At 41.5% G+C, this 121896-nt stretch overlaps 2 protein-coding genes across 2 annotated transcripts; one reads left to right on the forward strand and one right to left on the reverse strand.

Annotated features, from left to right (window-relative positions):
* Positions 1–28863: 28863 nt before the first annotated feature.
* On the forward strand, positions 28864–34239 carry tmem229a (transmembrane protein 229A). Its single transcript, XM_052030491.1, has one exon. It carries the CDS (start codon positions 29908–29910, stop codon positions 30946–30948), a length of 1041 nt encoding a protein of 346 aa, XP_051886451.1. The 5' UTR covers positions 28864–29907; the 3' UTR covers positions 30949–34239.
* Positions 34240–34386: 147 nt separating this feature from the next.
* LOC127578456 (ADP-ribosylation factor-like protein 8B-A) lies at positions 34387–111755 on the reverse strand. Its single transcript, XM_052030493.1, has 7 exons — positions 111493–111755; positions 93734–93814; positions 74591–74664; positions 74080–74173; positions 51734–51801; positions 48669–48739; positions 34387–38053 (listed from the first exon to the last, which is right to left on the reverse strand). The coding sequence occupies exons 1-7, from the start codon at positions 111724–111726 to the stop codon at positions 38004–38006; spliced, it is 672 nt and encodes a 223-aa protein (XP_051886453.1). The 5' UTR covers positions 111727–111755; the 3' UTR covers positions 34387–38003.
* Between the last annotated feature and the right edge of the window lie 10141 nt (positions 111756–121896).

Genomic DNA, 121896 nt, shown 5'->3' on the forward strand with positions numbered 1-121896 from the left:
CTGGATATGTAAAAGAAAGGTTTAACCAATGATTGCAATATTTCTGCAACATCGGTTGATGAGGATAAATGTTGTCCAGAGCAGCTGAAATAACTCCTCTGAACTTCATCAGATAGCACCATGAGATCCTTTACATCCACTTGAGCGAGCCAATGGGGTCTCATCTTCACATCTCATCCAAAAGACAGCCTAATGTCTCTGGAGCAGGATGGGAACGCAACACTATTTGATTAAGAGGCAAGAATGCTACCAACTGAGCCGGTGATGTTGTGCACATATTGATACCATGGTGGTGATCTTAAAAACAACATAACATCAGATCATTGTCATAATTATTAATTTTCTTGCTTTTAATCATAAAAGGGGAATGCCTGCCTATTGATAGTTTCTTGGCTATGTACACAATATAATGCTCGAGCCACACACAAGGTTTGATCTTTTGTTCATCCTGATGCAGCTGAGGCGATTGTGGGGACGTGCAATTTAAAGCAAAATTCACCAGGAACCGCAGGAGGATATCATGTGTGTGCATCCATTCTTTGCGGATTAACTTTAATACAGAAATTAAAGATCTCTTGGTAACAGCAATTTAAGATAATAAGCAAACTAATGGGAAGTTGGTCTCTTCATATTAAATTCAGAGATCTGAGGGACCTATGGTGATATTTGAAGTATATCATTGCAGCCAGTTGAATTATTGCAACTGAACTACCAATGAGGATGTTTATATATGAGATGATTTAAATCTATCAGTCAAAAATTCTAAAGGTGAAGTGTTCTAATGGTGAAATGAAAAATTCTAAAGGTGAAATACAGCAATAACTTGCAATTATTATAGCTCAATGCAGGCAAACATTGCAAGGCACTTCACAAGAGTGAAGCCGTAAAAGGAGATACTACACTAGATACTTGATCAAAAAGTTTTAAGGCAGATAACAGAGAAGGAAATAGAAGAGGTGGAGAGCCTTGGGGAAGATGTTCCAGAGCTTAGTTCTGAGACAGTTGATGGCTCAGACGGCAAAGGTGGCATGACGAAAATTAGGAATGTGCAAGAGGCCAGAAATGGGATACAGCAGCAATCCCAAAGCACTGGAGAACAGGTGAGGTTACACAGGGAGGGGTCATGCAATTAAGGGATTGAGAATTTTAAAATTTACTTCACCTGCCTAGTTACCTATTTTGGACAGATCTTTTGTCATGTTATAAACTCTGATTTTTGTAACGATTATGTCGCAATTTCATACCTGAAATTTGAAGCATCAGCCATACTTTTATTTCCTGTGTCTCTGAGCTTAAATTTTAAATTCCAATATGGAAACTATGTTTTTTTGTATTTTGATCTCACCCATTCCATTCCTCACCATTGTTCTAAGAGAACGCATAAAGACTTTGCAATTAAATTAATACCAACAAACCTAAAAAGCTGCTAGAAATTATTCATGCAAAAAGCAAAACACTTTCAGGTGTAGAATATTAAAAAATGCTGGAAATGCTCCTCAGGTTGGATTGCATCAGTGCAGTGAGAAAAAGGGTTAAAGTTTCAGGCCATTGACCTTACCTAAGAACTGTATTAAGTTTGAGGTGAAATAGTTTTTAAATGAGTGACAAGGAGGGGATGGGAGAGAACAAAAGGGAAGATCCATTGAAGAGTGGGGAGGAGGTGGCTACTGTGGCTATTGTGTGTCCCCTTACCACTGTTTACGACTGCCACAGTAAGTTCCAGATCTTCAGTTGTGACAGTCAGTACAGTAGTGTTGGATGATGCTGTGAAACATTTCACTGAAATTCATGTTTTCCATTTTAGTGCATAATTCACTATTGATCCGTTGCATGTTCTTGTATTGGTCAACATATAACCCAACAGTGTGCTCTCTGAAGCTAACTCTCGAAGGGACATACAAGATGACCTTGCCCAGCTACTGAACGAATGGATGTTACAATGTTGGAAGGCAGTGGTGGAAGATTGTTCCCAGGGTGCCTGGACAACCGGGTGAAGAACAGCAGGAAACACATTCTTCATGCAAAGGCGCAAATTTTATTTTTCTTTCATGGGATATGGACATCACTGGCAAGGCCAACATTTACTATCCATCCCATGAAGGGGGAGTTAGAATTTAACTTCATTGGTGGGTCGGAGTGACATGTAGACCAGACTGGGGAAGGGTGACAGATTTCCTCCCCAGTAGGATATTAGTGAACCTGATGGGTTCTTACAACAATCCAGTAGCTCCATGGTTGCCATTACTGATACTAACTACTTTTTCTTGTGCTAGATCAGAAGATTAGATTGAAGCTTTGCCAATAGATAAATAATGCCAAATATTTAAAGAACTATTTAATGATCCTCAGAAAATATGTATTTCATTCAAAAATCCGTGGTCACAGCCCTACTGGGGTGAAATCTGTCCTGCTTTTAACGGCCCTAATTGTTCCTCAGCAGCTCCAAATACTCTAGAATCTGAACTTCCTGTTCTGTAATCATTTCTCCAGCCATGGATTCATCCTTTTTCCAACCACTCCTTTTCTTATTAGTGATGGGCAATGAGAAAGCTCCACTCTGTTCTTTAATTTGTTCTGTCAACTTCAATCCGCTCCCTTCCAATGTTATTGTTTCCAACATGGGTCACACCTCCTGACTGTTTCCTTTCACCTTGAGTACTTTTTCCATACCCACTCAATGATGTTCTCTACTTTGACACCAAGAAGGCAAAATGACATGCAGGATTCACGTTGGAAGTTACAGAAATATTTGCCAACCTTTCTGACTATTGAACTCCCACAGAATATCAGGATTCCCACGGACAATCCCAACATCAACAGGCTTGAACCCACAAAACTCAAATAGAAGCTTGATCTCTGGCATTTGCCTAAGAGGAAGAAGCAGAACCTCCTGCCAGACTGGTCACTGTATATAAGTTCAGACATTAATTCATCATCTTTCCCTCCTTTAGAATCTCATTTAGATCTGGAAGAGTGCTAGCAAGTGTAGTGGAACAATGCAGATATCCCAAATAAATCAAGACTCAAAACATTGAACGTCTTGCCTTTAACACCTCTCAAAGACATTAAGGTGTCAGAACTTCAATGGGTCAATGAGTACATCTCCCCCTTAAAAGGAAAATTAAATACAAGGCCAAAAAACCCAAACTCTGGAGCATATAGAAAACTATCTGTTTAACAAAACAACTAAAATTCCCTCCCAAAGCCTTATCCTCCTTGAAAGAACCTGACATTGGGCTTTATTTCCTAAATATTCCCATATGCAAGAAGAAATGGATTGGTCCCCTCTGAAATAATCGGCAGCTTTTGGATATTACTGCTTTGATTTTCATTGGAGTTGACATAGTGAATGGAGATCAGAAAAGTGCCCTCTCATTTTATCACTTTCACACTGATAGCTCAAGAGGCTTCAGGAGAAAATGTTCTACTTTTTGGAGTAGGAACATCTTTTCATCATTCTGTGTGGGTTGGAAAGTAATTTGAATACATTTCAAGAATACTTTAGTCCTCTTTTTCAGACACCCGTCACAGCATCAGAAGATTAGGAAAGTCATTCAGAACACTGGCACCCTTCCTCCCCTCCCTCCCTCCAGAAACCACGACCTCCCCAGAAGCCCCCACCTCATCCCCCGCACATGTATAAACACACACACACACACACACACACACACACACACACACACACACGCACACATGCACACGCACGCACAAAGTTGCATGCTTATTCAGCTTTCTGCTCCCCACTTCTCTCACATTTAAAACAAACGTTTCAGTAAAACAGGAGGAAACAGCATGCATTCCAACAGAACAAAAAGTGACTATCTCAGTGCACAGTCAGAAGCAAGAGTTTCAGTTTTCAGAACCGCCGTATTTATTGACTGCATCATACAATGAGTTGGAATGGGGAAGAATGAATGGCTCATGGCAAAAGTACATTGGATGATAGTGGAGATCAAAGTCACCTTGACTTTCAACGTCCTTGTTGTAGGACCTTACCAAGAGGCTGCAGATGTCGTACAAATTGCTGCTCATCACAGCGGCAGACAGTAAGCCAGCTACTATGTTTGTTGAGAAGTAATTACATCTTCTTTTGATTTCAATCCAAAATAGGTGCTATTTCAAGAGTGGGATTTGCCAGTATTTACTGGTTTTTCATAAAAGCAACCTGCCACTCACTGGACTCATGTTCCTATAACAATCCTCTTAATAACCCAGACCTTTTTACTGACAGGGAAGTCTTCCATGTTCAGATGGTTGTTGATCATCAATACTGTGCATCTAGGACCTATCCTCAGCAAAACTGTAATGTCAGATATTTCCAAATGCCAGCCTTGCTCTGATGGATGGATTTTAGGTGAGGGAACAGATACCCTTTATTTCCTTGGCTACTGGCATTCTACTACTGTGTAACTTCAGAATGCCCATATAATGAGAGCCACCCAAATACTAGAACTGTTGCAAAAAACACCATTGTCCCTCTGCGCAGTCTGGGGGTGCCCTCCAGTATGCCCAGTGGGTGTGGAGACCTGGTCATTATCTGCACTGCAAAACTTAGCAATCCAAGTACAGCAGCAAGTGCCAGAGGAAGTGCAGCAAGGAGACCCAGAACGTGAAGCAAGTCTGAGGAGCAGCAGTAACAGAGAGAGTAAAGTAATGGAGGCTACCAGGGGAAGGTCTCAGTTCAACACCACTACAGTCATCTCCCTGTTGGGCAGTGGAGGGCTGGGAGAGGTGTTGAAGTCATGGGCAATAAGGGATTCCCTGATAGGGAGGTAACTTTACATAAAAAGCAGGCAAAATCATAGGCAATGTGAACCTCTCCACATTCCAATCCTTAACAACACCATAGTTGAGCAGTAATCAGACAAAGGTGACCAGATGATATACAATGATCTCTCATGTCCTCCTTGGAATAACCACCTGCACTGCGCACAACATCAAGGTGTAAATCCCTGATCCAATTACTGAAATGATTCACTACAATGCCTTACAATGGTGGGCAGCCTTCTTTGACATACCTTGTGAAGACATGAAGTCTATTTCACAATTTTCAGTTGCATGTGGATTCTCACAGCTGGAGGAGACAGCTGGACTCACTTCCTACCAGGCTCTTCCTATGGTGATCTCAGTGGGTTTCCTAGGCCCCAACACACAGGTCCACCCTCTTGGGATTTACTTCAGTGATGAGACTATCAAGGTCTTGTTCCTGAGGTGTTCTCTCCCATTCTCTGGCAGCCTTTGTCTCTTCAGTGGAAGCCCTGGTGTGTATGTTCCTAGTCTCCAGCTACCATGAGCAGTGTACTTTTAAGGGATGATATCCTTCTCAGATAAGTGAGCAGCAACTTGTCAGAAGGTTCATTCATTGAGAACTGCAAAGCTCCCATTTCAGCATGTTTCTTAACAAAGTCTTCAGCTTGAAATGTTTACTCTGTTTCTATGTCCCCAGATGTTGAGCGTTTCCAGCATTTTCTGTTTTCATTTCAGATTTCCAGCAACTGCAGTTTTACTTTGTTTTTCATCTAATGCCCTTTCTAATGCACTTTGGCCAATTTCACATTTTTTGCTGGCGATCCATTTGGTATTGATGGCAGCACAGTTAAATACAACGAAAAAAGGTGATCTAGGTTATAGGCAAATATATTTAAAGAGCAGAGGAAGCAAAATCTACAGCAACTTAAATGATGGAAATCGGTTAATTTCTCCAGAACATTGTGGAGGATAGTTAATTATGTGTATAAGAGCAAATCACTGACACTTTTAGTAGCAATGGCAACCATACATGACTTACAAGATAATTACCCCATCACCTCCATTCAGTCTGGTTATAACTATGCTATCATATGCTGCCTTTTGGTAAACCGACTTCAGAAACAATTGGGAAAACATTGATGAGACATGAATATTGAATTATTGCAATTTATATTAAACAAGTCAATTATTTGCATTATATTTGATATCAATACATCCATTTGTACTGATGGTACACTGTACACCATGAAGCAAGAAATTAAATCCCATCAAAATTTAACATGGTTTTATCATATTTATATTTATTCCAAAACCCATTTATAATTCATAGTTATTTCCAAGGATGAAGGCAGATGACCCCTAAGTTCTGAAATTCTGGCTCTGTGCTATTGTTATATGATCAATGACCAGTGCATTCATTTTATGATGTAAATTCTAGAAATGATATTTTAGAAATTACTGTCTGCAATGTTACCAAAATGTAACATTTTACATTTTAACCTGAGCTGACCAAACAGATTTTCTTTCAAACATAATATTTCTGTAATGTTAAAGTTAGCATTTTGTCTCTGAGAAACCCTAATGATTTAGATGCCAATTAGTAAACAAAGGGAGGTTGTCACACACATTTCAACCCATCTCACATTACTGTGGTGTAAAGTTTCCCTGAATGTTGCCTTGTTTCAGTCACATGACAGGCGTTTCACACAAGGCAGCACTTGGAATCCTTACTCTCAAGTGATGCCACTTCAGACACTCCAGAGCTAAGCTACAGCCAGACTGACAATTCCATGGTTCCTCAGACAGTCGCCCTCTGTTGTTCAATGTTTGTACATGGTCTGGTAAAGAGAGAGGAGGGAAAGGCTCTCCACCTTATCCATTGGACTATTTTACTCACACACGAGAAAGTGTGAAATTCTGTGATGCCAGTCTGTGCAGTGAAGTGGCTGGTCAACGAACTACACTCAGACATAACAAGTGGCAGTTAGCGGTGTTACTCCATTTATCTGCGCTCTTCTACTCTGACCTTTTGATCACCCCTGATTTTAATTGCTCTGTCAAAGGCCATGCCAAAATGCAAAGCTCTGGGATTCCCCCTCTCAGTATCTCTGCCTCTCTACCTCACTTCCTCAAAACCCCTCTCTTTGACCAAACTGTGGGCTAGTCACCTATCCTGGTATCTCCTTATGTAGTTCAAAGTCAAATTTTGTTCAGCATGGTTTCTATGAAACCCCTTGCAACATTTTACTATGTTAAAGGCGCTATACAAATACAAAATATTTTTTCACAACATATTTAAATTTGACGATTGTTTGATGACCATTAAAACACACCCACAATAGAATCATCAGTTCAAAACCTGACATCAGGTTTTCTTTTCGAATCCTTGTCTTGCAGATATTGGTGGTGCTCTCTGGGACATCACTGCATGAATTGTCCGGCTGCCTGATTCAGATGTGGTACTTCCAATCTCTCATTCAGTGAAAGCAAAGCTGCGAGTTCTGAAAAGACTCACAGTGCTAATGAATAATCCTATTGCTTGATGTGAAGCGAAGCAGCGTAACGCTATTACAGCGCCAGCGACACGGGTTCAATTCCAGCCGCTGTCTGTAAGAAGTTTGTACGTTCTCCCTGTGACTGCGTAGGTTTCCTCCGGGTGCTCTGGTTTCCTCCCACATTCCAAAGACGTATGGGTTAGGTAGTTGTGGGCATGCTATTTTGGTGCCGGAAGCGTGGCGACACTTGCGGGCTGCCCCCAGAACGCTCTATGCAAAGATGCATTTCACTGTGTGTTTCGATGTACATGTGACTAATAAAGAAATCTTATCTTATCTTACATTGTAATCACCATTGAAATTCCTCTGTGGGAAAAAGAATTACCTCAAATTCTGCCTCATCAAGGTACTTACTTTTTACTTCTCCAGTCATATTAAATGTGAAGCAGAGACACTGAGAAGCAGAGAATGGTTGGGTTGTGTATTCATTCACAGAATGTAAGGTTTCTGGCTCAACCCACATTTATTGCACCCATAGGGGGAAAAGAATTGTCAACACTTCAGGTTAAAACCCTGCATCAGAACTATTACTTGCTCCACCTGCCTGTAGCCAATCCTGATGCAGGGTTTTGATCCAAAACATCGACAATTCCTTTCCCCTTACAGATGCTGCTCGACCCGTTGCGTTCCTTCAGCAGATTACTTGTTGGTTCAGATTCCATCATCGGCAGTCTCTTGTGTCTCCTCTTTATTGTGCCCATTCCTTCTTGCTCCTTGGTAGACATTTCAAAAGTTATTTAAGAGTCAACCACATTGCTGTTGAGTCTGATGTCAAATACGGGCCATACTAAGTAAGTATAGAAAGTTCCTGTCCCTGGAGGTACAAGTCATAGAGTCACAGAGCAATACAGCACAGATATAGGAACCAGTCCATGCCAACCATGGTGCCCACTCAGCTAGTCCCAAGTTTCTGCATTCGGCCCATATCCCTCTTAAGCCCTGCCCCTCCATGTACCTAACCAAGTGCTTCTTAAGTGATACTATTGTACCTGCCTCAACCACTTCCTCTGGCAGCTCGTTCCATATACTCACCTTCCTCTGCAGGAAGAAGTTGCCCCTCATGTCCCCTTTAAATCTTTCCCCTCTCACCCTAAACCTATGCCCCCTAGTTTTGGACTCCTCTACCCTGGGGAAAAGACTGCTAGCATCCACGTTATCTATGCCCCTCATGATTTTGTAAACTTCGGTCCGATCACCCTGCATTGTCCTCCGCTCCAAGAAATAAAGACCTGGTGACTGCATAAAGATAAAGAGACTGCAGATCCTGGAATCTGGAGCAACTAACAATCTGCGGAAGGAACTCACCTGGTCGAGCAGCATCTGTGGGAGGAAAGGAATTGTCTGTGTTTCGGGTCGAAACGCTGCATCAGGACTGAGAGTGGAGAGGTGAGATGGCCAGTATAAAGAGGAGAAGGGGAGTGGCGAGAAAGGAGTCCGAGGTGACTGGTGGAATGAGGAGGGGTATAAGATGACAGGCAGGTAGTGCCAGGTAGGGGAGGAGAGCAGGGGTGGAGTTGGGAGACAGTGACAGGTGAACGATAGATGGGGGAAGACAGAGGGAGAGGGAGGAAATAGGAACAATGAAAAAAAAACACAGATGGAGCAAGGTGGGGGGAAGGGAGGGTGAACGTCGGAGACGGCCGCTGGAGGGAGATCAGCAGGGCCACAAAGCGCTACCAGAGCTGGATTCTGAAAAGCAAAGGAGGTGAGAATGGGAACCATTAGGGGAGAGGGAAAAGGCGGTTGGAACCAGAACCAGATGGGGAGAGAGGGAGTGAAACCTGTGTGTGTGTGTGTGTGTAGCGGGTGGATGGAACCAGGAGGGAGAAGAGGACAAAGGGGACGGGGGGGGGGGGGGGGTATAAGGGAAAGGGGACAAAAAATGGGAGGACTGGAAGAGGATCGGTGGGGGTGAGGGGGAAGAAAAAGGGGCTTACCTAAAAGTGGAAACCTCAATATTCATGCCACTGGGTTGTAGACTACCCAGGTGGAACCCAGGTGTTGTTCCTCCAGTTTGTCAGAGTCATACAGCACCAAAACAGGCCCTTCAGCCCACCAAGTCAGTGCCGACCATCAAACACCCATTTGCACTATTCCATTTTTTCTCCTCCACATTCCCATCCTTTCTCCCCAGATTCTATCACTCACCTCCACACTGAAGGGGACGGTGTCTAATTAACCTGACAACCCACAGGTCACGGGGAAAATGTGCAAATTCCACCACAGGTAGAAATGCCACCGCAGTTTTGAGCAAAGTGTGAATAGCCAACGCTGATCAGTTCCACTGGGAAGAAAGGCAAATTTTCCCACAAGATTGCACTGCATAACCAGCAAAACGGAGAGAAAAAAGCATTGTTAGCCTCCGCTTGCATTGGGTTTCATCCTGGCGGTAGAGACGTTCCTTCCCTTGGAGACACAAGAGATAACCAGGTGGTGGTTTTATAGAAATCTATTAATGTTATGGTCACCATATGTGATAGAAGATCTTTATAATGTTTTCTTTACTTAAATGTATGTTCTCCAACCGCCAGGATGGCATTAGAACTCATGTCTCCAGTACAATTTGCCTGAGAATTCTTGAAAAATCCCAAAGATCTGTAATAATCATACATTCATCAAGTCAATTGTTGAGATCTATTAATTCAAGACACTCCCCTGAACCAGTGCACACCAGAACATTGTAGTTGCTTGGCTCCTTCCTCTGTTTCCTTGTCACTCACAAAGCGGTACGCCTGACTAGTCAACTACTTGTCAACTTTAGTTGTTTCATTTCCTCCTGCTAAGCTGTAATCCACTGTTGGCTGTTGAGGGACAGATTTATCAGTCTCAAGAAACTCTTCCAACAGTGAAAATGCTTACTATAACAAATTTATGTCCGTCTAGGGAAATGTACATTTTCACACTGGGAGTCGAACTGGATGCTGATGATGTCATCTAATAAAAGATCCATCAACTAGTTTTTATCTGTGAATGATCAATTTACTCTTTATGAGTGTTTCAGCAATTGTATGTTCACACAAGCCTCCATGTTTGGAGAGCTCCTTTAGTGTAATATTGCTTATATTTTGCTGATGATATCACTGTGAGCAAGCCTTTGGTAATGATCGAAAATCGTGTCTTGATGAAATTCTTGTTTCATTAAATTCCTGGGAAGTACCTTACAGTGTTTTACCACAATAACTAAGTATTTAAGGATATCACTGCAGTTACACAGAATTAAGGCATTAAGATAAGAAACTGTTTGTTATGGAGGACTTAGATGATGAGTTGAGAACCCCCCAACATTGCTAAAGTAAATACCTGGTGACACCAAACATGGTTTGCCCAAGCCCCATGGGAGGGACAAAAGATGGAAGAGAAAAGTAGTAATGGATATGGAATTTACAATCTTAGGATGGACCTGTGTGTTCTACAGTCAGTGAAGTACTTTTATTGAACCATTGTCACCGTTGTAATTTAGGGAGTTCAAAAATGATCATATTCAATACAAAGTAGTGGTAAGTATGAAAGAAGCAGAGTTGCATCCCTTTGTACAATACTCCAGCAAACCAAAATATTCAGCAAACAGGCAGCAATGCATCTTTCAACACCACCATCTGGGTGGTAATCTTCAGGTAATCTATAACAAAACTGGATTTCAGTAGTTCCTGGTTAAAGTAATCCTCATGCAATGTATCAATGGCAATAAAACAACTGTGGGTGAGTTCAGAGCCTGGCTTATGGAAATAACCATGATGCAGATGGTACATATTTCTCACAGGCATTAGAATCTGAGGATCTGTTTGTGATCAGGAGGAATCTCAAATATATTAACAGCTGGCTTTTAACTTCGGAATGTGAATAAATCCTTCAGAATCCCATGGTGCCCAGACAGTGCGCAGCTAAGCCACACAGATCCCAATGATCCCAGTTTCAATCTCTGCTCCGTGCTGAATTAACTGTTGTACCAGTGGATAATCAGTGGAGCTTCAAATTTAATCTCAATGCGCAAGGGGTCGTTATCTATCCAGCAGCATTCAGCTGGAAATGAAGGTGTCTGGATTTTGCAATCAGAAGCAAAGAAACAGCTGCCCACAGAATTTTTGCCAGCTTTGGAGTGAAGGCTTGTTATCATCAGGAATTTGATCCAATGTAGCATCTATTACACATCAGTGAACAGGAAAAGAAGTACTCTCTTTAACTAAGCAGATTGAAGAATCTTCATTGAAATACACATATGAACAAAAAAGTCGTGATTAGATTATAATACTTTGTAGAAATCTAGATGAGAAATTTGCACAGAAGAATTGAATTAAGAGAGAGATGTCATGCTAATTTAAGTTTATGTAATTTGTTCTGTTTGTAATGTACCGTGCTGTTGCAGCAAAAAGCTAATTTTTTATGGCATTTATACCCTGGGTATGTATGCCCATGACAATAAACTTGAACTTGAACTTAAAAAGAGAAAGAAAAATATGGAAGTAATGACTTTAAAAAAAATCCAAGACTAATTAAATTCTGAAGGAAGAAAATTCCCAAAATGGAAAATTAAATGTTTCATGTCAGAGGGATGGTTTATCATAAGTAATGATGTATCACATTCAAACACCTGAGTATACGATCCCTAACTTCGATGTAATGAGGAGGTAGCCAAGAGCTTTGCATTCTTACCTTGATATCAAAGCTGAGTCTTTCACCAAGGGACCTGTGGCAGAGCAGGTAACTTTGACCACCATCTCTAGATTTACACTTTTATCTGTTCACGTGAATTTTCCAGAAGTTGCTGTCCAATTTATTCCAATTCACCAGCTGCTAATAGCTTTACCTTTCTTCTCAACACAAAATCTGGTCCAATTACTTGATTACAAATTCATCTATCATGTATACTTTCTGAGGTTCTGTGGGACCAGGAATTTTCCAAAATAGTCTAAGAGCCTTTTGCTCAGGGAATGGGAGAGAATAAGGGACTGCTTTGAGTGAGGTGGAACCACACAGGCACTATGCTCAGTGTTTCTATCCTTAAAAATCTGGTCAAGGCAACTAACGATCTAGTTGTACACCACTGTGTAAGCATTGCACAGAGGATCCTCACTGACGTTGAAGTCAAGCTTACTAAATTTTGGCAGTTCCTTCTGATTCAGCACAAAATACATCACCAACATGAAAAATGAAGCCTGGCAGGTTGGGCGAATGTACCCTTGTCACAGATGCTGCCAAATCAACTTGTATCAGGATATGAAGTATCAATAGTTCATTATAAGGGTCCAGGCACAATAAATGGAACAAGGATCCCGCCGAAGGTTATATTTAAAAGGAAGCCAAGATCTGCTCTCCCGCTTCCAAACAGCACACAAAGAAAGGACTTGCATTCATACAACATTTTTTGCAATCTCATGATGTACAAAAGCATTTTAAAAGCCAATTGGGTACTTTGAAATGCTGTCAATCTTTCAATGTAAAAAATATGTAAGAAATTTGTACATAGCAAAGTCCCACAAACAGTAATGTCATGTCTTAGTGATGTTGTTTGAGGTACATTTATAATCCAGTATACTAAGAAGATATCCCTTCCTCTTCTGGACTGATAGTGTTCCTACTGCTGGAACACAGAGTAGCACTAAGCTCTGGCTTCACCAAATCCAAGTATGTTCTTGTACTTCTGCTCCTCAGTAACTTTGCAGGTGTCTGCCTTCTAGTTATATGTGGTGTATTCTGATAACGAAGTAAGAAAGGTGTAACTTTTGGGGCAATTTCACCACTCACCATCCAACGTTCAAGGGCTGAATGGCCTTTTCTACAAACTGTTTGCGACCTGGTGGTGAGGCACTCTGCACATGATTGACTCCATTCCTTCTGAGAACCTCAACAAAATCAGCACCAATGAAATTGCTCCTTTTGCCTCTGTGAGTAACTTGGGAAGACTACATGTAGCAAAGATCACTTTGAAATCATGACTTGAAACGTAGAAGCATTCATGGGAACTACTACCATCCACTTTGAATGTGCATCTACTACCATCCTGATCATTTTCCCATAAATGCACCTACAAAATCCGTAAGTATCCTCACTGCCCCTGTATTTCAGCAATGACACAATCTCACACATTATCGGTGTCTCTCACGGAGAGGAAATTGACTCAGTAAGTCTGCATTCAAATTGCATGATTATACTGTCTTGTAGATCAAAACATAATTGAATGTAAATAGTGGTAACTATTTACATTACATTCTAACTAATTCATTACATTCATTACATTCTAACTAATACAGGCGACCTCCTCGTTACTTGGGGAGGGGCGTTGCATTCCTAGAAAATGGTCAGTATCATGATTTTCTGTAACACAAGGCCACATCACCTCCGCATGTGTCAAGAAACGCAAATCGAAAAGAAATAAGGTTTGTGTTTATTTATTTACTTTTTTTCACTTAAGTTCTGTAAAAGCGAATTTTATTCAGTATCTCAAATTTTCAGGTAATGAGTCGTGAATTCTGTAAGGGTGGACTTCCATTAGCCAAATGGCTGTAACATAGGGGTTGCCTGTAGTGAGTAATGTTGCTTTGCCATGGAATGAGATTTGGATGCAAGCCTGTTTATTGCTATTCCACATGGTGTGACAAAACTGCATCAATGCCATAAAGCACTGTATCACAGGACGGCAGCATTGGAACCATTGAACAAGAACCTGTGAATCCAGCAACAACTGTTTCTACTCTCAGAATGCAAATTATTTTATCCATTTCTGCATTGTCTTGTGATTTAGTAATTTGTGTACATTTCTTAAAACTTTGCTTAAAGATGGCACAAAATGTCCATCCTAGTTGAGAAGTCTCAGCAGGCCTTCATTCCAGTTAAGTTGCTTGGGCGATGTGCATCCAATACTCCTTTAACTTGGCCTTCATCTGGGTAGAGTCCTTTAGCATTTGGATTATAACCAAAATACCTTTTTCCTCACTGGTACTCTTGGAAACATTGAAGTATAAATTTCCAATTCTCCTTATGTTCCTATTGTGTCTTTCCAGACGCCAAGGTATCGTCAACATAACCCATGACATCTGGCAGACCTCAGATCAAATTATCATTGCTCTCTGGAAGATGTCTTGAGCTGGTGTTATTCCAAATGCAAGTCCATTGGATTGGAACAGGCCAAGGTGGGTATTTATTGTTGAGTACTTCCTGGAAGATCTATACTCCTCCAAGTTGAGCAAACAAATATCAATCAGAGGTAAGGGGTATCTGTCCACCCTTGTGTCTTTGTTGATTGTATTATTGTAACCTCCACAGATCTGTCTTCACTACGGGTGTGAATGGTACAGCCCAGTCAGAAGTCAGTAGGTTCACTGATCCCTACTTCCTGTGGTCACTTCAGATCTTCCCCAACCTTTACCTTCAAACTTTAAGTAGAGGTTATGCTCTGAAGAACCAAGGTTTAGTATTTTACTTCAGGCAACTCTTGGTTTTCATACCTTGATTACTTCCAAGCTCATTATGAAACACATCAGTGTACTCATCCACTAGAGGGCATTGATAACAGTAGGATCATAAAGCAAGACTCCTTCATCCTGCAGAGTCTTCAACTTTGCCTTGATTATCACAAACACAAAACATCGGCCTAGAAATATGTTGGCACAACACCAGGAAGAAAGTTGTTGCTTACTTGAAAATCTCATTAGTGCCACATTAAACAATTCTGTACAGGTGCCTGGGAGCAAAGAGGATGCGTTCCTCGAAAACATTTCGGTAAGTGAACTTTCATACATCATAAAGGCAGGACAAGATCCATTATGAGCATGTGGGTATTGTATATTGCTGTGTGAACAGATTGTTCATTAGAGCAAAAAATAGATTCATAAATTGAGGATACTTACATCTCTGGGTAAGAGGCAGCATATGCACAATGTACAGAAAATTACATCATGGCAAGAGTCTTCAAAACATTTTAAAACATCATTGGGAATTATTTCCATGTCATTTCCTAATTGTGACTGGGCAGCTCCAGCAGTCAACCACAAAGTGCATGCCAATCAATCCACAAATTGTATCCCAAGTTGTCAATGGCATTATAACAAAGATTCATAAACCTGTATGTCTGGCTGATGTAGGTATGTTCATACATATAGGTATGTGTGAAATTGTGACAGAGACTTAGGTAATTCTTTCACTTTTATAGTTTGTGAAGAGAGTGATGTATGTTGCTGAATAACTTATATTTAAATAGCACATAATTATATTATTATTTCAAAAGGAAGCACCAATTTCTCCATCAGAAAGAGGACAGGACATTTACATCTCTGGGTAAGAGGCAGAGGCAGAATTTGCACAATGTACAGAAAATTACATGTTGGCAAAAGTCTTCAAAACATTTTAAAATATCATAGAGAATTACCTTTATGTTGTTCCCAGTCATGGGCTGGGCAGTTCCAGCATTTAGCAAAATTGACATGGAGTGCATGTCACACTCTCCAGAACTCCATAAGCAACATTGAATTGAATGGTGCAGTTGGCAATGTCCACATTCTTACCACTTGCAAACTTCATGTGGAAACAATGGGCTCCTTATGTTGGTCTACTTGGTGGATTAACTGTTATTATAAATAACAGTAATACAATCTTCTTGTTTGTTTCTAAAAGGAGATTAGACCTGAAGCCCACAATGCTGGAGTGATTTAGGGAGAAACGCATATCCTATATTGTTCTTCATGCTGTAAAAGAATGGGCTCTTGCTGTATATTGCAAAGTGTTAAAAGTGTAAAGATAATCACCAAAGTTAAAAAAACTAATAATAGACATGCTTCACATTCAAAGGTAGTTCAGCTCCTCATGGAATTACTGAATGATATGTCTGGATCTTTTCAAATAGTGCCTCAGATTTGTCAAACTTAGCTGTGCAGGTTTATGGAATCACATACTTTGGGTCCATTCCAAACTGTTAAGCTGAAAATCTAGACTGATATTTCAGTTCAGTACAGAGGGAAGTTCCTGCAATATAACATTTAATTGACAGTTAATTCATCCAAGGTCAAGAAAGATGTTATATAAATGCAAATCTTCATTTCTAGGTTTTATGTTTTTACAAACAAATTTAGTGCCAAGGATGGAGAGAGAAGAGGGAACTACTTACCAGCTAGTCTATTATAAGTTGCCAGGAAAATGCTTGGGAGATAACAGAACACTTAGAAAAGCACAATATTAGGCAGAGTCAACACATGAAATGGAAATAGTGTTTGGCAGAATGTGAGTAGCAGTGTAAATAAAAGGGACCAATACAGAAGAATGTATGAAAAAGAAGCAGGAGTAGGCCATTTGGTTCCTTGCACCTGCTCCATCATTCAAGAAGATCACCGGCAAATTGGTTTAATATTGTCACATGTACCAAGGTACAGTGAAAAACTTTGTTTTGCGTGCCATCCATACAGATCATTTTGTCACATCATTTTACATCTTTTACATCAAGTACATCTTTTACCTCAGCACCACTTTTCTGCACTAAACCCACATCCTTTAATATTCAAAAATCTATTGATTAATCTCTGTTTTGAAGATACTCAGCAGCTGAGCCTCTTAGGCAGAGAATTCCGAAACTTCACTACCCTCTAGATGAAGCCCTAAATAACCAACCCATTATTTTTGGCTGAGCCCTGTCTCTAGATACCCCCATCTAGGGAAATGTCATATCTACATCTACCCTGTCAAGTACTGTAAGAATTGTGTGTGTTTCAACAAGACCTTCTAAACTGTAGAGAGCATTGGCTTAATCCACTTAACCTCTCTCTAATAGGGCAAATTTCCCTACCTCAGGAATCAATTTGTAAACCTTCATTACACTCCCTCTATTGCAAGTACACCCTTCCTGAGGGAGGGAGACCATATTTATAAGCAGAATTCTGGGTGCGATCTCACCGGGGGCCCCATATAACTAATTAAAGTACCTTTACTTTGCACTCAAATCCTCTTGCAAAAAGGCCAACATCTTAATTGCCTTCCTAATTGCTAATTGTACCTGCAGGTTAACTTTCATTGATTTATGTAAAAGCACACCCAGGTCCCTCTGAGTGCCAACTCCTTTCAGTCTGTCACCATTTAGAAAGTACTTTGCCTTTACCTAACAAAACAGATGACCTCATATTTTTCCATATTATATTTCATCTGCTGTGGCCTAATCTATTTTCTTAACTTCCCTATATCTCCTTGAAACTTCTCTGCATCCTCCTTGAAACCCATACTGGCCCCCACCTTAGTATCACCAGCAAACGTGGTCCCCTCATTCAAATCATTGATATAGATTGTGAACAGCTGGGGTCCCAGCACCAACCCCCTGGCACCCATTAGTCACAGCCTAACAACTGGAAAATGACCTGTTTATTCCTACACTTTATTTACTGTCCATCTCCAGGCCAGTATATTACTCCAATTCCACACGCCAGAATTTTGCTTTTTGATACACACAAGAGTATAATTAGATTTTCAAAAGGCAATAGATAAGATGTCACATAAAAGATTTAATGCCTTATGTACAGAGGGATCTTGGGGTTCAAGTCCATAGCACCCTAAGTCCATAAGGCAAGGCCTCTTGTTTGGGGGTTAAAATACTGGCATGGATATGGTATTGATTAACAGACATAGAGATAAATAGATAATCTTCAGGTTGGCACATTGTAACCAGGGGAGGTCCAAATAAATGAATGCATGGAAGCCAGCAACTAATGATATATAAATGACTTGGATAAAGGGGTTGATTGTAATCAAGTTTGTTGATGGCATTAAGCGAGGTGGGAAAGTGAGCTGTGAGAGGGAAATTGCATAGGGATATAGAGAGGTTAATTGAGGGGGACAAAAAGGAATGGCAAAATTTGAAATTGTTCACTTTGCTAGGTTGAAAACATTTTTTTTAATGGACAGTTACCATTAAATGTTAGTTCTTGGAGTGATTTGTGTGTCCTCAGACACATATGAATTAGAACATAGGACACAGAACAGTGCAGTACAGCCCACAATGTTGTGCCAAACTAATTAATCCAGTAATGAACTGCCTAAATATACTAGTCCCTTCTGCCTACACCAGGTCCATATCCCTTCATTCTCTGCATATTCATGCGCCTATCTAAGAGCCTCTTAAGCGCCTCTATCGTATTTGCCTCCTCTACCACCCATGGCAGCGCATTCCAGGTACCCACCACTCTGTGTAAAAAACTTGCCCTGCATATCTCCTTTGAATTTACCCCCGTCACCTTAAATGCATGCCCTCTAGTATTAGACTGGGAAAACGATACTGGCTGTCTACTCTATCAATACCTCTCATAATCTTATAAACTTTTATCAGGTCTCCCCTCAGCCTCCGCTGCTCCACAGAAAACAACCCAAGTTTGTCCAACCTTTCCTCATAGCACATGCCCTCTAATCCAGGCAACATCCTGGTAAACCTCTTCGGCACCTTCTCCAAAGCCTCCACATCCTTCCTATAATGGGGCGACCAGAATTGAATGAAATACTCCAGATGCGGCCTAACTAGAGTTTTATAAAGCTGCAGCATAACTTCCTGACTCTTGAACTCGATGCCTCACCAATAAAGGCAAGCATGCCATACACCTTCTTTACTACCCTATCGGTTCGTGCAGCCACTTTCGGGGAGCTATGGACTTGGACCCCAAGATCCCTCTGTACATCAATGCCTGTTAAAGGTCCTGCCATTAAATGTGTACTGCCCCTTTGCATTTGATCTCCCAAAGTGCAACACCTCACACTTGGCCAGATTAAACTCCATCTGCCATTTCTCCGCCATATCTGCAACTGATCTATATCCAGTTGGTAACCTTCTTCTATCTACTATCTACCCACTGTCCATAGTGCCGCCAATCTGTGTATCATCTGCGAACGTACTAATCCAACCATCCACGTTTTCATCCACGTCATTTATATATATCACAAACAGCAGAGGATCCAGTACGGATCCCTGTAGAACACCACTAGTCATGGACCTCCACCCAGAATAAGTTCCTCGACCATTACCCTCTGTCTTCTATGGGCAAGTCAATTCCAAATCCAAATGGCCAAGTCAACGTGGATCCCATGCATCTCAATCTTTTGGATGAACCTACCATGTGAGACCTTGTCAAGCACCTCACTAAAATCCATGTAGACAACATCCACAGCTCTACCCTCATTGATCACCTTCATCACCTCCTCGAAAAACTCAATCAAATTATGGAAAGATAATGCGTCGATGCAACAAGCAATAAGGAAGGCAAACAACACTTTGCACTTTTTTACAAGGATATTGAAGTACAAGAGTAAGAAAGCCTTGCCAGAACTGATTTCACCTTTGGTGGGGCCACCTCTGTACAGTTTTGGTGTCCTTATCTCAATAAGGATGCACTTGCCTTGAATGCAGTGTATTGGAAGTTTACTAGATTGATTCCTGAAATGGGAGTGTAGTCAAATGAGGAAAGATTGAGCAGACTGAGCCCATATCCTCTGGTTTAGAAGAATGAGGGATGATTGTATTTAAATAAAGATTGGGCTGCATTGTGCTGGACTCAATATCCACAGTGCCCACCTACTTAGACTTATCTATTCTGGTTGTACTGGGCCAGGTGAGCTGACCCTCTGTATCCACAAGAGGGAGTGAGGTCAGAGCAACAGGATGCTTCTGTCACTGTTAAAGGCTTTTAATCTGTTTGCAAATGTCTCCTGAAAAGCAATACGACTAGGTTTAACTAATTTTTAAAAAGAATTAATATTGTAAAAAAACAATAACTATACTAAAATTCTAACAAATAAATAAATAGATAAAATAGACACATCTGTGCACTTACCTGTCTCCACAGGTGACCTCATTCAAATGAGTGGAACCCCTTGTGTAGACGCATTGAAAACAGAGTAGATCTGGACCCTCCCCTCAGCCTACTAGTGCACTCCACAGTGAATTCGGCAATCCGAGGTGTGTAACAAAAGTTGGCTAGAGTGGATAGGCAAGGTTAAAGGAAAACTGGAACTATGAGAACAGCACTCCCTCTCCAGGACCGGCAAGAACCTGGTCATCGGGTGTGAAATGCTCTCGGTTTTTTGCAGTACTTGGCACAGGTGGGGCTCATACCCTGCTCCTCTGCCATGGTAGTCACCCATGCTGGTTTCTATTTCATCTGGGGATCCAAGGTAGAACATATCCGATGGATCAGGATGCACGTCCTCGGACAATGGGGAGAAAATGTACCCAATGTCGCCCTTATCCTGATAGGCACCTTTGTGTGTGGCTGCATCAAGCTGGGTGTGGAACCAAAGCACACATGCCTTCTAGTTTTAGACCCTAGGAAAAAGAATGTGACCATCCACTTTATCTGTGCCCTGCTTGATTTTATAAACCTCTATAATGTCACCCCCACCCCACTTCCCAGCCTCCTTCGCTCCAGGGGAAACAGTCTCAGCCTACCCAGTCTTTCCCTATAACAAGCCCTCCAGTCCCGGTAACATCCTTAACAACATAAAGGGAGCTCAGTCTCAAGATTAAGGATTGAACATTCAGGAACTTTAAAGAGCTTTCTTCACTCAGAGGATTGTGAGTCTTTGGAGTTTTCTAGTCCAGAGGACTGTGAACGCTTTGTTAAAGGGTACATTCAAGGCTGAGGTTGATAGCTCCTTGGAAACTTTCCAAATCAAGGGAAATGAGAATTGGCCCTGGAAGTGGAGTTGAGGTGGAAGATCAGCAATGATCTTGTTGCAAGATGAGGTTGCGGGATTGTGCATCGCACTCCTGTTCCTGCTCCTTATGATCTTCTGTTACTAAGACTTTCAGATTTCCTTTGGTTCATCCATAACTATTTCAGCTTCTTGACAGAAAACGTGCCACTTAAATTTCCTTGCAGTGAGCATTTGTCTGCACTTAATCTAACCTGCTATCTTTAGGACCCTACATATGTTATCCAATTAATTATGTAATTAATTAACTCCTGCTAATTCCACTGTCACTCTCAGTACACCTTCACCAGTAAATCTGTTTACTTTGAATTTCTGGATCACATAAATGCAGACTACTTCCTTGGTAATTTATCTGTTTTGATCCCTTTTAGTTGGTCTCTGACTTAGAGTCGTAGAGTCATACAACATGGAAACAGGCTCTTCAGCCCAACTAGCCCATGCCGATTCCCATCTAAGCTAGTCCCATTTGCCCCCATTTGGTCCATATCCCTCCAAACCTTTCCTATCCCTGTCCAAGTGCCTTTAAAATGTTGTTAATGTAGCTGCCTCAACCACTTCCTCCGGCAGCTCATTCCATATACTTACCACTCTCTGGGTGAAGAAGTTGCCCCTCAGGTTCCTATTAAATCTCTCCCCTCTCACAAACCTGTGCCCTCTCATTCTTGATTCCCCAACCCTGGGAAAAGACTGTGCACATTCACCCTATCTATGCCCCTCATGATTTTATACACCCCTATAAGATCACCCCTCATTCTCCTACACTCCAATGAAAAAAGTCCCAATCTGCTCAATCTCTCTCCATAACTCAAGTCCCTCGAGTCCTGGCAACATCCTTGTAAATCTCCTCTGCACTCTTTCCAGCTTTTTTTCCTATAGCATGGTGACGAAAACTGAACACAATATTCCAAATGCAGCCTCACCAACACCTTACACAACTGCAACATAACTTCCCAACTTCTATATTCAATGCCCTGACTGAAAAAGAGCAGTGTGCCAAAAGCCTTCTTCACCACCCTGTCTACCTGCGACACCACTTTCAGGGAACCATGTACTTGTACTCCTGAGTCCCTCTGTCTACAACATTCCCTAAGGCCCTCCTGTTCACTGTGGAAGTCCTACCATCTTGTCTTTCTAAAATGCAACGCCTCGCACTTCCTGATCATCTATATCAAAATCAATTATTTCACTTTGGTTATCTCAGTTTGGAAACAGCAAGTTACTGATGTTTTCCCTTGTGAATACAGGGAAGTTGTAATCATTCAGAATATGAATTTTCTTCTGATCATCTTCCCTTTTGATTTCATTTTCATTTTTCCTAGAGTGGGTCAAGAAGGTGGAGGATAGATCTTAGAGCTGAAATTACTACTTGAGGTGTATAGGAGGCACTCAATCTTGCAACACTGGTTTTCACATTTTATAACTGATAATTTACCACATGTCTGTCTCTCATTTGTATTTCTTTAACTTTGAATTTGTGTGCATAAGTTATAGTTCTGGGTAACAATGACGGAATAAGCCTAGGCTTTTGGGAAAGTACAAGGCCTTCAATTAAAGTTTAAGTTTTTAAAAAATGTATTCATTAAAATTTTATATGTCATTTCATACTTTCATTTAGTCATTGGCAGTATGAAGGTGTTGCTGGCAAGGCCAGCATTTATGGCTAATTCCTAACACTCCTTAAGACAATGTTGGTAAACAATCTTCTTGAGTCATGTTGATTAAGTTACACTCACATTGAGCAGCAGTTTCAATAGAACTGAGGACTTGTTGGGCTACTTCAAAGGGAAGTTATGAGCATTTCACAATATGCAAATCACAAAGGGGCCGGTCTAGATCAGATCATCAGATTTCATTCCCAAAAGGACAGTTGCCAGCCAGCTGGGCTGTTATGACAATTGGTAGTTATGTAATCACCTTTAGTTACATTATGAAATTATAATTGTTGACAATTTCATTTTAAAATTTAATTTTAGTTGTTTGGAATCGATAGTACCAAATCTTTACCAAAATATCTTTTAAGAGATTGATTTGCCTATGCTTTTTAAGGTCACTTTTAATGCTTATTTCTCCTAATTAATCATTCTGGTTTAGTTGTTTCCACAGATTTTTGTTGCCATATTATAGCCACCAACATTCCTTTGGATGCCTTCCAGTCCACTTAACTTGATTTGCTGCAGTTTTAAATGAAGTCATACAGCAAAGTGTGGGAGCAAAGTATCGATACCAAATATTGACAAAGGATTTGTCAACATCCAGTATTTACCATATGTAAGACTTCCATCATAATTAAATGGTAAATGATTTCCCACAGGTTCGATATTGGTGAAATAGTATTATATCACAAGAGCAACATATTGACTTAAGGAGGGGACCTCAAACAGCTCTGAGAAAGGAATCTGGGATCCAGCTGTATATCAACGCTATGAGTATAGAATTGGGTTTGGAGCCTGTGAGCATAGAATTAGGCTGAGAGGAGAGTCCTTCCTGTTCTCTGGAAGCATGGAGAGGAGGCATCTGCAGTTTTTGGGTATTACAGGAAAAAAGTTCTGAAGCAACTCTGTAGGTTCTGGAAACGAGACCAATGGGGTGAGATCCTGCACCGCATTCTGGGGGAATAAACGCCAAGGAGCGGGCTTTTGGAGCATTTGTGGGGTGAAGATCTGGGAGTATTGTTGGGGTGACAAAGGGGAGGGAAGTGTCTTGGCAGTGTCTGGCAATATGAAACAAAAGTGGAGGGCACCAATTAAATGAGATTCCCAACTGCCATGTTAGGACGTGCCTCTCAAATGATGGCCACACAAGCTCTGCTTCAATAAGTAGGAGGCATTCATGAAAATTGACAAGATCCATTCTCCTTCATTCTAATCTACTCATAAGTTCTACTAGATGAGATACCCGAACCACATTACATTCCACCCCACAATAGTTCCTCAACTGTCCAGGCATCCAGGGTGCCTTCCCCGTCTACTTCCAATTCTTCACCCTCCACACCCCACCATACACTGATAACAGACCTAGATCCTAGGAACCCCTTCCAGTAATCGCACACCAAATTACCTCTTCCTCAGTGCTCCTGGAACCAGACTTTGATGACAGTCTCAAGCCAAGCCTTCCATTTTTCATTGTTCCCAAACTGCCAGCACAACAGCTGAGGGAGGAGAGGCCATTTCAGTGCTATGAACAAGAAAGGCTACCATTGTAGTATGATCACTCTCCATTCATATCACTTTAGTACCCTGGAGCCATCTCCTATTACTCTGAAAGGAAAGGGACTCCTTCCCCATTATGCTCAAAGCTCAAGCTTCCAAACTCCACTACTCCAATTCCAGACTTCCACCCCAACTAATAAACCTGAAATATTTTCCCCATATCATGTCAATTTAATCAAGATTTATTTTATAATTCAGTGCATTAGTTATATTATCCTCAACATATGGGCATAATCAAATTTCATATTCAATAATATTGATATGCCTACTATATTGTAATCAAAACACAATTTTATTATTCAGTTATGATAAATTAAAGTCCAGATAATATTCTGTAACTTTTCACTGCAGAAATGATAGGATGAAAGTCATGTATCGTTCCTTTCTACCTGTAATAATTAGATGTAAATATCACCACTGAACTCTCATATCCACAAACCTGTATCACACTTTAAAAAAATATAAAAGGGTTAAAGCAAACTGATCACTTTCAGTACATGGAGAAGTTTACCTATGACAGAAGTTCTAATTTACTTCAGGAGTCGTACAAATTACACAGAAAGAAAGCGAGTTCAACATCTATTGACCGGAGCAGTATTTAGAAACAATTAGGCTCTAACTGATGTGGGAAGGCAATATAATTACATATTATGTATTAAAGGGATACATTAATTTTTGCACAGCTGTACTTTAGCAACAGAATTACAAGCTATGCTTTATACTTTACAATTCTCCTGTCCTTACAGTGCAATCTAATGTGTCACCTAGCTTGAGAGGAACCAATGGGAGTTCTATTTGCATAATTAAAATATCACAAACCTAAAATTGTCTGCTGAGTTTTCCAGCATATAGACCTCCTAATAAGGGGGAGTTTAGAAGAATTATTTAACATCACCAATATAAGGCAACAGCTTCTACCATCTTGCAAATAATCATTTTACACTTGCCTTTAAAAGTGACCACAATAACATAGCAAATATTCAAACTATCCACAAAATCAAACATGTAAAACAGTTAGTGATTGCGTGTCCTGCATGACCATCCTTCAGATAAATTATCTTTATTAGTCACATGTACATCGAAACACACAGTGAAATGCATCTTTTCGCGTAGAGCGTTCAGGGGGCAGCCAGCAAGTGTCGCCACGCTTCCAACGCCAACATAGCTTGCCCACAACTTCCTAACCCGTATGTCTTTGGAATGTGGGAGGAAACCCACGCAGACACGGGGAGAACGCACAAACTTCTTACAGACAGTCGCCGGAATTGAACCCGGGTCACCGGCGCTGTAAAGTGAACAAGTAATTGTCAAAGGATCTGAATGAAATTGGGCAATTGATGTTTTACCGACAGATTTTTCCAATAAGGATGACAAAAGGCCTGAAGCCAACTGTCCAAACAGCTAAATCTGATTGACAATTTGGTTCCATTGCTCTCATTGCCCTTTCCAAAATGCCTCCAATGATAATATTCCAGTTACCCACAGTAATCAATTGACTAATCCAATGCCCCTCAAGGAGAGGGGGAGAGCTGAAGGTTGTCAGTACGATTTCGGCAACAGCTTAGCAAACTTAAGTTGTTGCCATAACAACAAATAAGTCAGACTTGACCACAAGCACTGAACTTACTGCATGAAGTAAGATTAAACCCAGGAAAAGAGATTGTTGCAATTAAAACATTCTTGGGAGATTTAAAGACAGGCTCTTAAATGTTGCACGAGGGTGTCATTTGAAAGGTTTAAAGATATTTCTATGTTCTACAGACACTAAACATTGAAGCCAATGTTACAAAATGACAGCTTTTTTAAACCAAGTTTTCTGCCTACTGCATTTGAAATTCTTCCTAATACTCAACATTTAGACACCTTTAATGGAAGCAGAACCTCCAACACATCCTGCTTCAACAGAGAGTGCCTTTCTAGGGATTTGCTTTAAGAAGCTGGAAGAATTCCAGTGGAAAAGCTTTTCAGGATTTTGTCATTGAAAAGAATAGACAAGCCTCATTGCCCTGACACTCAAGCATCAGCTTTTGTTTTTTTTTCATTTCTGAGTTCTAGCGTTTAGCAAAAAGCTTTCCCAGCATATAAAGGCCTTTTTTGATTAAATTGCTTGCTCCTAGGTACTGCTGACTGAGAAATGTGAACTAGCCTTGCATCACCTGGCATGATTGACAACTGAGTACTCCAAGTGAGAGAAACTATGCTTATGAAGTGATGTATTCTGTTCAGTGTGACATGCTTCTATTACCAACTCATTTTCTTTTATTCATGGCTTGACACATATAAAAAGCCTATACAGTGCCTGCCTTTCACAATCGCACGATATCCCCAAAGTACTTTTTAAGCCAATTATGTTTCAACTTGTAGTCACTAATGCAGTGTAAATTACATTGCACCCAATTTGCACACTGCAAGATCCCACAGGCAGTGTTGTGATAATCACCCACTAACCAGTTTTAGTGGTGTTGGTTGAGGGTTAAATATTGGCCAGGATGCCGGGCAGAACTCTCTGGTTCTACTTCCAAAGCCATGGGAAAGAGCAGACATGGGTCAATTTGAAGTCACGCACAGTGGAATGGTGATGACTTGCTTATTTTTCCGAGATGAATGCAAAAAAGATTTCTGAAACAAAAACTACGTGATGAAAAGACTCAGCTTGTCAAGCAGCACCTGTGATTGAGAGAACGAGTTTATGTTTTTGGTTGATGATCTTCTGTCAGTACAGACTTATATGATTTTAAGACTTTCACGTACTTAAGAGACCAATGTTCATAGTAAAATCCTCTTTAATTCCCAAATACTCCACTGCTCATTTTCCCACAAAAGAGTGCTGCACAACTTCCTTGTCAGTAGAATCAAATTGACAACCCAAACTATTTCCAAGGGCCACTGATGAGAAGCACGTTTTAATTTATCAGGACCATTCAGAAATCCACGTAAAAGCTTACATGTATTTATAAAAGCCATCTGTTTGCACCTTCCTCTCAGAGGGAAAACGTTTTCCATTCCCTTAAGTGAGGAAGCTGGACACATTTCCTCCCTCTCCAGCCTCAAAGATATTGCACTTCAAGTTCGTGGTCACGTGCTTGTGTCTTGCGAGAGTAAAACCTGGGAGTGAGGCCAAGGCAGGGAATGTAATTCAAAGAATCCTATGACTCATTGTGCCCTTTACCCGCTTGTGAAAGGAGCTCTCTGAAACTGTACCAACCAGAAACCAGAACTGTACCCTGATGTTATACAGTGACAGCGATGCATTTAGTACCTTAGTACTATACAGTGAAAGCCCTGTGCCCACAGGTGATGCAGTGATGTGTCTGTGTTATACAGTGACAGACATGCGCCCGTCAGTACTGTACCCCCAGTGTTATACCATGACAGACTTGTGCCTGCAATAAAGGTACCCCAGTGTGATACAATGGTAGGACTGTGCCCAAAAGTACTGTAACTCAGTGTCATACAATGATGGGCCTTTACCCACGAGTGATGTACTCTTCTACCCAACCAGTACTGTATCCCAGTGCTATACAAAGACAGACCTATACCCACTAGTACTGTATCCCAGTGTAATAGAGTGCCCACTAGCATTGCATCACGGTGCTATACAATGCCAGTACACCCAGCATTATGTGGTGACTAGTGACAAGCTTATCCCCATCAACACTGTAGCCCAGTATTATGCAGAGACAGATCCCATGTTGACCAGTACTGTATTATATGGTGACTAATCTGCACCCATCAGTATTGTATGCAAGTGTATACAGTAAGAACAGTACTGCACATTGTGTCTGGTGCTGGATATGGACTTGGATTTGAACATGGGCCCAAAAGATCAGACCAAGCCTATCATGGTGCCTTGGTCCATCAATACTTTAATACTTGGAGTATTAATATTAGTAAACTAGGAAGAGTGCAGAAAAGATTTACCAGGATGTTGCCTGGACTTGGGGGCCTGCGTTACAAGGAGAGGTTGTGTAGACTAGGACTTTATTCCCTGGAACGTAGGAGTTTGAGGGGTGACCTGATAAAGGTATATAAGATCATGAGGGGCACAGACAGGTTGAAAGCACATAGTCTTTTTCCCAGGGAAGGGCATAGGTTTAAGATCAAGAGGAGAGAGATTTAAAAGGGATGTCAGGGGCAGCTTCTTCATGTAAAGGGTGGTGCATATTTGGAATGAGCTGCCAGAAGTAGTGATTGAGGCGGGATATTAGCAACATTTAAAAGTCATCTAGATAAATACATGGAGGGGTTTAGAGGGCTATGGGCCAAATGCGGGCAGATGGGACTAGCTCTCAGGGCAATACAGTCATCATGGACGAGTTGGACTGAAGGGCCTATTTCCATGCTGTATGACTCTATGACCTCTGGTCTGTGGTCTCTCAGTCCCACCCTGGTAATGGAAGTGACCTTTGTTCACAGGCCATGTGGAGCGATCCTGCGAGTTATTGGGCCTTATAGGCACAACAATGGGGTCTGGAAAGACTCTGTCAAGATTGTATCTGGACAACACCCTTCTGCAGGTCGGTTAACCAAGGAGGACTTCACCATAAAACCATACCTGCACACCAGCCAAAAACACAAACCAGTAACAATTTCACTTTTTAACCATTTTGCAGTGCAAATTCACATTTTATTGACAGTTAAATTAAGATAAAGTCTGCAGGTACAGGAAGTCAACAAAATGATCCCATTAAACAGTTTTTATTGCCGTACCATATCCCGTGACTCACAATCAGAACAATTTTCTGAAAGCACTTGGCAGAGCTGCCAATCCGACTTTCAAAAGGATTTTTGTGCGCTCCAAATTGTGGGGGGAAATGCTGGAAGCTAACACGAAGACTCATAAGCTGGTTTTATAACACTGGGTCATTTTAAATAAGGTTTTGAAACAGTGGGCATCTGAGTTCAATTAACAGATAAACGTTCAGCGTGCATTAGCTAGTATCACTCCTGCCTTGCACATTTCAATCTTTATATAATTAAACACCCATGTAATTCAACACTTGTGGCGTTGTTCGTTTACAACATGCTCCCGAAAATCGTGAACCTATGAATGCTGAAAGGGTGAATTTAAATACATCCATCCCTAGGAGATGGGGGCGGGGGGGGGGGGGGGGGGGGAGTGGATATTTTCCGCCATCCTAGGGATTTATCCCCCAATCAGATTAGCAATCAGACTGCGTTTCTCTTGCTGTAGTGAATGGGGTAACGGTAGAGAAGGTGGGAGACTGCTGTACGTTTGAAATGGGAATGAACACATGAACATTGCAAACTGTGGCATGCTGTATTAATGTCAACACGAAACATGATGACAGTGGCGGTTTTAAACAGGGTCGGTCTTATTGGGGAGACGGTCATTTGGATGGTCGGGGGTGGGATATAGCATGCATGCAGCTTTAAGGATGGCTGCGTTTGAGGTGGGCAGTGTGGGGTTGCTGTGTGGAGACGTTTTTTTTACGTCTGTGTTTGCCGGCTCTGCTGCGTAGGGCGAGCTTGCTACGTCTGCTGGCAGGTAACCGGGATTGGATACACAATCAAAGCTGCTAACCTTCCCGGCGAGGGCAGAGAGCGATGAGCTAGTCCTCAACCTTCCCCGCTTGATTTTGCAGGTTTTATTTTTTGAAGTGCATCTCTTTTGTTGGGCTGCAGGCCTTAATTTGAAGGGTGCAGAGGGGAGGAGGGGGGCTGGAAGAGCTGAAAGCGGATTCCTTTTGCAAAGCTGGGAGATAATGAGCAGCAAACGCCGCGAGGCTCAGCGACTCCTGTCAGCGGAGCGCCCCGGGCAGGGCAGCAGGCGGAGCCGGCCGAGCGCCTCGTCCTGCGCCCGGCTCAAGGACCTGTCCGGTGCTGAAAGCGGCGGCCGCGCCAGCCCCACGCTGCCCACTTGGATGCGCCTGTATTTCTACGGGATGCACGGCATCACCCTGGACGTGGTGCTGTCCTCGGCGCAGCGCTTCGTGCGGACCAGCGACCCGAAGATGCTGGGCTACTCCTCGCCCTACCTCGGCGTGCTGCACTCGCTCTCCCACCTGGCCCTGGAGAAAGTCTACCTGCAGGAGAGGAACTTCCAAGGGAGGCCAGCGGTCTTTCACCTGCTGCTCTACCCCTCGGTCTACGTGGGCTTGCAGAGCCTGGTGTCCACGCTGGTGGAAGGCTCAGGCTCCTCGCTGCCCACCCTCCTGCTGCACTACCTCCTCGCCCTCTACGACTCCCAGCTCTTCCTCAAGGGCTTCCTCCGCCTGCAGTGTTGCTGCCGCCGAGCCCGGCTGCCCGAGCGCTTGCCCTCGCCCCGGGGTCTCCCCGGCTCCCTGCGCTTCGTCTTTTACGGGATGCACGGCTTCCTGGACGAGATCTTCTTCACGTCCATGTTCAACCTGGTGGAGAATTCGGACCGCACGCTGCTGGGTCACACGTCTCTCTGGTCCTTCCTGATGTACGGCAGCTGCAGCTTCGTGGTGGAGAAGCTCTACTTCTATCTGTACTACCGCCTGGGCTGGACCACTTGGCAGAGGTTGCCGGTGTATATCCTCTTCATCTACACTTGGGAATTCACCTGGGGTCTGGGGCTCCGCCACTACAACGCCTGCTCTTGGGATTATTCTCACTACCCGCTCAACTTCATGGGCCTCGTCACCTTAATGTACTTGCCTGGTTGGATCGTGCTCAGTTACTACCAGGACGTGTTGTCTAACGTGTTACTACGTGTGCAGTGTGCCAAGAGCAGAGGCTCCAAGACAGTCTGCAGCAATGGCAAAAGCAAAGCATCTTGACTGAAGCAAGAAGCTTATTTTTTAGTACATCTGAAACTAATGGGGATTTTGATAACGATTGGGATATATTTTAATAAACGACGAAGAGTTATGGTTAGATATTTTAGCTTTGGATGAGATTGGTAAATATTAACGACCAGCAAACTGATGACAGCCCGGTTTCCAGGGGACGCATGCTCCCTTCTTTCATTGGTATCAACCTTCCAATTGTAATTGTTCTTATGGCCCACAGTGTTAAAGATCATGCGTGTTGTGGCTATAATTCCAGAATCCGCTCTTAGTTTTGTACTTGCAGTATAAGAAACACATTACCATTGATTCAACATCAAACATTGCTTGCAGTGATGTTGTAAAACTCATGTTGAATGGGTTCAGCTTTAAAAATAGCCACCACAGGAAGATCATTGCCAACCGAGCTGCCTAGGGCACTGAAACCCAATTTGAAAATCCATTACTCCCTGCCATATTGATTAACAGCACAAAGAATTTCTAAAAATATCAACTATTTGAAAAATCAGAACAGTATTTAGTCAATCAGAACGGTGCTACACGAGACATTTTTAATACTTCATTGATGAGGCAAGGTGAATCCCAGTTGGATCCAAATGACCAATGCGAATCAAACCCAACGTGAGCACATTTAGGTAAATTTGTTACTTTCTCAAAGTGAATACTGGAAGCACTACTTCCTACGTTTGTACCATAACCATGTGTTTTATATACTTCACAGTATTTGTAATCAGCCACATTTAGTAGGCAACAGATTTGAGTTTTTTAAATCAATGAAAACCCAATCTCTTTGAGAGCCACTCCTTCACTTTAATATGTTGAATGCTACAATTTGTAATTAAAAATGAAAGAATTGTATGTATATTAATTTTTAAATGTTTGATTGTTCTTTGACTAATTTTATTAAACATAATTGAATGTGGATTGTGAAACTAGCACTTCAGCTGCAAACTTCCTCAAATATATAGATTTGAACTGTTTTTGTACTGCTCTAAAAACATCAGCATTTTTCCTCCACCAGATATTAACCACACAAGTTAAACTTTAATACTGTACTGCTGTGGATTTATTTGAAGTATATATATATCTTTTTTCACAATATTGTTTGATAACAGCCATGTGTCACTGGGTTATTACAATACTTAGTTAAAAATCTCTACAATTTTGGCTTCAGTACAGAGAAAACAAATACTTAACGTAAGAGACTGTAAACATGCTAAGCTAAGGCCACAGTTTAAATCTGTACATTTTTGTGTCAGGCAGCATAAGCAGAAATTAATCCGTATATTTCTTATTAAAACATTATTATTCATAACTGAAATAGTGTGAATTCTGTGTTGTACTGGTGCTGCCACACTAACCACTGCAGGAAGTTCAGGAATTCTGTATTCTGCCGATTTGGGAATTCCAATGGATTAAATAGAGATTTATGCATTACATATTCCAGCACGGTTTCACTCCATCTCCTATAATGCTTTATTTCCTCTCTTCGTGCCACTGATTTTATACAAGGAAGTATGCAAGATTAAAAAAGCTACAATTCATGAGCATCAGGAATGACTTTCTTTTAAGTCAAATGGAGGATATAAAAAGTAAGGTGATAAAAGAGAACCAGTAGAAGCAGATTATTTGGATTTCCAGAAGGCATTTATAAGGTGCCGCATCAAAGATACTGGACAAAGTAAGAACTCAGAGCATATGGTGGAGGGAGGGTTTGGTAGTGGTGCAGCTATTAGGATGGAGAGAGTATTGGCTTGTCATTCTCAACTGGTGGGGTGTCACAAGGATCAATGGTCAGATCTCAACTACTCAGATTGGCCAGAGTGCATAGGTATGTGCTTAGACTGTACATGCTGTCTGTCCATAGAGCTAGGTCTACAATCATCTTGGGCTTCCTTGTCACAGAACTGAGACCTTGCTGTTGAAAAGACATGTCAGCTCACATAACAGTAATCCCATGTTAAAAGAAAACTGCTGTGATGGAAAATCATCCTTGATTCCAAAGGTTTGCTTAAGAAGAAAAACTTGCAATCTATATTAATGACTTGGATGAAGGAACAGAGTGTAGCCAAGTTTTCTGATGAAACAAAGTAGGAAAATGTGACGGACACAAAGATATGTAAATAGGCTAAGTGAATGGACAAAAATTTGCAGAAGGAATATAATGTTAGGATATTGTAGAGAGACATCTGGGTGTCTGCATTCATGAAACACAATTTAAGCATACAGATACAACAAGTTGCAAAGGCAAATACAACATTGACCTTAATTGTAAGGGGGATAGATTATAAAGTCTTGAATGTAACCTTACATTGTGTAATTGAGACCACACCTGGAGTTCACTTTGGGTCTCCTTATTATAGGAGGAATATATTTGCATTGGAGGCAGCTCAGAGGTTCACTTGGTTAACTTCTGGGATGAGGGCATTGACTTCTGAGGGAAGCCTGAATAGCCTGGATCGAAACTCACTGAAGTTTAAAAGAACAAGAGATAATCTCATTGAAGTACATAAGATTCTGACGGGGCACGGCAAGGTGAATGCTGAGATGTACTCCTTCACGGGGAAACCTAAAACCAGGGGTAAAACTTCATAATAAGGAGCTGTCCACTTAAGACAGAGATGAGGAGGAATTTCTTCTGTCAACACATTTTGAATCTTTGGAATTCTCTTCCCCAGATGGCTATGGAGTCATTCAACAAATTCAAGGTCAGGATCGATTTTTGGCTTATAGGGGAATCAAGGGTTAAAGAGAACAGGTGGAAGAGTGGAGCCAAGGCCAAGATCAAATCAATCATGATTATTTGAATGGTGGAGCAGGCTCAGAGAGTCATATCATGTTCTCCTGCTCCTATTTCTTATGTTCATCAGCCTTCTGAAATGTTTGGATGACTTCTAAGACCCATATTGCAAATATTCAACATATTTGGTTTAACACTAAATCCTATACGAACTATTTCTCTTTAGAAATGGGCAGAAAAGAAATTTAACCTGTGGCCCGAATATACATTCACCACGCCAATCGCAAATCTGAATTTGCTGACCACTGCTGACATATTTTCAGGATTCTCAGTTCTCCTTGAACGTCGCCAAGAGTTCAGATGATAAAAACACTCCGAATAATTTGTCATCTGAACAATAAGACTGTATTACCATACTGTAAATGAACAGTCAACCTGCACTTACAAAATCAGGATAGTGAACGTATGATGTTAAACAACAATGATAGATCAAACTCATTCAATGTCACACTAACACGTCCTGAAAATAACAGAATAAATTCTCATCTAAAACACAGTTCCACAAATTCATCACCTTATTTTGATTGTGTTTGTTCCCATTGACTAAAGATTTGCCATCCGTATTAGACTAATCCTGTAAAAATATACAGATTTTTAGAACTGAAGCAATCAACTACAAGAATCCAGTCTCCACTTGTAACAAAACAATTTTCAGATTCATCTCAATCTTTAATAGCATTACATTTCATTATGTTATCATAGAATTTATAAGTTTAGTTTGCAAATATACACAAACCTTTTCTACCACAACTATCAAGGAAATAAAAATTACTGGACCTATAAAAAAAAAGCAAGTCGTTCCAGTTAGCAACAGTGTGAAGTACCCAGACATATTCCAGTTGCATATACACATAAACATCAGGTGGAATATTGAGCATCACAAGTTTATCCTTTCAATATAAAAGCTGATCAAGAATAGGGGCCTACCGATTTTTACTATGTTAGATTCTTGGTTAGAATTATACACCGTGGAAGGAAACAGTTTGGTTGACTCTTCAAAGAGCTACCAATTGGTGCACATCCCCAGTGCTGGACAAACTATAGAGAATTTAGAATAAACAAACAATTTGGCCCAACTGGTCCATGCTGGAGCATGTACTCCACATGAGCCACCTCTAATCCCTACTTCCCCTCAGCCTCCTTATATAAGTCTTCAATTTCCTTCTATTTCACTAAATGCTGTTGTTTTTGTTTGGAACTATTTTGATACCTTAGTTAACAGAAGATTATATAGTACATACTGCAGCACAGTATTGGAGAATACATAGAATATACTCCAGCAGAATGAATTGCATGTTAAAACTATTTCAGAAAAACAAATCAAGTGATTGGAGATTTAAGAAGCATATTTCAGAATGGCTGGAACAACGCATTGGACCGATATTGTTACATCAATATAATAGATTGGATTGAATGCTTGTGATTCTATTGAAAAAGAAAAACATCGAAGTCCACAATTTTAAATTGAGTATAACCATATTAGCACAATAGTTGCAATGCAAATTTACTAATTTTTTTTTTATAAATATACTGAACAAGAAGAGCTTAGAGGTCCATCTTTATACAGTTATTATGCATGTCTCATGAATATGATCTAAAATATGTTTTATATAGATACGTATAATGAGAGTACGTTGAATATGTGGTCCTCCTGCAGAAGCAACATGCAGACATGAAAGAACAACATGAGTAATAAACCCAGCACTCTACTGGTGTATTCAGTTTGAATCTTACATGCTACAGCACCTAGTAATATTAAAGTTAATTTTGAATTACAACAGGTAATTTACACTGAAGAGTTGAGATGTTTCAGGCTTCATGGAGTTGCTGTAATGATGCAATTAATTCCAATTTATTTAATTGCTAAATTGAAAAAAGTGATTGGCATATTGTATAACGTAAGTTAAATACATTGTACCTGCACCTTATAAAGTGACATGAACCACAACTTGCTACTTGGGTCCTAGAAATTAGCTTATAACCTTCAAAAAAAAGTGAAAGCTCGTTCTCAACACTAACTGCTATTATTTCTATATTTCAACACCTCAGATTTAGCACATTTATTGAGATTTTATCCTCTTTAATAAATCAGAATATGTTTATTAAAAAACTTTTAAGGACTCATTAAAGAAAAGAAAAATCTATAAAATATAAAACCATGCCTTAAAATGTGATGGTGATGTAAGCATAAAGTAATTTAATTATTTTTAAAAGTGTTGGCAATTATTCTTTACTATTGAAAAAGAATGAAGAAATTCTGTTTATTGAACAGAAAGTCATGCAGCTTTCAGAACTGGAAATTCTGGCACTAGAAATGTTATCTATTTTCAGTAAACTTCCCTCTTTTTAAAATGGTAAACATCTTTCACTTAGTTGAGCTACTGTGTTCAGTAAATCATCAAGCATCCACTTGTATGCTGGAAGTTCAAAGGCCACTCCAACCAAACACAATCCAGTTTGATACCAGTGGAATGCTAAGGAAGTGCTGCATTGTCACAGGTCCTGTATTTTGGATAAGAATAACCAAGGCACTCCTTGCTTAGCTGTTTAAAGAATAAGGGAGTTCTCCTGAAGCTCACACCAATAATTTTCCCTCAACTAACACAACTAAAACTAAGTTAAAGGTTTTGTTCAGAAGTATCAGTAAGAAAAGAGACTGGAAAGAGACAATTAAAGATTTCAAAAGTATTGAATTCACATATCTCACTATAGATCAACAGCTGTTTGTCACTACAATAATTAATTTTTATATGGGCAACAGGATTCTTATGTTTTGATGACACAGGAGACTGCAGATGCTGGAATCTGGAGCAAAAAACAAGCTACTGGATGGACTCAGTGGGTCAAGCAGCATCTATGCAGTAGTCCTGATGCAGGATTTCCACCCACCCAAAATGTCGACGATTCCTTTCTCTCCAAACCCGCTGAGTTCCTCCAGCAGGTCTGTTTTTGCTTCTTATGTTTTGGTCATTTGCATCTGTTAGGAAATGTTCAACAAAGAAAATCCATGGGCACCAAGTTCAAGTGCCAGGCAGCTCATATGTACTAGATAGAGTTACCATTAGTTAGATGTGCTTTCAAAATTTACCAGGGAGTGAAGAAAAAAAGACAGAAATGTGTTTATTACTGTAAAAGAACTCAGATATGGATCAATCTTGTTTGAATGATGTAGTGTTTCCTCATCTAAAGTCCATGCTGATATGAAAATGTACCAAAAGATCGTGCGTACTGTGTAATCCACCAATCCGGAGCTGGTTGGCTGTGACTGAGGACCACACTGGCTTTCAAACCACCATCTAACGCTGTTCAAATTTGCTCTTTTTCTGATACAACTGAGGTGACCCATCCTATATTTAATTGAGAAGTGTCCTGTATCTAGTAAAACATTAATAGTGGGTCCATCACATGCTGCACTCGCAATGACGTCTGTGGAATACAAGATGAAACTGGGAATGGTGCGTATCATTGCATGCATTAAAATCAATCTTCAATTTCCTTCGATTCAATATCAACTAATTTCTTTTTACATCTTTACCAAAAGCAAATAGTTTTAAAAGTGTAAAGAAATTTAAATAGGAAGAAAGAACTCAGTATTTCCTGCTGAGCTGTGGACGCAAATACTGCTTGAGAAGAATAAAAGCATTTCAGAGCTATCTCCAGTGTCAGTATTAGTGTGCAATCCATATCTCTGTCAAAATGGGGAAATGGTGCTGTTCCTCCCAATCAACAAAAACTTGCTAGCCTGCTCCCAAATCCACACACAAGTCTCAATATGGTTATTCTTAGTATAGCAGCAGCATTATCTTCACTAGTATTCAAATAATCCAAAGTTATTTTCAATAGAGCTGAGTATTTTTGATCAGTAATCCTTCACAGAAATAATGCACCTTATGAATACATCACATGCAAAATGAAAAATACACAACCAGAATAAACACCCTGTTAAATAGGGTATAGGCAGAGACATCATTCAAATAATAAAGCCACATGTCTGGGCCTTACATATGTGGTTTGTGATTACTCTGCATTACTGTTGAATGGCACAAATCAATTTTCTTTTTAAATGTAGAAAATGGCTTGAAGTCAGAGGAACACAAAAGAGGAATATCTTAGAGGTCCATATTAACAGGAACTGGGGGTTGAAAGACTCAGTCCCAGCTGAGTTAGGTTTTGCTCTTCCAAATTTTCTTCCAAGGTACATAGGACGGATAGGCTGTTTATGATCTTCTGCTAAGCAAGACCAATCTCAGCAACGCCTCGACTTGGAGTGCTGAATAAGCCACTGTAGTGTAATGTCTGCAAGGATACAATTTGAGATATGGATTACAGCATCATGTCACTATTCACATTTCATGAACAAAAGGTACAATAATCCGTATGAGGATTAATTTGTCCTTGAAATTCCCTAATATGAAGAAGTACGAGGAAAACTATCGGAAGGTTTTGCACAGGTCAAATGAACCACTGCACCCCAACGCAAAAGCAATATTCAGTAAATTGCTGACAGCACTCTTCTTTGCAGTAACTTATTTTCTTCTTACACTCATGAAAACTATTTTAATATTTAAACAAAAATTGGGTTGAGTTTACTATAGTAGATACGGGCTCACAGCTCAAGGATGCATCTGTGCAATGATATTCACATATAGCCAGACAAAATGCTATCACAAACTTAGGTGCTATACACATAGAACAACTGTTCCACCTCTACCATGATGCACAAACAAGCAATCACGAACAAAAGCTTGTGTATACAGCAGGTAAGGTGAACGGTTTCACATATGCACATTTCCATTCATTAATATCTCTTCTTGTGTTAGCTGCGAAGAAAAGATCACGCAAATCTCATTTATAATTTAAAAGTGGGAAAAATGAGAAATGGCTGCACTCTGACCTCTCCTCAGCTTAGTCTAAAATCGTAATTTGTCACAACTATTCAATGAAATTCCATCTTAAGCAAAAAAATAAAATCAATGTAAATATACATTTTAAATTCTATTTTTAACAAGCAGTCAAATGGAATTATGGAAAGATCACAAACACACATTTGCCATTTTTTGCTGATTTAAAACCAACCTTCATTGTCCAACTTCAACAACAAAACAAGAGCACTACTGCAATAGTGGGAAAGTTTCAGATGAAGAATACCTGGCGAATTGGCTAGAATATCTCCTAACGAGCTCTCAGTGTATGTCCATATATTTGTAAGCCCAAAGATTTGAAATGTTTTGTCTAATTCATAAGCTACTTACTTTGGATTTACATTTTAAATCTACCATGAACAAGAAAATCAGCAAATTAAAACTTTCCAGTAAGCAAGCAATGGCATAACACATTGGAGCGCCATCATACAAAATTACTGAGTTGGATGGGTAGAATCTTTCCCCTTCAGTCATTGCTGGGTTCTCAATGACATGGGAACCTGTTGCATAGGCAAGGGCTCAAATCAGAAAGTAGTTTCATTTCTTCCCCTCCCAGCCTGTACTGTCACTGTGCAGTCCTCGAATGTTTACGTGTGGCAGGTACAGACACCTACAATACGGCAACACACAAGAAGTCCTTTACCCCCAATACCAAAGACATTGTCTGCTAGGAGAGGTATACATCATTTCCACAAAATCATCTACTGTTACTGTTTCACATTAGGCAGTAAACCATACAAAGTAAATGGGTTACCCCAGCATTCAGATAAAATGTTTGGACCACTTTTACCAGAACAAATTTATATTGATACAAATACTTTGTTTTTTTTCCAGAGAAAGCCACCCATTCAGAATTATCACGTATGTGCATATGCGTACTGACACTGATTTCCCATACTTGATTATTCTTTCCCATGCTTGATTACTTTTCCTTGAACGCTATTCAATGCCAGATCTCTCATGGGGTCCAACATCCAAAAGAGAAGTTGTGGCAATTACCTAGTACTCACACTGGGGAATCCACCCACAGAACTGCATGAGGTTAGATCTGGCAGAGAAAGGGCAGCAAGGAACCAAGGTACTAGATCATTTACATCTGTTGAGTTAATTAGGTTTTGTGAAATATTTTGTTTCTGAGGCTTGTTATGTTCTTTTAAGTGTCTTTGTTTTCTGGATGTGAATCAACCAGGAAGTGGTCATTATTGATTTTTTTTATCAATGGTATGTACATTTCAAGTATGTAGTACTAAGTAAACAGTGCTTCATAATCCAAGGTCCAAGTTACTCGCTTCATTTTCCAAACCGGAACTAAAATTTCTTTCTTCCTTGCTGGGCTGAAAAATGCTGATCAAAAAAGTTCTCTTATATTTGGAATTCCTTCCACCTCTTCCTACCACCCACCAACCACCTTTGACCTTTACACAGTTATTTTCCCAAACTAATTTAGGATTATTGAAGTCTCCCACCATCTCTCATTGTTCTTGGATCTATCAGCAATTTACTTTCCTAGTATTTGGCGACCTATTCTACATAGCCAGTGGTCTGATAACTCTACCAGCTTGAAACTTATAGGAACATCATTTTTCAAACACTGTAGCAGTGCCTGTGGTCAATATGTAAATCGACCTCCTTTGTTTCCTTCCTTATACATTGCAGTCAAAAATATCAGGTGTCCATTCCTCCCCTTGTTTGAGCCAGGTATGTAGCTACCTCTATACCTTAATTCCACTTTCACTTGCAAATACATGTCATATGCCTGGTTCTGTGCATTTATATACAAACATTCCAAACCCATCTCACATTTCTTCCCTAATTGATTCCAGATTTACTTTTTAGTGATGCGTAAGGATCCTACTCTCTTTCTGAATTACTCTTAGTTCTAATGCTGTTTACTCTTTCCCAATCCTTTGTCCATCTTTTATCTCCTCTCCGATTACTCCTTCTGCTATGTTAGTTCAACCTCTTCCTCACAACATTAGTACTGATGAGGTGTAAAATAGTCCCTCTTGTACTAATCCCTTCCTACACCTCACTTGTGGTTATTTACCCTAACATGTTATGGATGTGCCCTTGATTGCATTCACCCAGACCGCCATCATCTTTATGGGTATACAATACAGAAAACCAGTTTTAAAGTCATATGCTCCCAGGTGATTTTTGCACTCCCTGCCAGATTGCCTCATATTTACAATTTTCCTCAACTGTGGGTTCAGGGTGACCACCTGGTGAACTACTGAGCCTTGTGAACCCTCCAGCCAGTCCCAATGCTGGCAGTGGATCTGGGCAAATGAAAGAAACTGTACCCTCCTATGACATACGAAGTGTGTATGTGTTTTATATTTAATATGGTTTAGATTAAATCCCCCAAGAACAATGTTTTCAAGATTTTTTTAAGGTTTTTCAGGTAATTTAAATCACACAAATTAACATTTTCCCCCTGTGATCCAATTGCTGGTTGTGTATTCATATATTTACTGCTTCCCCTTCATTTAAATCACCTACCACTCAGGGGTGGGTTGCTGTTATAATGTAATAATCCACAAACTGCAAATGAATGACCAAGTAATCTGGGGGTGTGGGCGGGGAAGGTGATTGATCTTGTTTTGACAGTGTTGGGTGACTGAGGAATGCTGCCCAGGATAATAGGGCAACTTTGTGCTCTTCCTCAAATAGTGCCATGGGAAGTTTGCCACCTATCCAAGTTAAGAAGTCCCAAGCTGCAAGGACTTGCTGTGATTGACTCTGAGGATGTAATGCTTTTGCAGTGTTGGTCAGCAGTGTAGTGAGTGTTGCTTCTAGTGGAGACTTCCTTGCAAACATAAGCAGTGTCAGCTACAGATGACCCTGGAGGGTTTCCATGACCCCTTGAATAGAAGATAGCCCTCCTGTGGGTGCTGTGATCTACCAACCTCTCCAGGCACCTTTCACTAAATCTGGGAGCACATTCTCTGTCCTCAGAGATCACTAGTGCGGCCACTAGCAAATAAACAGTAACCGTCAGCATGCTGGTGACCTTGTGCATGTGTACTTTTGAGGTTTTGCTAATTAAGTCTCAACTGAGCGGCTAACTGCTGGGGATGGGCAGAAATTCAACAAAAGCTTCTCAGTAAGACCAGCTGTTTCCAAAGCAGAATGGTATTACATGAGGGAGCCCAGCCGTGTGGAACTGTGAACTATCACTGCCTTTTTAGAGCTTTTTAGAAACAGCATTCAGAAGCGAGACATTATTGTTTTAATGCTGAATAAATGGAACAAATGGATTTTTTGGCCCAAGGTGTTTAGAAAGGAAAGCAGTGGGGTGGAATAAAAGTTCTCCATTAGTTTTCATTTTCTCCCTGTAGATTCCATTTGGTCCCTCCTGAGACACCACAATTACAGAGGAGAGGTACAGCACAAGCCAGCATCTCTCTCTCTCTCTCTCTCTCTCTCTCTCTCTCTCACACACACACACACCACACAAAATACTGAAAAGGCCATCAAGTATCAAATGATACATTATTTTTATGCTCTTAGGTCAAATTTTAATTGTTGTGTATTCAATCATGAATTGACCACAGTCTGTTGAAGGTCAGTAAAAATGTTTACAGATACGATGCACTTGTTGATCCTTGGTGTCCAGGGGTGCAGTATCACACAGAAAGCCAGGCCTTTCTGAGCATGTCTCGAGTCTGCCTGCTGGTCAGACTAGCCATTCGTACACCTCACCCAATCACACTTACCTAGGATCAACGTGGAAGGCCAAATGAGCTGGCCTCCCACCCCAGGGAGTCATTCTGCGAAGGGCATTGAGGACCGAGTGGGTAGGTATGTCTCAGGCCATATACTGCTGACAGTCTGTAGGTCCCACCAGAGGTGCTGGCATGCCCAGCTCAATTCTGCCTAATGTTTCTTTAATTCTAATCCCTGCATTAACACACAGTATTGGCCCAGATTTTTTAAGCATTACTTGTCTGTAAATTGATTTTTGTCTCCAGAGTAGAAAGCCATAAGGATAACTTCTGCACTAAATCACACCGCCCCAGAAACCCCACTGGGATGTGACTCATACCTTCACCAATGACCTGTTTTCCCCTCGAGACTCTGACCTAGTGAGATCATTTGCTGTCCAGCACGAGCCTGGAACATTGCAGGGAAAATGAGTCACATTTTTGTCAGGTGCACCGGACTCAACAGTTTTCACTAGTGCTGGTGGAACATAAGGAGGGTTTCGTAGAGCAAGTGAGAGGTCAGCACTGGGATCCTGGCTTAGGTAGGTGCCTTTCATTTAGTTACTTACCTTCATTCCTTGTGTTACTACCTCCCACTCACAACCTTCGGGCAATTCACCCCACTATACCGTTACTGGTCTCCCACACCCTGATCTGATGACCCTCAGCTTCCAAAATCCCAAGCCTCGATCCTCCAGTGAAACCCTACCCCAGATTCCCATCAGTCCTCAAGCCTTTCTTTCCAGTGAACCCCAGTCTTAGGCTCACTCCTGGACATATCTTTCTTCCTTTGTACCCGCTGCAGTGGCAAAGTGCAAGAAGGAAAGTGGATGGGGCCAATCGGCAGTGCCTTATGCCTCGGGCCTTGCTTGCTACTGAATGCTTTAGCAAGAAGGCCACCTTGCAATGGTCATTGGTGTGCTGTGTAATGACAAATTAACATGTCCTGGTGGGCTTGGGACATTTTCTAGGGCATTCTTTCCAGGTTAAGGCTGCCGCTTGGTTCAATGACAAATCACTGATGTCACGCTGGAGGATACGAGGGGAATGCACATGTGTGTGAATGTATGTACGTGCATCATTGTGCGAATGATTGTGTGCAAGTAATTGGGTGTGCGCACGGGTGCACGGGGGTTGTGAATGTGTGAAAATGTGTGTGTGAATGTGTGCCTGCACACAGATGTGTGTGTGTGTCTGTATGCACGTGTGTGTATATAAAGTTGTATAAGTTAGGAAGTTAGATTTAAAACAGCACAGAGGACAGAGTTTATGATCATTGTATGAATTGACTGATGTTGGCAGCTGAGCAAGATGCCACTGCTCCCACAAGTTCACCTCCAGCAACCAGATATCTTTATTAGTCACACGTACATCAAAACACACAGTGAAATACATCTTTTGAGTAGTGTTCTGGGGGCAGCCCACAAGTGTCACCACGCTTCCGGTGCCAACATAGCATGCCCACAACTTCCTAACCCATACATCTTTGGAATGTGGGAGGAGATCGGAACACCCGGAGGAAACCCACGCAGACACGGGGAGAACGTACAAACTCCTTACAGACAGTGGCTGGAATTGAACCCGAGTCGCTGGCACTGTAATAGCGTTACGCTAACTGCTACACTACCGTGCCTGCCCTCATACTGGGGCACAGCAACCTACCCACAGAACACAGGGGGACTGCAACCTACTGAGATTGAGCAGCTCCAGCTAGGCGGCTGAAGGTTCAGGCAAATTTCTCTGGGAGAGGATCGGCAGGTCTGAGCCACGCCATAGGCTTCGGGAAGAAAAGCCGCTGCGACCAAGAGTGGGGAGATCAGACGGCAATCTGTGAATGGGGTGTGTGGCAGCGATTGGGTGGGAGGTAGCCTCACCCTGGGAGACAGTGAGCAGCCTGTAGTTGGGGAATGCAGAGGGGAAAGGGAGATGGCATTGGGAGCAAGAACTGGGAAAGGAAAGGAGGGATGAGTAATAGACGAAGGAGCGAAGTGGGACTGTGGGAGGCAGTTAGGAGGAGACCGAGGGAGGGGATAAAGGTAGGCAGTGAAGGAGGAGGAGGTGCGTGTGTGCGCACTTCTGCACACATATGCATGTAGACAGAGTCCAGGCACTTAATATGCATATATACAAATGTACATGTATGTGCATGTGTGCTAGGTCCACACAGCAGACCCTGTCTCCAACTGTCTTGGACCTTCTTATCTTTAGATGAAGGCCTTGCTCTGTCAAGAGTGTATGATAGTTGGTATGCAACAGCTGCCCCATGCTAAAGAATTCACAATCTGGCTTCTACAACACCCTCAACCCTCAAATCACTCTTATCCTCTACGAGTCGAAACAATTGGGTATGATCTTACAGCTGTTACAGAGATGTGGTTGTAAAGTGACCAAAGCTGGGAACTGAATAGTCAGGGCTCTTTAATATTCAAAATAAAAGGCAGAAAGGAAAATGAAGTGGGGTAGTGAAGTGTGTTGAGGATGAAGTCACTGCAGTGATGAGTGGTGATACTGGCTTAGAATCTCAAGGTGTGGAATTAGTCGGGTGGAAATAAGAAATAGTAGGTGTAATAAGTCACTGGTGTGAATAGTAAATAAGCTGCCTAACAGAAGGTAGACTGTAGGATACTGTAAGAATCAATAAATAACGGGAATTTGTCAGGAAGGTACTGCAATAATCATGAGTGATTTTAATTATCATATGAAATGGACAAATCAAATTGACAGGGTTCACCACGTGTGCAAATTATAGAGCTTTCCACTCACAGGGCATCTTCAGAATGTTTCCTCGGGACAATATGTGGAGAAACCAATCAGGGAGCAGGCTAGTCTCGATTCAGTATTGTGTAATGAGGCAGGATTAATTAATGATCTCATAGTATAGGATCCCCTGGGAAAGAGTGATCAGAGCACGGTAAAATTTCAAATTCAGCTTAAGGATGAGAAACTTGGATCCAAAACTAGAGAGGTAAACTTAAATAAAGGCAATTACAATGGCAAAAGGACAGAGTCGGTTAAAGTGGACAAAGAAAATAAAAGTAAAGCAGTAATCTGCAGTGGCAGACATTTAGAGAGATATTTCATAAATCTCAGCAAAGCTTTATTCTGGTGAGAAAGGGTGACTCTTTGAGAAGGATTAACCTTCCGTGGCAAACTAAGGAAGATATCAAATTGAAAGAAAATACATAAAATGTCAGAGGTTGGCTGGAGATTGGAATTTTTTTTGGAAACCACCAGAGGATGAGTAATAAAATTAGATAATGCCTTGAATGGGCAATGAGGAAAGTTGTAAAGGCTGGGCTTGTTTATTCAGGAGTTTAGAAGAATAAAAGACGTGGTTGAAACATATAAGATCCTGAAGGAACTTGACATGGTATGCATGGAGAGGATGTTATCTCTCATAGGAATCTAGAAGTAACGGTCACTGTTTAAAAATAAGGGATCTCCCAGTTAAGATAGAGAGGAGGCAAAGCTTTTCTCTCAGAGGGTTGTGAGTATTTGGAACTGTCCTCAAAGGGCTGAGGAAGCAGTCTTTGAATATTTTTAAGGCAGAGGTAGACAGGATGTTGATAAGGGGTGAAAAGTTATGAGGGGTAGACAGGAATGCAGAGTCGAGAGTACAATCAGACCGGCCAGTGTCTTATTAAATGGCAGAGCAGACTCAAGAGGCTGAGTAGCTTATTCCTGCTCCTAGTTCGTTGTTTGTACCTTCATCCTGGTCCACATCCAGGTTTCAAAGTAAGGCTGTACAAGTAGCCCCTGTGCTGATGTGATAGTTCAAGGCTGAACAGTGTAGACTTCAAATAGTAAATTCCAAACTTTGGAAAGTGATTGAAACTTCTCTCCAAAGCTTAAAAAGTCACTCTCACCAAAATTTCTGTGAACAAAGACTTTCACTGGGGGATAACTCCTCATACCCTTGTTTCACTCCTCTTTACTTATGAGGTCAGGAAGCCCAAGAACCAGTGTGTGCAAATTATAGAGCTTTCCACTCTTGTTAATATCACTCAGGTATTGCAAAATTGCCAGCCCACACCTCTCAAGGGTACTGTTTGTAGTCCAGTGTGCTTTCACTTTCAGTACACTTACCAACTCACCCACACACACGCACACACACACACATTCCCAAACCCTTGTATTCAAATGAGTTAAAATTAACCTAATCATGCTACAGGAAAATATTCACACATCTTTAAAAAAATACTTGGTGCAAGGAGGGAGATGATAATACGTAGTTTCTAATGTAGCTGTGCCCTTATAATGCTACTTTTAGTAAACAGGCATTGTAATAACATTTCATGTTTACAAACTCATAAAAAGGTAATAAGATTTATAGCCGACCAATTCCATGTGTTAGCATTTGATTTGGAAATGCTGAGTTACAGAGTAACAACAGCTTGCATTTATGTACCATCTTTAAACAAACATGACCCAGAAGGGAATCAGATGGTGAAGCAAAGAGAAAGAAAATGGTGGTCAAATGCTCAGTCACTAAGGGAGAGGGAGGAAGAGAATACAAGGCTAAAACAGCTGATTGGTTGGCATGGGTGGGGGGGCGGAATACTTGGAATGCTTAAATTAGAGAACATGGATTTGGGGGTTGGTATTGAAGAGGTGGTGAAGGGTGAGTAGTGTGGGAAATGGTGGTGGGATTGGTTGAGGGGAGGAGGAAAGAGATATGGAGGGACAGGTATTTGAGAGACAAGAATGTGAAGCTTGGAGTTGAGGTATTAAGATTCCCAAGACCCAACGTAGATCACAAAGAACTTTGGTGATAAAGGAGCAAGATCAACTGCAAACCAGAAATGTTTGGGTGATCAAAAGTTTGCAAAGAAAGGATACTGGGAAGACGGTCAAAAAAAGGATGAGAATATTGGGGCCTGGAGAAGGGCATAGATGATAGTTTCAACAACTCTTGGGTTAAACAGGCAAAACCACAGAAGTCAAAGCTAGGTCTCGTTGCGAGAGAGTACATGGGCTCAGAATTTCAGTTTGGGATTAAAGGGCCAAGATTAGAGAAGGCCCGTGACTAAACCCAGGAAGCAGGATGGAATCTGTGATGAAGGACACAGACCAGTGGCACAAACTTCAGATTGACTGATATTTAACCTGCAGGAATTGCAATGAATTGATATTGGGCAAGCATCTGGCAGCACAGAGGGAGTTGAGGATCAAGAGGGATGGTGGAGTTAGGGTGCTGTCAGCGTCACATATGATGCTAACTCCCCTTTCTGTAAAGGATGATGGCAAGGGGTAGACATAGATCACTGATGGAGGGGACAATGCTGGCTCCTTAGTGACAGTGAACGGTGATGATGCTTAGGTGGGAGGGGAAGCTCTGGCTCCAGATAATCAGGTATTAGAATAAAACTGTAATGAATTGAAAGATGGAGATTGCAGAGAGGTCAAAGAGGAGAAATATTGCACCAGAATCTCAATCAAGGCGATTGTCCTTCAGGACTTTCTAATTCAGGTGCCTTTTGACACTGTGTTGGAGGCAGAAATTTGACCAGAGAGGTTCAAACACAAAGTTGCATAACGTTGCAGGTGACAAGTGGAGCAGTAGTTTGGAAGGCGAGGGCAAATGAGGGGGACATTTTAAGCAGGAGCTGTTGATGGCAGTTTTGAAAGAGAGGGAGATTAATGCCTGGGGAATGGAAGCATTCACATGTCAGTGCACAGAGCTGCCAGGGAGGAAATGGATAGAAAACAATTTAGTGGGAACGAGGGTCAAGGGAGCACGCATATGGAGAGAGAGACGTATCTTAGATGACAAAGGGAAGGTGGAAATGGAGTCGTGCGGTAAAGTAACAGAAACCACTGAACGATTCATCATAGTTCTGGTTACAAAGAAGTCAGTCAGTTCTCAACACTTCCGATGAATGCGGAAGGAAAAGGGATCAAGGGTTCAAGACTCTGATGGAGAAGTAAAGCTGGGGGTTAAATTTGCTCTGAAGAATGATCCAGGAATAACGGAGGGGTTTGGCAGAGTAGTGTGGCCCAAAATTCCCCGGAATGATTTTGTCTCACTGTAACTAGCATCATTCAGAAAAGAACATTATGCTACACAGAACTGTCTGTGGTACTGAAGATTCTATCCTATGCCAAAACTAAAATATAGACTTGAAATATAAGTATAGAATTGAGTTCTAAAGAACAGTCATTGACCTGAAATGTTAACTCTCTCTCTCTCTCCTAATGTTCAGCAGGTCTGGAAACTTCTGTTTGCATTTCAGAATTCCAACATGTGCAGTATTTTGTAGATATGGAATTGGATGTTCTCACCTATGTTATCCTTCTCTTTGCAGGACACTGAATAACAACAGATTTCTCGATCCTGGATGGCAGACAGGTTCCTGCAGCATAAATAAATGCAGATCACAAACTCTGGTTTATAACTCAAAACACTTGAAAATGCAGGAAAATGTATTTCAATGTCAGCTACATTAGCTTCAAGTTCACACTTCTCCACCTGAATCCATTAAGATTTGAGAAGGAGTTGGCCAGGCTGCTGCTAATGAATATGGTCTAGATTTTGTACTGGAGCCAGGCCCTGAGTGGTTACTTCCCAAGAGGGGCTCCATGCTCACTCACTTTGTCTGGCATCCAATACAACCATCCTAATATGGACAGGCAAAATATGAATGAATTCAATTAAACAAAATGCATCACCAGACTTATTCATTTGCACTTACGTAATATTGGGAATTAGGTCTGATATTTCTGATAGCCAATAAGCTTGAACGAGTGCACACAGAAAGTCTGTTAGTAATTTATTTCTAAATATCTTCTAGTGCAGCCCTGGAAGCCACTGGCTCATCTGAGGTCCAAGAAAGTTTTGAAAATCATCCTGTGTCTACTTCCTGCTCTGCTACCCATCTCTCATGGCCAGAATGGTGATGATTGAGGAATTCTTCACAGCAGTGAATGGGATTGATTTTACTCACACAGTTAATATTAACTATCTATTTTCCCTTTATTACTTTATACTGGATAAATTGTCCTACTTTGGTCATTGGTTTTATTTTGTGTTGTTCACTAAGACAAGAGAGATGGAAGGTTTAATCAAGAGGAAGAGGGAAGAATAGTTAAGGTTCAGGAAGCAAAAATCAGACAGGGCTCTTGAGAGTTATAAGGTAGCCAGGAAGGAGTTTAAAAAGGGACTTAGGAGAGCTTGAAGGGGGCATGAGAAGGCCTTGGCAAGTAGGGTTAAGGAAAACCCAACGGCATTCTACACATATGTAAGGAACAAGAAGATGACTAAGGTGAGGGTAGGACCGCTCAGGGATAAGGGGGGAGAAATGTGCCTGGAGGCAAAGGAGGTAGGGGAGGTCCTGAATGAATATTTTGCTTCAGTGTTCACCAGGGACAGGGTTAGCATAGGACTGGCAAATGTGTTGGAGCATGTCAAGGTTAAGAAAAAAGCAGAGTCGGAGCTACTAAAAAGCATTAGGATAGATTAGTCCCCAGGGCCTGACAGGATATACCCCAGGTTACTATGGGAAGCGAGGGAAGAGATTGCTGGACCGTTAACGATGATCTTTGAGTCCTCCCTGGCCACAGGAGTGATACCGGAGGACTAGAAGATGGCAAATGCTGTTCCATTGCTCAAGAAAGGTAAAAGGGATAAACCTGGTAATTATAGACCAGTGAGTCTTACATCAGTGGTGGGCAAACTATTGGAGGGGATTCTTAGGAATAGGATTTATGAGCATTTGGAGAAGCATAGCCTTATTAGGGATAGTCAACGTGACTTTGCGAAGCGACAAGACAAATTGATGAAGGTAGTGCAGTGGATGTGGTATCTATGGATTTTAGCAAGGCATTTGACAAGGTTCCCCATGGTAGGCTCATCCAGAAAGTCATGAAGTGTGGGATCCATGGAAAATTGGCTGTGTGGATTTGAAATTGGCTTGCCCGCAGAAGGCAGAGGGTGGTTGTAGAAGGAGAGTATTCGACCTGTAGGTTGGTGACTAGTGGTGTTCCGTAGGGATCTGTTCTGAGACACCTGCTCTTTGTGATTTTTATAAATGACTTGGATGAAGAAGTGGAAGGGTGGTTTGACATGAAGGTTGGTCGTGTAGTAGACAGTGCAGAAGGATGTTGTAGGTTGCAACAGGATGAAGACAGGGATGCAGAGCTGGGTGGAGAAGTGGCAGACGGAGTTCAATCCGGAGAAGTGTGAAGTGATACACTTTGGAAGAACGAACTTGAATGCAGTGTACATGGTTAATGGCAGGATTCTTAGCAGTGTGGAGAAACAGAAAGATCTTGGGGTCCAAGTACATAGATCCTTCAAAGCTGTTGTGCAAGTTGATAGGGCAGTTAAAAAGGCGTATGGTGTACTGGCCTTTTTTAGTCGGGTATTGAGTTCAAGAGCCAAGAAGTAATGCTGCAGCTCTATAAGACTCTGGTTGGACCACACCTGGAATATTGTGTTCAGTTCTGGTCACCACATTATAGGAAGGATGTGGAAGCTTTGGAGAGGGTGCAGAGGAGATTATACAAGGATGCTGCCTGGATTGGAGAGCATGTCTTATGAGGAGAGGTTGAGCGAATTAGGGTTTTTCTCTTTGGAGCGAAGGGGGATGAAAGGAGACTTGATAGAGGTATATAAGTTTACAAGAGGCATAGATAGAGTGGACAGCCAGCATCTTTTCCCCAGGGCGGTAATGGCCAATACTAGAGGTCACCTGTTTAAGATGTGTGGAGGAAAGTTCAGGGGAGATGGAAGAGCTAGGTGTTTTACACACAGAGTGGTGGGTGCCTGGAATACACTGCTGGGGGTGGTGGTAAGGGCCGATATAATAAAGTCAGTTAGGAGACTATTAGAGAGGCACATGGAACAAAGAAAATTAAAGGTAATGGGAGGTGAAGTAGAGAGGGGGATAGATTGATTGGGGATAAGGTTAATATAGGTCAGCACAACACTGTGGGCTGAAGGGCCCGTGTTCTATGTTCTATATACAACTTTTCTCCATAACTTGCTTGCTACAGTGCAATTTAAATAGATTTGGTTTGCCGAGTAATTCAGCTTTGTCAGGTAAAAAAAAGCAATCCCACCTTATGTCCCAAACCCCCTACAACTCTCTGACTGACACTGTGGTGTCAACAGACATTTTGCCCTAAAAGAGGTCAAGATGCCCACCCAGTATTATGCGACTCCTACAACAATCGGGAGGAAAGTGAGATGGAACTCCTCATCCTGCCATTCTGCTAACATATAAAATCATAGCCTGTGTGTAAGGTGGGTATAAAGTTATTGCTGAAATGGAATTATTTATCACTTAAGTTCACTATATTGCTGCTACTTCACACATCAATACATGTAGGGAAAAACAATGACTTACATTTTCTCAATCAGCTGTTTCTCATCCAAAGCATTGGGAAGGTCTCTTTTGTTTCCCAAGACTAATACCTATATAAAAAAACAAACAAAAAACTCAAATGTTTGACTGAAGAACTTCCTATTCAGTTTTCAAGATATAACTGGTTCTGTTTTCCAAAAAGGCTGTGCTGAGTTTGATATCCAAACCTGCCTTCATGCATTAACTATTTTGTAATTCTAACACAAGAACACGGCAGTTCTTTTCTTTTTCTTTGATATAAAAACTGGAAGCCATATATTCACTGGACCTTGTAATCATTTACATCATCGCTAAAATAATGCTTTATGCTTCTTTTGCTGTATCCAGGATCAGTTCATTCAGTAATTCATTCAGGTGTTAATCAACAGAGAAGCAAAATGTTAGCAGCGACATGTTGATTTATTCAGTGAGACATCTAACAACAGACACTCATTTAAAAAACCTCACGTACACCACTGTAAGGAGAAAGCAGATGGCATGTAATGTGGAATACTGTCTTTCAACTCTGAACTCAGCAAGTATAATGGGATAGGAACATTTTGTTTTGCCAGTGACCATAAAGTATCCTTTGTTAGATCAACAGCTTCAAATAGAACATATCATGGCATAATTCCCTGCATGAGTTTAACCAACGACTGTAATTTCTTAACTGTAGTTTAAAAAAAATCTCATTGGTATATTCGGTTTGCTATTTCTCATTAATGTGCTGCCATGCAACATCCTCATTAGGGTTTGCTCCTATAGTTATGCTGGTAGTATCTAGTTTTCACTCAGTCTTAACATCAACAATGACAATAGCTACCCACTTTGACTCTCAATACAGAGGTTCCAACAATGTTATTTGTGTGTGACTCTGGGCTCTCTGAATTTCTGTCCTTTTAGGGTAGTAACCAGAATCTCCCAAATAAAACAGAACTCAACACAGTTGAACAATTGCTACTGAGAGGCTATATCCCACAAAAAAGCATTCCAGCTTCAACTTTTAGTGGCAAGATATCAAAATGAAGTTATATTTATGTTAAAATTCTGTTGCATTGAACCTATGTCTCTCATAGATCGGAGTTAATAGATGCAAGGACATTATTGACGATATAACTGAGTCAAGAAAATGGATAGAATTATTCACATTGCAACATATCCAGCTCCTTTTCTGAGTTTCTGGAGTATCACTTGGAGCTGGAGATCAGAAAAATGTGTCTTTTGGCACTCTTCATCCTTGCATTAACTAATAATAAAGACATCTTGAATAATTGTGTTGTAATTACATATTCTTAGCACAGCGTGTGTGACATAAAGGTCCGTTACACCATTATTGTGTTAGCCTGCCACTCACACATTATGTCATTCCTATGATTCTATCCTTCAACAAATAATTAAATCTTTTATTTAATACACACTTTAACTTTTTTTACCCTGTAAATATTTTTAACAAATGCAGATGATGCAGGGAGAGAAGGGGAGAGATTTTTTATCGGCAGCCTAAAACATATGAGCACTGGTTGGGACCAAGCAAAAGCCAGGCTGGGGGCCCAAATCTGATCAATTTGGCCTCTTTTGAGCATTACTGGTGACCATCAGTGCTTTATTGTACTTGCCCATTTTAGCCAGTGAAAACTTGCCCCATTTCTCCATAAAGTTGGCCAACAGAATGTTTCCATTCGGGCTCACTAATGACTTTCCTCTATAACTAACAAAATGCAAAAAAAAATTATATTTTCTGCACTGCCTGCCAGCATCCTTTTACAGCCAATGCCAAATGCCTAATAAAGCAGGGACTGATATGCACTATGTATGTGCATCAACATTGCAATCATGGTTCTGCAAAAGGGATTGTATGCAGAATTGCTTAATCAAACATGCTCTGTTCTAATTTGGGTAAGTGTATCGTTTACCTGGATATTGCGTCAGAGGGACAAATGGTGTCAAAGATGCCTGCTAGGGCTGCCCCCCACAGCCTGAATTCCTCAGGCAAGGACTGGCCAGCTGCCACCTGAACTTCCTCCTCCCTGACTATTCATGTACTGGTATCATTTTAAGTAATACAAAGTCTGGATCTCAAGTCTGCAAACAATCTTACTGTTCATGCCTTTTATTATTTATGCTTCTAAAATATGAATTGTTTAAGCCAATCTACGTGTACCAAAAATCTAGTCTGCAAGGTTAATCCATTGCTTTTCAAATCCTTAGGAGGAGGACCATAATTAAATTCCACAACTCTCTCTGTACTCTGAATCTAAAAGATCTAAGTTTGCCAATGCGAACTTGTGATAGACAGTTCTTTGCCACTAAGGTTTGAGAAAAGTGAAATGTACTGCAAGCGCATATCTTCAGTGTATCTTCTAGTAGCAACTTCCTGAGCAAAGCCAGCTATCAGACTGTTGCAAGGCCTTGGACAGTGCAGGACTCTGAAGTTATAAGCAACATCACCAAAGAACCTGAGCAAACCCCACTCATAGAAATGCTTTAAGAGTAATCTTGGCATTTGGCCTGAACTGAATGATCTGTCAAAGTTGTCAAACAACATGAAGGTTTACAAATGTCTTGTATTCAGAAACATGCAAGAAATTGTTAAAATGTTTTAAGAGTCAAAATATTTTAAGTAAAATTACTACAAACACTGCTTTTAAAAACAATTAAACACCTTTAAGCTACCTCAATTAATTCATAAGAGTTGTACCTTATGTCAAATTTACTTCTCTCCCTTGCAGCCGCTCCTCTCCCTTAAAATTAATAAATTTGCAAACAGATCTAGCAGGATAATTTCTTATTTCAACTTATGGAGAATTGCAGGAAATTGGTGCTCCATCACTGGACCTCACGATGAATCCAACCTCAGAGAACAGCAAAGAAAATAAAATCCACTGATGGGCATCTCTCTGGAAATTCAGGACTTCCATGTTTGGGAGGAAATAGGACTATCCTGACAGAGTGCAAATGGAGCTCAACAAGAATTGCCAATCATTCCCCATTTCTATGCAACTATCAAAAATAACATGAGCAATCATGAAGTTAGAGATGCAACATGTAGGCAGTTCCAGAGCTGTACTATCTGTCAGAAGCAAACTTGTAGAAATTAGAGTCAATTCTTCCATCAGCCACTTTGAGGTTATTACTTCTATACTTGGCAATCGTGGATGTACCAAACATATTACTGGTTCAGAAGGGTCAACTGTTTGGTAATTTTCCCAATGAGCAGAAGCAACAAAATAACATATCCGTTCAAAATACAGGGCATTACTGGTAGCACCTGTGGTTCATTAGTTCTCTGGACACTAATCCTTAGCTAAATTAGAAGGGCTGATGTTTATGCAATTCCTCTGTGATGATGAACAATGGATCATGTAAGTAAAGTCCATTTGCCAAGCAGCAGCTTCTGGCTTCCTTACCCGAAGATTATAGCTGTCCACAAAAATGGCAAGGATATGTTACCCGGGTATGTTCACTGGCTCCTCTGTGTCAGCTACTGTAATGAGACTCATAGTTACAATTAGACGCACAGATTACCAGCAAGCAATCCTGCACGCCCACTTTATCTAATCAGGAGGATGAGCTGATTTCTGCTCAACTTGAAACCACTTGGGATTCAGGCAGCTCTCCAATGCGTTGAGTAGTACTGTGGGATGACATTCCAGTAGTCTCTGCATGCCTGAAGAAAATGTATTTCTACAGGTGCTGCCAATTATACATCATCCTTGTAGGGAGAGAGAGTAGGTGTAGTATTGTAACATGCCTATACCAATCATCTCACTACACATGACCATTGCATGGGTTCAGATCTCAGTCAAGTTTAGCCTTGAGGCTTTACTTGTCCAATCCCTCTGTGAAGCTACAGGAGACATCTTGCTGTAGATTGCAGTCAATACCTTAACTTTTACTCACATGTTTGGAAGTCAGGATTCACCTTTGGAAGCCCATACAATTGTCACATTTTTTTGTGAAACCTTCTTGAAAATGCTGTCAAAACTCACCCATATTTCTAGCCAAACCCCACCTGTTGTTTTATTCAGACTCAAATGATATGCAACAAACGATCCAACTCTGAACTCAAATCCTTTATGAACAAACTTTACAAAATCCAAATCTCTGCAGCTGACACTATCCAACCTTGTTCCCCACTACTATAATCACTTGTTTCATCCCACTTCACAGTGAGTCTTTCCCAAGATCTTCCTGAACTTCCCACAGCAGATGTACCTAGAACGTGCTTAGAACACGGACTCGATGATGGGGCATTATGCCTCTTGAGCATCTGTACGTACCAACACTGTCAAGCCTTGAAAAACAGAATAAAGAAATGTAAGTAAGTTTGTGGATTACACCAGAATTGGTGGTGTGGTGGACAGTGAAGGTGGTTGTCCAAGGTTACAACAGGATCTAGATCAACTGGGAAAGTGGACAAAGGAATGGCAGATGGAATTTAACCCAGACAAGTGCAAAGTGATGCATTTTGGGAAGTAGCAGTTAGTGTAATGCTATTACAGCGCCAGCGACCCAGGTTCAATTCCGGCTACTGTCTGTCAGGAGTTTGTACGTTCTCCCTGTGACTGCGTGGGTTTCCTCCGGGTGCCTCCCACAATCCAAAGACGTACGGGTTAGGAAGTTGTGGGCATGCTATGTTGGCGCCAGAAGCGTGGTGACTCTTGCGGGCTGCTCCCAGAACACTCTACGCAAAAATGCATTTCACTGTGTGTTTTGACGTACATGTGACTAATAAAGATATCTCTCTCTCTCTTAAACCAGGGCAGGACATACACAGTGAAAGGCGGGGTCCGGGGAGTGTTTAAAACTGAGACCTAGGGGTACAAATACACAGTTCCCTGAACGTGGCAACACAGGTAGACAGGGTGGTGAAGGTGGTGTCCACCACGTTTGCCTTCATCAGTCAGGGCACTGAGTACAAGAGTTAGGACATCATGTTACAGCTGTACAAGATGTCGGTGTGACCGCATCTGGAGTATTGTGTGTGCAGTTCTGGTCGCCATACCATAGGAAGGATGTAATTAAATTATAGAGGATGCAGAAATGATTCCCAACGATGTTGCTGGGACTGGAGGGCTTGAGTTATAAGGAGAGACTGGATCAGCTGAAACTGTTTTTCCTGGAGCGAAGGAGGCTGAGAGGTCACCGTACAGAGGTTTATAAAATCATGAGGGACACAGTGGATGGTCACAGTGTTTTTCCCAGGTTAGGGGAATCTAAAACTAGAGGGCAAAGGTTTAAGGTGAAAGATGAAAGATTTAAAGGGGATCTGAAGGGCAAATTTATCACACAGAGGATGGTGGGTATGGAATAAGCTACAATTACAACATTTAAAAGACATTTGGACAGGTTCATGGATAGAAAAGGTTTAGAAGGATATGGGCCAAATGCAGGCAAATGGGACTAGGTCAGGTAGGCACCTTAGTCAGCATGGGCAGGTTGGGCTAAAGGGACTATATCCATGCTGTATAACTATGAACTCTATTACTAGCCCAAAGACTGTTTACATGGAAATACATTTTATTAAATGCTGTTGTTTTTAATGCATGTCTATGTGGCAGTAATAATGTGAATAAGGGATCAGAGGATATAATGGTCACACATTATAAGCCTTTACAAGATTCCAAGTTCTGTTTTGTTTTAATCTTGCGTATCCAGTGTAATCTTCCCATATGGTTTCGGTGGGATTAGATTAGCAAATTTGCTATTTCCTGTTAACTTAATTTGCCCGGCTAATCAAAAAAGTGGAATAATATGAGGTTAAACAACAAACATGCAATGATGGCTGTGGCCATCCTGTATGTCAGTGATGAAGCTAGATTGTGTCAGAATTACCATCTTTTATGAAGTTAGTGTGATTGTAGATAGTGAATAAATTATATTTCAAATGGAGTGTGCTGCTGTTTTAGGACTAGCACAGAAGAGATGTTAGTTCTACAAGGTGTTTTGCATGGATAAGAACATTAGAAACATCAGGCATTTGAATATACCCACCACCATTATTTGCTTAGTTTGAACAAAACAGGTCAAGTATTCACAGCTAGAATTCCTGACTGGGACTATCATGTAATCAACCCAGTTTGCACAGGTAAATCAACCAATATTTTACCAGAAATAAAAACAGAGCTTTGAGAGTCTGTGTTTATTTAGTGGCAAAAATAATTGGATCAGTCCTAACCCATGTTGATTAAGAAAATCCTATGCTCCTGATCAGGTTAGCTGATCTCAGCAGACTGTTGAGTCTATTAAATCCTTCTTTATAAAAATATTTGATCAATGGCTTTGCACTATCCACAAAGCACTGACAGTGAATAAACCAGAATTGAACAGTGTGTGGAAAAATCAAGTATCCTGCGACATCAAAGAGTCGTTTAAATATGTTGCACATATAAAGGAGATTCAAATCCACAGAAACACATACAATATAAAGTACAAGACAGAAATAGGCCATATCGATGTTTGAGGCACCAGAAACTGCAGATGCTGGAATCCGGAACATACTGGAGGAACTCAGTGGGTCAGGGAGCATCTGTGGTGGGAAATGGTCAGTCAACGTTTCGGGTCGAGACCCTTCATCTGGACTGAAAGATAGAGAGAGATAGCCAGTATAAAGAAGAAAGGGGTGGAGCAAGAACTGGTAAGCAACAGGTGGATCCAAGTGAGAAGGGGGTTATAGGCAGATGGGGAGGAAAGAGTGACAAGAGGCTGGGAGGTGAGAGGTGAGAGGTGGAGGTGACAAAGGGCTGCAGACGATTGAATCTGATAAGAAAGGAAGGTGGACACGGAATGAAATAAGGGAGGTGGGACGGGCAGATGGGAACAGTAGCAGGAGAGGAACCAATAGGAGTTTGTGGATGATGTTTACCCTTCAGCTGAGTCCTAATCACACTTATCTATTCTGATTGCACATTCTTCAACTCTTATTCTCAAAGCAGACATCCAGTTTAACGTTGACACAGTTAATGCCTCAACCATTATGCTTGAATAGCTTTGAAACCATCAAATACATCAACATGAACTCATGGGACTTAATCAGGGGGTCCGAGATGGAAAACAACCTCTAGATTTTGGGCAGTTTTCGTACAAGCATTTGTTTGGGTCAGGTGTTGCTGTACTGGTATCCATACAACTCCAGATTCTATCACCAACGCAGAAGCCAGATTCAGTACAGTAAGTGGCCAGAAGCCAATACCCAGATGTTCATCTCCAGGAATCCAACCCAAGGAAGCACCTGAACGAAAACAACTCTGGTATCATGCTTGATGCTGTGTTCATTTTCAGAATCACGTTTACTATCACTGACTTCAACGTTGTGAAATTTGTTTTGTGGCAGCCATACAGTGCAAAGACATAAAAGTTACTATACATTACAAAATAAATAAATAATGCAATTAAAAAAAAGGACTAACTAATAGTGTTCATGGGTTCATGGACCCGTTCAGAAATCTGATGGCAGAGGGGAAGAAGCTGTTCCTGAAATATTGAGTGTGGGTCTTCAGGCTCCTGTACCTCCTTCCCGATGGTAGTAACGAGAAGAGGGCATATCCTGGGTGGTGAGGGTCCTCAGTGATGGACGCCGCCTTCTTGAGGCATTGCCTCAAACTTAAGTTATTTACTTCCCAGGTGTCTACCTTTTAAGCCTCATTTCAACTGTTCTTAATTTTAGTAGAATACCACCAAGTTTCACCAGTCAATAAAAAATTTAACATGCGTACAGCAGCCATGAGAGTAGCTCTTTGCACCTATCCCAACACTCGCTTACCAGATCCCATCGTCCTCAGCTCTGGTCCAACAAAGGAGCTGGTAAGCTCAGCTCTCATCTGTTGGCTCCATTCAATTGTTTGTCCTATTGGTCAGTGGGTGCTATATCCTTAGTTTGTAACAACTTAATCATAATATCTTTTCCTAGAAAAAAAATTTCAATATTCAAATTGAAATTGAGGTCGTGGGTACTTTAAAGCAAACCACCAACAAATTAGGACCAGGAGTGGACTACTCCGCCCCTCAAGCCTTCTCCACCATTCAGTAAGATCATGGCTGATGTGACTGAAGCCACATTCAATCATCATGTCCACTTGCAGTAACCTTTCACCTCTTTGCTTATTAAGAATCTAACTGCCTCTGCCTTAAAAATATTCAACAACTCTGTGCCCACCACCCTTTCAGGAAGAGAGAAAGAAATTTTCTCCTCTTAAATAGGTAACCCCTTGTTTTGAAGTAGTAACCCTTAGTTCTAGATTCCCCAATAAAAGGAAAACCCTCTACATATCCAGCCCGCAGGATCTTATTTGTTTATATGATTAAGATAGTATTAAAAATAGGTTTGGGTCAACACAGGTTGCAAATACCAATCTGAAATAAGCTTAACAGCCCCCATGACATTTGTGCAATGAGTTGATCCTAGAAAATGAATCTGCAGAGAGCCTCTGATTACATACACACAGGAAGGCACGGTAGTGTAGCGGTTAGTGCAACGTTATTACAGTGCCAGCAACCCGGGTTCAATTCCAGCTGCTGGAAGTTGTGGGCATGCTATGTTGGTGCCAGAAACATGGCGACACTTGTGGGCTGCCCCCAGCACATTGTACACAAAGATGCATTTCACCGTGTGCTTTGATGTACATGTGAATAATAAAGGTATCTTATCTTATGTAACACAAGACAGAGATATCACAACTGACTTCTGGTGACTGCAAACGTGAACACTTGAGATTCTCCAGACCTATAATAAAACCACAGCCACTCTGTTTATATCACCTTATCTTTTAACATTTTTGATGACCTACTGGAGGATTTTTGATGCATCACGATTATTATTTTAGTAAGTTGTCTGCTTCCTCCTTTCTTTCTTGGGACACATCCAATATCTACATTCACACATGAAGATAATCCACCTGAGTGATACACCTCTCTTCACCTCCTGTACCTAACTGCACAGGACCAAACAACTCCAGCTAACAAAGGGTCATCTGCAATACTAAAAGTGGAGGAAGATGAATGCATAACTCAGACTGCTAGCTGGGCTGCTTAGTGTCCCCCGAGGCAGCCGCGGCTAGCAGCCTGATCACTGCAAGCGATAGAGAACACAAAAAGCAGGGGAAAAAAAAGTGAATGGGAAATAAGAAAAGTAAGCAGAAAGTGAAAGGTGCATCAATAAAACAGAGAAGGAAGTTGGGATGGGTAAAAGAGAATAAAATTAGAAAATAAGGATAAAGCACACAAATTGCAGAGGTAAAGAAAAGCATTTCATATTTCTCCCACACGAAACTGCCCTCAAACATGTACCTGCCAGAGTCTGTTGAACATCCCAGGACAGGAACAATATAAAATAGTCATGTGTACGCTGTTTCCCCTTCATTATACATTTAGATTTTGTAAACACAGATTGAACAAATCTGGATACACATTCTCAAATCTGGATACACATTCTCAAATCAGCCACCACACCTCTTCCACAGTCCAAATCCATCTGCCACTCACATAATGCACAGGGTTTCAGAACTACTTTAATACTGGAAATTAAGAGTTTCATTTTTATGAACAAGAAATTATAATTGGCAATATTACTTTAACATACGAATTAGAGCAGAGATCGGAATAACTGAGATGAGCAGCAGCTTTTCCACTGATAGTTTAATGTAGTTTTAAAATGAATGGATTGGGGAAAAAAAATATCAGAGGGTTGTGGTGGAGGGAGTGCCCTCGGATTGGAGGTCAGTGACTAGTGGTGTCCCGCAGGGATCGGTTCAGGGACCTCTACTTTTTGTCATATTTATAGATGACTTAGATGAGGGGGTGGAAGGCTGGGTTAGTAAGTTTGCGGACAACACTAAGATCGGCGGTGTTGTGGATAGTGTGGAGGGCTGTCGGAGCTTACAGAGGGATATTGATAGGATGCAGAGCTGGGCTGACAAGTGGCAGATGGAGTTCAATCCGGAGAAGTGTGAGGTGGTACACTTTGGAAGGACAAACTCCAGGGCAGAGTACAAGGTAAATGGCAAGGTACTTGGCAGTGTAGAGGAGCAGAGGGATCTGGGGGTTCATATTCACAGTTCACTGAAAGTTGCCTCACAGGTGGATAGAGCAGTTAAGGCGGCCCATAGGATGTTAGCTTTCATAAATCGTGGGATTGAGTTTAAGAGCCGCGAAGTGATGATGCAGCTTTACAAAACTCTAGTTAGACCACACTTAAGAATACTGTGTTCAGTTCTGGTTGTCGCATTATAGGAAGGATGTGGAGGCATTGGAGAGGGTGCAGAGGAGATTTACCAGGATGCTGCCTGGATTAGAGCATATGGAATATGAGGAGAGGCTTAAGGTGCTAGGGCTTTATTCACTGGAAAGGAGGAGGATGAGAGGAGACATGATAGAGGTATATAAAATATTGAGAGGAATAGATAGAGTAGACAGTCAGTGCCTCCTTCCCAGGGCACCAATGCTCAAGACGAGAGGGCATGGCTTTAAGGTTATGGGTGGGAGGTTCAGGGGAGATGTCAGGGGGAGGTTTTTCACCCAGAGAGTGATTGGTGCATGGAATGCACTGCCTGGGGTGGTGGTGGAGGCAGATACTTGGACAGGTTCAAGAGTTTGTTGGATAGGCATATGGAGGAATGTGAGATAGAGGGATATGCGGGAGGAAAGGGTTAGATAGTGTGAGGGTGGTTTGATGGACGGCATAACATGGTGGGCCGAAGGGCCTGTTTTGTGCTGTATGGTTCTATGGTATATATCATTGAAAGACTGCCAGTGCTTTATATTTCAGGAGGAAATTCTTACATGAGAAAGGCAAGGTTATAGATGTGACCCTGCTCACAGTTGGGAAGTCTGTTGCTATCCAACATCTACATTCACATATGGAGAAAACCCACTTGAGTGATGTGCTGAAGAGTGTTACAGTGGATCTGACACAGCCGGAGGCCAGTGAAAAATCAGCAAGAAAGACTTCTTAAGAATTACTGTATAAACATGGAACTGAATAAGAACAAACTTTTCACAAGTTCCAGAAGCACTTTGTACATTTTTATTTTTAATGTATGGTTACAGATTAAAAATGTCAAGCAGCTTTCAACAAACCTCAGGATAAGACTTGAAAATATGCAGTGCAAGACCTCTTTTGTCAGGGAAGCAGTACTTCTGTGTCTTTCTTTCTAACTTTAAAAACATATTTCATGCTACTACCTTCCTGTGGACATGGGTGTTGTTCTACTTTTCACCTTATTATTCAGAGACCAGGGCAAATCATTCAGGCAATTGTTATTTGGAGCACCTTGCTGTGCTTAAGTAGGTTGCCCACACTTCAAAGGCAGGGAAAATTTACATGTTTTACGCAAATGCATTACAACAATGACCAGACTTCAAAGCAATGTTGTCTTTTCCAGTGGATGCCCCAAGGTGATGAAGAGTCTCTGTAAAATGCAAATATTTCTTAAGTAAGAAAATCAAAGAGTCACCCTTTGGTAGGATGAGTTTGGTCTTGCTGGTTCCACCTACCTACATTGACTGCTTCACTGGAAGTACTAAATGATATCAAAATTAGAAGTGGATCATCATAACTCCATTCACTCTATTTGGAATGCTTCTTTGCTAAGAGTCTTTGGCACAAAAAACACCCACAAGTTAAAGGAAGATGAGCAAAATAAAAATCAAGATGTTGAGAAAAGAGTGACAAGACTTCAAGTTGACGCTATAAACTGAAATAATGCAGTGAACTTTCAGGAAGCACATGAAAGTCAAAAAAGCATTACCACTGTTTTCTAACCACAGAAGGTGCCTGACCTGCTGAATACTTCCAACATTTTCTGTTTTTATTTATCAATTAATTTTCCCACTCCAGTTTAAATTACCTCTCACTCCTTGTGCTGCAAGCCTTCATTCTGATGAATTAAGGAGAGACACAGTTGGGTGTCTGATTCACTGCTTCACTGTGATGCAAGTCTAACTAATGGTAGGAATTGAAACAATACCCACATGGCGAGAATGAATAAATACATATTATATAAAATGTCATTAGAAGACTTGCCTCAACAAACCAAAGCTCAATTGCTTGTGTTGTTTTCTTCAACCACATAGAGCTATCGTATGAAGGGGGGGGGGGGGGGGGGGGGGGTTGGTACTAGAATCAGTGCACTGACTGCCACAACTGAGAATGACATCGGCAAATGATCTTTGTATTTTACTATTTCTGACTGGCCACTTTCTATACTTGCAAGTGTCACTTTTCCTCTGAATGACTCAATGCAAGAGTCACTTTAATTTTATTCAGAAAGCTTCTGTCAAAATTAAATTGAATTACTTTTTACACCCTACCCCGCCTCCACGTCTGCCCTTCCATTCGAAGAAGATACCACCTCAGATTCTGCCACAATAAAGTGACAAAAGCATAAAGGTAGAAAGCGATATGTTCATAGTATAAAAGTATCTAATGTACAGGTATAATTTTCATCACTCCCTCAGTATAGACTTTCCACAAAACATTCAAAGCTTTTCAAATTCAGTCAGCAAAGTATATTTCGGGCACTGTGGTAAGTGATCTGCTTTTGGATACATAAAATCATTTCTACAAATGTTGGATCAGCTACTTAAGACGACTGCTCCACAAAGTGCATGGAAAAGACACTTTTCACAGACTGAGTCATTATAATGGCACAAACTGAGTTTGCTGCAAGAAAGATTACTCGTCTTTATCTTGCAGCCTGCTTGAAGATGCTCGCGAATCTGATTTGGTTACGTCAATGGGCAAATTCAGCCGCATTCAACACCTCAAATAGACAGAATTGTTAAGGGGCTTAGTAGGATAGATGCAAACATGCTGTTTCACATGGCAGGAACCAAAGGTTGCAGTCTCAAAATAAAGGGTGTCCTAAAGGGCAGAGAGGAAAAGCTATTTTTTTTCTAAACCCAGAGGATAGTAATTCAAGATGGAAATCAGATGCACAACAGCTGTGGCAGGGTTTGCATGCCATTACTTCCTATGAAGGAGAAACCTAACAGGATAAATGGTAGTGATGCTTTCACTCCCCAATGAGCTCAATGCCTTTTATGCACACTTTGAAAGGGAGAATAAAACTACACCTGTGTGAATCCCCACAGCATCTGGCGACCTTGTGAGCTTCGTCTCAGAGGCCAACGTCAGAATATCCTTCAAGAGGGTGAACCCTCACAAGCCATCAGGCCCCAACAGTGAACCTGGCCGGATACTAAAAATCTGTGCCGACCAACAGGCTGGAGTGTTAAAGGACATCTTCAACCTCTCACTGCTGCAGTCAGAGGCTCCCACCTGCTTCAAAAGGGAATCAATCGTAACAGTGCCCAAGAGCAGGGTGAGCTGCCTCTATGACTACCATCCAGTAGCACTCACATCCACTGTGATGAAGTGCTTTGAGAGGTTGGTCATGGCTAGAATTAACTCCTGCTGAGCAAAGACCCGGACCCGCTGCAATTTGCCTACCGCCACAACAAGTCTACAGCAGATGCAATCACACTGGCTCTTCACTGGACTTTGGAACACCTAGACAACAGCAACACATACACCAGGCTGCTGTTTATCGATTACAGCTCAGCATTAAACATCATCATTCCCTCAGTACTAATCAACAAGCTTCAAAACCTGGGCCTCTGTACCTCCCTCTGCTACTGGATCCTTGACTTCCTTATCGGGAGACCACAGTCAGTGCAAATCGGTAATAACATCTCCTCCTTGCTGACAATCAATACAGGTGCATCTCAAGGATGCGTGCTTAGCCCATTGCTCTACTCTCTCTACACTCATGACTGTGTGGCTAGGAACAACTCAAACACCATCTCTAAATTCACCAATGACACCACCATTGTTGGCAGAATCTCAGATGGAAATGAAGAGGCGTACAGGAGTGAGACAGATCAGCTGGTTGATTGGTGCTGCAACAACAACCTCGCACCCAGTGTCAGCAAGACCAAGGAATTCATTGTGGACTTCAGGAAGGGGAATTTGGGAGAATACACACCACTCCTCATTGAGTGTTCAGCGGTGGAAAGGGTGAGCAGCTTCAAGTTCCTGGGCATCAACATCTCAGAGGATCTATCCTGGGCCCAACAATGATGCAATCACAACAAAGGTACGCTAATGGCTCTACTTCATTAGGAATTTGAGGAGATTTAGTTTGTCACCAAGGACTCTTGCAAATTTCTACAGATGTACAGTGGAGAGCACTCTGACTGGTTGCATCACCGCCTGGTATAGACGCTTCAATGCACAGGATCCAAAGAGGCTGCAGAGGGTTGTAGACTCAACCAGCTCCATCACGGGCACACCCTCCCAACCATCGGTGTCTCAAGGCAGCGGCATCCATCATTAAGGACCCTCACCATCCAGGACATTCCCTCTTCTCATTACTACCATCGGGGAGGAGGTACAGGATGCTGAAGACCCACACTCAACATTTTAGGAACAGCTTCTTCCCCTCTGCCATCAAATTTCTGAACGGTCCATGAACCCTTGAACACTACCTCGTTATACCTTTTTCACACTATATTTATTTTTGTGGGATAACATAGTAACTTTTTCATGTCTCACACCATACTGCTGCCACAAAAACAACAAATTTCACAACATATGTCAGTGATAATAAACTTGATTCTGAATTTATCAAGTTATTCCATATTAAGGGATCCTGGGTTTGTGCAGGAGAGTGATGCTGAGGTAAAGAAATCAACCATGTCTGACTGAATGGTGGAGCAGGCACAAAGGGCTGAATGGCCTTCTATTCTAATTTTATATAAAAGATGGCATTATGTCACCTGCCTCAGTAAACCATGGACCAACATCTTTTGTTCTATTTCTGACGTTCATCAATAAAAAGTAAAGAGGAACATCCATCAGTTTGGTTTCTAGGACACCATGTTTACAACAGTTCAAACTTATTGCTGTGTCCTCTTCCCATTACTGGAATGTCTCTCTTATCACATGAACTTGGATAATTCAGTTCTTTTATTTTCAGCACTACATGAACCATGATCAACCTTACCTGGAGTAAATTACATTAGTGATCGTTCCCTCGTGAGATCGTGCCCCTTTACGAAACTAAACTGGACACCCCGTCACAATTCAACTGAGCACACTCAAGATTTTTCCAGTGTCAGTTATGAATCAAATGATGTCAATCATTATGCAGTACATTTCAGCTCCATCTGACGTAAACTGGGGCTCAAACAATCACTGTAGATTTGCTATGTTCTTGCTTAACTCACTGCTTAAATGTACACCTCACTGGGCAGCTTCAGAACTGACAGCTCAATCACTTTCCAAAGTCTACAGATCAGTTTAAACTAACAGGGATTGCACTGCATAACTGCAGGCTTCCGGATTATCACAGAAGGCTCAGCAAGGTCAGAGATGATGGAACAGAAAGCACAGAAGTGTCCATATGCAAACACCCTGTACACAGACAGTCTTTACAGACACCAGTGTCCCAGATCCGTCTTATAAGCAATATCTCTGCAGTGCAGGTTTTCCAAGGCTGTTACAACCTTTAGCCATATACACTTGGTCATGGTCTCAACTTCCTGGCCATTTGTTTGCTGCTCACCATAGCCTTAGAGAGGCTGTCCTGGCTCTGTATTCAAGGAGGAACAATTTCATTTACTTTGATTTCAGTAAGAAACAAGGGATACCCTCTACTTCAGTGGCTTTCCACACTTATTCACAGTTCAACCATATGACTGTGGAGATATAATGACATCCACACAAGAACGAAGGGTTTTCGACCTGAAATATTAACTCTGTTTCTCTTTGCATAGATGGTGCCAATGTTTCCAGCATTGTCTGTTTTTATTCGAAATATTCAGCATCTGCAGTTTTTATCATCTTTAGGTAGTGATGGAGACCTCCATTAGTTTCCCAATGATGACATTTCGCTGCCTTCACCAGCCCAGATGTGCATATACTCAACAAGTACAGAGGCTTCACTATATTTTACACAAGAAGTGCCCGAGGAAGAGCACTGAGGCGCAGAATGGCCTGCTCCTCTTCTGTTTATGTTCATTGACGCAAGGCGCTTGAGAACCACTAAACTCAAGCAGAAGGCCGGAAGGAGCAAGAGGACTACAAGAATGATGCAGGCTCCAAGGTGGATGCTGATAATACACAATGGGAAGAACTCAAGTCTCTGTGATAGAAGCAATACCTTTCACTTTGTTCACAACAACTAGATGTGACCACTACATTGTCAAGCTATCCTGCTCAGCTGTCACTAACCCTATCTTTCCTGGAATCATAGCATCACACAGCCCCACCATGTCCACGCCGACCATCTGTACTGATCCCATTTATCAGCACTTGGTCTGTGGTGTTCTGTGCCTTGGATATTCAAATGCTCATCTAAGTATTTGTTAAATGTTGTGAGAATTGTTGCTTCCGTCACTCCCTCAGGCAGTGTGTTCCAGATTTCAAGCACACTACAAGTAAACAAAAACTTCTTCAGATCCCCTATAAACCATCTACTCCTTACCTTGAACCAATACCTCCTAGTTTTAAGTGCCTCTGTTAATGTGTCTTGCTGTCTACCACTGCAAGGCAAACAAACCCAACCTATCCAGATTTTTCCTCATAATGGAATGCCAAATCCCGGGCAATGTCCTGAGGAATCTGCTCTACACCCTCTCCTGTGTCTGTCACCTTTAACGCCATGCACAACGGAAGGGGCAGTTGCTTCTTCTCACCATGCCAAAACATTCAAATCCAGCAGCTTCTTGGAGAAGACACTTCCTCAGAGATTGGCATTATGTTTTTAATAATGCCATGATATGGAAGGAGGCCATTTAGCCCATCAAGTCTGTACCTGCTCTCTGAACAAACAAACCAGTTAGTCTCACTCCCCTTAACCCCCTGTAAATTCTTTATTAGAAGTATGGTAGAACACACCAAGCAAGGGAGAAGAATCCTGAGATACGAATCCCCTTCAGATGTACACATTCATGGCCTGATGGCATGAGTGGCACAGCAGGTAGGGCCACTGTCTCAGAGTGCCAGGGACCCAGGTTCGATCCTGACCTCCACTTTGGTCTGTGTGGACTTTGTACGTTCTCCCTGTGATCACACAGGCTCCAAGTACTCCGGCTTCTTCCCACATCCCAAAGATGCGTAGGCTGGTAGGGCAATTTACAACTGCTAATTACCCCAAGTGTGTAGACGAGTGGAGAATCTTAGGAGGGGTTTACATAGGACATAGGATAGCACAGCACAGGAACAGGAACTTTAGCCCACGATGTCTGTGCCCACCATGATGCCAATTTAAAATGCTCACCTGCCTGCACATGGTCTATATCCCTCCGTTCCTGCTTGTTCATGTACCTGTCTAATTGCTTCTTAAACATTGCTATTGAATCTGCTTCCACCACTTCCTCTATCAGTGCATTCCAGACACCTACCACCCTCGGTGTTAAAAAAAAATTGCCTCTCAACTCTCCTTTAAACTTTCATCCTCTCACCTTAACCCTATGCCCTCCAGTATCTGACATTTCCTCCCTGAGAAAAAGACTGACTGTCTACCCTACCCACAAGTTGATGAGAATGTAGGATTAGTGTAAACGGGTGGTTGATGGTCAGCATGCAGTTGGTGGGCCGAAGGGCCTGATTCCATGCTGCATTATTCTTTATGGCTCCATCAATAGCAGCAACTATGGTATCAGTTGTACTAAGGCCACAGCTGCGTGCTGGAGCTCAGCGAGACAACTTCTTTGGACAAAAGTGAGACAAAACCCGTATGTCTTTGGAATGTGGGAGGAAACCAGAGCACCCAGAGGAAACCCATGCAGACACAGGGAGAATGCACAAACTCCTTACAGACAGTGGCTGGAATTGAACCCGGGTCACTGGCACTGTAATAGTGTTATGCTAACTGCTACACTACCATGCCAGCCCCCATGAACTTGATAACTTGTATGTAGTGGCTGTGACTTCTGTGCACAGGGAAAAATGTTGTGTGCTTCAGGTGAGAATATAATGTAAAAGCAAATATACATCAACAGGAAACTACAAGAATTGTCTGTCAAGTTGCACACTCGAGTGCAGTTTCCTATTGACCACATCGTAAGGTGGGTTTCGATGTCACAGCCTCCTGTGGGTGCAGGAAGGCTGCTCCCTTTCAAATCCACACAGTTGTCCTTGTTGAGCAACACATATAGAGACAGACACCAAATGCTGCTGAAAAGTCAGCAACTCGGTGAAGGGCGCCCTTTGGTCAGCCCAAAACTTGGTCTTCCAGCACAGTGAGATGTCCGTAAGGGAATGCTGCTGACTGGCACAGTCCAGGCTGCAAGAGTACGTGCAGAGGGATGCACTGAAGGTCAGGCTCTGTGGGGAAGGACCACAGTATAAGCTCCTTCCACTACCACACATGGAGGAGTAGAGATGGGTGGGGAAGCCCTGCAAACAATGAAACAATGAAAAGGGTAACACCTCAGGGAACCACATAAGTAGCAATGGTGCTATTTTTGGTTGTGTGTTTTTCTCTTTAAAGTTTATACCACTGCATGTTACAACCATGAATGTCAGGGTTTTGTTTTTTTTTGCACTGTTTCTTCCTTTGTATATTCATAATAATAAAAAAAAAGTTTATTTTTGAAATAAATGAAAAAACAAGCAGCTCTTACCCTGGCGATGGGCCGGCTTCAGACTGCTGCCCTGGGCCAATGGAAGGAACAGTCCTGGATGGCTGGCTGTGGCGCAGGGCTGACTGTGCTGCTTGAGAGGCTGCGGTGGGAGGTGAACTTGTGACCTCATGAGGGGGGGGGAGATCAGTTTAGTGACCATACACAATCTCTCCGTGGTCAGGATAAATAATGGTGCACTGACGCGCTGACAGCCAGAATGCACCACCACCATTGCAACCTCCAGACCCCAAGGTGTCTCGCTGACAGACCTGAGCTCATTGGAGGCTGGTCTCTGCTGGCTTCACTCTTCTCTCTAGGTCAGCTTCATCTGAAGTCTAAGCAGGGATCAGCTCACAACACAGCGTGCAAGACTGGTGGCTGCACATCTCTATTCTGGCAGAAGAGAAACAAGTGGCTGTGTTCCTTATCTCTGTTCCTGTGGCAGAGCACGATGCTCACGTGATATTTCTCTGCTGCACGAGAGAGCAGTCTGTCGATTCTCTGTACATAAGGAACAATGGGCTGCTCAAGTCATGTTCCTAGAGAACTGATCTGCTCATGGGTAGTATCCCTGTCTACTGAGCAGCTTCCTGCTCAAGAGCAACATTTGATTGCTCACTGCCACAGCGATCTACTCACACGTGGCATCGCTCTGCTCAGTGTGGACACCGAGCTGCCTCTTGGTGGTGTACTGCTGTTTGAGGAGCTTCAAGCTGATCCCATGCAACAAAGACCAGCTGGATCAGGTTAAGGCGGCATGGAAGCAAGGAGGCATCGTGTGGCCTGTCTTTGTCACGGACTAGTGGTGCTGCATAGTGGATGTCATGGTCTCCTCACTCTGCACAGTATCCTGTCAGAACATGAGATGGCAAAGACTGTAGAGGTGCAAGCCCAGCTGGTTTACTAATGTCCTAACCTAGCCTGACCTATATGCAAGTCCAAACCTACCAACATGGATGACCGTCAACTGCGTTCTCGGTTCAAGGGCAATTCACAATAAATGCCAGCATGACCACATCCCATGAATAACAACAACTTCATCAGCCTGTTTATCCCTATCGTGATCTTCATCTGAGTCCTCTGTGGGAGTCTGGGTGTGTGAACTCACCCTCCAGCGAGCTCCTACACCAGAACTCCTTTTGCCTTGTGTCAGACTACAACCTGACATCTTATGCTGTTACTTCCAGTGACATGTTTTCTCCGACTATTTTACCACTTCCAAGGTGCTGCTGCTGCATATCAGGTACAAGATATACAAGATATTTATTAGTCACATGTACATCGAAACACACAGTGAAATGCATCTTTTGCGTAGTGTGTTCTGGGGGCAGCCCGCAAGTGTAACCACGCTTCCGGCGCCAACATAGCATGCCCACAACTTCCTAACCTGTATGTTTTTTGGAATGTGGGAGGAAACCGGAGCACCCGGAGTAAAACCTACGCAGACATTGGGAGAATGTACAAACTCCTCACAGACAGCAGCAGGAATTGAACCCAGGTCGCTGGCACTGTAAAAGCATGATGCTAACCGATGTACTGTGCTCACCCTCCCCGTACTTTTCCCAGTCTTCCCTTCTGCTCCTCCAGTCTCCTTCTGCTCCCCCTGCTTGATGTCCTGACTTTCTGGTGAAGAGCAAATAGGGGAATTCCTGCAAAAAGAATTGCCTTACAAGCTGCACCCAGAACTCTTATGCTGCTGCAACACCATGCACAGTATTGATCTATACAAAGCAAATGTAGTGATCACAGTGAAGCATTGTTAATGAGCATACTTGGCAGACTTCATATCATCTCCACTCATGAAACTGGTTTCCCCTCAGGGGAGCCCCTGTCCTTGAAGAGAGCAAACGTGATCTAAATATAGAGGTCTGGTCTTTGCTACATGTGATCAGCTTGAAGCTCCTCAGCAGCAGTGATATGCCACCAGGGGGCGGCACAGTGATTCAGCAAGTAGAGCTATTGCCTCACAGCTCTAGTAACCCAGGTTCAGTCCTGACCTCGGGTGCTCTGTGTGTGTGGCGCCCTTCCCTGTGTCCACATGGGTTTCCCTATGGATGCTCCCACTTCCAAAAATGTGCAGGTTGGTGGGTTAATTGGATATTGTAAATTGCCACTCGTGGTAAAATCTGAGGGGGGGGGAATTGATGGAAATGTTGGGGGGGGGATAAAAAGGGGATTAGTGTACAGGTGGTGTGAATGGATGACTGATGCAGACTACTTCTGTGCTGTGTGATTCTAATCACCTCCTCCAGCTCAGTGAGGCATTGCTCTGAAGTGCCCCCCTCCTATTCAGGTGACCAATTCCTCATTGTTTTAGCCTAAATGGAGGTGATGCAGGTTGCAGAATAACTTCTCCTTTATCCTATATTTAGAGGATTGACTGTGTGTGGGGGTGGGGGGAGAATGTCAATGGTGGTGATGAAAGTGCTGGGTGGTGTAGGACAGGGTAGTGTGTGTGGATTGAGTATGGGAATGCAACTGTATGAGAGAGCAGTACATGTGGTGGTCCACAGCTTACCTTGATGCATTTTGTGGGGTCGTGAACTTTATGCAAAAACTACTCCATTGAACATGAATTTTCATTTCTGGGGAAACAACTTGAACCACCTCCTACCAAGCACTTCTGACCCTGACCGGTCCCCTGGATCCCATGGCAACTGGACCTCCCTCGTGGATCAGTGCTTCAACATCCCCTTCGGAATATCTGGGAGCTCTCTCCCTTTTCCACCAGAGCTCCCCTCTCCTCCATAGCAGCCACTGTGTGCTGCTGTTGGTGTCTGGTCGCCGAGAACTAACATCCTTCCCTGATCATTGGGCAGCAAGGTGTCAGCAGTTCCGCTGGACTTACGAAGGTGGCACCTGTAGTTGTGCCTCTCGCTCAGTTCCTGGTGTAAAACACACTCATTGCCACTGCACACTAGTTTTTGACTTATTTGACAACTTAGTGAAAGAAAAAAGTGTTTTGGCGATAATACTAAGCACTCTAATACTGTAACCCAGTTTTTATGCATACCACACCAATATTTGGTGACACTACCATTTCTTCTCTGCCTCTGTCCAGCGTCTTAAAAGCCATTAGATAAACACAAGCCTTCTCTTCAATGGTCCTCAACACTAAAGTGTACATCTGTGCCAGATTCATGGCCTGCCTATCATTAGTATGGCCCAGGTGTACACATTTCAGTTGGTATCCAGTGTTGCTGTCTCTCCTTTCTTTTCTGTCCAAAGGAGAGGAACAAATTTCGTTCAAGGCTGCTTTCTCCTGCAACTGTCATATAGCAACTGAAAGATTCTTCTTCAAATAATGCTACTCAATTCTTTAATCCTGTGCTTTGTCTGTGGAAAGGGACCTGACCTCCACTTTGCAAGTGCTAACATGGGCAGGGATTAGGAACAGCACTGATGATGCAGGGAACTTGCTGCATCATCAGTGCAGGGACTCTATGCCGTAATTTGCTGGTGCAGAGTTACACAGAGCCTAAGAAGTTGAGAAGTTGCCCTCAAGCAAGATACACTTGGGGGGGGGGGGGGGGGGGGGGCGTGGTGGTGGTGGTGTTGTTGATGAAGTTAAACCTTGAATTAGGAAGTTAAAATAAATATTATATTAAATATATAAGCGTTCCATAAACAACAGCGAGGTTTTGAAAATCTTGCAACTTGCGTTACTTTTCAGGTGATATGCAAAGCAATTTAAACAGAAGTTTAAAAGAAAGTTGACTTACAGGAATTCCTTGTAGCTGTGGCTTATCTAATAAGTTGTGGAGTTCATTCTTTGAAGCTTCAATCTTTTCAAAGTCTGCAGCATCCACCATGTAGCTAAAAACAGACAAGTATCAAGATCATTGAAAGGAACTCTTAGAGAGGGGGAGAGGGGGAGGAGGGGGAGGAGGGGGAGGAGGGGGAGGAGGGGGGAGGAGGGGGAGGAGGGGGAGGAGGGGGAGGAGGGGGAGGAGGGGGAGGAGGGGGAGGAGGGGGAGGAGGGGGAGGAGGGGGAGGAGGGGGAGGAGGGGGAGGAGGGGGAGGAGGGGGAGGAGGGGGAGGAGGGGGAGGAGGGGGGGCGGGGAAAAGAGAGAGAGAGAGAGAGAGAGAGAGAGGGAGAGAGAGAAGAAGGGGAGAGGCAGGAGAGAAGAAGGGGATACAAGGATGAGGTGGAAGAGAGGGTAGAAGAAGAGTAGGATAGGATAGAAGAGGAGGAGAGAGAAAAATCAGAAAGATTGCAGATTATAAACTCACACAATCGCATTGACTCCTCTGCAGTAACGTTCCCACATACTTCGGAATCTTGGCTGACCACCAATGTCCCAAATCTGTGGGGGAAAGAGTACACACATGCACTTATCATAACCTTATTAAAAAAGGTAAAATGAGAATACTATTTCTAACTGGAAATTAAGACATAACACAATTGAATCAAATATTCTGAGAGCAAATTCTGGGATGCAGTATCAATCATTTTTTATAGCGAACAGTACCCACTACATATTATCTCACTGCAGTCTGGTGACGATTCTCATAGTGTTCTTCAACTATCATCTACTAGTTCATCCCAGACAAGACAGGATTCAGACTAATGAACTATTTGGAAATATTAAAAACAGGAAATGAGAGACAGTTTGAAAGACATTGGCTTAGAAAATGTTCCACGTCTGAAAAGGCACATTAAACTGCGTGGATAATTTGGGCAGAGGGTTGCATCATACCTATTGCCTGAGGCCCAAAAGGTTTCCATACAATAAATCAGCCTTGGGCTTACAAATCTAGTCTCCCAGAATGGAGAAGGTGATCAGTTGCTGGTGTGCATCCGAACCCAGGTGGCAATTCTCTGCCTTCAGACAGAAATACCTAAATGTTGAGCATCCTTCCTGGATGGCGTGCACTGGCAATGCAGTTTTTTCCCCACCAGGGACACTGACTTCAAGATGTTGCAATCCCTCTTTGAATATCTGAAGGGGCTGCCTGTCACATTCTGGTTGCACTCAGTCCCCCTCTCCTGATGCTTGGGCAGGCAGTACAGAGTCAGTCAGAGGACCTCCTTGTCAGTCTGCTGCTGGGTCTGCCCAGGGTGGCCATTCACAAGTCCAGACGGGAGGCCATCAAGGGTCCCACCAAGCTGACTGCCTGCCCTTCTTCTAAGGACACGTCCATGTCCAGGTATCCCTGGAGAGAGAGCATGCGGTGTCCACTGGCTCTCTGAATGCCTTCTGGGACTGGTGGGCTCTGCAGATGCATCCTGGACAAGGATGGCAATGTTTTAATTTGATGGATATTTTGTAAATGTTGAACTGAGAATGATGCAAAAAAAATTGTAAATCTGGAAATAAGCCTATTTAAAAAAACACACACACACAAATATCTTTCAGTAACTGCTCCACCAGTGAGGAACTAATCAAGGATCGTTCAGTCTCCTCTTGCATGTACCTGTACTATTCACTTTAATGCTGCTAGTTGTGGTAAGCTCCACACTCTTGCCTCTCTTTGGATAAAGGGTTTTCTTCTGAACTCCCCATTCTATTTCTTAGTCATTCTCTCAGACTGTCAGCTCCCAGATGCATTGTTTCCTGCTGTAAGAGACTCATTGTATCCATGCTATCAAACTTATAATTTTAAACAGTCCTATTAATTCTAACTTTACTTTTTTCAAGAGAAAAAGGTCCCAAGCTGTTCATTGTTTCCTGAGATGTATAATCCTTGCATTCCTGGTATCATCCTTGTAAATCTTCTGTGTATCTTCTCCATTGTCTCTATACTTCTGTTTCTAGAATATGTTTCTGGTTGCTATATTAATTTCTCAAAAGGTCTAACCAAGGTTTGATGAAAGTTTAGCATTACTTCCCTACTTTTTCCAATTTTAGCCCTTTAGTAATGATCCCTTAAACTTGATTTGCATTTTAAAAAAATCTGTTAACCTGTGGTACATTTGTATTTCAAAATCCCTTTGTTCCTCTTCCCTACCTAGCCTCACATCTTCAAAGTAATGAGTGGTCTCCCTATTCTTCCTACCACAACATAATGCCAAGCATTTACGTGCATTGAAGGTCGTCTGTCAAATTCTGCCCAATCTGCAAGTCTCATCTCAGATGCTATTGCTTCTTTGTTACAGACCATCACCCCAATTTGACATCACCTACAAATTAAGAAACTGTTTTGTTTCCAAAGTCTAAATGATTAACTTAAATTGTGAACAGTTGTGGTCCCAACACTGATTCTGTAAAACACCACTATTCACTTACCACTCTAGATAGAAAACCTTTACTCCCCTTCTTTACCCTTTTGGCTTGAAGATAGCTTGAAGAAAAATTAGTAACATTTGTTAAGCAAGACCTTCCCTTTCGAAAGTCTTCCTGACAATTTATTATATTTTGTTTCTAGATGAGCTATTTGCTCCATTATTTTTCTGCCACAGATATTAAGCCGAGTCATCTATAATTCTCCTGACAATCTATCCCCTTCTTAAATATAGACATTACATAAGTTACCTGGCAGTCCTCTGTCACTGTATCTTTTTCTTATGAAACACCAAATGTATGTGGTGATGCCTTATTTACCTCTTTCACAGATGTATGTGCAAATATCCGTTTGCATTTAGCATTCAGATTTTGGATCAAGTTTGTTGACATAGTACATGAGAACATTGAAAACAACTTAGAATATGACAGGTTAACAAAAGGAGGGTTAAATTAGACAGCATCTGAAACCTGCTGCCCCAGAAATAATGATGTGTGATTGCCCCATGTCATGCAGGAAAAACATCATCTATGGGCTCATTATAGTGACTACTGCATGCAGATGGGTTCAAGAAGTTGCACACTGATTGAGTAACTAAATTAAAGTTTAAAAACTTAAACTGGCATGCAACTGACAATAACCACGCAGCTCAATTGCATCGAATAGCAGTGACCCCAATATTGTTACAAGCTAGGTAGAACTGCATAAAGCAAGTCTTTACTGAGTAGGGGGATGGTAGATTGTGACTACTGGAGATGCTGAGATCATTCTGAATAGTGCTCTATAATAAAGGGAGGCACACTATAGGGGAAATGGCACTGGCCATTTGGGAAGGGCTATTGCAATGGCTCTGGCCAATGGCAAGCCCAAATCCCTTGTATAGTAACCACTTATCTAATCCTCTCTTCCCACACTCCCCTCATCCCATAATCTCACAGAAGCAGATGGCATTACATATGCAGATCCAACTTTGCTCCTTCCCTTCACCTTACCACAGATGCTTTTTCTTTTAATATCAGGCAACGGAGGACAGGAAGTAGAGAACTGATGAAAGCACAACATCACGTGTTCATTTGCAATCACTAGCTAAGACGGTGATACTGCATGTACATCAAGCAACAGCATACAGACAAGATCCACACTCACTGAGGATACAAATATGCTCTAGGCCAACATGGATTAGAATAATGCACTTATCAGCTCACTTGAGGGCAAGACTACACACCAGTTCTTTCGCTGAGCTTTTTGAAGGGCAGGCAACAGCTAAAGCTGATAGGACAGCATGATGAAACTTTTGTTGTACCTGTGCAAGGCTGTGTTCAGCTCAAGAAACATGGAGGTTTCTGGGATCAATTTAGTCAAAGGCTTCGTACAAAGCTTGGTACCATTGATAAGCTCAATAGTCACATGGTGTCAAATATGATGCAGTGTCTAAGGCTGACCTCTCGGTTTCCAACAAAAGTACAAGTACTGCAATAGAAGGTCACCCAGATGCTTTCTCGTCTGTAGACAAGGGGCTACACTGGGAAATCTGCTCTCCAACAGATTACCAGGATTGCGAGGATCTGCCACTGGAGAGCAACAGTGATTACTCTGAGCACAAATCTATTACCCTCTCTTAGGATGACAGTATTTATGATCCCACATGCACTCTACTGTTATCCATCAAACAGGCAATACTACCATTGATCATGCTACAATGGTGCATTCTGAAGACGTTACTTTGAGAATTGGAGTTGCTCAAGGTCCATCTCCAAGGCCATCTGCTGTCATCTCCACACAGAATCAGCAGCCTTTCATTAGTCACAGTGCAGCAAATACACTCAGAACACAAGGACAAGCAAAGGCACACAGAAGTCAGACACCAAGAGATCACACAAGGGCATCTTTTACATGAGGCATTAAACAGAGGGCATTCTCAGGTGGATAATGAAGATCCCACAGCAGTCTTTCAGAGTTCCAGTGTCCTACCAATATTCATCCCTCACTCAATCACTACATTGAAGATCTTCTCATCTGCTTGTGAACACTTACTGTGTTAACTGACTGCCATGTTTCCCCAAAGGAAACAAACTGTTCACTGAAGAGCATTTTAGATCATGAAAGGTAATGTATAATGCAAGTCATTCATTCTTTTTTATTAGGTTAAGACTGCATGCAATTTATAAATTTGGTTTGAAATGTGTACTTTTAGGTTTTATGTTTGCATTTTGAGCAAAAGGATGAAAATATAAAGGTTTATGTTACAGGAAGGCAGGAGTGTGGGGCCACAATTGAGGGTGTGGGGTGGGATAATCGAGATACTGTTTTTAAACACTTAAATTAACTCTTCACATAGCCCAAGCAGACAGGAACAGTCTACATAGAGGCCTCCTATCCTCTTCAGCCTCAGTGTCTTTCAAGAGGTGGTGGCAAAACATGCCCCCACAGGATGGCATATACCAGAATACCATCTCAAAGCCTAATGCTGGTTTTGTGGAATTGTTTCGGCACCCCAATAACATTATCTCTCTTGCAATATAAATTTAGTGCCTATGAGCAGCAAACTGGTATTACGAGCCATGTTGTCCATGGACAACCCTTATCAGGCACCACCCATCTTTTGGCCTGTTACAATAGCTGAAACACAGCCAGCAAAACAGAAAGGAAGGCACCATGACTATTGCAAGTATACTAGGCATTACCTGCCTCTGGTCCCACAACAGCTACTTGCTGAAGAAGTGGAATTTGTTTTGATTCAGTTGCATTATAAGAGTTGACACACACATCTTCAAAGCACTATGTATGGAGTTGATGGTAGCACAACACACCACAGTGTCAGTTCCGGTTATTTTCGAATCCACAGGTTCTTCCAGGAGTCCAGGAATGAGTTGAAAACAACTTGGTGCTTCAAAGTTTTATTGGAAAGTTTAAAACAAAGAAACAGTCACAGAGCACATGGCACTGGCTTCGATGAGCCAAGACAAAGTGAACAAAAGATGAGCTCAGGCCAGAGGAGTCGAGCAAGAGAGAGATTAACAAAAAGATGACACCTTTTACACCTGAGATAAGAGATGCTCTTCAGCTAACAATAGTACAATTAGGAAACCTATTAGACACTTGTGGCCAAACCAACCAATGGAAAAAACCACATATTCACCTGATGGACGAACCAATAAACTAGTGAGCGGCCATTCTTTGTGCTGCCACTTGAGGTGTATTAAACACTATACATGTTAAAAAGCTAATTAAAAACCCTCAAATCCAACAACAGCCATGGGTAGTGCAGTCCGTAGATTCTGAGGTGGAGTAGTGGCTGTAGCAGTTGGTAGATGTCAGTGATGGCCTCCTTTGTGAAAAGCAGACGTCCCATACCTTGGTCACTGGTGAAGCTCAGGTAGGAGATCTGCTCCATAAGTATCGCCATGTCTTCTTTCTTCTCCTCTCATCCTCATTTCCAAGAGGAAACTGAAAGCTAATCTGTGCAGAAACACTGAAATCAGCACAAAAGCATTTTACCAGCTGTCACACTACTCCCCATAGACATCAGAACAATGGAATGCACCAAAACTATGTAGATTTGTAGAAAATGTTCAAAGGTAGTTGCTATAAATCTACACAACTTTGCTGCATTCTATTCTTCTTGCAGGTGTCAAAAATCCATAGGGAAATTGGTGACAGTACTAAAGTGCTGATCTCAAGACTTCTGCATAAACGAGTTACTCGCACAAAAAATGATTGATGATTCCGTTACAAAAGTGGGGTGTGGGGGTAGTGTGAGGAATATTGGTGGAAAGGAGTTCCCTGCTGCTGAATCCATAGTCAGTTGTGCAAAGTTAAACACAGCTTGGAGCTCCAAAATGGCAGCACTGTACACTGAATGACGACACACCCTGCCTGTTTTAATGACGACACACCCTGCAAACTTTAGGCTGTTACTATGTTAAACGGTGCATTAACGGTGTAGATGCTTTGAATTTTAATAGTACTCATAGCAGGCACCATAGTCTCCATTTTGCTACCACTGGCACACTAATGCAAGAATTGCATGAAGGTATTCTTTCTTCCTCCAAATAATCTCTTTGATAAATGATACACACTCATCTCAACCCCCTGCCATTTCCTCACACACATTCCTTTTCTGTAAAAAAAAAGTTATGTATGGATTCTTCTATCACCCACGTTTCTGCTGGGATATTTAATCTAACAACCATCTGCTTATTAAAAAAAACTGATCTCTTCCTTCATTCTTTCGATAATGGTGTTAAGTTGGTAACCACCTCCCCTTATTGCTAACTCTGACCAATGTGCAGTTTCCCAGCTTACGTTAATGGACCCCTCAATTTCTCGGCCTTCCAGGTTTTAGAGAATGAGCCTTTTTTGCCTCTCATCAATCCCCATTCCTAAAACCCAATGTTATGTTAGTAAATAATCCTTTGTACCCTTCCACCATTCTCAGGGTCTTCCTTCAGGGTACTCAAAATAGCTCATAATATTCTGAAGGAAAGAGAGGGTTAACCAGACTCATGAGAACTTTGCTAATGTAGTAGCACTGTTGAATTGCTTTTATAGGTTGATAAAGTTAACTTTGAGACTTTGCTAAATAGGGAACTATGGATCTTAAATTGCAATATCCTAAATTAAGAGCATGAGGATGATGACCACCTGACTTTTAAATTGAGACTGAACACTGCAGTACTGATGGATTTTAATCTTAAATAACCACCTGCTTAATGAAGGCCATACCTTTCCTTATTGGTTCCCCATTTTCAGGAAGCTGTAATCATTTGTGATCCTACATGCACTTCACTGCCAGTAATCTTACTGTTGCCCTTCATGATATATTTATTTTCTCTTTAATTGAAAGAAGTCAAACTGGTGGTGCAGACTTGAAGGATAAGCCACAAGTTCCAAGTTTGTGAACAATACAAAACTTGGTAGTTTGTTTCCAGGTGATGGAACAGGCAAACATGTGGCAGATGTAGTTTAATATGGAGAAATGTGCATTTTGGTAGGAAGAATGAGGAGAGGCAATGTAGAATAAAGCATCCTGTTCTCTAAGTGTTGAAGGAACAGAGGGGCCTGAGGGACAGTGCATAAACCATTGAAAGTGGCAGGGCAGGCCAAGAAAGCATACTGACTAAAGGCATATACAGTATTGTTCTTTATAAATAAAGCCACAGAGTGCAAAAGCAGGAAAGTTATGCTGAGGCTCTATAAATACTGGTCCAATTTTAACTGCAGTATTGTGTTCAATTCTGGTTGCCATGTTATAGAAGAATGTAAAAGATTAGAGGGGATCCAGAAAAGATTTGTCAGAATGGTTCCTGGGATGAGGGACTACAGTTACAAGTACTGTACAGAGTAAAGACACTGGGACTGTTTTCTTTCGGGAAGGGGGGTTAAAGGGAGATTTGAAGTCAGTAATACAAAATGATGAGAGCCATGTGGAAAGGATGGTGAAGAGTCTGTTGTGTTTGTTGGAAGAATCAAGGACAAGAGGTCATTGGTATAAAAATGAAGGGGAAGAGAATTAAGAATGGCACGAGGAAAAATGTCTCATGCAGCTTGTGGTTGGAACCTGGAATGTACTGCCTGCAGATGTGGTGGAGGCAGGTTCCATTGCAGCTTTCATGAAGAAACCTGATAAATGTATCGTAGATATAAGTCTGCAGGGAGGATGAGCCAATGGATGGAACTAGAGAGTTGCTCTGGTAGAGAGCCAGCATAGACACAATGGGCCGAGTTGCCTCCTGCGCTGTAACCATTCAGTAATTCTAAGGTGCTAAATGGTACATAAGCAAAGATGCATCCTTAAAAGTTTCACAATAGAACCATAAGAAATAAGAAATAAGAAATAAATTCTTGTTAAGAAAGCAGGATTAAAGTGATCACACAAGGCAAACAGAAAAATCTGCATCAGCAGGAAATAAACCGAATAATCAATAATGATATAGGGCCAATTAAATACTCACTGGAAGGAATAAAATAAGAGAATGTTTATTTTAAGAATAAGAGAAGGACTGTTTGGTTCTCTGGATGGTGGGAAGAGAAAAGGTAAAAAGGCAAGGGTTGCATCTCCCAAGGTTACAACTTTTGGCACTTATTACCATGTTTTAAAAATTTCAAGTAACCCCCCCTTTTCTCCCTCACAGATCTGTGTATACTTTTCTGTTTCAAGTTGTAATGTTTCTCTATCATTTTGTTCCAACTGCTGTTTTTTTTTAAAAAACTAATTGTCACCTTGACAATTTTGGTCTGCACCCAATCATCGACATTCTCTGTTCTCTTCGGCTCCCCCGTTCTGCAACTTGAAACACAGTCTTCTCGCTTCTCCACTTCTGACGATAGGGCTTTGACCTGAACCATTGACTCAGATTCTATCCCTAATACTGTTATCTGACATGCTGATGTATCCAGCATTCTGTTTCTGATGTCATTTTTTGCTCCAATTCATTGGAAGGAATTAGTTTCAAGTTTAGCATGCAACTTAGGAAACTTCAAACTATCATGTACGGGGTAAGATGCCCACTAGTCATTTCTCTGTGTTTTAAGTTCACACACAAACAAGATATGATCAGGTATGATGTTGGCATTTTTACAAAGAGCTTGGGTATTTTTTTAAAAATGCATCATACTGTAAGAGATCACAATTTGGAGATGTTTGATCAATCTGAATATTGTGCTCGGAAGCATAATGTAATTGATTTCCCTGATCAATAGATGTAAATAATGTCAAACATGTACAACATACTTCTATATGTACAAAATGCCGAATAAGTATTTTTCTCATTTTGAAGAACTTTCTTGCATTTGAGATAAAGATAGACTATCCAACATAACTTATTTATTAGTAACTAAATAATTATCATCCACCACAGAATGTTGCCTAGAAAATGATGGTTTCACATTCTTTGTATTGTTTCCTTATTTATAAAAGTCAGCATCTAAGAATTATTTTTATATAAGAATGTCAGTCTCCTCCTACTTTTAAAGATTTGTAAATTTGAATCTCTTCTTGCATTTAACATTTCACCATTTTATCTCATTCTTTCCAAGAGCATATACAAATTACTTTTCACTCTGCTTTCATTTTCATGGCTTAATTCATATAAAATTCCATCTGTTATTCCTAATATTAGTAACCCCATGCACATTTTGCATCATGTGAACTGCTCATGGACCGAGAGCTCGGCAAAAACATAATTCATTTCCCTGTAATACCTCCCTGAGATCCTTATCTATTTATAACTAATGTTTTTGTTGTTGTCAAGCTAAATTTTAAACCAGTTAAATGATATAGTTCATTTGACATGCCTTAATTTTTTTTAAAAAGCTAATAGTATTTGGAATTCAGAATGCCTCTTATAATGAATAACCTTTATCTGTTAGTTCAGTAGTCCTTTCATAGAATTCCAGTGGATTCATAAAGAAAAACCTGAATTTTCAAACTAAGCTGACTATCCACATGGTTACCGTGCTTGTTTAGATTAAAACTGATAAGATTTCTCAAAGTAGTACAGTACTTATTTCATTATAAATGACCCCTTGGTTCTTTAGTGCTCTTCAATTAAATTTCACAGTCACAAGATTACACATTTCCATCTCCCTGTTCATGTCACAGAGCTCAGTTCTGGCAATGAGAATTTAGTTCTCTAATAGCTACAAGTAGATATTAATCTTTTGAGCTCTGTGGATGAGTTTACTTTGCTGGATCCTATTCTCAACACAGGTTAACCACCAAGCATGCTCATCACCCACTTCTACTTATATTGGTGTTGGGGAAAAGCATTCTGCTATAGGTATACATTTTAATGACAAGTTCAGTAGCACACTGAACTATGTTGAACTGGTCAGCATATATTGAACAAAGTTAACCTTCAAGGATCATCTCCACTCTAAATAATGGGATGTGGAAAAGCCTTCCAGCATAAAAAGTCAACATGACATTGATTGTTCCTATCCAAGTAAAGCTGCCAAAATGTCTAGTTAAGTACATGATTGGAAGTCAATGGGTAAACATAGGTAATATTACCTCAGACAGATTTCATGAAACGTAATGGTGGTCTGCAGCTTGAACAAGGAAGCTGAAATTCATTTCATGACCTTTTGAGGGTGAAGAGGCAATTTGCAGAACTTCCCTACAGCATTTATAAAGTCAGGTCCCGAAGTACAGTAGAATTTGCATCCACCTGTGGTATCACAGCTGCACTCAGAGGGGACATAATGGAAGGCTCTTCCACTGTGTCTATGTGGGTAGAACTCAAAAATAAGAAAGCTGCAATCATTCTGATGGGATTATACTACAGACCCCCCCCCCCCTCCCCAAATAGCCACTGGCACATTGAGGAACAGATATGCAGGCAGATTAGGGAAAGGTGTAAAACTAATAGGGTCATTGTTGTGGAGGACCAACTTCCTTAATATAAACTGGGACTTCCTCAATATAAACTGGGACTTCCTCAGTGCTAGAGGATTAGATGGGGCAAAATTTGTTAGGTGCATCCAGGAGGGTGTCTTAAATCAATATGTAGATAGTCCAATGAGAGGAGGGGCCGTACTGGACCTGGGGTTGGGTAACAAGCCTGGCCAGGTGACTGACCTTTCAGTGGGAGAACTGTTAGGGAACAATGACCACAACTCCTCAAATCTTAAGATAGCTATAGGTAAGTATGGACCTTGGGGGAGAGTATTAAATTGGAGCAGGGCAAATTATGAGAACATTAGGCAGGAACTAGGGAGAATTAATTGGTAACAGCTGTTTTTGGGCAAGTCCACATCTGACATGTGGAGGGTGTTTAAAGACCAACTGCACAGAGTACAGGACAGGTACGTTCCAGTAAAAAGGAAGGACAAGGATGGCAAGGTAAGAGAACCTTGGATGTCGAGAAAGGTGGAGAATTTAGTCAAGAAGAAAAAGGGAAAAGTATGTAAAGCTTAGGATGCTAGGATCAAACGGAGCACTTGAGGATTATAAAGAAGCCAGAAAGGAACTCAAGAAGGGAATTAGGAAAGCCAGGAGGGGCCATGAAAAGTCCTTGGCAAGTAGGATTAAGGAGAATGCCAAGGCAATCAATACATGCATCATTTATATATTGTTTTAAAAATGTTAACCAAGATACTGCCTGGATTAGAGGGCATGTGCTATGAGGATAGGTTGGACAAACTTGGGTTTTTCTCTCTGGAGCAGTAGAGGCTGAGGGGAGATCAGATGGAGGTTTATAAGATTAATAGGGGCATAGAGTAGACAGCCAGTATCTTTCTCCCAGGGTTGAAATGTCTAATACCAGAGGGCATGCATTTAAGGTGATGGGGGTAAGTTCAAAGGAGATGTGTGGGGAAAGGATTTTTTTTGTTTTACACACAGAGTGGTGGGTGCCTGGAATGTGCTGCCTGGGGTGGTAGTGGAGGCAAATACGAAAGGGGCATTCAAGAAGCTCTTAGATAAGCACACGAGTGCAAGGGAAATAGTAGGATATGGACACTATGTAGGCAGAAGGGATTAGTTTAATTGGGCATTTTATCACTAATGTAATAGGTCTGGCACAACATTGTGGGCCGAAGGGCCTGTTCCTATGTTCTAAAGGCTCAAGCCGGGTGCTCTTCCTTAATGTAACTTTCAACTCAAACGAAAAAAAAAAATCAGACACTATCTTACACGATACCAATCAGATATTGGAATTACAATGAACTTTTGCCTCTAAACAATGTTAAGATGTCCCATTTCTGATTTCGGGTTTCCATCTAACCAATTAGGAATTCTCACCAAATTGGAAAATCAGAAGCAGCTGAATAATGGCGCCAAACAAAATTAAGCCTTTTGCTGTTCACTTGCCTTTAGTGATACAAAGACGTTAATCGCCTTCCCTCTGTCCCATTTATCATGCAGCTCTTCTGCTCTCCATTCTCAATTTAAGCTACCACTCTTCATCCTCTTCTAGCACGATTACCCCTCCTTAGTCACAATTCATAGGTTCCCCTCTCTTCCCCATCCCAATTCATCCTGCACTGGTTTTTCTAACCCATGTCCCTTCAGTATTCTGTAAAATTTAGGAGAATGAGGGGATCTTATTTAAATGTGTGAATCTTAAGGGGGCATGACAGGGGTAGACATTTCCGTGAGTCAGGGAGTCTTGAAAGAGGGAATATAGTCAGAAGCCCAGGACAAAAATGGCTACCACAAGGGGGCGTAATTTTAAGGTGATTGGAGGAAGGCATAGGGGAGGATGTCAGAAGCAAGTTGTTTTTTTGTAAAAACACAGAGTGATGGGTCTGTGGAACTCACTGCCAGCAGAGGTGATGGAGGCATTTCACAGACTCTTAGATAGGCACATGAATGATAGAAAAATGGAGGGGTATGTGGGAGGGAAGGGTTAGATAGAGCAAGATAAAATCTCGGCACAACATCGTGTTCTATGTTCTAAGATAGGGGCTGTGTTCTGTGTTCTCTGTTCCAAGATGGGGCTCAGTCACTTAAAACTGAATTTTCTACCCTGGAAGTTTGTGAAATGTATCACTGGAAGTATTTAAAGAGGAGTCACTTTTGAAATACCAGGGAATTGAAGGCTGGGGAACAGGTGCAGAAGAGGAGTTGAAAGTCATGATCACATTTTCTTGTGTTCTATTTAAAATAGGTAGCCATTTGATCAAATACTCCCCTCCATCTTCACTGCTACTTCTCACTTGCCCTATTCAGCAAGAACGCAAGCGCCGATATACTAAGGGTTCAAATTAATAACCTTAAAAATATTAGTCAAATGTTCCTGTCCATTGTACTGAGCCATTAAATCCCCGAGGGCAGCAGGAGTGAAGAATAGAAATGCAAAGCTGATTGGACCTGGCAGGGGTTAGGGGTGTTGTGGTGAGAAATGTTGTGTAAAGCCATGCCCACAACAAGGAATTAATCCACTTCATGGGAAAGCTTTGCGAACTATCATCCTCTCCAACAGCTACCAGACTTGCTTCCACCCCACATAGATGGAAAAGGTTTTACCTACCCTTGAATTTACACATGTACATCTGACCAATTTCCACCCAAACTGGGAGCCTCCCCATGGAGAGGACTATGGTATACACTTCACACCAACTCTTTGTGGCAACGGACAAGATACATGTAAATTATAAGACAAAATTATGGTATCTTTTACCTTATTGAGTAAAAGGTAACAGATGCAAAAGTCCTTTCGAACAGGATTCCAAGAATTAGTCCCAGCGCACCTTTCTACCATTCATCTAGTACTAAGCCTATTTTTAATCACAATCTCCTGCTTTTTATTGCTGACCTAGTGCTCAATCCAGCTATCAAGTAATTTCCACTCAATATCCTTTTCAGATTCTATGGTAGATTGTAAAGTAGGATTGAGGCTTTTAAAGTATTATAGTATCAGTTCCTTTGTTTTGTTTGTCTGAATAATTATAAATACCTGTAAAATTAAAGTCTGGAGATCCCCAATTCAAATATTGCTTTGATATCTTAATAAAGAGGATAATTCTCATTATTTTATTCTTCTTTGGCACAGCCATCTAAAAATACATAAAATTAGTATTATTCATTTCCTTAGGAGAAAGGATGTTTCATATCTGGTAGCATAGCACAGCAGGCATTTAATCCACCAAACATTCACAACACAGTGCTCTGCAGATAGTTAGTTCACTCAGGTTGTTAGGATCTACCTGAAGAAGGCAGTGAAGCAAATTCCAAAAGTAGTTTGAAGACAGGAGTAGAGCAAGTGCTTGAGGAGTTTAAGAGGGTCATCGACAGAAAGCAAGCACGTGGGAGTAAGAGTGACTGCACATTCAAGGAACCGACATAGGTATAAATTGGACAAATGGCTTCACTAGAATTTTCTAAAATTCTCTATGCAAAGTTCAATTTCCAAGTCAACCTGACTGAGAACTGAGCTCACTCTCTATCAAATGCGAACATTTCACATTTCCTTAACATTAGTATCTGGATTTCCCAGGTCCCCCCAATATTCCCACCCTACTGATCCATTAAAGGGATCTGATATTCAGACCTAAAAGTAGTTACACTTTCACAATTCTTCATCACTTTCTATTTAGCCTATTGATTTGCTATCAACTTTGAAAGTCTTTCAGATATTGCTAATTAGTTTTTCCATATTAATCACTATTATTTTTAAGCCTTGTATCTACAAAGAAGGTAGCCAATCTATATTTCCCTTGCAGTGCTTTATTAAAATTCCCTATATTGAAATTACCTCTCCAATTAACTGAGCCAATATTGCCAAGAAGGGCTCCACCATTGAGATAATGGCAAAGTTATACAATTTTTTTTAAAACCCATTGCAAACAATTACTGAGAAATTTTGAAGAGAGGTTGCAAATGATAGTGCAGGACAGCACTGAGGCCAAGAAGGGAGGGAGGAGCACAACACAAATTAAGGAGCAGCTACAATGATGCAAAGCGTTTTAAAAGCCTGTAACTGAGTGGAAAGAAAAACTCAGGATACTCCATGGTTTTAAGGGCCCTGAGGCAGAATGAGTTAATTTAAGAGATACCAAGGAATACAATTCCCATTACAAAAAAAAATCAAGCATTTCATTTTGCCTTTACAACAATAATACGATCTTTAGAATTCACGGTTGAAAGGTGAGCACTCTCTCATACCACTGAAATTTATTTGGTCATTATGTCCTGTCAACCATTCTATTGATGTGCTTTCTTACAAAGCAGTTCTGTTTTAGCATTTTTCTCAAATTTCAGGTGAACTAATCTTTCTGAAACGGAAGTGTCTTTCAATAGTGCAGTCATCCAGTGATTACACTTGGCTTCGCAAAACATCTGTCCATAAACAGTTCACATCAAATGCCATCCAACTCATCATAACTCAAGTTGTCTCATTAAGCCACATCATCTCATTAAACAATACACTCCACTGATACCACAGTGCAATTGCCCCAGCAGCATCCACATAGACATATGCCTCTTCCCAGTTCAGTGCACTTGTGTTATAAGCAAACAAAATATTTTGTTGGTTACATGAAATCAATTGCCAGCTCTTCAAGTAGCTACAAATGAAAGAAATGTATATAAGAAAAAAAAAGCATAAAGTAAGGGAACTATGCATGGTTTCAAACCCCAGAGAATTAAAAAGAACAGCATGAAAGAAGAGGTGCCAAGGGGACAGCTTGAGGAAGGATAAAGCCATAAATTCATACATCAGGTTGTTGAGGATGCAACTTAGGAAAACAGTAAAGAAATTGGAAATCAAGGTGAATTCTAATATCAATAGTATCAAAAGCTCAAAATAACATGCAAAGCACTAATAACATGTACTTCTGCGATGCCAGTCTTCCCTCAATGACATTTCCCTCTCCTGTCAACAGTATCCCAGTCAGAGAGGTTGCATAAAAGTTAATGGCCCGAATTGAATTACCTTTGGCCAGTAGTTCCATAGATAACAAACACCTGTCCACCAATGGACTTACCACCGAGTTGACGAGGAGAAGAGTGCTCAAACAGCTAGCCCTTCCGCTTTACACCAGGGATGGCTGGTGTATGTGGCGTGGCCCCATTCATACGAGGTCACCCATCTTCAATGGTGGGATAAGTGGCTTGCTTTTATAAAAATTTTTCTTGATAGTTATGTTTTTATTCACCTTCTGGTCTTTATGTATTTTACAGTATTTTTAATTATTTAAATCTATTTGAGCTGTCAGAAAGCCATCAGGCCATTTGGAGGGGCAGGGGTGCCTCAGGATCCCCCAACGCCTCATCTCCATCCTAAACGTCTTACCCCATATCCTGAGATCTTGAGCCCTCATTTTAGACCCCCCTCCCCCTAGTCAGGGGAAACATCCTCCCTGCATCCCATCTGTCGAGCTCCATCAGAATTTTATCTATTTCACTGAGGTCTCCTCTTTCTTCTAAACTCTAGTGAATATAGGCCTGGTTAACCCAATCTCTCCTCACATAGATTAGTACCATTCCAGGAATCAGTTCAGCAAACCTTCTATGGCGAGTATATCCTAAGTAAGGAGGCCAAAACAGTATACAATATTCCAGGTGTGGTCTCTCTAAAGCCTTGTATAATTATAGTAATTGCTCTTGTACCAAAAACCTCTTGCAATGAAAGCCAACATTCCATGCACCTTCCTAACTGCACCTCCATGTTGGTTTTCAGTGAATGGTGTACAAAGACATACAGATCTCTTTGTACATCAACTTTTCCCAATATCTCACCATTTAGATAATACTCTGCCTTTCTGTATTTTCCTACTTGTGGATAACTTTATCCACATTATACCACATCTACAATATTTACCCACTAACTCAATTTGCCCCTACCTCTTTGAAGCCTTTTTATACCTTCCACAAAACTCACAAACCCACCTAATTTTGTGCCATCTGCAAACTTAGAAACAATACATTTGGTTCCCTAATTCAAATCATTGATACTCTGAGTAGCTGGGCCCCAAGCACTGGGCCCAGCAGTAATGTACAAGGTATTGTGTGCCACCCCAAAAGTGACCCATTTATTCCTAATCTGTTTTCTGTTTGTCAGCCAATTTTCAGTCCATGCTTGTATAGTTTCTCCGTTTCCACGTGCTTTAATTTTGTGCACTCTTACATAGGACTTTACCAAAGGTCTTCTGATAAATGCAAATACACTATATGCACTGGTTCTTTCTCATCTACCCTACCAAATATATCCTCAAAAACAAACTCCAATAGACTTGTAGAACTCAAATTTCCCTTTCGTAAATCCATGCTGACTGTGTCTAATCCCATGGATATTTTCGAAGTGTCCTGTCAACACATCCTTTATAATTGACTTTAGAATTTTCCCTTCTTTTGACATTAGGTAAACTGGTCATGGTTACCCATTCTCATTTTCCTGCCTTTGTTTTTTTTAAAATAATGGGGTTACACTTGTCACCCTCCAGACTGCAGGAACTGTTCCATAATCTATATGAAAACCAATGCATCACTATTTCCTCAGCTGCTCTTTTAGTATTCTGGATTGCACACAAGACATGCAGCCATTTAGGCAAAGTCCACAAGATAAATTATGTCTGTGGAATCATATTCTAGTCAGGTCTTCAGGAAATGAGAAAAAAAATGCAGAAAAGGGAGGGTGGGAGTGAGCCCTGGAAAAGAATGTAGTCTTTTCACTTTTGCTGCAAGGTTTTAATCAATGTTAGCAAGTGAAGTGTAATTTGCAGCATTAAATTAATGAACATGAAGAACTAGTAATCAGCATTGCTCTTTGAGAGCAATAGAAATGCCAAGTGATGGTACGCTGAGTATGCTGAAACATTGTGATCCAAGAACACAAATAGATCACAACCACGAAAGAAAGAAGATTGTACACTACAATAAAATGGTTGCTTTTTTTAAAAAAAAATTAAAGGTGTGCTAAATAGATAACCCAGTGGCCACCCTTCACTAAAAATCAATTGGTAACTCTATTGGTTTACTGGATCAAAATCCACAGCAGCCATCAACCTTTGTGACCAGGCTGCAACAGAGATTGGTGGTCTTCAGTCTCAGGACCTCTGGTCCTTGACTCTGGGCCCTCCTATGCACTGATACTTGATGTTTAGAAGCTCAGGAGAAAGAAGAATGAGGTCACCATAATATTTGATATTTCTAGCTTATCGTCAGACCTATCCCCAGAGTTTGAACTTGTATACTTTTCCAGCTCAAAGCAAACATATATGATGGCCCTTTAGATCAAATAAGATATCTCTATTAGTCACATGTACATCAAAACACACAGCGAAATGCAAATTTTTGTGTAGCGTGTTCTGGGGGCAGCCCACAAGTGTTGTCACCAGCATAGCATGCCCACAACTTCCTAACCTTTATGTCTTTGGCATAGAGGGGAAACCAGAGCACCCAGAGGAAACCCACGCAGAGAACGTACAAACTCCTTACAGACAGTGGCCGGAATGGAACACTAACCGCTACACTACCATGCCTTAAATGCAAGATCACCAGAACTGTTTACCATGCAGCTACTTTCTTTTAAGTACACCACTGCTAGTTCATTTAATGGTGAATGCATGGAAAGGAGCTAAAGTAAAGGAACAAAGTATTGGAAAGAAACGCCATATCACAATGTTGCATCATTCCCTAGAAGCCAGGACAAAAACTCAGCAGTATAACAAAAGCTTCCTTTCCTGACTATTCTGGGTTCCAACAAACCAAAGTTTCAGAATGTTTGCCAGGTGTAGGCACAGAATTGGTCTCATCACACCACATCTCTCTGCATTCATGGTTCTCGAACTGCATGCACATGACAGTTATAAAGTTCTTCCTGAAACGACACACAAAACCAGCACCACACTGAGTGCAGAGTGGAGGGTACACCTGGTGGACATGTTACAGTTTTGCACAGGCAAACCCAACAGCCGAAGTCTGTCAAGCTTAAGACTCAAGCCGTTGTTTGCAATAGAATTGTCCTTGGACTCAAATGCACACAAGGCCCTGCCTCTGCACAACTACTGGAGGAAGTTAGGCAGGATTCAGAGGCAAGCACAGAGGGCCAGAGGGAAAAGAGAAGTGACAGCTAGAGAGGCATCAGGGTGCTAGATGCATGACTGGGTGCTGATGGGATCAAGCTGGAGTGATGGTTTGGAAGAGAAGCAATTGGTGTTCAGATACACAGATGGGGTCCGAGATATTGTCACAAGAAAGAGGGATGGGTAGCAGTCGACACCAAGTAAAATACGTAAAAGGCATACCTACTTGCAAGAAGTGGGGCATCTTGGATCTCCTCGGCTACAGACCCCTTTAACACCAAAACCTCACCACAAGAGGCTTTTAGGCAGACATGAATATTCAGGGAATGGAGGTATGTGTATCATGTGCAGGCAGAAGAGATTTTGTTTAATTTGGCATAGCGTTTGGCCCAGACATTATGGGCCAGAGAGCCTGCCCTTGTGCTGTACTGTTCTATGTTCTATTCAAATTTTTGTTAAGATCCAATCACATTTTGGACAAATAAGTAGCATAAAATATTCTAGCCCAAGTTTTTTTGCCTGACAAAAGCAAGTATATTACACAGAACAGAGGGTTTGTTACTGAACCAAGATCTGAAAAGGCACATTGTTCAACGACACAGGACGGCATATACCAGAGACGTTACTAAAATGTTGTTTTGCTAAGTATAGAGGATTTAGGAAAGTACCCCATCAACCTACCTTTATGGTGACATTCCCTTTAGTTAATTTCCTCATGTTGAAACCCACTGTTGGAATCATATCTTCAGTGAACTGCCCAGACTGTTCAGAAAAAGAAAAGAATTCATATGTGAAACAAGGAAAACTATCAACAACGTTCAAACTCTTGAAATAAAAATGTACATTTTTACACAATCTTGCTGAATTTAGTTTTCTTTAAAGAAAATTATGCATTTTTGTGTTTATCGATATCTTTCATCTTAGAGGAATGGTCTACCCCAGAGAGTTGTGGATGCTGAGTCATTAAGTATTCTTGAACCACAGAGAAATCAGGGTTATTGGACAAAATCAGGCAGGAAAAATGGAGCTGAACCCAAAGATCAAATTAGCCATGACCTGACTGAATGGTATCGCAGTCTGGTGGGCCTAATGCCCAATTCTGTTCCTATTTCTAGTGTTCTTACATTCTTATCTCAGTGATGTAAAATAAAAGATCTCACATTTCAGGCATCTAATGCCAGCTTCATGTGCAACTAGATTAGCTGAGTACAGGCAAGTGTGAAGTGCTGTTTCACTGATCACTAAATAAAACTACTTGCAGGTAGGCACAAAGTGAAATAAATGCAGACACACAAATTAAAGTCAGCACAACGCACAAGTCTTGCAGAATTTCTTTCACAAGAAGGATTACTACAATATAGAATGCAGTTCAGCTGACTTTTGGAGTTTCAGAATAAATCAAAACAGTGGAAAGAGAAAAGGGATCACAGAATATGAGGGGAGGGCAGGGAAAATAGATACAAATAAATAAATCCACTACAACACAAATAGCACACGCCCAGTTGCCTCTTCCTATGCTGAAATTTCAAAGATTCTAGGGAAATGGGTCATGATGTTCATGTTAATGGAGTCTTAAGATCCAATAAAGACCTTGCCATAAATGAACAAGAGTACAACAAATACTTGGCTTTCCTATAATAGAGCCAAGGTGTCTGAATTTAAAAGCTACTTTAATTTAGTTAACCTTAGTGAGATTGTACCAAGTAATTGGTTGGTGTCTTGAACATGATGGGTGGGTTTAAAAAAAAGATCACTCCGAAATAACTACACTCTTGATCATTCCCAAACTAACCTGCTTCAGTTTTAAAACATTTATTGGGGAGATTACCTTAAAACCGTAGGTTTCCTCCCCACCATCTCCTTTTGTGACTCAGCATTATTTGTTTGATAACATTCCTGTGAAGTTCCTCAAAATGCTAAAATTGAGGTGTTGTATAAACAAGAGTTGATATCAAAGAAATGTAACCCAAAAGCCAGACAACTTTCTGTGGTCTACTCCAGAGTCAACTGTACACACTTGAAAAGTGCATTGCTGAAGGATACCAGTCTAACACAGAGGCAGTTCATTGTTTTGTATCCAACATCACCTCTCAATCCCTCTCCCTCCCTCCACTGGAAAGCATGCATCCTTATATGGGATGAGGCAAGAAATCTCAGAGTTTTGATCCTTCCACAATTAAAGAGTCTGACAATAATTCTTCTCTTAAGCAGTCCTTCAGAATGAAGGATGGCATGCTTCCACCCCAGTTCTGAGAACTCATAGGTGCTCAAGAAGAGCAAACTGAGATCAGCCCCAGTCACATCTTGACACTTCCCAAATCACCCGTCTGATCGTGGCCATGACAATCTCACTTCAGCAGCCAACTGTAAGCTCCCCTCAGTGACTGAGCCCATCTCTCAAGTATTCTGATTCTGCCCATCAATGATGCCCTGTCCTAGCCCCTCCCCCACCAACCGCCCCCCCCCACCCCATCAAACTCTCTCTTACCTCCACAGAGCAAGCAGAAAAAAAGGCTTATGAGGGTGTTAAACATAAAAGACCTGTAACTACTGCACACACCCCTCAGCCTCATGAGGAGTAGTGTGCCCTCACAAAATACAGGTACTAGCTCACCGCTCATGGCACATTCATCATGTTATCCTACACCCTGGAAAATTTTTAGCCGAAGACCTGCACTATTTGAAGTTTCTTTATTCATTCACAGGTTGTGGCATGGCAAGGAAGACCCATATTTATTGCCCATTGTTGAATGCCCTTAAAAATGGTGGGCAACCATACTCCTGAACTGCAGCAGTCTATGTGCTGAAGTTGCTCCCAAATACGTGCTAGGCATGGCACTCCAGGTAGATGATCTTCAAATTACAAAGTTCTCTTTCACCCTCAAGAACCCCACCTCATTGTGACCCCCAATCTAGACAAGCTAACGACTCAGCAAAGATGAAGAAGCTTGTGATATCCATGTTCGTTTGTTCTTCTTGGTGGCAAGCATCGTGTTTGGTGTTGGGTGAGGGAGAGTAATGTCAAGTGTGTCTTGCAAATTCACCTTGTGGATGTAGTCAGCAATCCTTGATGCTTTTTGATTTCCTTTTGTCATGATGAAACAGATACCCCAAGGGAAATTAAGCAAAAGTTAGGATCACAATATCTTTGAGCCATGAATGTGCTGATGAACAAGATTCTGTGTCACAGTCTTCACTTGCATGTAAAAACATGGAATCCAGTCCAAGAGCCATTACACTGCATGAACAGGGGAACATGATCAGGGTATAAACTACGTGAAGCACAGCCAGCTATAGTTTTGAAGCAGCTTTGTCTGTTCTAGCCCACTGCATACATGAGCAGTTCACTATATCCTGCAAGTATATTGTACCAAGTGCTGTACACTCACTGACAACTGCTGCACCATAGCTATTAATCTCCACAGTCACGAGATATGGCAACAGTAGATACAAAAATCAATTATAGGAACCATATCATAAAATTTAGTCAGATGACCCTTCTGAAGCCAAACCTGTTGTTGCAAGGAGGCAGTGGTACTTGGTTAGAGAGACAAACAGCAGAAGGGGGCTTCCAGAACTCTAACGAAACTTAATATTGTAAAGTAAAACAAAATCAATGAGTTCACTCCAGTACAGTAAACAAAAGCTTTGCTACACTCAGCCCACAGGTAGAATAATGACCTCAAACTATCCTCAGGGAGAAGAGGATAACACTGAAGCATTAAAGTAAGCTATGAACGTGAACAAATGAGCTGTGACGGTTAAGAGCAGTTGGATTTACAAAATACAAACTACCGTGTGGAATCAGCTGCAATATTTTTTAAATAACTTCAAAAGTTAGTTCTTTAAGCTTGGCAGATTACACAAGCTGTTCGTGATTGGGTAGGTCGGAAAGATTAATGCTCTCCATGTTTACACACCTTTTTGAATTTCAACCTAAAAATGTAAGAGGTTAATATGGCATGGGCAGTAGTCTGTGTCACGGGGATTTGAAAATCACGAATACAGAATTTAATGAAATAAGGATATTTTAAAATTGGATCAACATACTAATCATCTTCTCTCAAGAAGTTCTGGACACATGTTCTGTTTCTCTACTGTTCAAGCTTGTATTCCATTCCAAACCAATTGCCTCAGCCATTCAAAATCCTTTACCCTTAAATGCCCTGTCCATATTTCTCAGTTCCACGACTCTCCCAGAGAATTTCTTTCCTTCTGCCACCAGTCCTGGGAAGGCTAATAGCTTTCTTTTGCCCCATCCTCAGCAATGACAGGTCTCACTCTCAGGAGAAAATCTCTGGACTTACTTTCAAACTCCTTTCCTTCCATCCACCGCCTGCATTCTCCACAAATGTACGTACAGATGATCTGTTACATAGTCAATCTACCCAGCACACTAGAGCAAATTGCCCTGGATCTTCCCCAGAGCCCACACCCCCCCCCCCCCCCCATCATGCTGAAGTGATCTTCTGTTATCTGATCAGTAGACGGAGCCTCAGCTTTCTCCTCATCTGATACTGTAGCTACCATGATAGCACCACTCTGGTTATATCAAGACTCAAAGTTCAGCAGCTTTAACATGTGCTTCTGTGTGCAAAACTAATTTATTTGCAATTTGTCATCCATCCACTCAAGGGAATTGATAGTAATCACAAGATCTTTTAAAGGAATATCATCTCCTAAAGGAAAACACCTCTTCCCCCTTAACGTGGATGAAAACATACATATCCCATCAGAAAATACAAAGCCCTAACAAAAGTATATAAATTAATATTCCCATTTACACAAGTTCAATCTATCTGATGGTGTCCTTACAGTTTGCCAAATGATACAACTCAATTTGCTCTCTGACCTCAACAATAGGTGGTAACATTTTTCAAGATGCATCTTCCTTCCCCACAGCAGTTGAAGAAGATTTGGATTCTGGCAAATCCTCATCAGATTTGTTTGAAAATTGCAATGCATCTCATTTTAGGTAGTACTAGTAACACTTTCATCAAACCACAAATGTAACTAGTCCAGTGCAATCAATGACGGGTCCAATAACCGGGTCCCTCATGTGACATCTCATACAAATACACTATAGTCTACACTCAGCTACCAGTGGCTAGTTCACCAGCTAGCGGGTTAACTGTGGGAGATTTCAAAGACTCATTGGAAAAACCTGTGTTAGAATATAAAAAACAGGAGCATGAGTAGACCCTTTGAGTCTGCTCCACCATTCAACAGATCATGGTGGATCCAACCTTGGCAATTCTATTTCCTCCTCATTCTCTTCTCACCCCTCAACTCCCTTGTAGATCAAAGACCTCAAATACTTCTGCTTTTCTCTGGGGTAGAGCATTCCAAACTTTCAGGACCCGAGAGAAGAAATTCCTCCTCATCTCCAACTTAAATGTTCCAGAAACTATGTCCCCAGTTCTAAATATCCCCAATGGGGCAAACATTCTCCCCGTGTCTGTGTGGGTTTCCTCTGGGTGCTGCGGTTTCCTCCCACATTCCAAAAGACGTACGGGTTAGGAAGTTGTGGGCACACCCTGTTGGCGCCAGAAGCATGGCGACACTTGCAGACTGCCCCCAGAACACTACGTAAAAGGTACACTGAAACACACAGTGAAGTGTATATGTGACTAATAAAGATATCTTATCTGCCTTGATAATCCCCCTCAGAACCTTGTATGCTTCAATAAGATCCCTCTCATTCTTCTATCCCCCCCATGAATATAGGCCAAATCTGCTCAACCTCTGTGTCAACTTCTCATCGTAGCAATGAACCTTCTCTGCACTGCCTCCACTGCAAGTATATCTTAAGTGGAGACCAGAACTGTACTCAGTACTCTAGGTGCTGCCTCACTGGTGTCCTGTAAAGTGCATCAAAACTTTCTTACTTTTATACTCCATACCCCTTTTCATAAAGGCCAATACTTTATGAAGTAATTCTTCCCAATTATTTGCCATACCTGCTTGCCAACTTTGTGTTTCATGTACAATAACTGGCACATTTCATTGTACCACAACATTTTGTAGTCTCACTCTTTAAATAATTATTTGCTTTTTCATTCTTTTTCCAAAAGAGGAAAAACTCACATTTTCCCAAATTATACTCCATCTGCCAACTTTTTGCCTATTCACTCAGCCTATTATCTCTTTTCAGGCTCTTTGCTTCTTCTTCACTACTGGCTAATCCATCTATCTTTATATCTTCAGCAAGTCTGGCTGCAGTACACTGGGTCCCTTCATCTTAATCATAACATTCAATTATAAGTGCTTTAGGTCCCAACACAGATCCCTGTGGCAGCCCACTAATTATTGACTGCCAATCTGAAAATGACCCATTTATGCTGACTGTTTTGTGTTAGGAACCACCTTCCATTCCAATACATTAAACCCCAGCACTGTGCACTCTCGTTCAGTAAGTCTGTTGGAAAAGTTATGCTTTGAAAGAGAATCTGCATTGTTTCGGTAAAAAGTCCACACTTCCAAAGTTTAATACCCCCCAGAGAATAAAAAAAAGAACATGACAATTATATTTAGAGTAAAGCAAGTACAATTAGCATACAGTAGTGTATTAGAGTACAGTTGTTATTAAACTTTTGAAGCCCAAGGTATTTGCACAAACAAGGCAGCCAAGAGTTGAACTTTAGTGCAAATGTGTCTGTAAGCAGAAGTGTAGTTTTCACCACTGAAGTAAAATTCTGAAAGCTTGAGAAGTTCAAAACTACTGTAAACAACTCTCAGCAGAATATGGAATCAGTGAACAGATGGCTCAGGATTTTAAAAAAACAGACCATACCAATTTCTTACTCAATTAGCCCTTCTTTGAGGTGATGTGTCAAATATATATAAAAAAAATCAAGGAGGTAATTTGAGGATTTAGGAAAAGCAATACTGGAATGGTTCAATCAACGAAAAAGGTGAAGGTACACCAGCATCTACTTATTTGTGCTAAACTGGCAATGGTTTCTTATAACATGCTCTGGGAATAGAGGGAAATATTAGTACTTTGTCTCAATGTAAAAAAAATGACCTAACATCCATGAGATCAGCATTCAGGTGGAGAAGTTAGTTGCAGACAGGTCGGCTACTGAAAACTTCTGAGAAGAACGCAAAGTACTCATTGAAAAACAAGGGTGGCAACCAGAGCAAATTTATAATGCAAATAAAATTGAAAATGTTTACTGACAAAAAAGCTTACAATTCAAGAGGACAATGTGTCTTAAGAGTAGTAAAGAGAGGCAATTACCCAAGTGCTGTGTAAATGCAACTGGCTCACATTAGCTCACTCTGTATGCAATTGGCAAAGTGAAAAAATACACACTCACTTAAAGGAATTGAAATTATTAGTATGTCAATAGATTGCTTCTGCCAGAAATCAGCAAGGGTGGGCATTTCTGAGGACTGGTTAAACAAGATATTTGTTCACAGGCATGCTTGGATACAAGGAACAAAGGGCTTAACAAAAAAGGATGCCCTATTGGTTGATAATGCCCCTTCTCAGCCTCATGAAAGCCTCAATATTGTCAACATTTTACCATCAGATGTGTTTGTGTAATCCAACTCAAGAATCAGGAATTGATTGCATGCATTAAAAGGAATTACTGATCGGGACTGTGAGCAAGGGAAACAATTAAAACTCCTTTTGGAAGAATTTTAACATTCTTGGTGCAATTTATGAAGGCCCAGGAAATGGAATGTAGTAAATCCAATCACGTAGATCAGACCATGGGGCAAAATCTTTCAAGAGGCTTGAAATAACAACAACTTGGGGCCAGCAGGATTGTGCAGCAAATGGATAGAGGTGAAAATGTTGACACAAAAGAATTAGACATTGATTATTATGAATCAGGATAGTTGTTGTTTTTGACAATAACATTTGTACCACATGGATCTGAACATAACAGCATGGAGGGAAGGAGGATCCAATTTCCCAGCAATGGATTTCTCAGAGTGTAGGCTTTGCGTGTTGAGATGATGCTCAATTACACAGAGCAGCAAGGTGCTGCATACCTTAAGAAAATCTTTCTGCAAATGAATCAACAATCAAATGAAAGAAACTTGAATTTAATAAAATATAAATTATCATTTATTGCTTTATCTATGTTCTTACATTTTCCTTGGAGGGACTCCCTTCAGCATCCTTAGATAATCAAGAGTTATCTATCCTGTAAAAAGTTGATCACAAGCTTTGGCATCACGCTGTTCCTTCTACTTCACTTGTTTGGAACACAGTGCTAAGGTCTGGTTTCACCAAATTCAAGTGTGTTCTGACAGGTCTGCCCATCAGGAGCTCTGCAAATGTTTGTACTGCAGGTCTACCTGGTGCATTCCAAAAGCAACAGAAGTACATACACCTTTGGTCTTGATTTCACCTCTCATCTTTTTCAGCCCATCTTTCACTGACCAAGTTGTCCTTCCTACCAGCTGAGGCTGGATGGTTTGCAGCTGCACACATGCCTGATTTTGCAAATTCAAAACCAGTGAAGTAGATCCATCACAAGCAACTCTGAGAAAGATCTCTGCTATACGTAGTCTTGCAACCTTGTAAGAGTTGCTTAAGCAATAGAAGTACCTATGGTAACCTCTATCCACTTAGATGAGTAGCTACAACGACTGATCTTACTTCTATACACTATCCTGCAATATCCACATGTATCCTTAACCAAGGTTTGTTTGGCCAGGACTAGGATTTGAGAAGGAGCTACCAGAGAACTCTTGCAACATTCCTGACATTGCTTACATTTTTACATTCCTCCACAGCATCCTCCAAATGTTTATGTATTCCAACCAAAACCTCTAGCAACAAGATATTCCTGGGTATCCATGGCAACTACTTCAGAATAACTGGTGAAACAACTCTGGATCCTCTGTAAAAATCACACCATTCTGGGTGCTTGATTTTTTTTTAAACTGTAAAATGGTAATAAGGTATTATTTTCACATTCTCCTTCCATTCCATGTGTTCTCAGGAGAGGCTGATGTCACATCTTATCACAAACGCAAGATGTTGGGTTGCGACCGGAGTACTATTAATGTACTCAACCAATGATGCAATCTTATCAACTATTTTTGTCTCACATGGCAGTGCACATCTGCATTTTGACTGTACTATTTGCTCTTGTACTGCAGAATGGAATCGCATGCAAACAACGTTAATGGCCATCTCTGCACAATAACTGAGGCCTTAGTAGCTCTCCCCTTACATTAAAAATACTTAGAGGACTGTGGTCCATAACAACCTTAAATTTATGAAACTTCATCACTCCATTGATGATAGTTGTGAATAACATTTCTTTGGTTTTGCATTAAAGTCCCTTTCAAAAGTAAGCACGTAATCACTCACGCGCACTCTCCATATAGCATGGTAGAACCTAACCAAAGCCATAAGGTAATGAATCACAGGAACATTGCTTTGCTGGATCCAATGAAGAAGAACATTTCAGTTCAGCAGCAACTGCTTTGATTCTCATAATGGAGCTTTGTCTCTCTTTGTCCACTTTCACATTGATTTCTTATTCTGTAACTTGTGCAGAGGTCATAATAAAGTACTTAAATGGTGGCAAGAAACATTCTTAGTAGTTCAGAAGTCCTAATTAGTCTTTGACAAAGTTTGCTGGATAGGGTGCATCCAAAACTGTAATAATCTGGTCCTCAGATGGACAAGTCTTCAAAATCTATCTTATAACCAAGCGAGACTACCCGTGTGACAGCAAAGACATGCTTGGTCTTTCCTCCGAGATATTCTTGTCCCTTAGTATCAAAGTACTCCCTCTAGATTCTCCGTGTTCCTGCTGTCTTTCCAGACACCAACACTTCATCAAGGCGGACTACAATACCTGGCAGTCCTTGAATCAAACTGTCCACATCTTCTGAAAAATGTTCCAAGTTGATCCTATCCCAAGTGAAACAAAAATAAAGAGCTTCTTGAGGAACTCAGCGGGTCAGACAACATCTGCAGAGGGAAATGGACAGTCGACATTTCAGGTCGTAACTCTTCATCTGGACTCAGCTTGTCGTTTGCACCATCTGCAGTCTCTCATGTTTCTATCCCAGATGTTATACTTACTCCAATATCCCAAATGTCTGCTTTGCAAGAGTCCAATGTAAATATTTATCACCAAGAACTCCTCAGAACTGTTGTAGCGTTATAACAATTTTATCAAGTCAGCTGCAAAAGCTGTTTTACTTTCAGCAGGATGTCGATTCTGGCTCTTAATCTAGTTTCACTGTTCATCTAGTTTTACCAACTCTTCAAATATCTCATTATCTAATTTGGCTGCATCAACAAGGTTTTTAGTCAACTATATCTTGGTATCTGCAGCAAAATGGATGACTTCTGCCATTCTGGAACATCACTTGCAGTAAAACAAAGTTTTCTATTTTTTCCACATCATTAATTGAACTATTGAAAGAATCTAGAAGAGTCTAATTGTTCATCTTGAGTTGTACTAAGCCTCATCAACTGATGCAAGCACAAAAAGGCTCAATCAGTGAAATCCAACTGGTTCTCAGCAATCCATGCTTCTCCAAAGCTTCAGAGAATGAACTCCAAAATCTCACAGAAGGCAAGTCTCAGGTATTTCATTTGTTCGTCGTCTTTCACCTTCATTGATAATTATAACAGCAACATTCTTTTCATGTTTCAAGGATAGAAACAGATCCGCAATGTTCAATCATGTCCCAAACAAAACAGAAAGTGTCATGAGAAATTCAACTCCTTCCCTTTTTTTGTTCTTCCCCTCCCACCATCCAGGGAGCCAACACTTCACTTGCACATCCTCTGATTTAGTGTCTTACATTCAATGCTCATGATGTGGTCTCCCTTACAGTGTGAAAACCAAACAGATTGGGTGAACACTTTGCAAAGCACCTCCATTCAATCTGCAAGGGTGACCTTGAGCTTCCAGTCGCCTGTTATTTCAATTCTCCATCCCACTCTCAACTCCTGCACTATTCCATTGAAGCCCAAGAAACAGTACCCAAAACATCAACCATTTCTCTGCCTCCGTGAATGTTACCTGACTCACTGAATTCCTCCAGCAGTTTGTTTTTAACTCAGACAAGAGTATTACTTGTGAATCAAGGTTGGCAGCTAAATATTTACCTAGACAGTCATTTACAGTTTAACCCCGGCCTTATCCTTCATTTACATACTGCCTGTAGTCAATAGCATCCAGAATGGTTGAGCAACATTTACACATACACATGGTGCCAACTTGATGCTTTAATTCACAAAAGACTGAAACCTGCAATTTCAGGCAAAGACAATGTTCCAGATCCTCGATGTGCTACCATCTCAAAACTTAAATACTACAATCAATTTCACCAATTAAAAAAACTCTTTTCCTCCATCACCACCCAAGCTAAAAATTCACCAGGGCTGAATTTCTCAAATAAATAATCCCCTTTCTATTCTGGCAATCAGTGACAGCTTTTTGCTTTCAATACAATTATAACAGTTCAATGCGATTCCAAAACAAAATCAACAGAGAAGGTGTTATCTCAAATTAATTGGTATTCGTGAGCAGTGGTCTTGGATTCTGCTTTCGCATATAAAATTAATTTTATTTATTATAAGAAACTCTTTATCTCATTATCCACATAAACATGTTCTGAAAGCTTGTAATGTAACATTTTTCAATTAAAATTTTAATTTGCCCATTCCCTTCCAATTCTATCAATAACTGAAATTCTAGAAGCCATTCACAAAACATCCTTGATGGATAGAATGTGATCAACATGATCCATCCACTATATATCCAATGCTTCTGCATGGCTTGTGCTAATTCCTTTTCAAAAATCTGTCGAGGTGTTATTCCCTATCCCATCAGAAGCCAAGGGCGCATTTATACAGCAAGGCAATTCCCACAGCTGGATTCCCACAGCTGGGGGAGAAAGGTTTTGAATTGAGTCTCCACCTTACTTCAATAGTGAGCAGGACAAGAGTCCAGGAGAAAGCAACCTAGTATTGTAGAAGAAGAAAGCCTGCCAAATTAGCTTTAGTAAAGGGGTCTGGTAAGAGATTATCTTGGTTCTCTTGGATATACTGCCTCATTCCCAGACTTTCAACAACTAGTATAACACTAAGTAATTTATACCATGTTATTTACACAATTGTAATCTCATTAATTAAATATGGATCAAGCTAAAATCGTTTCAGTCTCGGGTAACTGAAACAAGCCAAATTAAAATTGTGCCCAAGTTTATTTATATCATATGGTAGAAGAAAACCATATTTGAAATAATGCTGCAAAGTTCAGTAGGAAATGTGGGTATAAAAAAATGGACTGAAATGACAAGCAATAACTAACCAGAAAAAAAACTACAAAAGTGAAGTAAATTTTGTTTGATACTTGATAGGCATTTGAGGGATTCACATTAATAGTCCTCAAGGTTAGGTTTTGATAATGTAAAGAAAATAAATAGGCTGTCAAAATCTGTGATTTCAAGTATATTTCAAGAATTCAGGATTTCAGAGTTGATTACGAGATATCAAGGGACATAAAAGGAAAGCCATTGATAGAAAAGCACAATTAAAGAGAACAGGTTGATAATTCGAGCTCTTACCGAAAACATACAAGATACGTTTTTCCTTGACAACATTAATAAAAGGAAAGCTTCAATTTCCCACTTTTCTCTAACCATCTGGGCACACTGAATAGAATGCAACTCTACTGCCAATACTCTGTGGCCATTGACAATGCAGATCTTACTGATCGACTGGCTATAAAATGTTGACCAAAAACTAGGAGTTATCCACTTCATGGGATCTTTTACATGATGCCATTTGTAATCCAGAGAGAGCAACGTAATGACCCTACACAACTGTATTTTAGGATGTTTTAACACCATATGACAAGGGAAAGATATCCATGGTTGTTAATCTTGCCAAAGTGAATGAATACACAGCCAACTGTTCAAGCAGGAAGCAGGAAAGCAGTTTTGCAACTTGTAGAGTAAAGCAACCAGTCCGCATGTGCCAAGGTACTGTGAAACGCAAACAAATGTATTTTCGGTAGCACAGGCAGAGATACCCATTTCAAACAGCGTCATGGGAGTCTAAGAAAGTAGATTGAGCCACCGTTTGAAATCTCATCTGAGAAAGATACTGTAAACAATGCAACACTCAAGCATCACCCTAGATGACATACTGAAGTCACTAGTGAAACCTAAACCCCAAAAGGTAAAACACAAGAGCCGGTGCAGGCCAGTATAACCCTGCAATATGAACTACCAAGAAGTGGTAACAACCATAAGCACAAGAACAGATCAACACAACAAAATAGGAGCAGGTGGCCGCCACTCAGCCCCTATTCAATATGATCATGGCTGATCTGTGCTGGCCTCAACTCATCTTCTGCGCCAGTTCCCAATAACCCTCAATTCCTCCATCTTTCAAATATTTATCAATCTCCACCTTAAATATACCTAATGATCTGGTCTCCACCACTTTCAGGAGCAGAGAATTTCAAGAGTTTCTTCTCTCAGAGATTCACTACCATCTGAGAGAAGAAAGTTCTACGCACCTAGGTTTTAAATGACCAGCCCTTTTGTTTTTTTTTTAAGATGTGTCTTCTTATTTGTGACTCCGCCACTAGTGGAAATGCACAATGCAGACAGCAAGCAAGTTAGGGATAAACAGATGCTGCCTTGCCAATGTTGCTTACATTCCAAGAACAAATCATTGAAAAAATTATAACATTGGTAGTGATTAATGAAAAATGAACTCAACAGACAAAATGGAGAAGCAACATGAACTGCTGGATTGATAATGCAATACAAATAAAGCAAGTTAGATCCAAGGTAACAATTCTAAAAACTAAGTAAGATCCTGAGGCTCCCTGGGTTACAAATCCAACTTTACGCAAATTCTTCCATACATTTTGCAAGCATTTTTTAAGCTAGTAATTATTACTAAAGTGTTTCATGGTACTCATTAATGACTGGATACTGTACATATCCTATTAGTTTAATTATGGGTAAATGTTGGGTGATTATTCAATGAAATAATTACAGCTAGTGCACGTAGAGCGATACGATATGGTTTACTATTAAAAACAGACGTTTTTGACATGAGGAAATCAGTTTATGTACAGTTCTCAAGAACAGAACACTTACATAACCCAGGGACTGCCTATAATTTGGTTTGAGTAGACATTTGATGATATTTTTGGGTTAGAATTCATAATCAATGTCATGAGACACTCACTAGTTAAAAAGGGAAGACACAGTAGGCTGATGAGTACATGAAGGAAGACAAACTGAGGGTTGAGAGGCACTTGCCATTAACACTGAAAGTTTTACTCTGCACAAATCTTTTGATCTGCAAAAGAATTAGAATCATATTTGCCTCATTATGTTACTCCAGTTATGTTACACTATGAAGAAGGTTCACAATTTAAAGGCATCTTTGCAAAAGAATCTCCCTCACATGCAAAGATATGAGTAGTCATATTGAACCACCTATCAGATTTAAGCAAGGAAATTAAAAATAAATGTGAAACACACAATATAGTTATCTTCCATTTGCATTACTGCCATATATGTGGGAGCAGAGAAGGGAAAAGAACTGATCTATCACAGAACAATTGTACTGGATCAACAAAGCAGCATTGTTGGAGTGCATCATTTACTACATGCAAAGGCACCCATTCTTTACTTCCCCCACCAAGCTTCTTATAAATTGTGTTCATTTTCACAAGGAGGCAGCTTTCATGGTGCCGATCTCAGCAAAGGTAACCAGCAGCAAAATGCTCATACAATCAGCAAAACCGGCCTCACCAACAGAATGACTTCAGCCACATAATTGGGGAAGCTGGAAGGAAAACCATTAGGTCATTCTCACAAAACCTGTCAGTTAAGTTTCAGAAGAGCTTTACTAAATTTCCTCGGTTGGGAGTGTATAAAGGCACAACACGGGGTAACGTAGAACTAAATGCCCTAAAACGATTCTTGGTTTCATTCTCCAGCTGCAAGAAGACAATGAGGAATGGAATCAGATGAGGACAGTCCTGGTCAGCTGGAAGACAGAACTCAGGTACTGGAGGAGAATGGTGTAGTCAACAGTGTCAAAGGCTGCAGTCAGTTTGAGAAGGATGAGAATCTATAGTTCACTACAGTCACAGTCAATTAATAATGAGAATGTCCAGACAGCCAGTTTCTCTTCCCCACCCCCACCTCTGTTCAGCAAAATTCTCAAGAAGAGGTAAAAATGAAAGCACTGCTAGGTTAATATAAAATAATAATTATTTGCACTAAAAACAGAAAACATTGGTGGGGTCACAAGGATAAAAGACAGGAGGATTAACATTACAGATCTTATTTTTCTTTGCGAGAATTGATAAATTTCTCTCTCATTTAGACTGAGCAATAACAACTTAAAATCTTATCTAGTTCATGTAAAATATGTTAGCAAAGCTCCATTTCAGAAATACAATACAAAATGGATTCTAAAATATTAAGTCTATGTCAGCAAAGGCAATGGGACCAGACAGCATCCTAGCTCTGGTACTGAAGACATACATCCCAGAACTGGCTGCACCTCCAGCAGAGCTTCTCCAGTATGTAACAAGACTTGCAAATACAATACTGCTCACGAAAATCAACACAGATGCAGGCTGGTTGATTAGCACCCTATCAGTGTACTCTCAATCACCAAAGTAATGGAAGGTGTAATCAACAGTGGTACCAAACAGCACACATTCACCAATAATACACTCAGAAATTACTTATATGGGTTTTACCAGGGCCACTTGGCTCTAGACCTCTTTACAGGGTTGGTCCAACTGGGAACCAAAAAGTTGAATTCCAGGAAGCAAGATGAGCAGGTGTCCCTAACAATAAGGCAGCATTTGACCAGCTACCGCATCAAGGAATCTTGGTAAAATTGAAGAGAATGGGTATCACAGGAAATCACGCCAATGGTTGGAGTCATGCCTCACACAACGAAGATACTTGTGGTTATCAGCGGTCTATCATCCCAGCCGAGGACGTAGTTCGAGCAGATCCTCAGGGCAGTGTCCAAAGCCCAACCATCTTCAGCTGTTTCATCAGCAACATCAGAAGTGGGGATATTCACTAATAATTGTACAGTGTACAGTAACATTCATGCCTCCTCAGCAAATGAAGCAGTCCATGCCTGCAATGCATCTAGACCCGAAAGGGTGATGGAGTGGGTATCCTCACAACATTGAAGATGAGTATTTGGTTTGCCAGGGTATAGAGGGCTACGGACTAAGTACTGGTAAATGGGGTTAGTATAGATGGTTACTTGATGGTAGGCATGGACAGAGGGGCCAATGGGCCTGTTTCTGTGACATATGTCTCTATGTCCTGGATAACATCCAGGCAAAGGCTGATACATATCAAGTAACAAATGCCAGACAATTATCATCACCAACAAGTCTAACCACTGGTCTTTGATATTCAATGCCATTACCTAGTACCCTTGCTTTATCATCAAGGACAGTCACTCTCATCTCATGTCAGGAATTCATCAAACTCCTGGGCTCAACAATTCATCCAACTCAATTGGAACTGCCAATTAAATACTATGACTACAAGAGTAGGTCAGAGGCTGGGTAACCCAAGGTGATTCATCTCCTGACATCCCAAAGCCTTTCCATCTTCCACAAGGTACAAGTCAGGAGTGCAATGGAATATTCTCCACCGACCGGAACAAGTTCAGCTCTCGTAAACTCAAGAAGCTTGACATAAGCCAGGAGAAAGCAGCTGCTAGATTCATACCCCACCCACCTAAAACAGTAATTCCTTCCATCACTGCCGCAGCATTTACAAAATACAGTGCAGTTACCCCACCTCGATTACCACAACAGCACCTCCCAGACCTTTACCACCAAGAAGGTCAAGGTCGGCAGGCGCATGCAAGCACCACCACCTGCTGGTTCCCTTCCAAATCACACACCATCCTGACTTGGAAGTCACTCTCATCTCACGTCAGGAATTCATCAAACTCCTGGGCTCACCAATTCATCCAACTCAATTGGAACTGCCAATTAAATACTATGACTACAAGAGTAGGTCAGAGGCTGGGTAACCCAAGGTGATTCATCTCCTGACATCCCAAAGCCTTTCCATCTTCCACAAGGTACAAGTCATCGCTGCTCCTTCACTGTCACCAAGTCCAAATCCTGGAACTCCTGACATTGCAGCAACGTTAGGAGTGCCTTCACCAGGAGGACCACAGCAGCTGGATGTGGCAGAACACCACCAACGCAGGGGCAGCTAGGGATGACCAATAACTGCAGGCCTTGCCAACAATGTCAACATCCCAAAAATGAATTTCAAAAAATTATTGATTTTGTACATTTTCAAAATTCTATATATTGGGGTTTAATAAATCTGACCAATGATTTTACCCAGCCTCTGATCTACTCTCGTGGTCATAGTGTAATGATTTTATTCAATTATACTGTACACGTACTGAGCACCAGAGGTGGGGAGGGGTCAACTCTTTTGGCATAACCTGTTTGGTGAATAGAGGAAGAGGAATTTTGCAGCAAGATAAACTTTTATTTATAATTTTAAAGAGACAAGAAGATTTCTATTCCTCACATCCAGCATAATTATTAGAAATTAAGACTCATTTCAGTTTGCTGGGAAATGGGAAAGCATTTCACTGCTAAGGCAATCAAAGGGAAACTAAGATACGAAAATAAAATTTAAATTAATTAATGTAGAATCTGGGCATGTTGAAAGGAAGAACAGATGCAAATATTAATTTCTAACGCATCACTTCAGCTGTAGAATTTGTAGGCAAAAATCAGTGATATTACTAATGTATTATACATAATAAGACTGACTCAAGGGTTTTAATTTCGTGGGGAAGGGTTTTGGTAACCCAAGGAGACTTGGTGCAGCCATACTACACATGACAGTAGTGTGTGTGTACACATAAAAAAATTCACGCACAAGCATCTAAAATGTCCTTCGCGTGAGGGGAGGTAGAGAAAAAAAAATCTTGTTTTAAAACAAACTAATAGCGGCAAAAAAAATGTTTTTTTTAAAAGGAAATGAAAAGCCAAGCACAGAGCTAGAAACTGCACAGGAAATGATGATAACCCTGCATTCGCAGGAGAGGTTTGCAATGGCAAAGACATGATTCAGGGGAGCTGGGCTCCTCCCAAACCCTCGGCAGGTACCCAACCCTAACAGACCACGGTGGGGGAGCCGGTCCGGAGTGATTCCCACCCACATGAGGGGGTAGCTGGAAGTGGGCTTCACGCTGCAAAGTGAAGTGAGTGGCTCTCAATGACAGGGAGCGGGGAGGAATGAAAAGGCCAAAAAAAAATAGTGGCTCTGCCCTGAAATCGGTGGGGTGGGGTGGGGTGGGGTGGGCGGGAAGCTACTCGCCTTCTATCTATCGGGGCGATGAATAAAAAAAGAAAGGCACGGGTGAATTACAAGATGCTGACTGACTGTACCGCTATCACGTTGACAAACGTCGTCTTGCCCGAGTACTGCAGGCCAACCAGGGTCAGCTCCATCTCCTCCTTCCAGAACAGGGACTTGAACCAGTCCAGCAGCTTATTGATCAGCACCAACATGCTCATCCCCGTATATGTATGTGTGTGCGCCCGGCTCCGGCTCCAGCCCCGGCTCCTTCCCCCGCTGCTGCTCCGCTCTGCCTCCCCTCCAGCTCCGCAGCCGGCGATCATATGACAGTCAAGCGAGAGCGCAGCGTCACATCAGCTGCCCAACAACGCCGTGGGCGGGGAGACTGTGCCCAAATGTCAACTGCATTGGTCAACTCCCAGACTCGGCAATAAGGAGATGACTAAGAAATGCATGATTTAATGCAGCATTAAAATCCACAGTGGAAGAAAACAGATGCAAAGCACAATAAATACACCTTGGCAAACACACAAAGGATTACACAATCCCATCCCCGCTTTAATTTTATTGTGCATTCAAGTTTGACTCTGGAGATTTGATTCAGGGCCAGTGCGGTGCTGAAGGGGTGCTGCATTGTCAGATGCACCACGGTTTGGATAAGACTTTAAACTGCCTGCCCAGATGGGTATCAAAGACAGAAATGAAAATAGCACTGTAAGGCGTACCTATAAAAAAGTGGCTGATGCAATCAATGCAAACGTGGGATTAATCAACAATATTAGCGATTTGTTCAAACTTTTATCAGTGTACTATCCACTACCTGAGGAAGTGCAGGGGAGTTCCCTATGTGTCCTGGCCAATATTTATCACTCAACTAAAATCACAAAAACAGACTATAATGTCAGTTATCACAATGTATTTTCTGGGGCCTGTGTATAGAATGGATGTTGCGCACACTACAGTAGATTACCAACTACACTTCAAAGGTACCTCACCAATTCTAAGTGCTCTGGGACTCTGTGAGGCAATATAAAAAGGGATAAGATCCTCTTGGATGAATGTAAGGGGTTAGAAGATAAATTAAAATGCAGGTAGTAATTTAGGGATTAATTCCATTGCCACCTGCCAGTGAGTATGGGAACAAGGGAATAGACCAGATGAATCCGTAGCTGAAGAAATGGTGCGGAGATCCCTGGGACACTGGAACCAGTTCTGGGGAAGATGGGACCTGTGCAAATGGGCTGCCTTATACCCAGGCAGGACTGGGACCGATGTTCTCATGGGAGTCCACACTTCTCAATATCCTGACACTTATTGCATATTACCCTAACCTCTTGCACCTCCCCAGATGCATTGCCTCACACTTCTCTGAACCAAAATCTATTTGCCACTTTTCTGCCCCAGTAATCAGACCATTCCTATCCTCCTGAAGTTGAAATCTTTCCACTTCGGACAATTTTTGTATAATCTGAAAAATCGTAATCATGTCCCCTTCATTTAATGTATCAATCATTAACACATACACAAAAGGCAATGAGATAAGTACCGAGCCTCATAGAATCCCATTGGCAACATGTGTCCAACCATAAATACACCTGTCAACCACACGGGAGCAAAAAGGCAATTCGGGACAAAGCTGAAGACACAAGCGGATGCTTGACAGCTGTGGCAGGGCTTGCAAGCCATCACCTTCTGCAAGGTGAAAATGAATGGCATAAACAGCAAAGACTCCCTGATGAGCAGTGCATTTTATGCACACTTTGAGGGGGAAAATAATAACACACTTACTCAAGTCCCCACAGCACTAACGACCCTGTGATCTCAGTCTTGGAGACTGACGCCGTAGCATCCTCAGGAGGCTGAACCCTCGCAAGAAGTCAGGCCCTGACGACATACCTGGTCGAGTGCTAAAAACCTACACTGACCAACTGGCTGGGGTGTTCAGGGACATCTTCAACCTCTCACTTCTGTGCTCTGAGGTCTGCTTCAAGATGGCATTAGTTGTACCAGTGCCCAAGAAGAGCAGGGTGACCTGCCTCAATGACTGCCATCCAGTAGCATTTACATGCACTGTACTGAAGTGCTTCAAGAGGTTGGTAATGGCTCAAATCAACTCCTGCCTCAGTATGGGCCTAGGCCCGCATGCTTAGCCCCCTGCTCTACTCTCTCTGTACCTACGACTGTGTGGCTAAGCATAGCTCCACTGTCATCTACAAATTCACCGGTGACACCACTGTTGTTGGCAGAATCATGGATGGTGACAAGGAGGTGTACAGGAGTGAGATAGGTCAGCTGGCTGAGTGGTGTCATAACAATAACCTTAGCTCAGCATCAGCAAAACCAGGGAACCGACTGTGGACTTTAGGAAGGGGAAGTCAGGCAAACATAAGCAGTGGAAAGGGTGAGCAGCTTCAAGTTCCCGGCTGTCAACATCTCAGAAGATTTATGCTGGGCCCAGCATGTAGATGCAACTAGGAAGAAAGAGTGCCAGCATCTTTACTTTCTTAGAAGTTTAAGAAGATTCGGCATTTCATCGACAAAGTTTACTTTGTCGTGTAAGTTATGTATAATTTATGTTAAGTTTATGTTAACTTATGTTTGTCATATTTGTAATGTACTGTGCTGCTGCTGCAAAAAGCTAGTTTTTATGGTATCTATACCCTGTGTATGTTTGCCTATGACATTATGGATTTGAATCAGTTTTGGATCCAGTTTGCCATTTTCCCTTGGAGACCAGGCCCTTCACATTTTTATCTAGCCTGCCATCCAGATCTTGTGGAAAGAAATCCACAAATGTACTTCCCTTTTCGACCCTCCACAAAAATGTAATCAAATTAGCCAGACAAGAACCCAGTAACAAATCCTTGCTGACTGTCCTTGATTAAACTGTGTCTTTCTAAATAAAAAGTTATACTGTCCCTCAGAATTGATTCCAATATTTTCCCAAACAATGAAGTTAAGCTAACAATCAAGTAATACTTCTGAAGTCGATGGTGGGGGGGGGGGGGGGGGGGGTGGAGTTGTGGGGAAAGGGGGTGGGGATTACCTAAGTGGGAGAATTCAATGTTCATGCCATTAGGCTGCAAGGTTCCAAGATGGAAAATGAGGTGCTGTTCCTCCAGTTTGCACTTGGAATTCTCCTGGCAGTGGAGAAGGCCGAGGACTGACATATCAGTGATAGTGTGGGGGGGGAGTTGAAGTGACCAGCAATGGGGAGACGCGGGTCACAGTTACGGACAGACCACAGGTGTTCTGCAAAATGGTCACCTAGTCTGCATTTCATTGTATTCAAATCATTGAATCTTGAAGTCACAACAGAACAAATCTCATTGGATTGAAGTGTCTTATTTCAAGAATCAGTCCCCTTTCTTCTGTTGGTAAGTGGAATTAAAGCTTCATGGATCCATGTTCCAGAAACAATTAGTTCAGCAAAATGAATGAGAAATGTTGCATAAAGATCTGGAATGCAATTTGGAGCTGAGTGTTTGGAGAAAGAAAGAGTCATTTATTAAGTACTTCTCAATTAAAACTGATGTCTGTTGCTTGTAGGGCCATGCTCTGGGTAAATTAGCAGCTATACTTAAGCTATCCACAGCTGAACCGTGACTTTATCAATGTTCCCAGAAATCCCCAAAGAACTTCAAAGCCAATAAACTATGTTTGAAGCACAGTAACTATTTATACAAAGTGCTGCACTGACTTTAAGCAGCAAGACTCCAGCAAAGGTACTCAGCAAGAGTGACGGCACATACTGTAAGTGTACAAACAAGGTGAGTACATCTGTTCTTGTGTAATAAAATCTTAAAAAGCAAGCAGAAAATAAAATATACTCCCACAGAAATATCGGGATCCATAGAACAACATACCACAGGAATTCTTAATTTTCAGTTGAGAATGGTCAAAATGATTGAAGTCCATTTCTGTCCGGGTGTGTAAAACAACACCAAATTTGCTACCATCTTACTGGTTTAATAAGGGACTTAGGTATATTCGATGAGAAGTCGGTCAGTGAGCCCCCTGAGACAATTTCCACAATCAATGTGACCCAACTGAATGTACCATCTTTTCCCCGTTTCCCTTAATACCTCTAGTTAACAAAAATTTCTAGGTTGCAAATTTACCTGCCAATTGACCCAACATCAATTGCAAGTGTGGAAGTGAATTTCAAATATCTGCTATCCTTTGCCTTTAAGAAGTGCTTACAGATTATCTCCTGAAAGGAGACTCCAGTTTTTAAACTCTTCCCTGTGGTCCTCGACTCAGAAACAACCAAAAATCATTCCTTTCTGTTAGTAATCATTCCAATAAATCTATGCTGCACTCCCTTCAATGCCAACATACCCTTTCGAAGGGGCCCAGGACTGGTATGGGTATTGGTATTGGTATTGGTTTATTATTGTCACTTGTACCGAGGTACAGTGAAAAACTTGTCTTACAAACCGATCTTACAGGTCAATTCATTACACAGTGCAGTTATATCAAGTCAGTACAGAGTGCATTGATGTAGTACAGGTAAAAAAAACAATAACAGTACAGAGTAAAGTGTCACAGCTACAGAGAAAGTGCAGTGCAATAAGGTGCGAGGTCACAACAAGGTAGATCATGAGGTCATAGGTCATAGTCCATCTCATTGTATAAGGGAACCATTCAATAGTCTTATCACAGTGGGGTAGAAGCTGTCCTTAAGTCTGGTGGTACGTGCCCTCAGGCTCTTGTATCTTCTACCCAATGGAAGAGTAGAGAAGAGAGGATGTCCCGGGTGGGTGGGGTCTTTGATTATGCTGGCTGCTACAGCAAGACAATGAGAGGTAAAGACAGAGGCCAAGGAGGGGAGACTGGTGTCCGTAATGCGCTGGGCTGTGTCCACAACTCTCTGCAGCTTCTTGCGATCTTGGGCAGAGCAGCTGCCATACCAAGCCGTGATACATCCTGATAGGATGCTTTCTATGGTGCATCGGTAAAAGTTGGTGAGAGTCAAAGGGGACAAACCAATGACTGCTCATGGTATCCCAGGTATAGTCCAATCAGAGCTACGTATAGCTGCAACCTATCTTCTCTCCCCCTTTACATTCTACTGTATGTCTAGAGGAGTTTCTATCTAAAGGACAGTTCCATTTGGCCTTTTAAGTTATTTTCAGTACCTATCTGTGATAGCTTAACGGTCAAGGTACATAGATATTCTCTATTTTCTATTTTGTTCAACATGATATTTACCCTTTTCTGCCCTACTTAGGTCCAGAGTAGATGACTTTACGTTTGAATCCATTAAAATCCATTTGGCACAGATTTGCCCATTTGCCAATCTATTAATACCTCTCTGTAATCGAATGCTTCCATCCCTACCGCTTACATTGCTGCCAACTTTACATTTCCCACAAACATGGATTTTGCTTTTCTGCCTAATTTTCTAAGTTGTTTAAAAACATGGAGAATAGGTGAGGTTTCAACAGAGATTCCAATGAGATGTCACTCTTCACATCTTGCTGATCATCTCCACTCTCTGACTCCAGCCTCTCTACTAATATCCCAGCCGGGCTGATAGTTTGCCTTCAGTTCCCACGAGCTTTAATCTTATCAACCAGTATCTTTGTGTCACTCCATCAAGTTACTGCTGGAGCTCCATATGAGACTTGCGGTGTCGTATATGCAATATTAGTCATGAACAATGATTAATATTTTCAGGCTGTAACCCCTTTAAGGATTGTGTCGGGTCATAGCAATGTTTTATGGAAAGTTCCAGACACTATCTAAGAAGAACCCATGAATAAGCTACATTGTTTTCAGCTCTTCATATCCCATGTGAATTCAACAGACTTTGTTGGAGGTTAAGAACCAACTGGGTTCATGTCGTTTACACCGGCGATGAGGATAGTGAAGAATCATAGCTATTGAAACTGATGAAGCCCTTGAAGGTGTCAAGTGACTATGTGATGGCCTTGGCATGGTGAGTCTGTAAAGCTCATGGTAACTTGTGGAGGTACAGATTTGAGCCCAAGGGTAAAAGGGTATAAACTTCAAAATAGAGTGCAAATAAAAAATTGGAAGTAGTAATTGTTGAAGTGGTAGACAATGGAAAATGATAAGTCAGTCACTGGTCTATTATATCAGAAATCTCGATAGTTAAGGCAAACACTGGAGCCCTTCAATCTGTACATTGAAATGATGGAAATATTTCTTCAGTTAAATAACTATTGTGAAAGGGAGAAAAGGGAAAGATGCTTGGTATGAGGCCATACGTTAATATGAGAAGGCTACCTTCTTAGAAGAAATAGAGCCAGATACTTACGCAACATTTTGTCAAATATATTTGTACAGTGATCAATATTCCATTTAACAAAATGACAGAGAAATTACAAAATAGTTTTAACAGAACCAGAGATTGTGGAGAGTCTAATTTTGGAATCCACAGTCAGATATCAAGAGAGACAATTGTTGCTCTGAACGATCTGCCCTGGCTTTGCAACTTAGGTATGTTTCTGGATTGAGTGCTGAGGGATAAGTTTGTATGTGGACTAATGGATAAGCATATCCATCCAAGTTACCAACCTCCTCCCGGCTGAAGAGCTGCTCCATAAATCACAGGTTGGATTCCATCCGTCTCTGATGTAATCTTCACCACTCAACGTCTTCATGAGAAGTGTAGGGAGAAGCACATTCATGGCCTTTCTCAACCTCACTAAAGTCTTTGACTCCATCAGCTGGGAAGTGTGTCCTCATTTTGTTTATGGCTTAATGTTGGCATGATCTTAACCAACAGGTCCACAACAGCGCCAATCTCAGTGAGGGCTTATGTCAAATAGGGCTGCATCATTTTTATTCAATCTATATCGCCGCAATACCTCACCTCTAGCAATCTTCCTAAAGGAATGGAAGCAATGGGAAACTATTCAACCTTCCGTAGGTACAGTCTAGAACCAGGATCGCCCCAACCTCAATAGTCCAGATGCTGCATGCAGTAGATGAGTGTTCATGTGCATGTTCAGAGTCTGGGCTTCAAGTCATCATCAACTCATTCACTGAAGCACATGAGAGAACTCATAGGAGTTTTCTTTACTGTTGAAAAATAATCAAATGAATCCTTTAACCTTCAATTTCATGGAATACACCCCTTGTGTAATCTCTTCTTGTTCTCCCCGTGTCTGCGTGGGTTTCCTCCGGGTGCTCCGGTTTCCTCCCACATTCCAAAGACGTACGGGTTAGGAAGTTGTGGGCACGCTACGTTGGCACCGGAAGCGTGGCGACACTTGCAGGCTGCCCCCAGAACACTCTACGCAGAAGATGCATTTCACAGTGTGTTTCAATGTACATGTGACTAATAAAGATATCTTATCTTATCTTATCTCTTTTAATGCTTTGAGTCCACGGATCATGCGGATAAACCTGTACGATACCCCCTCCAAGGCCAGAGTATTTGTCTGAAGATGTGTTAACCAAAACTGCTTACAGAGCTCCAGTTCTGGTCTAACTGAAACGTAACTCCTACTCTTTGTGTTCTAACTCTTTAAATATAAAAGCAATTAACCCCTTTAATTGCTTTCTGTGCCTATTCTGAATGTCTTAATGATCCATATGCATGAGTTCCCAAGGGTCTTTGGACATTCATTGTTTCTACTGTTTTAATTTATAGATCCCATTATACCTCTATAACTTCATCTGCATTGCTTGCACCACATCTGTCCTTGATGTTCTATCCCATCTTGTATACTGTTTACAAATATGGTGAACACTTCAGCACACATCTGTGGGGCATCACCAGCCACTTTTGCCACTTACCCCCACCCTCCATCTCCTGGTATCAAATTCCCAGCCAGGTCAATAATTTTGCCTTCAACTTAAGCTAACAGTTTTAACAAAGAAGCCATAGCTGCCCCAAACATTTTGGGAATTGAAGAGAGAAATATTAATGATAGTACGGTTAGGGAAGTGGTTGGAACAAGTGTAGAAGGTCTGGATGATGGCCTCAGCTAGGGGAGCACTTGTGTGTGTCAGCTCCTGAATGAAGTCAACATCTTAGCAGCTAAGAATGATCCTGGTGTGAAATCTAGATGTGTCAGCCCCATGAGTAAAGTTGTTGGTTTTCTCACTAAGAGGCTGGGTAAGTCTCATAGTGAGACCACAGGTAGATGATGAGGCAAAGATGAAGAGGGAACTAGTTATTCAGGTGCTAGGAAGAGATTCGCCAGACAAGAAAGCAAATACCTGAAGATACAGACAATGTTTGAAAAGAATACAAAAAGGCTCACTGGACAGTTAATGGGCAGCCTGGCTGATATGTCCCTCTATGCTGAGGTTTTAGAAACACATTTTAAGTTTTTGTTTGTGATTTTTAATAATAAAGCTAATAATAAATTTAGCACAAGGGACTTTATCAAGTATGCTTCTTCTATTACAATACAGTGAAAAATATTTAACACCATAATCTCCTCTTTTCATTTATTGTTTCACTGTTAACTTTTTTACATTGCCAATATTGCCCTGACCACCCTTGTTGTCCATATGCAATTATAACTGGACTGGAAGCATAGTTAACAATAGCGCATCCCTTCCTGATGAGCTTAATGCATTCTATGCGTGTTTTGAACAGAAGGCGAGTGGATTGTCACCACCCACCCTGACCACCTCTAATGCAACTGAACCCGTGGTCATTGTTGAGAACGTAAGATCAGTCTTCCGGAGAGTGAACACAAGGAAAGCATCTGGCCGGGATGGTGTCCCTGGCCGTGTGCTCAGATCTTGTGCTGATCAGCTAGCGGGGACATTTGCAGACATATTTAACCTCCCCCTGCTTCAATCTGGGGTTCCCACCTGTTTTAAGAAGACCACTATCATCCTGGTACCAAAGAAAAGCAAGGTAACATGCCTTAATGACTGCTGACCAGTGGCTCTGACATCCATCTTCAAGAAGTGCTTCGTGAGGCTGGTCTCCCCGACAACCTCAACCCACTGCAATTCACCTACTGCTGAAACAGGTCTACAGTTGACACCATCTCCCTGAACCTACACTCATCTCTGGAACATCTAGGCGGTTAAGACACCTATGTTAGACTATTGTTTATTGACAACAGCTCCGCCTTCAATACTATAATTCCAGGCAAACTCATCACTAAACTCCGAGACCTGGGACTCAACACCTCTCTCTGCAACTAGATCCTTGACTTTCTGACCAACAGACCGCAATCAGTGAGGATAGGCAGCAACACCTCCAGCACGATTATTCTCAACACTGGTGCCCACAAGGCTGCGTCCTCAGCCCTCTACTCTACTCCCTGTATACTCATGACTGTGTGGCCAGATTCTGCTCTAACTCCATCTACAAGTTTGTAGATGATACCATTGTAGTAGCCCGTATCTCAAATAATGATGAGTTGGAGTACAGGAAGGAGATAGAGAGCTTGGTGACATGGTGTCATGACAACAACCTTTCTCTCAATGTCAGCAAAACAAAAGAACTGGTCATTGACTTCAAGAAAGTGGGTGGTGTACATGCACCTGTTTACATCAACGGTGGTGAGGTCAAGAAGTTTGAGAGAGCTTCAAGTTCCTAGGAGAGAACATCACCAATAGCCTGTCCTGGTCCAACAACGTAGATGCCATGGCCAAGAAAGCTCACCAGTTACTCTACTTCCTCAGGAGGCTAAAGAAATGTGGCATGTCCCCTTTGACACTTACCAACTTTTATTGATGCACAAGAGAAAGCATCCTATCTGGATGCACCACGGCTTGGTATGGCAACTGCTCTGCCCAGGACCGTAAGAAACTGCAGAGAGTTGTGGACATCACAGAAACCAGCCTGCCCTCCTTGGACTCTGTCTATACCTCTCGCTGACTTGGCAAAGCAGCCAGCATAATCAAAGACCCCACCCACCCGGGTCATTCTCTGTCCTCTCCTCGCCCATCAGGCAGAAGGTACAGGAGCCTGAGGGCACATACCACCAGGCTCAAGGACAGCTTCTGTCCCACAGTGATAAGACTATTGAACAGTCCCCTTATACGATGAGATGGACTCTGACCTCACAATCGACCTTGTTTGACCTTGCACCTTATTGTCTACCTGCACTGCACTTCTCTGTAGCTGTGACACTTTACTCTATACTGTTATTGTTTTTACCTTGTACTACCTCAATGCACTCTGTACAACCTCAATACACTGTGTAATGAATTGATCTGTATGAACAGTATGCAAGACAAGTTTTTCACTGTACCTTGGTACAATTAACAATAATAAACCAATACCAATACCAATAATAATTTTATGTATTAATTTTCATATCCCTTGAATGTTCCTTTATATACCCCCAAGTGTCCTGCTGAAAAATCTAGGCCAGAATGCTAATACTTAGGAAGGAATGGAATCATGATGGATGAATCCTGTGAACACTTTTACTACATTGTGTTGTTTTTTATTGGGCAGAGAGGGTTAACAATTAGCCTTGAGATCTGTGGTCTGTGCAGATAATTTTTATCCACTTGTTTAGAAATCTGAAGTAGAGTCA

Source organism: Pristis pectinata, chromosome 15 (assembly GCF_009764475.1).
Source record: "Pristis pectinata isolate sPriPec2 chromosome 15, sPriPec2.1.pri, whole genome shotgun sequence".
NCBI classification, from domain to species: domain Eukaryota; kingdom Metazoa; phylum Chordata; class Chondrichthyes; order Rhinopristiformes; family Pristidae; genus Pristis; species Pristis pectinata.

Excerpts from the sequence above, each read along its gene's own strand:
- tmem229a (XM_052030491.1), top strand. The coding sequence starts at position 29,908 with ATGAGCAGCAAACGCCGCGAGGCTCAGCGACTCCTGTCAGCGGAGCGC.
- LOC127578456 (XM_052030493.1), bottom strand. The coding sequence starts at position 111,726 with ATGATCGCCGGCTGCGGAGCTGGAGGGGAGGCAGAGCGGAGCAGCAGC. Across the intron at positions 93,815-111,492 it reads CGTTTGTCAACGTGATAGCG|TCTGGGCAGTTCACTGAAGA; the intron begins GTACAGTCAGTC and ends TTTTCTGAACAG. Across the intron at positions 48,740-51,733 it reads AAACAGCTGATTGAGAAAAT|GAACCTGTCTGCCATCCAGG; the intron begins GTAAGTCATTGT and ends TTTATGCTGCAG.